Raw genomic sequence first — 121,721 nt, forward strand, 5'->3', positions numbered from 1 at the left:
CTTTGCATTCAGCTTTATTAAACTCCTGTATTTTTTTCAATACTGCTCCCTTGCATCCTTTAACTGTTTATCAGTTGAAACTTAAAGCTGGCTTTATGAATGCAACTTTAAAACAGACTGAGCTGAACTTCACAGTTAATCAGTATTGCCTATAGGCAACCCCAGAAAGAAAAAAAAAATAGTCCCTGTTGCGGTCTTGAGCTGTATGATATATACCAATATAATAATAAAGACCTGGTCCGCTTTCTAGCAGCCCCTGCGCCGTCTGTTCTTAGTGAATTGGGGAGGGAAGGGGCACCCTTCCCCGCCGCGCGGGGCCCGCGCCTGCCCGCCCTCAGCGCGGCGGCAGCTGCGCGCGTGCGCGGCACCGCCCGCTCCCCCAACGGCCGCGCGGTGGCGGTTGGCGGGCAGGCGGGCGGGGAGGCGCCATGTCGGGCGCGGGGCTGCGGCGACCCGGGGAGCGCGCGCGGGCCCCGCCGGCGGCGGTGAGCGGCGGCCGGGGTGCGCGGAGCCGGCGGGGAGGCCGTGGAGCCCCTCTGGGTGAAGAGCCGGGCAGCGCCGGCGGGGCGGGAACCCCGAGTCGGGCGCTAGCAGATAGTGGGCGCTTCGCGCGCAGACCCCTGCTACGTTGTTCCCGGGGAATTTCCCCCTTGAAATCACAGAATTGTCTTTAAAAAAATAAGAAAAAAAAATCAGAATGATCCCCAATGCTGTTCTAAGACTCCAAATTCTCCTGCGTGGAAGAAAGGAAAATCTAGAATTGCTTTGTTTATTTTGTAGATTTATTGCGAAGCTATTTATAAATACACAGAAATAAAATACATTTAGCATGCAGCAGAGATACGGTGGAGATCACAAGAGCGGTTTTGTTCTACTTTTTTTCAGTGTACACTTAATTGATTTTGCACATAGCCTAGTATGTCTCATTCAGTTTTTTGGTATTTAATAGGAAAATGTTAATAGGAAAAAGTGTGACAGTAAATTTTGACACATTATAATATAGTTAGGAATTTCAGGGACAGTGTTTTGTGCTTTCTTTCAGGATTGTCTTTCAAGTGTACTGCATAGCAAATATAAAAGTCGAAGCTCCATCGTATACAAAGGTAACATGAAAAAAAAGTGTTTGAGTGTTTTTCTTAGGGAAAATCTTTAGTTAAACTTTATATTCCTGAGTTTATTTAAGTAGTTCTGTATTTTCTCATGGAATACTTTAAATAGATAGTTATTCTTGAGCTGGAGTTTGTGAAATCTGAGAGCCAGTCTGGGAATGTTAACATTGGTTCTGAACCTGTTTGTGTTTAATTTCTTGCTTGAAATCTAAGCAGTCCACGTCATCACGCTGTATATATTTGCCTTTAATGTAAAGATGAGTATTTAATATCTAGAATGCCTTTGGGCTTCTTGAGAAATGCACCTGGCTAGTGCACTGGAGGAGCAAGAAAAAACTGTGTTATCAGACTTTGCTTACAAATAAATTAGCATATGAATACAGGCTTTAAAACTTCAGAAAGACAAATCTGAACTGAAAACTAATGATGTTTCCAAATGTACTTGTTTTGATTTTCTGAAGAAGTTGTGCTTATGCAAGTAATTGAGTTGGTCTGTCATGTGAGAAGAAAGAAGAAATTTGAGTTAGTGTGGTCCATAGAAATTGTGTGAAAATTGATGTTTGAATTGATATATAGAAAACCAAATATTGTTATTCCCATTGTTAATAGTATTTTTGTAATACAGCTAAATTCATAAGAAAAACTAGCCAGTGCGCAATGTTGAATATAAGAATCAGCTTATTTAAAAGAAAAAAAAGTTAAGAATAGTTATCAGCTGTAAAAAAATATATTCCTAAAGAAGCATGTCATTTGTTAACTTTTTCAGTACTTTTTTGTCTTCTTAAATCTGCAGACTTACATGGCATTACAATGGCTTATAAATCATTGTAGGATTTTTAAAGTCAGCTTCTGAAGTGTGCTAAAAATATTCCCGTTTTATATATTTCACAGGTGACATGGACAGCTCACCTGAAGATACAGCTATTTCATTATCTAATTGTTCTTTACAGTCAGAGTTTACACAAAGTGGAAGAAGGGACAGCCTCAGATCGTTTAATGATTTTCTACAACGTTTAAAAAACCTGGATTGGTAAGAACTGTTTTGTCTTCACTCCTGCATTATTTATTGTCTTTCCAAAATCCAAATAAACCATTTTAATACATCGGGATTTTAAGACTGATCCCCATGCAAGGCATAAATTCATAAGTTCTTTTAAGATTTCTGCTCTTCTTGTTAAGTAAAAAGCTATTCGTGACCTATATATGAAGTATTAAAAGCTGATTTTGAGGATAAATATTCTCATACTCTTTTCAATACAGAGATTATAATTTTGTGATAGAAACTAATCCTGGAGGAAAGCAAGCAGTTTAGCCTGATGAGTGGCTTTAAGTTTATTTTTAGAGAGAATTTGATTCCAAAAGTCAAAAATTCCCTTTCTAAGACTGCTTTACAGCAAATACTAAAATAATAATGAAAAAAAAAGTTGTTATGTTTTTGAGCCATTCTGTGTTTTTGGTGTATGATGAAGAGAGGAGGTTGTTTTAATTGTATGTACATGTGTTTACAGCATGGAAATTCTATTTATTGTTAACTACTGTCAAGTTGCCAACATCACAAGGTGTGGTCAAAATCTTGAGAATAACAATGCCTTTCATCCAAGTCATTTAATTCTGCTGTTTGTTTGCAGTCAGATGTTAAAATCCTAGATTGAGCAATGCTTATATTTTTGTACAATTTTTTTTTCAATGCATACGTATATAGTATGTTAGAAAGAGTAACTCCAAAATTTTATTCTTTTATTTTTTAGCTCTGATGATGAACAAGATTCTTTTCATGATTTAAGTGAGCTTGAAGGAGAGGAAAATATTAATGGCTCTGGAACTGATGCAGTTCAGAGTACAGCTATGTATATGGAAGCAGGTAATAAATGTTAATTAAAAGTTTTAAATTTTCTTCTGTAACTGTGCAATATATAACATCAGAGTTAAAGTTTGTGCTAAATGTATTTCTGTTCAGCTCATAAATGGAGTAATTAAATAAGATTTATTTTAATTTTGAGATTGAGCTTTTCATGTAAGAGTGAGTTGCTTTTCTGGAATTAGTTGAGGAGGTCCAGAGGTTTTGTGCAATACTGAGACAATTTTTAATAAGAAAATTCAACTGTTGAAGTCACATGGCCATCAGTTCTGAATAATGGGATTTAAGAAGTAAATTATTTTCTTTTTAAAAAAAGTAACTAGCTGCATAAACAAATAATACGACTCAATAAAATTGGCTTTTTAACAATCATAACCTGTCACTAGGTAGTGAGAACAGTTTATCTGTTGTCATTGGGTTAGCTCAAGAAGTTCTTTCTGAATTGCTGTGGTAGTGACCAGCTGAAATTAATTCCCTGTAAACATTAGAAATTTTTGCTGCAGTTGGAGGAGTTTGTGACTTTGTGAATCAGTGCAGATCTGTTTCATGTGGAGAGTTTTAGGTTTAGAAGAATATTGCTGAATTATTTTGAAGGAAGATTTGTAAATGTAGAAAGAGCTAGCAAAACAACCCCTAATAGGCTAATTTCTCACATCCTGCTCAGTTAGCTTAACGTCAGACTGAGATCTAGTCACCAGGTAGTCACTTGTCTGGAGTTAAAACAAAAACATTAAGAAATTTTGGTTACATTATGTTTCAGTCTTACGTTTTATACTGGTGTCTGTGGGATTTGTATTTTGCAATGGAGGCTGCCATTTTATTTAAAAAACTTCACTGATTGATTTGACAAATCATAGAAGGCAGCTCTGAGCAATTCTCTATTATTCCTCTGGAGATAATTACATTAATTCTTCATTTTGTTACCTCTCGCTCTATACTGGTCACTCTAAATGAGAAAAATATGTTTTCTCTGTTTTGGAAAAACAATCATATAACTATTTATATAAGTCTGTATTTTTAATGTAAAATGTGTTTTCCTTCCCTAGATGACACCTTATCATCCCATTTGGCTGCTAATACACAAACGTGTAGTGACCAGAATAATACCAATGGTTTGATAAGGAAGACAATAAATGGGATTGAGACTCAAACACGCAATAGTCAAGGCTTAATACCACCTCACATCAGTCAGATATATGATGAATTATTTGTCATACATCAGAAGCTCCAGGTGGGAAGTAGAACAACCTTAACATTTTCATTGAGTAATGCTACAAAGATTCTCACTTTTAGACGAGAATTCAGAAATTGCTAATATGCTAAATCACTGTCATTTGCTTCTTTCCCTAATCTTTATCCCTTTTTACTATTAATATTGTTGAATGTGTTGCAGTTTTTACTAGTGATGGAGTTTTTACAGACACTCATATATACCGTGATGCTATAATGATGTAGTTAATGGCTTATATTCTCCTGTGTTTAGAGAAGAACTGTGGGATTTGGAAATGATCTATTCACGGAATTTGGACTTCAGTAACAAGTCTGAAAATGTGTCAGACTCCTCACTGCAAGCATTGCTTGAGTTCTGAAAGGGTCTGCTCTGCTGTGTTTTGAATCACAGCAGTCTTTGCGTCTGTGTGGTCAAAGTTCTTCATGGTACGTTCATGCTCCGCAGCGTGGAGAACATGAGCACCATTGGCACCACCCTGGAGTTCCTTTTTAACTCAGGGTGTAACTCCTATCCTTCAGGATAGGAGATGTGAACTCTACCAAAACCTCTAGAGCAGAGTAGTTGACGTTCTCCTGCATATCACTTGGAGGATATTAATTCAATTGACTTGCAAGGTGGTTAGAGCAGGAGCTAACGTACGTCCTCAGCTTGAGGACGTTTGAACACAGCACTGTTGCATCTGAGAGAATGTCTTGTGAGACAGTGGGGGCATGCAGGACGTCGTCTGCGGGTGCGGCTTCTCCAGAGTGTGCGTGAAACTTTTCTGCTGATTCTGGGAGATCAAGAGTGTTTGTCCTACTCACCTCTGGCACAGCCCCCTTCTGCCCGATCTTTCCTTCTCTACTAAGTGGAGAGTCTCAGTGGTTTATCTCCTGGCAGGCCTAGGCCACTAAGCAAAGAACCCCCAGTGTGCTCCATTTGCTTTATTCTGGAAGGATCACTCAAGTTTCCGCTAAATTGCCTGCCAAGGTAACTTGCACCATATAGGATAAAACTTACTCTATGCCCTTCTCTTCCCCACCCCTTTTCAAGCGATGCTTCCCATGAATTGATGGTACAGCAGTGTTCAGGGCAGCCAGACTCTTCGGACTCTGCTCTGTCTTAGGGTTATCATTATCCAAAATTTTCAGAAGAGGCTAAGTTTAATTGCCTGAAGTGATGCTTGAACAACCACATGGAGTGTTTTGGGAAGCCAGATAACTCCAGTATCTCATTTGGTTTAATGTGTGGGGAAGTTGAAAGTAGATGGCCATTAGAATACTTTTAGTTAGTGAACCATTTAGTAACATTCTGTATTATTTTACCAAAATGTTAATGCATCTGCGGGAAACTTTCAAAATCAGCACAAACTGTGATAATTTCATGTTCTTTAAAGGCATTTCAATATTATCTTCTTGATACAGAAAGAAAGTTCAGCGCAGCAGGAATATGCTCTGCAACTCCAGAAACGAGAACGTTTTCTAGCTGAGCGAGAAGCTCTACTTTTTAGACACGAAGCAGCTTTGGCTAAGATAAGAGATGTTGAAGAAGAAGTGCATACAAAATTTCGAATAATAAAAGAGGTACAGGAATATATTTTATACTATATTTTATTGCTATATTTTATACTATATTTTATTGCTATACCTATCATTATCTTATATATAGTGATCTTAAGTCATATGTGTTGAAAGGATAAAATGCTCATTTATTTCAAGTGAGAAATCCTAAAATGACTATGTAAAAGTTCAAAATAATAGCTATAGTTTTGATACCATTTCTGTTTCAGAAGGGCGCTTTTAGGTCAGATATAGGCATATTTTACTATTATAATTTTGAAAATAAGATAACCATTTTTTTATATACAACTTCATTACATATATTGGAGAAAAGTTACGATTGTGAATCTACAAGTGCAGCTTACGTGAATATCTTTGCATCAGCTGTTATTGAAATAGATTGACTTGGCAAAGTTTCAAGATGATGAGATTTTAGGACATAATAGCTATTGCAAAGAGTATTTGCAAAAAAAAGCTCACAAAAACTTTAAAGAAAGAAAAGATCAACTTAACGTTGGCAGTGTGGGAAGAAATTAAATGGTATGATTTTGCTGTGAGATGAGATAGTATTTAAAAGCACTGTTATTACAGGGATTTTCTACTGAAATCAAGTCTTGTGAAAACCTTTGGTTATTATCCAGACTGCCAAGAGAATTCCATAAAGTGCATGTAGTTTGTGTCAAAACCATAAACGGTGAAGTTAAATTTCTTTGAAGTCTGCAGATAAACCTTCCTATAAGCTGTAAAGGGAGGATGGAATATGCTTTAAAAAGCAAAAGTGTATTGATGTCAGTGAAACAGGACCTCAGCTTTGGGGAGGGAGAGGGAGGAGAGGAGGAGGAGAGGAAGCAGAGGAAAGGAAGCGATGTGGTAAATAAATTATATGTATTAAATCATAAACAAGTTGTTGAATTGATCTGATTTCCGCTATAGCAAGGTAAAATCTATTACTGATAGAGGTAGTAGTTATGCATATTTCCTGATTTCATTAAAGCTTTTTAAACAGTTGCAGTTGACATTTTCACAAGCATGTTAGGAAAATATAATATAGATGAAATATTATAGTTTTTGGAAAACTGACTGGAAGACAATTCTGAGATAATAATTCCCAATACTTCACAGTAAAGCTCAAAGAATGTGCACAGTGATTCTGGAAGAATCTCTTGGGTCCAGAACCATTTAGTATTTGCAGTAGTAAATGGTGATAAAGATCACACCAAATTTGTAGAAAATAGAAAGTCAGGGGAATATCACCTATGCTTGCAGAGATGGTTAGGATTAAAAGTGGGCCTGGCAAATCAAAGGTATGACCTGAAAACAAATAGACCACTAATCCAAGCGTGAGTAAATTGTAGGAAACCTGAATAGAAATCCCATGTGCACAGATATAGGATGATGAACAACTGCACAGGTATTAACATATACGATGATTCAAGGAGGAAGATACTAGTCTTCAGCTATGTAAAAGCTACCACAAAGAGTAAGAAACTTTTTTTTTTTTTTTTTGTCCATGTCTGTGATAGATAGGAAAAGAACTAATACCTTTAAGTCGACACTGAGGAAGATTCACGTTAAATGTTAGGAAAAAAAATGGATCAAAATCAAGCATTGGAAAAAGTAGTTTGGTAGAAATGGTGTTTTCAGTAACAGTGCTTTAAGAACAGATTAGACAAACATCTGATGGGGTGAAATGTCTTAGTCAATCATGGGGTAGAATTTTATTATGCAGTGAATGGTGATATCCTTACATCACCTATTGTCTATGGCCTAATGATTGAATCAGCTCTACTTACCTTTTAGGACTAGTTATTCTGTTTTGGTTCTTTCTAAAGTAGCTATTGAACCTCAAGTAAAGCTGTTAAATTTGTAAAAAAAAAAAAACTGAAGTATTTCATTAGGTATAAAGATATTTCACTAGATATAGAGAATTATATGTTAGTATAGGCTGCTGCATGTGTATTGGTGTGGAAGGGGTATCTGTCATTTTGGGTCTTCCGAGACAAAAGTGGGTTGGTGCTTTAGGCAGGCCTTTCCTGCCCACAACCATACTGATCTTAAGTAAAAAAGAGAGGAGACACTTGAGGGTAAAGTAGGAAATTTAGTTAATTTTCTTGTATTTTTAACATAGAAGTGATTGTGCTTCAAAGCAGAAATACACAAAAGGGTTTTCAAGACTCCTTCAAACTTCTACTGTTCTTCATTTTCATTTGTCATTTGCACGTATGAGAAGAGAGGCTGTGATTAAAGATGGAAAAGTAGAGAATTGAGTGGGTGAATAAATGAAGAATAGTGAATTCATGGCAGGGAAGAAATTAAAGATAATAAACATATATAGTTGTAATATAAAATTTGGGTTTTTTTAATCAAACCTGAGATACTTCAAGCGATGCATTGATACTTAATAAACATAAAATTAGATTCAGGAGGGTGAGGAGAATGACAGTGGATATGCAGGCCAGTCATACCATTAGTTTCTTGCTCTGTGTGATTCAGAGTGAGTCTGCCTAGAAAAGGTAGTGAGTCTGCCTAGAAAAACTGCAAAAGATGCTGCAAAACAGCTACCATTTTCTGTAATTTTGTGAAAGAGTAAGAATTTGATTCAAAAGCCATTTAAGGTGATGTCTTTTTTTTCTAGCAGGTTTCAGATCATTCTTCTCAGTGAGGAAAGGACTGAATTAATAAAAATGCTAAATGCAGTGAGGAAAACTGTGTGGATGGTGTGTGGTGTTGTATGCTGAAACAAGGGAGCCAAAGATTCAGAAGTTCAGGCATTTGGAACATATATTAATGGATCATGAAATATCATAGATTATTTTTCTGTTTTCTCATAAGAGCTTTGGAATAAAAGTACGATTTTATTTATTATATAATGACTAATTTTTATTACACCTATATACAGTACCTGGGGGAGGTAGCATAAAAATGAGGTATGGCAGAGGAATGAGAGAAAGTCGTAAGGCCCATATGTATTGGTTTTAAAAATATGTGTACTTTTTCAGCCTTGAAATTTCCTGGAATTCTTGAAATATTTTCCTGCTATCTAAGTAACTAGTTATTTTTCGATGGCAATTTTGGACCTCTTTTTTGAAATGACTTTCAGAAGCTGTAAAATTTAGATTTTTTAAAGCCTTTTTGACAACCTCTTCTGAACAACTGTGAACTCAAATAGGATGTATTTTCGTCTGTGTAATAACTGCCTTCTGAATTCTGATCCCTTGAGATGCTCAGCAGGCTTGCTATTAAACTATTAAAAACTCTTAAGTAATCTTGGTCTAATTTCTGTGGCTCAGACACTATGAAACACTGTGTAATTATTATCCAAGCCCTAAATCCTCAAGCCTTATAAAGCAGTATGTAATGTAATTTGGAAAAAAATGAATATTTTAATTCACTACTTTTTCCCCCTCTAAGAACCTTTCATTCTTAAAATTCTGCCGTTCTTGAGTACTTCTAATGTTTTTGGTCCATCTTCTCTCGAGATTAAGTGATCAACTGTGATTATTTTGACTGTCCTCAACTTTGACCCTTAAAGGGGAAGTATTTGAGCATTCATTTGAATGAATCATAGAATCATTAAGGTTGGAAGGGACCTTTAGAGATCATCTAGTCCTATCTCCCTGCACACACAGGGAGTGTGTGCAGAATCCCTTCATCCAGGTCATTGATGAATTCATTGAAAGGACTGAGCCAAGGACTGACCCCTGGGGGACACCGCTAGCTACAGGCCTCCAACTAGACTCTGCACCACTGATCACGACTCTCTGAGCTCTGCCATCCAACCAGTTCTTAATCCACCTCACTGTCCACTCATCTAACCCACACTCCCAGAGCTTGCAGAAGAAGATGCTGTGAGGGGTGGTGTCAAAAGCCTTGCTGAAGTTGAGATAAATGATGTCCCCCACTTTCCCCTCATCTACTTAGCCAGTCCTTCTATAACAAGGCTATCAGGTTGGTTAAGCATGATTTCCCTTTGGTGAATCCATGCTGACTACTCCTGGCCACCTTTTTGTCCCCTACATGCTTAGAGACAACAGCCAGGATGAGCAGTTCCATCACTTTTTCAGGGATAGAGGTGAGGCTCACTGGCGTGTAGTTGCCTGGGTCCTCCCTCTAGCTATTTTTGAAGACTGGATTGACATTGGCTTTCTTCCAGTCCTCAGGCACCTCCCGCATTCTCCAGGACCCTTTGAAGAGAGTGGCTTAGCAATAACATCTGCCAGCTCACGCAGCACTCTTCATAGAATCCTTAAGTTTGGAATGGACCTTTAGAGATCTTCTAGTCCAACTCCCCCTTTACAGCATTTATTTTCTTTATTGAGATCAATTCCTATATTAACCTTTCAAATCTGTTCAAAGCTATTTTTTTTTGTTGTCGTTCAGCATGGTATTATAACTGCCAGAAAGCGAGGCTCTAGAAAGAGTATTTGGCAGTTGTATTGTTAAAATGGATACAGGAAAAAAAAATCACTCCTATAAACTAAAGCTTTGCCATTAGATGGAACTGAGAAAGGATAAGACCAATGGACCATGCACTGATGTTTTCTTGTTTTTTTTTTTTCTCTCCTTTGGTCATGTGCAGACTTGATCTTTGAAAGTTCAACATTAGAGTGGTACTTATATTAGAATCGTTTCTAAAATACTGTGTTGTTAATTCACATGTTCATAAAATCTCATATTTCTGTAGCAACATGAGGCCGAAGTTAAACAACTGACAGAAGCCTTGAGAGAAATAACTAAAGAAAACAGACGGCTGAAATCATCATTTGATACCTTGAAGGAAAGGAATGACTCCTTAAAAAAACAGGCAAGACCAGTTACTTCCTGTGATCAGTAATTTGAAATGTTATGGTCAGCTGTCTGGCATGTTTGAAACAGTTTGAATTTGTGAAATTGATGATTGTGTTTCTGTAAGACAAGAGTCACATCACTGGTGAGAGAAGTTTTTGCTCCTTTTTGTAGTACTTACAATTTAGTTTATCAGATCTTTCATAGTATTGAAAAAATAGAGTTGTTCCTCTGAGCAGCTAGCAACAACTGACTCTTAGGAAGAACAAGCCTTCATACTGTGAACAAATTGAGATTGGGTAGAGAGCAAGTATTCTAGAATGCAATAGAACTTACTTTATGCTGAATTGTTTTGCTGGCTCCACTGAATCAAAAATATACTGCATATTTCTAATGCTTGTGATTGCTCAGTATTTTTATTTTCTTTCTGCTTACTGAAGCAATATTTTGATTGTTAAAGATAAGCTGAGACAGTAATTTACAGTGACACAGAGTTTTCATTTTCCCCTCATTTGAATATTAAATCTGACCCAAAAAGCTGACACACAAAGTGTTATCTAAACTATTTGACAGCTGATCTTTCAGTGAATCAATTACAGCTGTAATTTTCTGAGTGTAACAAACTTCTGTATTGCTTCCTGATCTCTCTAAGAGTTATGTGTTTCTCTTACGGCATTTTGTGCAACACTGGTATGTTCTTTGTGTTATAAAGACCTGCAACATAGATAGGTACTGACATACATGCATAGCTACTGACAACATAAATGAACTAATTAGCTTCTATTATATTCATACCATTTGCCTTTGTGTATTTAGACCATGTTTCTTACGTTTAAATGGAGATAGTAGGTTCCCACGTATTCTTCTCTCACAGGGCGAGCACTTTTTGTGATGTGGTCAGTCTAATTGTTTTATCCTCCAGAGAAGGAACCCCTTTCCAAGGCTGAATATAGACTATTCTGGATTTTTTTGTTCCATCTTTATGTCACTTCTTTAAGAAAAAGTAATTATATGTCGATAAATGTGTATTGCCTTTATATTTCAAGAGGCATTTATAGTCCCTATTCTTCCCATGAAAGCTGGTAGGATAGACTGTAGGCCACCAAGGAGCTTACTTTCTGAGGAAATAGGTAGTAATTTTCTTCTTATAACTGCCCCATACGTGGAAGAAGAAACTTGAGCTTTAATTAAGTCAGTTGCACAGCAACAGCATTAAATGATTTTAGGATGGTAATTGAGTAAAGTAGTAAGTTTTGAATCTACAAATATTTGACATGTTTTTCTCATTCTTTCAGTTAAGTGACATCAGCGAGTTGAACAAGAAGCTGGAAGGTCAAGCAAGAAAAGTACAAGCTCGTTTAGAGAATCTACAAGTAAGGTCTGTTCTTACAGATGTCCGCTTCCTTTAGAGTAAACGAAGTATAATTCATCATTTTGTTGTAGAGAAAGCATGAATTTTTGACAGTACAGAAATCTAAGGATGTATATGCAAGTGGTGCAACAAAGTAAACCTGTCAAGCAAAGAAAAAGGAACAGTGGTGTCCAAAATTGCTAAGGTAAGAATTGGACAAAGTGGAAGATGCTTTCCGAAGATGCTAAGCCATGGAAAATATAAGTAGTTAGAGGTGTCAGGTAAAGGTGATGATTTTGTAAGCCAGAGCTGATTACACTGCTGTTGCTTTTTTTTTTTTTTTTTTTTGAGAAATGGCCTTTAATGTCGGAAAGAGAATAAACACAGTGTTCCTACATAGTTCCTTTTAGAGTCATCACATTATGTCACTTAATGCTGTTCCATTTAATAGCAAGTTCTCTGGTAGTGCTCTGCCAACACTTCCATACTGATAATGACTTTTTCCAGCCAGCAACTAAACGGTGTAATGAGAAAGAGTGGTATTCATGCCATCTTAATTAATCTATATCAGCTGCCTTAAGAGGATGGCATCTCTACATAGCCAGCAATGCAGATATCATGTAAACAGCGTGTGTATATACATCTTAATGTGCTTTGATTACAAGTGAAGTAAAAACAGTATCATGAGTTATAGTTCTGAGTGCAAAGGAGAACTATAAAGTTAGGCAGAAGAAACTTTAAAAGCACTGTTCATGCAGCCTGGCTTAGGGATCTTTTTATATCTTTCACAGTGAATTTCAGTGCAATCATATTAAAGGGACAGCATGACAATTTCATGAGGTCTTACCCTTTTTTTTTTTTTCAGATCTTAGTTGCCCAGTTAAATTGTAATAATGGTGTGTTTGTATGCAGTTAAGCAGTGGAGGTATTGTGCCTGGAAATAAAAAGTATGCACACATTTCTTTTGCACCCAGAAGCAATTGCAAATAACAACTGCCAGATTTTATTGGACATCTAATCATGCTCCCTCAAATTGTGAAAAATGTTTCCGTACTAGTTTCAGCCTGTTACCATGGAAAATAGTTGGGTTTAGAAAAGCAAAACTTGGAAGCTGAAATATGTAATGATGTGAGTTTATTACAGGTACCATTGAATTTACAAGTTTATGAGCTTTTAACTGCTCTTATGGATTGGATCTCGGACCAGGATCTTAGCAAAGTAAAAACACAAGAAGAAAGAGAGGGCAGTCATAAACTTCTGCTTACCCAGAACTCCAAAAAAACGTACACCCAGGAGAAGTGTATGAAGGTGAGTATGGATCCAAGAGATTTGGATTGTTTGCCTGGGTTTCTGTGGTTTTGTTTGTTTGTTTGCTTTTTAAAAAAATGAACTTTGATTATAGTATGTCTGCCTGTTTTATACATGCTTTGGATAATAAGTTAAAATAAAAGGCATAGTTAATAAATCAGGGCTAATTCCAGCAGTGAGATACAGTAGATTATTCTTCATTCATATTAAAAATACATGTGTGTGTGTATGTATATATATATGGATCATTTCTAGGAAAAGTAAACCTAGAGCTCAGTCTCAGATTGTCTTTTACTTCAAGTCTCTTTTATCAGATGATAGTATCTTGTATTTTCTTGTATTTCATAATTTTTATATATTACATTTTGTTTCCCTCAGGACATGTGCATATCTAATTTAAATTTCTTTATACTTGTATTGAAAGATTCAATAAGTGACTTATAAAAATAATATTAATGCTATATTGAACCGTTATCTTCTTTCTTGAGATAGCAACATTTGAAAATTAGTGATGTGTTCAGAAAATCTGCTTTTACACTTAATTTTTTTTATTATATTAAAAACATTCATTGGTGTTGTACACACTGAGGCTGAACTCATAGAATTAGGCATATAAATAGGCTTTATTATATAATTTAGCATATTATATAAATTATATAGTTTTGCATGCAAAAATGGAGATATTTTCTGTTACCTGGATGAGTTCTGCCCAGCAAGTGTTTTCGTTTGCAATATACTATTCTCCAAGAAAAACAGCATTATTTTTTTTATTTTTTAACTCATAGTTAATTTAGTTAGTTTGCACAGTAATTTTATACACCATCTGTAATTTTACTTTTATATATTTTTCAGCTTTTGCCTGTAGTTGCTGAGCAACTCCAGTGGATGCCATTTGTGAATTCTAAACTACATATGCCTGTGATTAAATTTATTTACTGGTCTATAAGACAGCTAGACACCGGTATGCAGGTAAAACAAGTAGTCCTTTTAAAATACCTTTTTTTAATATACATTTCCAGAAGATATTCCTGTATTTTTTATATTAAGTATATTTGAAAATGGGTTTTTTAGATTGTACATATCTTTCTGTCTTTGCAAAGTATAAATTCATATTATTTACCACAGATACGTGATTGGTTTTTACATATATAGGTGATCTCTATTTAAGCATTTCAGAAATTGTATTTTTACATATATCTTTACAGAACTTGTGAACTAGTATTTTTAGGTCCATTTTATGAAAGAAACTTGCTGAAATAGACATGGCAAAGGAAAAATTAATTTCAGACTTCTTTGTTCGCTGCTTAGTGGCTTAACCACAAAACATCCTTTTTTGCCCTTAGACTAGACTGCTACAATATAAGGAAATATTTCATAGTATAATACAGAAAAAAGAGAGTAACCACAGTATAAGGACACAGTCAATATTGCATAGCACTATCAATAGTTCCAGCAAGAGTTGGGAAAACTTGTAAGTATCCTGAGTTAAAATGCAGTAGAAGAGCTTATAAGCTGTTTCACTGCTTATAAAAAACTATATTTTAAATATGCATGGTAATAAGTTTTGTCTCAAAGTAATGTTTCTGTATAGCTTACATTGAAAAATCTGATAGGATCCCGTACAGTGTTGCTTGGGCTTGTATGTAAGCCTTGATTCTGTAAATGCTTTTAGAGACCATAAGTTTTAGCATGCCCACAAAATGGAGCATCGTGTAGTAGGCAGGGTTGACTGAAACTCAGCTTGTTCTACAACCAGAGGGAAAGGGTGCCCATAAGGTGTCCTTGCTAACAGGTCTTGCTGTGCAGTGCTGATAAAGCCCTGTACTGATGCCGTTGGGTTGCTTGGGAAGGCAAAATAGCATCTTCTACACAGAATTATATTGTGACAGTGTCAAAGCATTTAGCTTAATACATAGTAGAGCATATCCTGTACATAGAACACCAAGTTTTCATGTGTTTAAATGTTTACTCTAAATGCACTGCTTTTAACAGCATGCAGCAATGGCATCAACAATGAGGAGACTTGGTGAAGAAGTTTTTAAAGGCGTGGCGAGTAAAGGAAGGCTGCACAGTTCTCCTGAACAGCCTAATGAAAGTAAATCAAAATCAGCAGCTTTCTTTAAGAGCTCCTTCATGCCTCTGAGGTTTCTGTCAACTTTAATTGTTCTCAAGACAGTGACACAAGGTAAGTTCTGATTTTACCCCACTCCAGTTTCAGTCCTGTGTCTGGACAAAAAGTAAATGTGCAGGGCTTGTCAGTTCAGTTGCACTGTAGTGTCTGATTGCTTTTTTTTATAAAGAGTGTTTTATTCAGATTTTAACACCACATGAAGCAAAATACGCTGGAACAAATACAAGCCTTGCTGTCACTAATTTTCCTGTTGTATTGCGTACGATCACTTTGATATGAATTCTTGGTGTCAGAGGGATCCACATTTCAGAAGAAAGAGAAAAAAAAAGATGGTAATCATGTCAAATTATCACTATAAGAGTGTTTGTATCTCCAAGATCTTTACTGCAGAGAGGGGTGCAACTTGCTGTCTTATTTATAAGTAGCAAATTTCACACAGTGCTAGGGCTCTTCTCTTCTCTTTAGTCCATCCATGTGAATGGCTCCCCATCCAGCATTATCAACACTGAAAAATGCAACATTCCAAATTTGCCATTCCTTTGATTTTCACTTTGTTGGCTCAGTAGCAAAAGCAACACAGTTCTTGCTAACGTAAAGATACTTCGGAGTTCAAAACCAACTGTGTAGCAAGAAAAGTGGTATTTTCTTCCAAAATTTTAAAAAATTCTTAGGCAGATATAGTATAGCAATATATGGTGGTATTAACAAAGACAAATAAGACTATATCTACTCTTATAAAGAGATAATACAGCTCTGAAAATAGCGAGTTCTTCTTAAGATCATGACAGTTGCTCCACTGTACAGAGTTTTCAGAATGCTGTGGCAGATCATCTCAGCAGGGTATTTTTTGAAAACAGGAATTCTCCAAAAGGACTAAAAGCACGTTCTTCAAAAGCATGACAAAAAGGGTTATTTCTATTGAACCATGAACGTTGAGTATTCTGAGAAGGCACACAAACTCAGATCCTTTTCTGTCTGATCCCAGGGAAGCAAAGCTTCAATTGATTTGATTTATGAATATTTTTTAAATTAAGTTACAGATTAATGTTGATCATTTAAACAGGTTCTATTTCTAATTGAAATATGCGTTCTTTGAATGCTGCAGCACTAATACTTATTCCAAATTGTATTTGGAATCCAGATTCGATGAGTGGTCCAAGAGAGTGTCTTATTTGAACTTCTCCCATTAGGTTTCTCATTTGACAGAACTGTTTTAATTCAATAATGGACTGATTGATCGCTGGAAAGTAATCTTGTTTGCCAGTGCAACAAGAATCCATCAGCATGAAAGCAGCAGAGTTGATAGGTCCCCTATGAACCCTAAATATCTTGGTCCATTACCTTTTATGTTATTTAGGAAGTAGAGCTTCCAGTACAGTTTTCACAAAGGCAGGAAAGCCTATAAGTACTGCTGTAATTTTGTGTTTTAGATCATCTTTAAATCATTGTGTTCATATATAGGTTTTATATCTAAGCTTTCTACTACCTCAAGTGAACTAGAGTCACACATATGACAAGCTTATAGAAGGCCTTTTTTGTTGAGGAGCCTGCTTTAATAATTGCTTTGCTTGTGGGGATGGAATGCTCTATCATGCTCTGTGATTATTCAGTTGAGCTTTTGAATGTATTAAGACTTTTTTTTTTAATAAAGTCAAATAGCCTCTTTAATACTATAGTGCAGACTAGGGTCCAGACAGCCTCTCCTGCCTGTTAGTGGGTTGTTGTATCTGAAACAAGTACATTTTCAGTTCTCACTTCTGCCATTCATTAGGCAAACAGAATATTTGTTATGTTTTCTGGGGAGAGAGGGTGGTAGAGATATCAAACAAACTGCAGGATGAGGGCCTCTCTTCAGTATGCTTTTTTTTTCCCTTTTCCTCTAATATTGCCTCCAGAATCTTCCCATCCTTCTCATTAGAAGAGATATATAATTGTTGTGTAAAATAGAATACTACATATTTTGCAAAGAAGTGGGTGAGACTGGGTCTTCGCTGTGACTTGGGTTTGAGAGAGAAGGCGAAAGTTAAAAATACACACTACCAGTTAATAAGAATCAGGTTGTGTCTGGACAGGGTTCAAGAAAGCTGTGGAAAGCACAAAGTATAGAATAACTTTTTTCAACTGATTTGTTTGCTGCTAAGTTCAGGGAGGGCCTTTTGTCCCTTTGGGAAAAACAATGAGGAAAAAAGTGTTTTTATCCTTTATATGGAAGGCAGGAGGAAAACACCAGGTAGATGCAGTTCAGAAGAGGGGTAAGAGGTGCTGCCTGCAGCCACTCTTGGTATGTACCATGTGGTACCTTGCTGTGTAACAGGGATTTTATTTAAGAATGAGGCGTACAAAGCTATCTTAAAAGAGAATACTTCTATAACCCCTTTCCGGATCTTTGTGTTACAAGCCCCTTATTCTTCCTTTCTTGAAGATACTTCAAAAATAATTTTGGTATCATCAGAACACAATTATTTTTCCCTGTGCAGTAATCATGATCAAACTGATAAAGCTGGCCCTTCGTTGGGCAGGCGGTTGGACCAGACGATCTCCAGCTCGAGTTATCTGGTAGCTGTATGTTTGTTCTGTCTACTTTAAATTGCCTTTGAAAATAGGAGAGCCTGCATCCTCTAGGCAGGTAACATGAAGAGGTGGAGAGGAGTTATAGAGATGTTCCCATTGCAAAGTCATGCCAGAATGACAGTTCCTACTTGGGCATCTCTGTTTTTATTAATCAATCTTAAATCAGTCATTTTTTTTTTCCTTTCAGTCTTTTTAAATATTTTGGGCCAGTTCTTAGGAAGCAAAGATTTGTATAACAGAGCTGCTGTCATCTCTGGCAGGCTGATTGATGTTAACCAGGGATGCGAAGATTTAAATTCCCTTGATATTGAACACCATTCCCATTCCTGGAAATGATCCGTCTCGATTAAGTGGATAAGCATGGTGGTGTATCTTTATGCTTAATTGACCTATGTTCTATATATATTGTGAATACTTATGGTAAATAGAGGATTTAAATATTCTCAAAGAACACCCTGAAACCCTTAGTGGAAAAAAAATAGAGCATTTTAGCTACTGGAGGGAACAGTTTCATTCAATATATTTTGTGGAAGCATGATAATTTTAAATTGAGATTTACATTTCTGGAAGTACTCGCTAAAACTGATGCAAAAGCAATTGTAATAGAAAAGATAGTCATTTCAGAGGCCTATCCTAAGTGACGAAAGCTGGTGATTAGAGTGAATCAGGTTAGCTTCTCGTGGTTGCTAGCTTGTATAAAAGGAAAAATATTATTTATGTTAACCATATGTAAAAAAATAAATACTGTGTATGAATTTTGTTTGGCAAAAATGACAAAATGGCACAAATGACCTACTCAAAGTAGCACGTTTAGCTTAAACATGTATCTTCTGTTTTTTTTCAACATTACAATACCCAGCAGGTGGCACTGCATTTTTGCTTTTGCTACTGGAAAAATTGTTTCCTCTTATTTATCTTTTTGCACTTCAACTGATCAGTGTTATTTGTAGTTGCTAAGAAAGATTTGAAATCGGGAAATTAGAAAATTGGATAGATCCATTTAACCTAAATTATCTGTATAACTTAGTACATGAAAATGGATGAATATATATAATGTATGCACTGGAACTTAAACATCTAACAATTTCTTTGAAAAAAGAATGTGAGTACTCCATTCAGATGATCCAGCTCCTTTGTTAGAGGATTTCTAGATGGCAAAATCAACACAGTCTCAAAAGATGTCAATTTGTATATATATTTTTTCTCTCATATGTAAAACACTGTACAGGCTCCATTTCTTTTTAAGTTTAAGTATATGGGCTATAGTCAGATTTTTTGTCCACTCTTTTGAGTTAAAGCACAACAAATGTATTAAGGAACAAATGCAGGCAGAGGATTTTTTTGGTTTGTTTGTTTGTTGTTTTTAATACAATATCTGCAGCACCACTCTCAGAATAACCATTCCAGTATTGTTTAGTAGAACTGTGGTTATATTTTTTTTTCTGCTTGTCTTTGGTATCTTTCAGCAGACTACCTGGCTCAGGCATTTGATTCCCTTTGCGTAGACTTGAAGACAGATGAAGGAAAGTCTTTATTTTTGGAGTACCAGTGTGTGCCTGTCTTACTAAATCACTTAAAAATATCCAGCAAAGGTCTGCTTTCCAGTGCTCTTGATGGATTACTTCAGATGACCATGGAGTCTGGTAAATTTGCTTTTTTTAAAAAAAAAATACAGTTTTAATAAAATGATGAAAATGGATGAGGTAAGCGTAAGTACCAAATGAACATTAACATGATTCCTCTGTACAGATAATCAGGTCTAGTGTTAGCATGCATTTCTGTCATGCAAATACCCCAAAAACGTAAACTGTATTTCTGAATTTATGTTAGTTCCTTGTCTTTTCTTTCCCCTCTCAGCATACATGCTTTATATTTTACCCTGCTTGATTTCTGATTTTCTGGTGTGAGTTTTGTTGTTGTTGTTGTTTGTGTTGGCTAACATTCATTCCCCTGTTCTACCTTGCTGTCTTTTTGCCGATGGATACTTTTCTTTGAAGTTTTCTGCTTTGCTAGAGCAGTCATTTCATGTACAGCCTGACAGCAGATGAAGATAAAAAAAAAATACGTTTTTTACTGGAAATCTTTTTCTGATTTGAGGAGCAGCTCATCCCTAGTTATTTCCTACTAATAGGAGACAGCTTGTCTACAGGAGATAGTTATTTTTCACTGGAATCTGCTCTGCCCTTTTGAAAGGTCAAGGTGATTTCTCAAGTGATTAAAGACTAAGTATATGATAGTATATGATAACCTCTTAGTAGGTACATTCCAGTGCCATGTTGAATAAACCTTATTATTTCTTCAGTAAAAATCACTCGCTGTCTTAGATCAGAGGAGTGGATAGTAACAATTTTTTATTTTACTTTCTAGCTTCTTTTCCTGACTGTGAGGTTAGTATACTCTTACACTAAATTATTTAAGTTCAGTGGTTTAGAGGATTTCAGCTTCCTAGTAGCTGTAAAGATATTTTTATTAAAGATATGTAAAGATAATTTTATACAGCTCTGTCTTTTCTGTACTTGAAAGTTGGATTTACAGAAGTGCAGGAAAGCTTATTTTGGAAATCATGGAACAAAATTTCATTTTAGTGCGTTTACTTCCTGTGATAATATTTAATCAGATATTTATAGCATCTAGTTCTGCAAATAGTCTGTTTCCGTATGTACTCGCACTTCCTTGCCTGATTTCCTTGGCAGTAAATTAAAAAACAGTAATGTTAGGTCAGCGTGCTGTATTCAAAACATTGTTCAAATTATGTTACTCCAAAGACTCCTAGTTAGAGGGGGATAGATGCTTTTTTTTTTTTTCTGTTAGATCTTTTATTTTGCAAGAATGAAAAGAATCAAGAGCAGAGATGGAGGAATAATTAATTCTTCAGTATATTCCCTGACAGAGCAGCTGATCTAGCTAGATCAGCTAGAAGATGGTCCACACCATGGCTTTAGGGCACTTCAGAAACTGAACAGAAATGCATGCAGCTGATTCGTTTCCTTATTTCCTCCTGGAAAGCCAAATAATACGTTAAATGTTTTTCACTGCTCTGTGCTTGGTAGGCTTGGCATAGCATTTAACAAGGAATTGTATGGTAAAAGATCTGTAGCATCGTTTTTTGGTACTTTAGAGATGCCATATTTCTTTCCAGACTTTCTTTGCACCCAAAACTAGCTTGGCTTCTCATGGGCAATATTTGGGAAAGAGTAAAACAGAAATGATCGGTTAAAAAAAGTCTAATAAAGAGCAGTAAATCAGGAATTGTTTGGCAGAGATCTTCGTCTTTTGCTAAGTGTGTGTTGATACTAACCATGTTCTTCTGTCAGGGTAAGGCTAACTTTATTAAAGCAAGTAGTCCATTTATGAAAAGCCTCCCACAGAGTGGGAAGAAGTAAAACCTGTGTGGGGAGAGGCAGATGACAGCCAAAGTCTCTGTGTATCATGCCTCCTTGCGTGCAATGTGCCCATGCATGCTTTTGGATGTATGGGCACCTCCGTGCCCTCAAGACTGTTGCTGATGAAGATAGCTATCAGAATGGGAGTTAAAAACATGAAATACTACTGCCATTTTAAGATTATGTTCAAAGAGTAAGGAAACTCTCTGCTTATTAAGAATTTGAAGGTCCTCTATGACTTCAGTTCCAGTGTGAAGGAGGAAGCAGATGATACATTTTTTGCACTGCTTAACTTGGCTGTGCGAGCTACAAAGCAAAAAGCATAGGCTGGCACACAAATGGCCCTCCCCAGCTCTTAGTAACAGACTTTCTTTCAGGAAACTTGACTTGGAATCACCAGATCTAGTGAGTGCAAGAGAGTTTGGGTAATGTTACATGTAGTTTCAGTGAGTTCCTACTCTTGAGTTACCTTTCCCATGCACATCTTTGTGACAAGATACTGTTGAAGGCGCATGTTCATTTAGATGATAGAAGAGCAGTAAATTATCCACAGTATTCAGGGCTTAAACATTTTATTCTTATTGCAGAAATACCAACTTGTTTTGACCCTCTGTGTGTCAGCAAGTCCATTTACATTCTTACTGATAACACCATTTGACATCATTTTTGGATCCACAAGATACGCTCTCAGCCTTCAAGACGCTTTTTTTGTTCATCCCTCTATATTACATTTTATTTCAGATTGGAACGTTTTCAGTCACTACCAGGATCAAGTTTTGCACTTTCATCTTTGATTCCACATTAGTGAGTGCTTACCACATTCCACAAGAATGATGCCAGACTAGTAGATCTCATAAACCAACTCTAAGCTCATTTAAAACTATAGATAAAAATATGCCCGAGGTCCACAGCTTCGTGCACTGAATACAAGTTAACTCAACACAAACCGTTCAAGAGTAGATAAAAACAGTGCATCTAGTCAGCTAGGCCTTAGAGACACAGTGATTATTACATTTGTGGGGAAAAAAAAAAGTGCAGGTGAATGAAATCTTATCCGATTGCTTCCTCTGTTAGCAGATACCTAGAAACTTCATAGCTGAAATTCAGCTGTAAGTAATTGTTAGGGTTATGTTTTTGTTTCATATTGTTTGTGTGGTGAACTCATTGGCAACCTCTGGATGAGCTGTTTGAGTGGTCTAAATTGAATGATGAATGTGGTCATCTGTCTTCAATGGAAGCAATAGGTTGCTTCTAAATTTCAAGGTGGGGAGAATTAACATTTTATGAACATGACAGTAGAAAGTCAACTCAGTTGGAATATTTTATCCTTTTTCTCTTAAAACATTGTTCTTATATTTTTGTCTAAAAATGTTAATAACAGTGAATAGACTGGTGTTCATTTTGAATAACTGGTATATATAAACATAATAACTAAGGGCTATTTTAGCTGTTTTTACTGTAGCTTTCTCATCAGTGCTGTCTTTGTTTCATGGTCACACAGGATGAATACTAGCGCAAATTTGTCATTTTCAGGCTCTTATTTGACTCCCAGACCATCTTTATTTTCTGAAAGGTACCCATATTTCCATGCTGCAAAGTAGAATCAAGGGAGCAAGTCCTTCATGCTCTTAGAATGATGTTGCTTTGCAAGAGTCCATCTAATGAATGCAGTACTATTCAACTTAATGCTTCTTTGATCTCATCATGATCACATGTTCTTCGTTTATGGTTGGTCTGACATCTTTTTGGTATTCCAAGGAATAAAGAGGGACCAGATAAATTCCTCTTCATTTGACAAGCAAGAAAGTTTTTTGGAAGTACCTAAGGTTTTTAAAGATTTTCTTGCCTCCTGTAGGCACTGGCCTAGCAGACTGCCAAGCTAAGCTGTTTGGGTTTTAGCTCCATCTATTAGCTGTGAAGCAGTCTAAAGCTGGAAGGAACCTAGCAAAATGTCTGATTGCAGACGGACAGTTTATTACTGGCAGATTTGAAAACTTTTTGTGTCATAAAAATGTTTGCACAAGGCATCATCAGAAAGCCCACAGTTTTCTACTAGCTTTGCGGAATGTATGAAGGTTTTGCAGGTATAAGGACATAGACATTTTTGAATAAACTGAAATAAAGCTTTCTCTGAAAATATTGTCCAAAAAAGTACATTTCATGTCTTAATAAACTTCAGCTGAATGTGTTCAGAGAGATTTCCAAATTCAGTGCTCTGACATCCTTTGAAATGTTGAAAGTAAAATGTGTTAAAACTGCTAAATATTGATTTGTTTTGATTTGGTTGAATGGCTAACAATATATTTATTCTTTGGCATAGTTCTTAACATTTCACATTTAAACTGCTATGAAAATTAAAGTTTAATAAAATGATAGTTTCTTTTAATCATTCAGATTATTATAGGTTTATACCAGTGGCATCCAAAGCTACTTCATACCCTGAAGTCCTTTCTATATGAGTACAAATATCTTTCCTCAGCAGATATTGTTTCTAGGCCTGTAGTTGTAGATCAAGAAGAAAAAATCCTGTGTGCTACATATGCAACATATTTGACCTCAGCAGGAAAATGTCTTCTGGGAGTGAAGAAGAGCATGACATCCAATAGTATGAAATCAGCCTGTAGCTGAATACTTATCATATGCTATCTTGTTAAATACTCTGGTTCCTGTCTGTCTCATGCAGCTTATTGTATTTTTTTAAGCTATGAGTTAGTTAAAAGGGTGTAGTAACCTTTTAGTCATTTACCAAAAATATCAGTTGTTTAACCATAGTCTGATTCTGATTCACATACTGCTTTTAGCAGAGAACTGCCTATCAGCTTCACTCTTTCAGTTCTACCCAAGGCAGCATGTATTCTAAATTTCTTGTGCAAAATTGCTCATTTCTGGCATATAGGATTGGTGTGTTGCTTGTCTTATGTTCATTCACAGAAATCAAAGTTTATTCATGCATTAAACATTCCCAGGGCATTGGCCTTGGCTTATTACTGCGTCTTCGACACAGTACAGAAGTTACAATTACTTCCCTATTTTTCATTTACCAGGAAACTCGTTTACATTAGTGTATGCCTATTCAAAAATTGCATATTGAAAAAACAATCTATAAATGAGTCTGTGCTTATCGTAAGCTAAGGCATGTTGTGATAAAGCTTAAATCCAGTTTCTTAACCATGTTAATGCAACAAATTTTTTAGGACTTTAAGCATATATTCACTAAACATGACTCTTTTTTTCTTTTGAGAGAGAAAATATTCTGGTCATGCATATAAGCAATTCTGTATCCAGATTTACCTGTTTCATGGGAGAGCTAATTCATTTCATTAGGGATGCTAGTTAAGTCAATGGAGATACAAAGATTGTGTCTATAATAAGCTATTATTATTATTATTTACTTGTAAACATTTTTTTTTTATGTGGACTGCCAACATGCACACTCCCAGTGTATCTTCTGCTCTTCCTTTGAGTTGGTATGCATCCTTAAAAATGCTAGAACCGGTATCTCTAAAAAGCGAATGTGTAGAATCTGTCAAAGAAATGCTGGTGAATGTTTTTGTGTGTATGTAAATAATTGCTTTTTTGTTTGTTTTTTGTTTTTGCCTGAGCATTTTGAGATTTTTAAGGACTACAGCCATTTAAGATAAGAAATGAAAATGCCTGTCATCTTAGGTTAAATTTTAACCGCATTTGTGAGCCTATTGTTTTTACTGATGGCTTTATAGGATTGAAGGTTTTCAAGTGAGGTTATTCTGCAGCATTGAAAGGGTAAAAATCAGGTCTGTAAGGGAAGGTTCCCCCCTCTACAGCCTATATGAAAGGCAGGTGTGATATTATCCTGAGGAACAGTGTTTGAAGCTAAAGCAGGAAGAATGATTTATAGCTTATGTGGAATAAACGTTGAAATACAAACTACTTGAAAGGAAATCCTTCCTCCGCCTTACCTTCCTAAATTTTTATTCTTTCTTCTGAAAACAGCAAATCTGTTGGATTAATCTTTTAAACACAGGTAAGTATGTTTAGCTAAATACAACCGATGGTAATGTTAGGCCTGTGTATTACAGGCAGTTTTCAAAAGTTGAGAAGAAAAGGATGCACCAAGAGTTTTCTGATACTTTTGCCAATTCATTGCAGGCTTAGTTTGGATGTTTTGATGAAATAAATAGTTACAGTCTTTAAATATGAATACATAAATGGTGTGAGCTCATTAACTTCTACTGAAGTCATAGTAGCCTTCTCTCTAATAAGAAAAAAACAAGTCTGTAATTCTTTTCTTCTTGTTCTAGTAACGAATTTATAATGCCTTAACCATTTTGAGTTTTAGATATTCCCATTTCATCCACTCCAAAATCAGAAATAAAGCAGACTCTTAAAAAATATTTAGAGTAGTAATACTGGACTTTATGAGCACCATAACCATTTGAAGGCAGATGTGAATGTTAACCTTTTTTTTTTTTTTCTATTCCTACACATTTTTATGAATACTTTAGAACAATAGAGCTTACTAAAACAGGATTTTCTTTACTATTATTTGCTAAACTTATATTTTTGTATGTTATTTTCAAATACTTTTCCATAAAATGGCATAATTTCAAACAATTAGGTATAATTAAGTTAAAAAATTAATACACACTGCAGAGCAGCTCTTCTTAGTAGCAAACTTTTCTCAAGCTTTCAAGAATTGCGAATACTGTAGTTGGACTAACTTGTTTCTTTTTGTTTGTTTCTTTCTGATCAGTCCTTTTTCTGTTCCCCCTAGATCTTTTGTGGCATTAATAGTCCTGCAAGGTTTTTCGTCTTTTAAATAGAGTTCTTTTCGTGCTTTAAATGCAGCTTCAAAATGACTTTTCCAGATATTTTGTGAAAGCATAACCTTTTTTTCCCTGCCTTATAAATGTTTTGGCTTTAATGTGTACAGAATCCCAGAATGGTTGAGGTTGGAAGGGACCTCTAGAGATCATCTAGGCCAACCCCCTGCTCCAGCAGGGACACCCAGAGCACGTGGCACAGGGTGGCATCCAGGCGGGTTTGGAAGATCTCCAGAGAAGGAGACTCCACAGCCTCTCTGGGCAGCCTGTCACGTGCTCTGTCACCCTCACAGGAAAGAAGTTCTTCCTCACATGGACGTGGAACTTCCTGTGTTTCATTTTTTATCCATTATCCCTTGTGTGGGGGCCTGTCGCTGGCCATCACCGAGAAGAGTTTGGCCCCATCCTATTTACATTCTCCCTCAGATATTTATACATGTTGATAAAATCCCCTCTCCCTCTTCTCCCCTCTCCATTTTGTTTTACATGGAAAAATCTGTCTTTCATCCTCGTATATTTTTGTCAGGTAATATTATGTATGGACCCATATAAAGATACTGGAATCAAACAATTAAGGAATAATTAATAAGGGTGAATTTACTGTGTCTTGTTAAATACTTAGCTATCCAGATATCCTTTTATTATCCCAGTGGCAGTTTTTGGCTTGGTCAACTTCCTCCATCACTTCTCTGTCTTTTGATCTTTTAATAATTTGCTCTTAGATTACTTCCGTAATGTTTGAGTAACAATAATATTACTCAAACTATGATTATATGTGAATATTTTCTGATGAATGAGTATGCAGTTAAACAGCACTGCTGGTAGGAATCAGCTTCGTGCTTGGTCAGCTAAATTTAGATGTCTGCAGGTAACTGTCCTGCATTATAGTCTTGTTTTGAACTACCCATTTTAATGAGTGGAGTTTAGTGAGTTTAAAGCTCAATGGAAGTGCCCAGAAGTGGGTGTCTGGCATTGTTTGTCGTTCGCTAGGTTCAATTGTCATGTGAGAATGATGGTGGTCACCCTGTATTCTGTTTGCATGACCATCCTGCACGTCCTAGGAAAGTGTCTGAAGGACAATTCGGATCACCCTGAGGGCAGCGCATATGAGTGATGAGCTGAATTGCTCCTTGGTTTCTCTTGACTCCGGGTCAGCCATGTGGACACCTGCGCTTCAGGTGCCTTCAAGTTAAGTGGGATCGCAGCCTGCCTCCAGCAGGCTTTACTGTCTCTCAGCAGCTGGGTTTGTGGTGAAACAGAAGAAAAAACATCAAGTTGCTCAACTCTTACAGGTGCCTGTGTTGTAGACTGTTGTTTATCAGTAACCTGTAAGTTATAGTACTATTTATTTTTAAGCGCTTTTGTGATCGGAAGCATTAATGAACTTCTCCACACTGGTAGACAGTGCTATTGTGTGTTTTCTATTCTCTGGCAGATTCTGATAAAAGTTTGGCAAAACTTAAATCCTCAATTTAGGCTTGTCATTCCAGACAGTCTTCATTTTCTCAGATGAAGAGGTTCTAGATATAAAACAGAACTTTCTGGATAGCTAAAGCTGGTGAGATTGTATGCTGCTAGACAGAGATTACTTCGACAGTAAATTTCAAATAAATTTTGTCCGTGATTTTAAATCACACTTGTTCAATGACAGTCTACCAGTCAAGCTGTTAATGCAACTACAATGTGTTGCAGTTTTTAAAGAATGTTAGTGGGAGAATTTGAAGATTATTTTAAATAGTGCTGAAGTCCTGACAAGATAGATGATTTAGTTTTTCTAGAATATGTAATAGAAAATTGTGCAAGTATAAAAGACCAAAATAAATATTTTAAAAATGTGAAGCTATTGCTTTCTTTTAGTTGGGCAGATTGAAGATTCATTTAAGTAATGTTGTTTTTGGAGGTTTTTTTGATTCATTTGTTTTGTATCACACCTTCTGGTGCACGACCTGCAAAAGCTTATCCTAAGTGAATTTGTAGACAGTGTACCAGAAAAAAGTCCATTTAGGGGTGCATCTTTATCAGTTTGTTTTCATATAATTGACTTTGTGAAATGTAGCAAGTTATTTCCACTTACTCTGTTATGTAGTAAAAATTCCTCTGTTTTAAAAAGTAATGTATATCCTATATGTTGTTTTGCAAACCTAACAGTGAAAGAATTTTTATACTGTACGTATATCTTTTAAAATAACATGTTTTTAAGGGACCACTGTGAATAACTCAGGAAAAAAAAATGTCCTAGTCAGCTGAATGCAGTATTCATTTCCCTTTGTAGAAAGGATTTGAAGATTTCTTATGACTATTTAAGGGATATTTATGGGAACAAATTGTAGGACCTAGGTTTTGACCACAGGAGAATGCTGTGGGGAGCATTCTCCTCTCTCTCTCATTAGTCCGTATTCAGCTGAGTCAGAAGCTGGGTTAAATCAAGGAAATTTCTAAGGCCATTTCTTGTTTTAACAGACAGTAGGAAAAAACTTTTCTCTTATTTTGCTTCTTGAATGTCAGTATTCTTATACAGAATCATAGGATCATTATGGTTGAAAAAGACCTTCAAGAGCATTGAGTCCAACCAAAAACCCTTTACCACCCTGCCTGCTGAACCATATCACTAAGTGTCTCATCTCCACATTTCTTGAACTCTGCCAGAGACAGTGACTCCACCACTTGCTGGGCAGCCTGTTCCAAGGCTTCACTACTCCCTCCATGTAGAAATTCTTCCTAATGTCTGACGTGAACCTCTCTGGCACAACTTGAGGCCATTTCCTCTTGTCCTATCGGTAGTTATTCTGGAGAAGAGATCGACCCCTGCCTCGCTACAACCTCCTTTCAGGTAGTTGTAGAGAGTGATAAGGTCTCCCTGAGTCTCCTCCAGACTAAATAACTACAGCTCCCTCAGCCGTTCCTCAGAAGGCCTGTGCGGCAGCCCTTTCACCAGCTCTGTTGCCCTTCTCTGGACACCCTCCAGCATTTATTCTTTTTTGGCTCTTACCTTTCTTATAATATATTATGATAATATTTTGGTAGATGAGATACCGTTTGGATTCGTGTTGCTAAAATAGATTTTATTACTTCATCAGTGGAGCAGTATATTTTCCCCAGACCGTTTCATTTTCTTGGCAGCATACAATCATTTGCAGGGACTCACACAAACTGTGGAAGAATTCCACAGAGCTCTAGCTGCTGAATGATAACACAATTTGTAGTACTTGAACAGAAGGTTATCGCTTGCTGCTATCTCTGAAAGTTTTGACTTCAAATAGTCTCAAGTAATAGAAATGTAGTGATATGAATTGCTCTAAGAAGGCCCTTTTTTTTTTTTTTTTCCTGCAGGTGTTCATTAAACCTATTTGTTTATTTCTAGGAAATCTGCGAACTACATCCATTCATAGTTTTGTGGCCTCTTTTCATGGGTATTTTCAAGTTAGACTTGCTGTGAGGTGGCGTCACCATAAAGAGAACTGAATTATAGGTTAATGATTTTTTTCAGCTTTTTCACTTCTGTTTTTTTTTTTTTTAAGAACTTTGAAGTAATGTTATGTAGAACATCAAATAAAGAGCACTGGATCTTCAGTATATATTAATCCATTGGGCCATTTATTGGTGTAGCCCAATGACATGTTGTTGTTTTGCAAAAAGCGTATTTTGAAAGATCATCTTCCTAACAGTAAGTTCTAGGAGTTACTGTGTCAATGTTGAATATTAAATACAAATCCCTTGCCTGAAAAAATTGTTTAAGCTCTCAGGCTGACCTTGTAATTGCCAAGTTGATATTTTTAAGCCCTGTTCCAAACAGCATTCTGTAATGTAAGCTGTTCTTCATGATTTTATATCAGTAAGCTTCCGGAAATAAATTAAAACCTTGAATTCACTCCAAGGCTACTTGTTACAGCTAATAAGTTTTATGTCCTTGGAGAAGGAAAAGGGGAAAATTTTAACCAAAAAAACACCTAGTATTTTCTGAACTGATAAAAGCATCTTGACATCCTATTTATAAATTACAGTGCTCAGTGTATGTGCAAAGAGTTTTTGTTATGTTCGTGTTTATAGCTTTAGTCATTCTAGTTTCTTATTACTTGTGATATTTAAAGCATGTTTAACATTAGGCAAACATTAAAATATTTTCCTCACATCTGTTTTCTTCTAATATGAATGCTCTATGTGAAATGAAAAACATAACTGCATTTATTAAAGGTATCAGATGTTACGTATTTTCTCTATGGTTTTGCCATAAATCAATCTATATTAATAAGAATAAACAAAAAGGTAATGAAAGGGAACAGGTATTTGTACTGCATTGTAATGTGAGTAAATTGCAGGGAACTGGATAAAGTGCAAGATTACACAGCATGGCAATATTAAAATAGTGGATGGTGTTTTAGGGGAGTTTTGTTGATATCCCTGTTCTTACGCAGCTGCGACATTTTTACCTATCAATTATTGTTTTGCTTGCTTCTTAAGAGCATTTAGAAGTTCATCTGTCCTGCTCATCTGCACAGGCTGTCCCTATCCATGCTGTTGTGCCACAGCTTAAAATACTTGTTTTGCCCAGCTCGATGTTCCTTTCACAGGATAAGAGGAAAGAACTGTGAAAAGTGTAATGAAAAAACATGTTCAAGATGAGAATAATAATTCAAGTCTTAATTGCTGTTTCCAGTTTTCTTTTGTTCTCAAGGGAGTAGTGTTTGGTTAATATAATTACCAACAAGGGTCAGATCTCTTAGGAACTTAAGTTTATTTTAACTTCCAGTTTAGCATCATGTGCCCAGTACAAACCCTCTTATTATATGGTTCAAATAGTTGCACAATATAGGGCATTAGAAATGCTCTAAAGCTATGAAAAGCTGTGTTACCTTTCCCTGTACCAAGTTCTGTGATAAAACTGATTCTTTTCCTTTACAGATTCCCTGCAGCCTTTCCTGGAAGCCTGCAGTAACGAATCCTTTTTCCGTACATGTTCTGTATTACTTCGAACACCTAAGCTAGATCTTCAGATTTTGGAAAAGCTCTGTGTGATACTGCAAAAGCTCTCCAGAATAAAGTAATTTTTATTTTCATCATTATTCAGATAATTGCAGAATTCTCTTGATTATTGTTACATCAGGAAACTTGGAGATCTTTCTCCTTTTTCAAAAACTCGTCTCTGTTTTGCTGTTAATTGGTTACACAGTGGACAGTGCTGGACTTTCTCTGATAATGTTTAACTTAAAAAAGGCTTGTCGCAGATGTGCTGGACAGGTCTCTCAGTTTGCTCGTAAGTAGCTCTGTTCTAGCTTCCAGAAAACATACTGAAAAATACTAATCTGTAGAACAAATGTTCCTTATGTATGAAGATTACCAAAATGCTTAGAAGGGAAACCTTTCCTTTCTCTCTCACCTTTGATTATACTCAGGTACTCTGTAGAAAGCCACCTTAAATAGTTGGTCTCTTATGTGACTTCGGCCTAAGTCTGTCTCATCAGTTTTTATTTCTTTCAAAAACAAAATGTAGAATCTTTAGCTATTTTGCAGTCTTCTGGAAATGCTAGTCTGTATTAGATATGTTCCTGTTACTGTAGTTAGTTCACTAATTTGTTGTAGTAAAGATCTTTCTCATATCAATGTATTGTGCTGTTGAGCACCACTGGTGCATTACCACTGGTGCATTACTTTATAGGATTGTTTCATTTATAAAATTGGGTATTTAAACCGAGCTGTGTTTTTGTGTTAGAGTTGAAGATGAATGCAAAGCTGAGGTTTTCCTTTGACTTTCTTAAAAGTAAAATGTGAACTCTGGAAAAACTTGTTTTCAAGTAAAATGATCTAATCTAATTTCAACTGGAAAAAAAATAAAAGTGAAACATGTTCAGAATATCCAATTATTTAAAGCTTAGCATTTATTAAAGAAAACCTCACAATACTGACATTTGCTGAATCTTCATTGTGAATCTTCTTTGAAATATTCTGATATGTAAGTTATATCTATTCTAGATTTTTTGTTGTGTTTTAAGTTTACCTTAATTTCATGTATCTGTCCTACATCCCTGCATTTCCTGTATCTGTTTAGTTTTATATTTTAGAACCTTTAGTGTTGAAACATCTCTGTTATCAAATGACAATTATTTTATGTATAATCTTTTGCAGAAGTAATAAGAAGATGTTTGAATTGTTTACTCTTCACCTAATGATCCAAGAACTGCAGAGAACAACACACCCGGATCATGCCTTTCTCTGTATAAACCTTAATTCAATTCTGTTTAATTTGGGACTGGCAAGGAGTAACTCTCTTGCCTCCAGTCCAAGCACAAGTCACTAGAATTATCTTTCAATCTAATTGTTTTTCTGTATAGTTTGTACCAACTCTGTGTTACATTTAAGTATTTGTCTGAAACCTTTTTTTACTGTTTTCTATAAATAAATGCATTAAAACCTCAGTTTTGTATGAATTCGTGTGCATTATGTGCCATCTTACTGATATCAATGGATTCAGAAAAGGGAAAAATAAGTAAAAATGCAGAGACTTTTTAAATGTTTTTTTAAAAGAGTCTATTGTTGCTGTTTTTCTGAGCAACTCAGTTAAGTCATGAAATATGATCCCTTCAACTAAAGTTGTATATCTTGAGTAAGAATAACACAATCCCAAAAGGGTTAAAGTTGGAAGGGATCCCTGGAGATCATCTAGTGCAGCCCTCCTCGCTCAGGCAAGGTCACCTGGAGCTTCATTGCCCAGGAGTTTGTTCATCCGGCCTTTGAACAGCTCCAGGGAAGGAGACTCCCCAGCCTCCCTGGACATCCTCTCTCAGTGTCTATTACCCTTGCAGTAAAGAATGCCAAGATCTCCCTCAGCCTCTCCCCGTAGGAGAGGTGACCCCCCCCTTCCATCATACCGCTGGGCTCGCTGCAGTGGCCCCACAGCCCTCATACCGGGACACCGCTCCAGACGTGGCCTCACCGGGGCTGAGGGGAAGGGAGCGGGCCGGTAATGCCAGCCTTCTCTCATGCTTATGGGCACTAGTTACCTTTTACTCTTCAGAAGTTTTAAGAGTTCATTCATTTCTTTCTATGATTGGTAAGTAGCAGGCAGATATTTTCTAATTCTTCAAGACTGTTTTTAGTGACAAGTTTTGCTTTAACTAAGCCTGACATTGATTTGATATGTTAAATATATACTTTTTTTTTCCATTTTGATGCCAATTTCCTAGAGCTTTCTTTGTGTTTGTCCCATTAAGTGTTTCAGCTTGCTTTATTTGAATGAAAGTTTCTTATAACTTTTTATTGTAATGTCTCTGGAAATGTTAACGAAAACATTTTGTCAAAAGTCTGGCTGCAAAAACCCCTAACATAAAATCATTATTACTGCTATAATTTATATATAATAATATATATATATATATAATTTTCTAGACAATTTTCATTCAGTCTGTTAATATGCTTTCTGAGCATCAGGTGAATATTCTGTCTTGTGTGCCAGTAGTTCACTGTTTGGAAGTTCTCAACCATAGAAAATAGGAAACTTCTACAAAATTGAATTTAATCTTCCATTTCCAGTTTCTGATTCATCATTCGTACTGTAACTTCTGAAAGTCTTTAATGGTAACTTTGAAACTGTGGTTAAAATGTAAAGATCTGCCATATGTTAGTCTTTGGTTAACACTGGCAATCAGTAAAAAACTTCAGTTAGATGTTTTTTTCCCTTGTGTTCTTTCATGTTTTGCCTTTGTATTTTTTTTCCAAAAGTCTTTGCATGGAGTCTTTGAAATTAAATTCTAACAGAGAACATTTTGCAGCAATCTGACTTCCATTTCTCACAAGCTTTTCTAAAAATGAGCTCTGCAGCAAATGTGGCGCCACGTATGTTCTGAAGACGGAGCAAGCAGTGTGTACCAGTTTTGGGTGTGGAAAAAAATTGGGCAACTTATAAGTAATGCTGATCATAGATAAAAGCTTTTGCTCGCAGTGGATTCCGTTTGGAATAAATATGTTCATCGGTAGTTTCACTTTCCTGTTGGATTTGCCAGCAACGCCAGAGCTTGTGTAAAACTTTTGGCTAGAGACAAAACCCTCTTTATTTGGTATTTCTAGTCTTCCTGTACTGCGCTTTCTTTGCTTACTCATTAAAAATACTAGAAAATCGGCAACCTGAAAAAGCCGTATCAAGTTGTTCGGCTTCCTGCATCTACAAGAACGGTAATTTTGTTCTTGGTTTTCCACGTGTTACCACTGTGTGTGTTAAAATACTACTCTTCTCATGGTAGCAATTTACAACACTTAAATACATCTAATAATGGTGAAGAAATATAATGTGGTAAAGAAGTGCATAAAATGGGCAGGCGTTCACTATTGGTCTCATGTGCTTTGTTTAAAAAAGTTAAGTGTCTGCAGTCAGAAAAGATGAATGGCGGTTTCATAGAATCATAGAACCATAGAATGCTTAGGGTTGGAAGGGACCTCTAGAGATCATCTAGTCCAACCCCCCTGCATACGCAGGGTCACCTACAGCACGTGGCACAGGGTGGCATCCAAGCGGGTTTTGAAGATCTGCAGAGAAGGAGACTCCACAACCTCTCTGGGCAGCCTGTTCCAGTGCTCTGTCACCCTCACTGTTAAGAAATTTTTCCTTAAGTTCCTATGGAATTTTTGGTGTTTCAGTTTCCAGCCATTTCCTCTAGTCCTATCAGTGGCCACCACTGAAAAGAGACCATCACCGTCCTCTGCACTCCCTCCCTTGAGGTACTTACAGACACTGATTAGATCCCCTCTCAGCCTTCTCTTCTCCAGGCTGAACAGGCCCAGCTCTCTCAGCCTCTCCTCGTAGGGCAGGTGTTCCAGGTCCCTGATCATCCTTGTAGCCCTGCGCTGGACTCTCCAGAAGCTCCACATCCCTCTTGTACTGTGGAGCCCAGAACTGGACACAATACTCCAGATGCAGCCTCACTAGGGCTGAGTAGAGGGGCAGGATCACCTCCCTCGACCTGCTGGAGACGCTCTTCTTAATGCACCCCAGGATCCCATTGGCCTTCTTGGCCACGAGGGCACACTGCTGCCTCATGGTCAGCTTGTTGTCCACCATGACACCCAGGTCTTTCTCTGCAGAGCTGCTCTCCAGAAGGTCAGTCCCCAGCCTGTACTGGTGTCTAGGGTTATTCCTCCCCAGGTGCAGAACCTTGCACTTGGCCTTGTTGAATTGCATGAGGTTTTTCACCGCCCAGTTGTCCAGTCTGTCCAGGTCCCTCTGGATGGCAGCGCAGCCCTCTGGGGTATCGGCTACTCCTCCCAGTTTGGTATCATCAGCAAACTTGCTGAGGGAGCACTCTGTGCCTTCATCCAGGTCATTGATGAATAAATTGAACAGGACTGGACCAAGGACTGACCCCTGGAGGACACCGCTAGCTACAGGCCTCCAAGTAGACTCTGCACCGCTGATCACCACTCTCTGGGCCCTGCCATCCAGCCAGTTCCTAATCCATCTCACTGTGCACTCATCTATCCCACACTTCTGGAGCTTACCCAGGAGGATGTTGTGAGGGACGGTGTCAAAAGCCTTGGTGAAGTCGAGATAGACGACATCCACCGCTCTCCCCTCGTCTATCCAGCCGGTCATTTCATCATAGAAGGCTATCAGGTTAGTCAGGCAAGATTTCCCCTTGGTGAATCCATGCTGACTACTCTTGAGCACCTTCTTGTCCTCCATGTGCCTGGAGACAACAGCCAGTATGAGCCGTTCCATCACTTTTCCGGGGACGGAGGTGAGGCTCACTGGCCTGTAGTTGCCTGGGTCCTCCTTCTTGCCTTTTTTGAAGACTGGCGTGACATTGGCCTTCTTCCAGTCTTCTGGCACCTCCCCCGTTCTCCAGAATCTTTCAAAGATGATGGAGAGGGGCTTAGCTATGGCATCTGCCAGCTCCCGCAGCACTCTGGGGTGCATCCCATCAGGGCCCATGGATTTGTGGGTATCGAGGTTCCTTAGGTGCTCTCTGACCCAATCTTCCTCTACCCAGGGCAAGTCTTCCTCTCCACCAGCTTCTTCTCTTGTCCCTAGGGCCTGGGGCTCTAATGGGCTGCCAGGTTTTCACGTTTTATGATCCTGAATGCTTATGTTAAAAAGTGAAAAAAAAAATTCTTAAATCTGTTGAATATTCATGAAACTGATGCATTAAGGATGAAACTGGTGGTTTTGATTTTAAATGGAATTTAACTAAGCTGTGGAGAAAAATACCAGTTCTTGATTTCACATTCATATTATGGTAAACATAGGCATATCAAGAAATATATGATTTGCATAGATGAATATGAAATGTCTTATGAAAAAGACACTTCTATAAATTTGAAAGCTTTAGTAAAGTTACGAAATGTGCATGTGGCTTGTGACTGAGAGTAATAATTTTTGAGTGCACAGATTTTTTTAACATGAAAAATGAGTCGTGAGCATTTGCTAGTAGAGTTATAGGGAGGCTAGATTTGCAATGACAGATGTAGATGTTTTTTAAAGACAGTTGTTGACAGACAATTTACACTAGCTCCTGAGTATGTTATCGAAAGCTTTTTAGTGGCCAGCCCAGCTATATATATATTTCTGTATGTTATGTATGTGTGTATATATATATATATAAAATACAATTCATTTGTTGCCCTGCCTATTAAGCACAAATATTTATTTTGGTCCGAAGCAATATTTCCGTGACTGTGTCACATCGCAAATTACTGCTTCTTAATGGTTAAATAGCAGCTCTAGTACTTGTACACAAGCCAGGTCCATAAAATTGGTGGCTGTAGTACTACTAATGATAGCCGTGAATAACACAATATTCCTATTACTACATTACCCCCATAAGGTTATCCTCAGCTTAATGAAATGGCATCCTCAGTGCTCTGAGTTGTAGATAAAGAAATTTTAAAAAAATCCTCCTTAATTGAAAGAAAATATTATGTGGTGCTAGACTTTCAACAAAGAGCATAATAATCCAGCCATCAGCTTTCTGGACAATAAAATGCCTCGAGGGGGATCAGAGAATAATTAACTTGTTGCCAAATTCTTTTGATGTTGTCCTTCCAAACAAACTGTATTTTAGTATGTGAATTCAAGAGCTATTTATATAAGAAATGTGAATAAAGCCATTTTCTGTTCCATGGTCTTTCGCAAAATGTAACACTTTGCTTGGATTCTGTCCAAGAGTGACTCCATCCTTTTTTCACAACAGCCTTGCATACCAAGGCCACATTGCAGAAACAGAAGCCCAACTCTTGTTGGTAATGCCTTCTATTCCAGTTGTCTTTCTGCTGGGCTGTCGTTAGTGTTACCTATTCCAGATTTCTTAATCATTTTCAAGTGGTGGATTGGATTGGAAAATTACTGTGTGTGATACTAACTTGGGTCCTATGTATTTTTACAGGTATTTAGAGGCTTGTATTTAGAGCAGCCTCTCCCACCATCTCTAAGAAAAAGGATTTTGCTTTGAAGGTCGTGGACAAATGAAATCCTACCTGCGTATGACCTGGGAAGCAGCTAATCACTGGCATCGTCTGCAGCAGACCCGGCAAGGGCTCCTTCCACGGGAGAAGCAGTTGGCAGGTCTGGTTTCACACAACAGTGACAAAAAAGAATTAACATTTTTTCTGTGCTTGAAGAGTGGTTGAAAATGTAATATTTTATACTAACATAGATTAATACCTGAAGCGAAAGGTACTATGCATTATAAATCATATGACAATAAATAATCAGGATAACTTGTTTGCATGTGGAAGAAAAAATATATGCAATACAATGTATCTAAAATGAGATATAGACTGTGACAGTGTATTCTTATCCTGTTTATATTATTGATTTCTGAGAATATCTCTAGGAAATCTCTCCAACACATGGTAAGGATGTGAGCTCTGCATTATCACAGGAGTATGCGGATTGTTTGGTTTCTGCATGGAGCCGTTGTACCTCTAGGGCACGATTTCCACTTGCATTAGGGTTTTCCCCCCAACTCTTTAAATACACTTCCCTGATAATAAAGAAGAGAAATTAGCCCGCAGACTTCTTCCTTAACCTTTGTACCTTAACAGTTTATCTTCCGACTCACACAGCTGGGCCTTTACATCTGTCCTTATCTCATGGATGCAGCATTAATGGCTCCCAACTATACAGCAGAGAGGAGGGCTTCTGTGGCTGCTTACGCTCCAAAGCTGAGAGTTGTCCTCCTTTGCAGTGCACTTCACCTCTGCTGCTCCTTTTGGCTCTCATTTTCACCATACCAGGACTACCAGCTATTAGACTCTATGTAGAACCAAGTTCCTGACTGCAATTGAAGATTAGAGAGGGCATACTGACCAGTGTGAGAAGCTGAATGGGAGGCAGAGGTCTTTGAAGGAAATAATTATTCCTGTGTTACAATAAGAAATGCTCCAGAGTCATCCAAAAGACTAATAATGGGGTTAGAAAGAAATGTATCTATAGAGACACAACTGAGTGCGCTCTCTAGTAATCCCTGGTGATTTACACTGGCTCTAGAAGGACTTTTGGGGAGGTCTTGACTTGACCAGAGTTGACTGGCCCTTAAGTCTTTTTTTGCATAAGCATTTTTTAGGATGGAAAGGTCTTTTAAGCTGGGTTTTATAAATTATTCTTATAAATAAGAGGAACAAATTTCAAGAAAAAAAATATAGAAAAGGCAAGATACATCAAAAAGAAAATAAGAGGCCTTGTCAGTAATATTCTGCCTGACCCATTGGATCCTTGGCAGAGGAGTTTTCAATTTTATTCTGCTCCATAAAGTTTCTGCTTGCAGCAAATTCTGCCACCTCTAGTTCCCAGAAAAGTCAGGGAATTCATCACGATTCCTTGAGGCCTCGCTGTGTGTCTGGCTCTGCCCCTCTCAGCGATGCCCTGTTCCTGCTGCCCTGTGGTGTCCTCACTCAGGCTCTCCCACCTCACCTCCCTGAGACCTCTCTTTATGCTGGCATGTTCAAAGGTGCTTTTCTTTTTTTCTCTATCCAGAGGAAAAGCCTGAGGCAATAAATGGCAATCAGGACAACATAAGGCAGTAGCCTCTCCTTGTGAGCTGTTGCCTTTTAAAGGAACACAAAGTACCGCAACCGTCAAAGACAATTCTCTGTTATCGTAAAGTTGACTTAGACTGTTAGTCAAGTCCTTCTTCATAAAGTATTTCTTATGAAGTGACATTATGCTCAGGTTTCCTGTTCATCAGAATTTTAACATGAAACAGTTTACATCTCTATTTTTCTTCCTGATCATCATGCAGGAAAGCCCATGATGGTATAAGATATTTTACTGTCCTTATTTTGATAGGGTACACTTAGACTGTTAGGCACTTGTTGTGATGATAAGACAACATATTGCCAGAGGTGATTAAAATAGATCTACAGCTGTGCAAAGACATTCTATGGGGCAGCTGAGTCGCACTGGCACAGAGTGCTTCTTGTAATGCGACGCAATCGTTTCTTCCCTGTTCAGTCTGGTCTTTCAGTCTTAAGTCAGAAAGCTGAAACCGAAGTTGAAAAAAAAGTATTTTTTTCTGAAACAAAAATACAAATTGGTTTCTTCACACCCATGAAGAAGGCAATCTGTGGTTGATCGACTACTTGCTGGAGTGGTAAAGAGTCACTTCAGAGCACAAATGGTGATGTTTTCTGCAGAATTTGGATTGTTGATGTAAGTTTGATTTAAGATTATATGGTGCATAGTGAACTTCTATTTGAGGTAACGTCTACAATAATAGATTAAATATCTGCACTATTCTTATGTTAAAAAAGGCAAAAAAGGTTTTGGATTCTTATTGCAACAGTATTATCATATTTAGGATAGAAGAGTCAATCATAGCTTTACTATGACCTTGTGTGTGCCAAATTTAGAGTAAAACTCAAGAACATTGTCACACAATGACAGAGAAATCAACTCTAATTACCCTTTAAGCACTCATCTGATCCAATAACTCACAAAGACTAGAAAACTAGTTGATCAAATTTATCATAGGACCAGATTCACTTTCATTCTACACTTGCTGGTCCAGGGTATTTCAGAGCTGTGTTTGAACTCGAATGCAGTGACACACCTGAAATACAGTGGTTAATTGCTAAGAGTCAACTCGTGTAACCTTTTACATGTGTAGAGTAGATCTCTGCATCAAGGCTTGTCACTCTAGTGACAAATCTTTGTAGCCAAGAAAGAATAACAGACATGTTTAGACACAGTTTATATTGACTGAGATGTCTGCTTTAGGTGGTACCTTTCTTAGGGGTGAATCTCACTGCAGGCAACTACTTTTGAGGAGGTACCTCCCAGTGTGCTGGCAGGACTATACAAGAATTAAAAATTCTTGGGAGAAGTGAAATAACTGGAAAAAAGTGAAATAAATCGAAATAAAGACACATCTCATAGATACTACCATGAGGTATGGCTTTTACGTTTGCTTGTTTTGTTTCATTATTTTATATGGTGGAAGGACATTTGAATCAGATTGAAACAAGTTTATGTTTTACCTTGTTAAGCCTGCAAGGCCAAAGTTTCCCGCTTGAGGGATTGACCATGAGCGCCTTCAGGCAGAGGCTGATGAAGCTGCTCAGCTCCAGCTACCTGCTTAGACAAGGCAGTACCTGTTGGAGTGCACGTTCCTGCTGCGGGAACTCCTGCAAAAATCCTGCAGAAGGAAGAAAACGGTAAGGCAAAACTCTGAACATTGTTTCCTTTCAAGTGCCTGGCAGACTCAAGATATTGTTGGAGCCTCTTGAACCAACAGAGAAAGAAAATATTCATAGTGATGGAACCAACACATGAATCTGGGCAAACAAAACTCCAACCCTATTAAAAAAAAAAAAAAAAAACCCAAGGAAGTGTTCCGTCCGTTTAGAAAAATGCCTGGTCTATGTGAAATGCACAGGAAGTCTCAGCTCGGCAGTGTCCGGGGAAGCTCAGCTTCCAGCGCTGTGTTGTGGACGCTGGCTGGCAGGCTGTTTATTAGCCAGATTGAATGAATGTAATTATTCTGTCACAAAATGAAAGCTTCCAAATCAGGTCTGATAATGTGGTGGAGTAGTGCTAGTTTAGGAATGTAAAATGTCAATATGTTTGAGAGTATTGCTGTGGTTCCATTACTCACTGGTCTCATGGCTGAGACCAGCTCTCAATACATACATGATTGGCAAACAGTTGCTGTTAGGAATTTAATATTTCCTAGTACTTAAAAGCTGAAATATAGAACCAGAACTATGCTGAGAAAGGAAAGATTTCTGCTTCACACTTTCTGGAGTGTGATGCAGGCAAACATTATCCTACTGGAATATAAAGGTTCCTTCATGTGTGTTACCCAGACACTCCCATACCAGGAATGTGCCTGCTGGGGCCCTGGGTAGCTTATTTAATTACAGGTTTAAAAGACAATATATAATTTAATTGAAGAAATGACTGCTACGACTCTGACCTCTTTCTTTTATTAGGATATTTTATGTTCATATTTTACAATATAATAAGTTATATATACAGCATTAGACAACATTATTTGGCAAGATCTACAGAATTTTTTTTCACTCCTGTACATCTTTTGTGTAATAATAAAAATACTGTATACTAAATAAAATAACGTTAAATAGTCTATGTTCACATTGGCACCATTGATTTCAAGACCTTAATTTTTCAAGGCCCCATAAACGTAATAAAAGAGGATTCCTGTGTTTTCTTTTAAAGAAATAAATGGTATGTACTATTATCTGTAACACAAAATATAGCAGTAACACTGTAGTTACACACTAACACATGGCGAATAGAATGTACATGCTAAAACTTTCTTCTTTTGCCCCTTTTTTATGTTTTCTTAGCAATGGACTAAAACTGCTGCTGTACGGTCTTGGAAATCTTGTTGAAGACTGCTAAATTATCAGCAAACCTAGAAATCTTACTGAAGCCAGCTGAAATCCACCTGAGTTTGGCATTGACTGCAAGATAGCAAGAATGTCATTTCTATTTTAAATATCAATCAGCTAGTTAAATCTTCAAATAAAGGCAACTTGCTGCTTCCTCTAAAGAAAAGGTAAAAATATAATCAAATTTGTCATATGCACATGGATAAAGAATGTATTACAATACCGAAGAAATGGTGGAAAAAGAAAAATGAGAAGGATAAGTTTTATAATGCAGAATGCGATTCCTCTCTAGTACACTACAAGTGCTGAAAAGATCAGTAAACAGAGGCAGTAGATGGTGACATTAAACACTCAGCACATAACTATGATACCAGTGTAGGTAAGGTTTAGTTTCCAAGTTGACCTTAGAGTAGATGCAGTTTCCAATACAGGATTCAGGATCAGAATTGGTATTTTTATAACGTTTTGTTCAGTCATGCATTTTGGAGCTTGCAGTATCACTTCACAGTTCAGTTTAATATAATGGTTGCATTTGTGGAAATCTGTCATTGCTTATTTTAATTATAACTTAACTGCATAGGTTTGGTAACTTGTGGCCTGTAAAACTTTTTAAGAGCTTTCACCCTAGAAAATTAGAGATTGGTTAATAGGAAAAAATAAGGTATTTTGTCATGCACAAACTCGAAATAAGCTTTAGAGAAATTATTTTTCATCTCACTGTGGAGTGTACGCTCATGTTCTACATTTACAAGAGAAGAGGATTTCAAAACCCCTTTTTCCTGTATATTTCAAGTGCTGCCGAAGAAACCTACTTTCTTTTTGTTCTCAGTGTAGAATGCATACTGCCATTGTCTGAAATTCCTCTGCTTGAAAAATAATTCAATACATTGATGTCATTACTGAAAAAAAATGTTCACTGTGATGGACAAGTTCTTTCGTTGCTTCTTTTTTGTAGTGGCTAAGAAGGGAAAAACTGTTGAGCTGCTGTCAGCTCCCAAGTATTCACTGTCAGCTTTCTGCGCACTTCCTAACCAGCATGTCGTCAGTAAATTAGCAGTTTGAACTTATAATTTCTGAAATGTCTGTATGGACCAAGAGTGCATGTACATGCATTATATACAGGGATTTGAAGCACTTCCATCTGGAAATTAGGTTGAAGCTTTTTTCATACAGTATAATGAGTTAATCTGAGGACTGCCTATATACACCTGTGCACATACTTCTAGATCAGCAAATCCATAGTAAATACAGATAACTAAACTGGTTATATATTAAGTGTGTTAAACCAATAGAAATGTACGTGCCTAATGTATATTTAATGGTACGGTAGCTGTACTGTTTTGTCTGTAACTATTATACTATTGAGTAAAGCTTTCTCCAACGCCAGGCAGGAAGGATATCAGCAGGGTGAGCTGCACATATACTCACACACAGACTTCAAAGTGGATGTTTGTGCCCACTGACTACCAGTAACTGTTTAACAAAACCATTTTGTTTAACCACATGCTCATATCAAGCTTTCCAGGAGTTTTCTGCTGGTGTTTTGGTACAGGCAGAACTTCACTCTTGGCCAAGTGGGAGGGAAACTTTGTCCAAAGTCTTCGCCGTGGTGCTCTTTGGAATCACTGCTCCTGCAGCCGGGGCGGCAAGGACGGTCCCAGGCGGGGATGTCAGGACGTCACTGCCGGTTCGGGAGCCGGCATCGCCTGCGCCCACTCCAGAATATCGGCGCACAGGGACTCGACGGCGTCGAGCCGCTCGATCTGCACCAGTTTGGTTAGCAGCTCGGGGATGCTGTAGCCCGCCGTGCTGATGCGGTCGAAGAGCTGCATGCCGTCCGTCATGCCGCCGATCTCATCGCGCTTCAGGCCGAAGCTCTCGGCGAGGTGGCGCCACGTCTTCACGATGGCTTTTTCGGTGTTGTAGGTCGAGCTGAGCATTCGGCTCGTTTTCTCCAGGCAGTCGAATGGCAGCTCCGTGGGACTCAGACCTGCAAAGGGAGGATTACGCAGTCAGATGGCTCCGCACACGAGTCTGGGCTGTTCAGAACATTTCTTATTAAAATACTCCAGCATACACTATTAGCAAGTACATCCAATATCTTTAAGTGCTAGTCTGTGATAGATATGTCTAGCTACAATGACACTGCTGCATGTTACTACTGGAGTTAATTCTTCCTTGTGACAGTAGGGGACAATATTAGTGGAATAATTAGGATATTAAGTTGGCTGGGAAAGAAGTTATTACAGGGGTTGTATATATTCCTGTGACACTAACTGCTCCGTAGTTGAAAACTGTCCTTGTAGGAGCACGAGGAGCGAGGTGAAGCAATGATGTTGACCGCTTCCAAGCAAAAAAGTCCCTGCAAGTGCTTGTCATTGCTATCACTGAATGGCTAGAGAGGATTTAGCGCTCATCTTGGGGGAGGGAACAGGGAGGGAACACTACGTTTTTCTGGACAATTTCTTGTACGATCACAGACCATAGGAGAGAATCAGCAACAGCATCTTGTCAAAAACAATCTTTTGGATTATAGTTTTCCTGCTTTGTACATAGTGGCAGCAGTTTGGTGGGAGATAGACCTTCCTGAACAACAGAAAACCCACAAATGTGCACGCAAACACACACACACAGTTTACATATGTCAGGGGAAAGAAAATGTGGTTGTATATCCAGGGTTAACACTTAGACACTTAAATTTACTTGGAAGCTAAACTTTTGGTCATGGGGAGCGGGACAGCATTGAGAGAAACCTTGGAGGTCAAGATATAGGTCAAGAATCTAAAATATGATTCTGACCCTTTGCAAATCACACTTTCACATTTGGAACAGATTCATATCTGTTATTCAAGTAACCCTAAATACATAAATGAGACAGGCTTCCACTGGATGAGGAATAGATAGTGTTTCCCTACAAGCTGGCCGCCGTGCATGCCCAAACACAACCCAGTGCTGCCCCTGCTGCCTCCCGTCAGAGGGAAACCCAGGCATCCAGCTGGAGCAGAGCGCAGATCCAGTCAGGACAGTTCTGTCAACGGGGCCCCATGTTGCTTCCTAAGGGCAGGTGAATACAGATCTGCTTGCAGAGTATCTTCTCCCACATTTGGGCTTTCCTTATAGCTCACTTTTCCACAGGCAGACGGGGATTTCTATTCTGTATTCTATTCTTTCTGTGATCTAATTTTGTGCTGTTAGCATTGCCGCAAGTTTTACACACTCACCTTCTGCAACGTCGCATACGTTGGCGTACACATCAAGTATCTTTTTCCTTCGACTCTGAATCTGCATGAAAAGAGTTTTATTTCTTTATTTCTTTCTTTATTTTTTTCCAGTCATGAAAATGACTGTAAATAATTAGCAGCCATCAGTATAAAACCTCTGGGAGATCCTCAACCAGGGCTCTGAATACAAGCGTTTATTATATAAAGTCCTCACAGGCCCCCTTTTGAAAATGTATAGAGGCACATGTAGAAATTCAATGAAGAATAAACATTTTTCACTGTTAGAGATATTTCTTTTCACGTTCTAATCTCCTTTTAGATCAGTCACTTTTCTGCTTTAAGTGTTTTTGCATTTAATTTCTCTTTGAGACTGAAGCAAAGTGCTGACAAAGAGGATAAATACAGTACCACATAGTACAGGCAATTAATGCAGGGATATCCAGGTAAATGAGGATGGGATTAACCACAGGGGATTAATTTCAGACTGGAATTCCTTTCTCCCAGTAATGGAGAAGGACTGTAGAGGAGGGGATCTTGCTTTCTGACATTTGACACAGAACTGCTTAGGCAATTACTAATTTTACATACATGCCTGGTTGAATCTGAAACACTTTACAGATAGATAAAAAAAATCAGTGAAGCTTTAGAGAGGGAAAATCTGAGGTCCAAGGTGCTGTAGTCATTTTTGACAAGGAAGAGATGCAGACTGAACACCTGACATTTTCCAGGCAAAAACAGACATTTTGATGTAATTTCATTTAGCAGAAGTGCTCCCAAGGTTTAGCCTTGGATTCAATGTGTAGTGAAAAAAAAATGTCAAAGTGTCAGGTGTTCTGAGGGACTGGAACTGTCAACACTCTGCCAGGTCTCATTAGGACTGAGCTATTTGAAAAGCTGATTTCTTGATGGGACTCTAGTATTATCTTCACAAATTCACCACTTTTCACAGAAAAGCAGCTTGGAAAAAGCTCCATTTGGACTGTTTTGTTTGTGAAAAACATAGAAAACAACTCCTTGTTTTCAATGGGCTCCATGGGCCAAGGCACATCAGTTACATGGATTAATAAACATTTATTCAGAGCCCACAAAATGGCAGCTCTACCCGGAGGCGCAGAGGCTGTCCAAATATGTTGCATCTCAGGGAATGAAGATGCAGGTAATAGAAGTTGTTCACATATTCTCCACAAAATTCATGTGTGTTTGGTCATTTAGGTAGCTATTGCACATTCGGATTTGCTGTTTCAGAGTCCTGGAAGCATAAAAATTTCATTTAATGGTATTCTTAAAAATTCCACTTAAGCAAACTGTTAGATGCCCATTTTTACTCTGCCCTCCTTTTTCGGGCAGAGAAGGAGACTTAATAATTCCTAAAAAAGAAAAATAATGAAAAAATATGCAAGATGCTGTTTTTACCAGAGCCTGAAGAATTTGTAATGCTTATGCTGAAAGCAAACAGGTAAATCTGAATCTGGTTTGAGATCCTCTCTGTGGTGGCTCATTGCCACCAATGTATTGTGTCCAGTTCTGGGTTCCACAGTACAAGAGGGATGTGGAGCTGCTGGAGAGAGTCCAGCGCAGGGCTACAAGGATGATCAGGGGCCTGGAACATCTGCCGTATGAGGAGAGGCTGAGGGAGCTGGGCCTGTTCAGCCTGGAGAAGAGAAGGCTGAGAGGGGATCTAATCAGTGTCTATAAGTACCTCAAGGGAGGCAGTGAGGAGGATGGGGCTGGCCTCTTTTCACTGGTGGCGACCGACAGAACTAGAGGTAATGGGCACAAACCGAAGCACCAAAAGTTCCACAGGAACTTAAGGAAAAAATTTCTTAACAGAGAGTGTGACAGAGCACTGGAACAGGCTGCCCAGAGAGGTTGTGGAGTCTCCTTCTCTGGAGATCTTCAAAACCCGCTTGGACGCAGTCCTGTGCCACATGCTCCAGGTGACCCTGCATGTGCAGGGGGGTTGGACTAGATGACCTCTAGAGGTCCCTTCCAAACTTAAGCATTCTGTGATTCCATGATTCTATGATTGCAAAATAGTTTGTGTTTTAATTAGGAAGCAGCAGCCTTGGTTAAGAGTAGGCCTTTAACTTTCTTTAACTTTGCCCAACAGCTGCTTAATAATTTTATTCCCTGTACTAAATACATTAATTCATCTCTAGCCTCAAACAAATTGCTGCTCTTCTAACTTTCTGGCAACTGGCTTAACTGCAAAATCTCAGATAGCTGGGAGAGCCCCTTGATGCACTCTGCACCTTTACTGAAAGGCTTGTCTTTAACCCCATCAGCAGGCCTCAGGCCATGAGGAGCATATTACAACAGAAAGTCTTGAAGAAATAGTTCATGTGCTTATATAAAGTACTCAACAGAAAGTATCTAGCGCATATGGTCTTTGGAAGTCACGTCCTATGAAATGTTCTGATTTTGTGCATACCCAGCTTGTGTTATTTAATTTTAAGCAAGTGCATAGAAAAGTATGATAAAGATCGAAAGCTCATAAGGCTAAATTTTAAAATGTGAACACTGGAGTAGTAAGTTATTTTCACTGGTTGAAATTGTCTGTGAAAAAAAAAAATATTTCTCGGGTTTGAAACTTTTTGCATCTGGTCTCTGCTGAGAAAGGAGCTATTTTACAAAGTTTGAGCTAAACCATCTCAACAATTTAAAACATGCAAATATGAAAAGGTATATTTTCAAACCTTTTTATCTTAAAAAGCCCCAAATGGCTGACATTAACTGATTGCTTTTATCAGTTATTTCTGCTTTTTTTTTTTTTCCCCTCTCCTGAAGTTCTAAAAGCTTAAAAAACATCTGAGCAGATGATTTCTTTTTAAGGATGGTTTCATGTTGACATCGAATAAAAAAGGCAACTGGGTGAGGGAGTGCCCTAAATATGCCTTGAAATACCCTTACTGTGATAAAAGTGCCCTGGGCAGTGTACAGCCAGCAGGAAGGAAAAAAAGACCTTCCGCAGTAAAACAGTAGATTGACGTTGTTCTTTGTAAGACAGGAGTGGCCTTCAAATCTGCGTTTTTGAAAATTACTCACAAAACCTAAGTACAAAACCACATATTATTGAAAATCGTATGACATAGAAACACTCGTGCCACACATTAGAGCATTAGCTGCTCTAAAACATCTAAGAAACCCAAATGCTATGCCACAATATGAATCCAGGCAAGCTGTAAACTTATTTTTCTATCCTCTTTTTTCCTTGGTAAATGTAAGTGTTGCTATGTTAGGATTTTGCTGTTCATTTTTTCTTTCTTTAAACTATAAAACACAATGCTCAAAAGAACAAAGTTATTACTCTGGCCAGAAATTTACTTTTCAACTCTGAACAGCACATATATATGCATATATATATACACAGATCACCTCTGAAATTCTGGAGGAATACTATATGCCACTATGAGATTTTCTAATAAATTTGTCTGGAGAAATTCTCTTGCAAATTAGTTCAATCTCTATAATGCATTTGGGGTTGATAGATGGTGTCTGTAAAAAAAAAATGTACCCTCCATTTTTAGATCTCAAAATAGCCTTACCCCAGTTGCTTTGTTGTTCGTAGAAGATTTATCTCTGGCCAAATGCACTAGAGATAGCAAGCATCTCTCTGGGGTCCCTTGCTTGTCGACCGCGGCTTCTTCATCACTATCCATACTACGACTTAAAAGTCGTTCATTCTCAGAAGATGCATCATTTTCACTGTAAAATGAAGGATAAGGTTATCTTAGTGATGTCCCTCTTGGTGGAATTCCAAAGAATGGAACAAAAAAGATTTTCATTTTTTCGAAAAACATGCCCAGGTGGTACCCCAAAAAAGGAGTTTCCTTAAGGCCTGGAGCAGAAGCTGTGTTTGCTTCTCCCAGCTGACAGTCAAGAGGTAACCCTACATACCTGACCAAAGGCATGCATGTGGGGGCTACTCTCCAGCCCTAAAATGGACCTTTCTAACAAGGAGACAGAGCACCAAGGGCTGATGGTTGCAGAAGGAGAGGACCTCTCCTTGGTCCTCGCCTGTCTCTCTTAGAAACCGAAGGGGAAGAAAACATGACTAAGTCATCTGGTCTTCACCCTGCTGAAGCAAAACCACGAGCCTATTCACGCAATGCCCTACACAACGTTGGACACAGGGGGCTCCCCAGTCTGTGGCAGTTCAGGGGCCTGTCTGGGCTGTGAGATGGAGCACATGGTGTCCCAGGCAAGGCTGGCACGTTAGGTGGTGGTGGTCACCTCAGCTTGCCCAGAAAAGCTGATTCCTACAACCACTGACACGTTATATCATGCTCTGCCAGAATTTACAGCATTGAAAATTTGGGGGCCAATTAACTCCATTTTGCTTTTTGTGTATTACTACAAACCACGCCAAAAAAAAAAAAAAAAAAATATCAGCAGTGGAAGTTTGGATGTGGTGAGCATGTTCCTTTCCTGCTTCAGTCAGACTAGAAGGATAGTTATTTTTTACATACCTTTTAGCAGTTTTAGCTGGAGTTGCTGTAAGCTTTTCAAACTCTTCTTTCTCAGAGAATATCACAACATTATCTGCAGATCAAGAAGTAAAGAAGTTTGAATTGCCAGTGAATTTCTGAATGAGCGTTCTGTCTTAAGAAAGAGCTGTGTCAGCTGGCAATCTTATTGCAAGTATAAATCTTTTTGCTCCCTTTTAAATTACTAACAGAGGATTAAGTGACATCCTGGAAGTGCAAAAACTATTATATACCATTTTCAGTAAACTGACACAGAATGTATACGATTAAAAGGGGAGATGGCAAGTATGATTGATTAAGAATATCTAATTCAGTGTCATTTTGGATAGAAAAAGCAAACTCTAAAGCAATTTATACCTTGCACTTCTTTCTTCTCTTCTTGTGTGTTGGCCTGAGCTTCAACATTTTTTACAGAGTGGCTCTTGCAACAGGCTAGGATATAAAAATAAAACTTAATGATTATTCTCAGTAGCTACCTAAAAATAGCATTTACAGCTAAAATTTCATATGCTGAACAATTACCTTGAGCGGAAGGTTTTGTTTTCACAATGTAGAACATGATGATGAGGACAATAGCAATAGCCATTATGAATATGGTAGACATTGCAATTATGAGAGCTGTAGCCAGATGTCCTTGACCTGAAAGATCTGCTGCAAACACAAAGAAATACTTTGTAAAGAACCTGCTCTCAAAATCAATGAACAGTTAACAGTTTGCAGCCTGCTCTAAACGTAGTTTGCATCTTTCTTTATTGGATCTGACCCTTGCCTGTCCTGTTGAGCCCTGAAAAAACTTAGTATTTCATCTCAAAGGCAAATTAATTGACAGGGTTTTACAAAATTACAACATTTATGCTAGTTGTCATAAGAAATACTTGATCATGCTTCATTAGATATGTAGAGGTAATATAGGGAACTGCTGATAATATAGGAAACTATACGTGAGCAGGAATAGCAGAATTCCTAACACCGACTTCTGGGAAACAGCATCAAAAAGAAAATGTATGGACAAACAGGTCAAAAGCACATGCACAAAACTGATGCTTTTCTAAGAAGAGACTTAAAATACAAGGTGGCTGGGAGATGGATTTAAAATAACATACGTATGAAGGGATTTAAAGCCGAACTTAAATGTAATAAACTAGAATCCAGAAGTCACAAAAGGATGCAGAAAATGAGAAATAAGATAAAAAGCATGAAGACTTGAGCTTTTCTGAAAGCATGATCCTCAAGGTCCTGTCTACGGACAAAATGGGGAAGATCAGCAGCACCAGCCTCTCATTAGCAGCATTTTTTCCTACTATGTCTTCTCATGTTCAGGTATTTTGAACAGCTAATAACCATAATGGAGAACTGTCTATGTTGGTTCAACAAGAGTTATGGAGGCTGTAGCCGTGCATTAAATTACTTTCACAAATCTAAGCTAAGCTTTGCTGAGTCATAATGCCACTTCTCTGTAGCCACAAACAATTAACAAATCATTAACCAAGAAATAAAAATCCATTCTGAATCGGTTTTAGTAGCAGGTTCAGCGATCTGGAAGTCACAGCAATAAATTACACACCGGTAGTCTTCAGTGCAGTTGCATTGGACGGGTGCTAATCTCAGGAGCAACATCTGCTAAACCAGATGGTGTGTGTAGTCGTACCTTTGTGAGCGTGCTGGTAAGGCGAGAAGGTGCTTGTGCCAGAGGTGCTGGGGAAAACGGCTGAAATGCCGGAGGTGGCGCCTGCACCTGCAACATTCACAGAAATGCCATAAGCTCCTACGTAGAGGATTAAGTGAGATGATTGTCCAATGGGTCTAAATTCTACAGTTAATTTTAAAAGTTGTTATTTTCATTAATCCTTCAGATGATGTCATGCTTCATGTTTTCAAAGCAATTAAACAAGTCACAAATTAATGTCTTTTGACAATACCAGACAATACTGAAATGATGGGGAATTAGGCTGTTGATGGGAATGCTTTCATGCAGAGGAACAGAATTCCAAAAAAGGAATAAACATATTTATGGAAGAAAACATTTCCTTTGTTTCTCAAACAACCTTTAACCTAACTGGTACACAGGTTATACAAACAGATACTGTCAACAGACACTGGAAACCATTTTCTAGCACTGGAACCCCTGCTGCTTTATATTATCTGTATATTGAAGTCCAGGAGTAATTGAATCCAGCTGATCTGAAGCCAAAACACTGTCCCAGTCATCTGGTAAGGTGTATACAGCACCCATCTTAAAAACACAGCTTGGCAACTACAGCAGCTGAGAACTAATCATGCTATTTACTGACTTAGTAAAAGCTACAAGAAATTAAACCCACCAGGTAAACTTGACAGGAAATTAAGTGGCCTGCAATGATCTGAGAAATGTTCCATGGTTAAGAACAAAGAAGCAGACATGCTCTTCAAATTAAGATAAATGTTTTATAAAAAGAAAAAAAAAAGTGTTGCCTAACACAAAATGTGACTCTACGCAGTGAATGAGAAATGAAGATCCCTAAGATGGCCACAAAGTATGAGCTGCAGATGGCTTCAAAAGACATGTGCTTTTACAATGCTAAAACTCCTTTCAAACCTCATTTGTTGGAAGAAATGGATTCATTCATTATTATTGCTTTTTTTCAAACTGAAGTAGTGTTTTCATAAAGTTTTCAATATACAAATTTGTTAACTCAGATGCCTTTAGTATTATGTAAATGACCCATTAATCTCGCCTCTGGTCCCTTCTCCACAACAGGCTCAGTTCTCAGAATTGTTTATAAGCTCCAGGAACTACAATGTACCAGTAGAGCTTCTAAATAACACACAGCGACAATGTCATCTGCATGGAATGGAGTGTGAAGATGGGCAAGTTGTTAAAATCTCAGCAATTCTTCACAAAAAATGAAATGAATCATCCTCGTTCTTGACTGATGAACCAACCACCACTCGTGGTTGGACAAGGGAGGGAATTCAGTAACCAGCCAGTGTTGCAGCCCGCTCCTTCCTTCCACGTCCGCTGCTCCCGGCCTTCCGCCCGCTCTTGCCGTTCCCCGGCAAACCCAGTTACTGCGAATCTCTGCCGCTCCTGCAAGCTGCAACAAGCCAAGGAGAGCTGCTCTCCCACTGCCTTTCAGCCAACACACACGAGCTCTTTGCCTTGCTCTGCCTGCGGGTTATCCAGCAAGCTGGAGCTCGTCTCCCTCCCAAGCAAGGTTTATTGCGCTCTCTTCTTTATGCCCCCATTCTAAACATGCAGTTACTGAGAGAGTTTGTAACTTGCTTATTCCATCTTTCAGCCATTGCATAGGATTAACGTAATGTTTTTCATTTGGCAGAAGGTCATCCCTGCTCCTTTCAGCATTCCCGCCATGCCCACGACACTGCAACCACACGCTGCATGACGGCACGTGCATAACAGGGGCTGCACCCCACTGCTTTTTGTGTCACCCCTGCCACATGTGCACACACCGGGTCCTCCCCAGTGCAGCTCCCTCTCAGAGCCGACGTGCAGCCTCCTCCTGCAGTTACATGAGAGTGGGACTGCCTGGTTTGCTCAGGAGCATCTATCATGGCAAAAGCTAGGCCGGTGCTAGAACATGATGGCTTTTCTATATACGCCTCTGTGGGAGTTAGTCATTATGCATATTTTAAGCCTATTATCAAATTTAATAATTTGGCATATGCATTATGAGCCAAGACTTTTCTTTAGATGTGGCTTAGAAGAAAGGGCCAATTCAAGCACCTGCAGTAAAAAGGGGAACCAAAAATGCCAGCTTCTGCAGAATTGCTGTTCGGGCCATTTTTGCAACAGCAAAAAGAAACAAAACTCATAGCTGTTCTTTTTCCTACATACAGCATGACTACAAAGAAGTCAGTCATTCCAGTTTGCATCCAGATCACATTATTAATTCTGGTTCCAATATAGATGACTCTTACATAATCAATAAAAACTTAGATATAGTGCAGGCAGAGTCATCCTGAGGTGCTGCAGCACAACATATGGAAATAACTCTATTTTAGGCACAAAAAAAAGACCGATGGCTATAATATAGCTGTGCAAAAGAGTGCTTTATATTCCTGGACACCTCCAAGTAATACTGTAGGAATGTGGTAAAGACATTAGGAAAGAAGGTTATCACTGAGAGTATGTCAGCTTTTACATTATACATGCTTTTATTAAAAAAATGTAATTTAGTCATAACTTTCTCAGAGTCTAAATATAGTTACATTTAAAAAAAGATTATTTTATTGTTTAAAAGAACAATTGACTTGCATTCACAATTGAGAATTTGTTTTTTTTCTTAACTCTTAACTTTTTTTTCTTAACTTTTATTTAAGTTACCATGCTGCCAGCCTTTTGTCCCTATAGTCAACAAATACAAGGCAAATTTTTGTTGCAAAGAACTTTGCTACTGTATGTAAAACAGGGCTATTAGAGTGGTTCATGTATCACAAGACAGATTTACAATAAAAAGCAAGTGATCAACAAAACGACCAGATTTGTGAGAAGGGGGCACAGGGAGGGAGGGAGGTTTTACCAACATGTTCTCCTGCAAGTGCTAGTGACTGAAGAAAACCTGGTGCAATAAGAGAGCATATGTGTTTCTGACACGGCAAGTGTCAGCATATTGGTCTGTGCATAGGACTGCTGCTCATAGCTATCAACAGCTTTTTTTAATGCTTTTAATAAAAATATACAAAACGCGTATACACAGACTATCATCAGAGTGATTCACTCTGGATCTCTCCTCTCTTCCAAACAAGAAGCATTTAAAAAAAGTCTCTGGACATGCTTGTATCTATTTCTTGCTATTTAACCCTAATGCACCCTCCTTTTCGGTGCCCAGGTCTGTTTGGGAAGGGCCCCCCGGGCGCGGCGCCCGCGACCGCCTTCACGCAGCGACGCGCCATGAAGCGCGCCGAAAAAATGAACCAGCGGCCTGAAATACGAGGTGGAAAATGAAATATACCGAGCTGAAATTCAAGGAAGGTAGAAAGTTTACGGCTGACAAAGTAATCTAAAGCTAGATTATATCTAAGCCTAGTCTAAATAAAGAGCTCGATGCTGAGAAAACATAGGTCAGAAGTCTCAGATTAAGGTAAACCTGTATTCAGTTTCTGTAATGTAAATCTCTGTTCACTTACTCACACAAAAGGTTTGGTTTTGAACTTAAGGAAACACCACCTCACAGGGAAACCCTATACACTTGGAAAGTAATGAATGCTGAAGCAGCTGTCAAAATTGAGCCGCTTTCTAAGGTACCTGCTTATGAATCTAGCAATCAAACCTTACCCAAGCCTGAAAGTAGGGTAAATCCCTAAGTAAAATGAGAATATCCCAGACTACAGAGGATTGGGTTTTGTTTTAGGGTCTTCTGCTGCCATGGGACATACAGATCGTGTCACCTTCTCCATGCAGAGAGCAGGGAGGACCGGAGCGTGGCAGGAGCTCAAGCCCCACTGCTGCTCCCACCCCTCGAAGCTTTCCTGAGGCTTCGTCCTCATATTAGGCTCCTTCCCTAACACAGGCGAACCCCAAGGGAAGGAGAATTTGGTGCCACCACCAGTGAACAGAAAAGCGCTGCCTGCAACGTTTCTCCCGCTCCGCATGTCACGGGGAACAGGGTGTCTGGAAATCAAAGAACTCAAAAGGAGGGGAAAAAAAAACAAAGCTTGTTAGCTCCAGCTAACAAGCGAATTCATTTGTAAGCATAATTTGAAACAGAAGTAAAAAAAAAAATGAAAAAATCCCAATGTTGATCATATTACAGAACAAAACTGGCTAAGAAAGTAAATTGGTGATATAATAAAGAATGGGGGGTTAAAAGTAAAAACACTTTGAAAAAGATATTTTTTCACTAATACCCAAGATTTTTCCATGCTAGTCTTGTTTCTGATCAGCATTTCAATTGAGTCTTTAGCACAGGGATATGGCAGTGCCCCCTCTGCCTCCCCCAACAAATACTTGCCAAGCCATCACTGTATTTTTTAGGCTTAAAAACCTACACAGGTTTTTAACACAGGATTGCAACTATTTGCATGTATATGAAAATATCAAGAAAAAAAGACAAGCAGAAATAACAATATTTTCTGCCCATATGAATATATGAAGATTGAAAAGAAACCCCCCCAATTGCTGAAGTCCTCTAAAGCAATGTGAATGGAAAGCATATTAGATGTAAGAAATAATTATAACTTCAAAGCACAGAGCTCTTCAAGTTCTTGTAGCAGGATTTGGTTTTGATTTTGCCATCAGTTTTGAACTGAAATGGCAAATACCGAAGGTTCAATAGAAGAGCAGAGTTTATTTTTATTTACTGATAGAGAACTGCAGCTGCTAAAAGATAAAATCTCTTCCAACAGTAACTGTACCTCTGTGCCAAATAAACTCCATGTAGGTTAACATATTCTGTCTTTGGCACATATTTTCACTCTGTGTAAAAGAAAAAAAAATATACCACATTGTCAGAGGCCTCAAGTGACTCTGGTCCCAGGGCTGTCGACAGAAAATTCAGCACCATTAACGACGGTAAGCCACGTCTCAAAGTGGTTTGGTGACCACTGTGCCCTGCTTTGCCCAGGAGGCCGGGCCCGGTGCCTGCCCCTCACCACAGGGCTGCTGTGGGTCACGGAGGTGCCGTATCCCGACCTGGCCTTCCCAGGCTCTCCCACACCTCCCGCACGGATGCACGTGGTGCCGGTCTCACACCATGCGCTTAGCGCTGCAGGGCTGGGAGCCCACAGCTCTAATAAAGAAACATAACTGGGCACAAAAACCACGAAAAAGTCTCCCTCTCCCCCTCTGCCTTTTCTATTTGTGCTATTTATGTCTCAATTTCCTTGAGAGAGAAAATAAATAAATGAAGGTGGCACAGGCTCATCAGGGAATTTCTTGCTTGCCCTTTACACTAATATTTCCAGGTGCTGGAGATGGGGTGTTCATCTTGTTTCCTTCGCCACCTCAAGGTTTGCTGACTGTGTAGGAGATGAAAGTTGCACAGCTGGCTCTTGGAGTTGAAAGCTATTTGTTTACCCTTTGATCAAAACCAAACACTTTTCTGCCAGATAAAATGTGCGATCAGGAAGACTCTTGAAGCAGGTTTCCACCCCGCAGCTCACGCGTCCCTCTTCGCTGCTGTTGTGGCACTGCGCACCACGGGGCCACGCAGCTCCCCACGTAGGTATTTCTCCTGCTAAGGAGATTGCTGTGCTCTGGTCCTGTCCCAGAGCTAACACAGGTGAAAGGTGGGATTTATCGTTTTCCCTTATTTTAGTGTCTATAAGTAAAGCACTTAAGCCAAAGCTTCTCAGTCTCAGCTTCCTATTTTGGAGTATCTTGCTGTCTTTGCTTCCGTACAACCCTTTGGGTCATCCATTCTCAGTGCTTTTCCCTCACAAAATTATCATGAAAGGGAACACGAAGGAGCTTAAGACAAAAATCAGTTCTAGGAGAGTGTCACCTTGGCAAATCTTAAGTTCCTGAATTCTATTCAGAGTTATTTCAAACTCTCAAGAAAGAAACTGAAGATGACTGGGACCATTTGGAAGTTTTCTAATGCCCTTTGAACCCTCCCTCATAGCAGCCAGAGTGCTCAACAAGCAGCTCCAATAAACAGAATTTGTTTCAAGTATAGGAATCATTTGTAATAAAGATCTCATATTACCCTTCCTACGACAGAGACTGCATGCTCACATTAACTGAGAGTGCAACAATTAGTTTAGACATTGGCAAAATTATGCAAAAAAATGCAATTGTGTTTCATTGCTCCAACTGGTATAATTTGATGCTAGTGATGTCTGTGATGAAGAGGTTTTATTTCTGGTCGCTCTCTTATATCACAATTTATGCTGTTTGCCACAAGGACGGGGAGCCTTTCAGACATTCTGGTTCCAAGGCTGATTTTCCATTTGGAGTCCAAAGCATTATTTGAGTTGAGAAGCCACCACTCCATACAGTATCAAGAGTTCTAGTCAGAATAAGTCAATTTGAGCTCAGTGATTTGAAGGACCATCACAAAGTGAATTTGGATTTTTAGACACTTTGCCACCTTTTAAACACTTGCAGTTGAATGGTTGGTATTACAGACTTGGTTAATACAGTAGTATTTTTCTTGCTAGGACTAATGTTCTCTCCAGCATTAGCACCCCATTGCTGCATAGGCTTATGCACTTGCCTAAACCCCTCCCAAAGAAAATATATATTTCACATATTTATTCTTGAGTTTTTCAAGTTAAATATGCATGTGGTTAGTCAGTTGCACAATTTGTGCTTTCCTCACAGCACTAAGCACGTTTATATTGTATCTGCCAAATATCCTACAAAGATTTGTTTTGTGACTTGAGCAATAGCTACAAGATCTTTTGCTACTTCCTTGTCCAATCCATAAGCTACAACATGTCCACTGTTACTAAAGAAATAGCTCAGTATGTGTTTGAGACTATCAATCAGAGCTGAGGAGGAAGTTTATTTCAGATGTTGTTTTTCATTTTGGAAGTAAGGCTTATTTATGGGCAGAAAGTATGGTCTCTATAGGAACTGGTGAGATAAAGACCCCGTGCCTTGAAGCAAGCATCTCAAAGTGTGTTGAACAGGGAGTCTGTGTGCTACGTATCCCTGATCAGCTGTTAATAAAGTTCCCAAACTCAACTGGCTCCATGAGAGGTCCTGCCGTTGCAGCTGTTAAATATAACAGCTTTAGGTCTGGCTGAGCTACCTCCATGGGGTGGCCAGCCTTGCAAGTACAAGCAGGAGAAAGGGTGTTTTTCTCCTCTCTTCTTCCCACGTACCCTCATCTCTTACCTAGACTCCTAACCTTGTCTTTTCCTCACTTTCCCACATCGCAGACTGGAGACTTCCCTAGCACCATGGCCTCACCACCAAACCCGTCCAATATCTCACCAAAATTATGCACACCCAGCCCTCGTCCCCTCCTCCTGCTCTCCTGGTAGGGGGTTTATAGCTGATCCGCTACTTCATGGACACCTGGCTCGGGGGAGCTCCTCCACGGGGGCTGTTAAACTCACCAAGAGCTCTGTGCCGGGGTGTTTATCCTCCGGCTCATCTTGTTCTTTAGGAAAGGTAGGAGCTGCTAATGCCCTGTCCACCTTTGAAGTGGGCTGCAGAGCACTGATGATACACACTTTGGCAGCATCTAAACTAGGCAATTACTTTCTTTTTTTTGCGTTAGTATGTGCTCTGGGAGCTTCGTGGAACCACTGCTTCGAAATCAAGTCGGCAAAACACTGTAGTTCTTTTTCATGGTGAGGACTTTTAAAAGAACAGACAGTATGGAGTGCATTTTGCTTGTACATGCATCACCTTTCCCTACCTGGGGTACTGCCTGCTTTCGTCTATTTTCTTTGCTTTTTCTCCTAATCTGCTCTGGATTCTCCTAGAGAGTGTCCAAATCAGGACATTTGTTCATTCAGAGAGAACTTTCTTCCTAAGGAAGAAATAAATCTTCTGGAGGTTGCCTCTGCATTAGAGTGCTCTTAGGAGGCTGTTTTCCTTATCCATGGCATAAGGATGAATCAGCCTTAGCACTAATGCAGCATAAAGATGAACAAGGACCACTGAAGCATCTCTCAGATACATACTTTTTTTTTCCCAGTTGGAAAACTACAGCTTCTTTTGTAAGTGAAGTCTGCACTTTTTTCAGCTTTTTTTTTTTTTTTTTGTCAGGGCTGGCTGTCATACTCCAGTGTCACCCTTGCATCACTTTTTGAAACCTAAGGATATAAGAAGGTGGATGTACTTTTACTAAAGCCTAGAAAGTTTCCTGAAAGTGCTTTCTTCACAGCTCAACTGAAATTGAACGAACAAAATATATACAGGTTTGTGACTTCTCATATATACTTTGTTGAACAATCATTAATAAGTTCTGTCTCGAGTGCTTTAATGTATGAAAACTGCAACATGACTGAGAAATAGCAGGTCCTAAAGTTAAAGCTTGTGATCTCCCCTCACATGTTCAGTATTTGCTTCCTCTGTTGGCAAGTCTATTTGGAAGCAGAAATTGTTTTACTGGAGACTGACTCAATGTTTGAACATAATAATAATCGCTGAAAGCCTTCATATTGAGCTTGCAGATGATTCCAAGTCAAAACCAGATGAAAGGCACAGAAATCACAGCACACTTACATTCCTTGGTGTTAGGAGGCGCCAACGAGCACGAGTAGCAAACCATGCCGTAGATGTTTCGAGGTCTGTTCTCCAGCATGTAGTAACTAAATGAAGGGCAAGATGAGGCAAAAAGAGTGTAAAATAATACGTAATAACTGAGCATGGTTGAGCAGCAACCAATTACACTGAGATAAAAATCACTTTTAAGAAACTTTTATAAGCAATTTGATGCAATGATTATTCTTTTTTTTTTTTAACTGCCTGAATAGAGACAGTGTTTCTCTTCTTCCACCCCGCCTTAAAGGTAATTAATCAACAATCAAGCCTACATGACAAGAAGAAGTATCATTGCCTAAAACAACATTATTCTCCTTGCTGAGTTCAAGCTGCAGTTAGAGCATGCCCTGGGAAAAAATTTAAAAAGACTTTTCAAATAGGCAGAGCATTATTTTTGAAGTCGTAATCATTCAGGCAAGACCACCAGTTGGATATTGTTGAATAATTTTCTTCACAAGCACAGTAAGGATAATCTTCTCAGCAAAGGAGAGAAAAGCCAAATCTGAGCCAATTTTGAGTATCAAATAGAGGAAAACACCCCCTCACAGAGAAAGACAGAAACTTTCATTTCTGTATAGCTCACAAATTAGCCCTTGATATCAGATTTCTAGCACAAAGAAAGGTTTTTCATTTTGACCTTCTGGGTTGCTAATAAAGCTAGTGCTGAAATAAGGCAATCGGGGATACGAGAATATGATCCACAAGCAACCTAATGATTAAATCACATCAAAATCATAGACAGTTGATGCTGACAGATAAGCTTTTACAAATCACTTGTTCAATCTTAGTGGAAAAAAAAATTGTAATCTAGTACAGCAAGCACTCATTATGCAGCTGAATACCCAACATGATAAACACTTGATGCAGTAATGAATCTGTTTTCTGCTCTTACATAGCTATCTACGTATGTGTAATACTTTTTTTTTTAAAACAAATTGCATATTAGAAAATTACTGCTGAAGCTGTCTATTAAAATCAATTGCTCACTCATTACTAAGGAATATAGGTACAGGAAACTGAGTTTTCCTGAGGTGCAGGGAAAGGCTGCAAAAGTACATCGAATGAATGCAGCTGCTGCTTTTTTCTTATTATTTTTAAAAGATTCACCCTCACTCTTCTCTTTTTGAATGGTTTCTATGCCCCATGTTGCTGCTCTGCTTATCTCAACAGCAAAAACTCATTTTTTCTTTATTATGGGGCCTGCATAATGTTAGATTGTGGAGCAGTTAGTTAATAAATAAGCAGGAAATGACTGCCAAATCATACACACATACACAAAGGGAAAAAAAGAAAGAGTGGCAGGTCAAAGATACACATAGCTTTATACAGAAAAAACAAGACAGTTAAGATTCACAGTCTAAAGGCCACAGTGGCTTAAAGAAGATAAACAACCATTCTGACAGTTAATAAAAATCAAGCCGGTGGCATACGTCTTAGTTTTGGTCACAGTGCAGAATGGTGGAGGATGGGCAGAGAAAATTGCAGGAGACATTCATGGGCAAGCAACTGTTAACTTGCGTGTGTAGGAAATTCTGCAATCGCAAGCATTAATGATTGGCCCCTGCAAAATGCCAGCAACAGATCTGTATTTCTGCCTATTTTGCAATGCACGAAATATTAAAGGCAATGTTGGAAATAATTGATCGTGTTGTATCACTAACTATGGAGAAGAAGTGGCTCAAGAATGAATAAAAGAATGATCTTCAGTTTTCATGGTGTTTCTCTTCCATTGAATTATATTTTTCCTGGGCACCCATTGGTCTCAGATTTTGAAGTATTACAGGAAAAATTCAAGAGTAAACATTAGACTAAAGAATACACTTCTGTGTTTTCATGCTTAACAACATGATAGTTTATCTTGGATTTATGTTAGTGGTGTCAAGTCAGGAATTTGCTGGTCCCAGAAGCAAAGACCCAGCTTCAGGTTTGCTCCTCTGCAGTGACCAAGGCACCTGCAAGTGAGGGACTAACTCTCAGCACAGATCAGTCCATCCACAGAGAGAAGGGAAGTGCTGAGTTGGAAGCATCTGCTGCCATACTCAGAACTGCCAGGAAGGGCTGCATTTTGCTTGAAACTCACATGTTAAACCTCTTCATTCAAAAAGCAAATGGAGCAAAGAGCTCGTTTGTGCTTTTAAAACACCTCAGAGAAAAAAATGAATTTGCTATAACCATTGACAAACATGTAACAAGGGAAAGTATCATCAGCAGAGGCATCTCTGCCTCCACTTTAAAGGGAAGCAGCTTTGTAGTCCCTCTTGTCAGTTGCTCGCAGGGAAAAGCAGTAAGATGCTGGGGCAGTATTAGGGTGATGTGTCTTCAACGTTTGCTCTGTCCTTGCTCTTAATGGAAGTCCACTATGGCCACTGCTGAGAACAGAGGAGTGGGTTAGAGGGACCCTTGCTCTGAACCACTGTAGCCACTCTCAGGTGGTTACGATCTCAGGTGTGCTCTGACTAGGCAATGCTAAGGGAAAAACTCATTGAGGGAAACGGCCTGAATTGCACTCAATTCCTGCACTCTTGACTTATCCTGACTTATTAGCATGATTGCAGAGCCGCTGGTCAGGAGCAGGCCTTTGAGGGGGGTGGACCAGGATAAACCCTGCCATATCCCAGGAGGGTAGTTGCCTCCCTAGATCCATGGCAGCTGAGCTTTCATTTTGAGGATCACAGTTCGGTGCTAAGCACTTAATTTCTGCCCTGGTCTCAGTCTGACAACATTTTGTGAGCTTGACAAAGAGCGTTATTCCTGTTTCATGTGGAAGGGAACATGCACATAAAAAAACAATGGATGATCCCTGCTCTCATCCCAGAGCTCTCTCTGTTCCCCAAGGATGGGCATCAGAAATATTGTAAGAATAGAAGGAAAATTATATAATTATCCACTGTCTTTTTAAAGGCAAATGATAGAGACACCTGCACCAGTTGGGAAAGGGCTGGTAATTTGGTGGTGTTTTGTCTAAAAACCTTTGGCCATAATATGTCACCCACTGAACTTTTCTAAGGATGTTTTACTAAGCAGGTGAGTCTATAGAAATAGTTATGGGAGAAGATGCCCTTAAGTATGGATTACAGCACTTGGGAAGTTACTTTGGAAATATCTTCAGGGTGTTACTCAAGCAAAGTCCTCTGAAAATGGAGACGTTGTTTTTTTGGTCACATTAATTTGGGTACCCTTTGAGCGTTATCACCTAGGGAAGGGAGCGCTCTGTTGGCTGCCACTTGCCAGGCATCTGTCTGTCCCCAGAGGGTGGCAATGAGACAGCATGGCTGGCTGGCGTGGCCCATCAGCACACCCGGTCTGGCACAGGAGCTCAGAGCTTTCCCACTGTTGCACAGGAGCAACACCAGGGCTTCTCTGTGCCGCTCAGGGAGTCAGGAAGGGCTCAGGGTGTGCCTCACACAATATTGAATTTATCTTGATAATTTCAACTCCTCAAGTCCATTGTAAGCAGGTTTTTCACCTAAATTGCTGGCCTGGACAAGCTAACCCCAAACCTGAAATTCCCAACCAGAGACCTACAGCCAGACTCAGGCAGGGCAATGTCTGCTAGGGGTTACACCTGTGCAAACATGGTGCTCTCAGATTACTCCTTAAGTACCAGCTGTGCAATCTCACTGCTTTCAGCTGGCACCCCACTCTCTCTAGGGCGACCTCATTAGTCCTCATGAAATTGCAAAATGGCAACTGTGGCCACTATTTAACTTTTGTACTCCTAATGATGTGTGAAGGGAAGTCAAGAGGGAGTTCTTTTCAAATCACATCACTGACTGGCAGCTGGACAAGTCATTCTTTTTATTTGTAAACTGAAAAATTCTCATGAACTCACTCACTGATTCAATAAACTTGAAACCTTACAGTGCTTTTTTAACAGTTTCCTGTGCTATAAGTAGTGTGGGTTATACTGTGTCCACAAACTCTGCACAAAAGCCAAACGCCTGTTGGGAGTTACCCATCTAAGCCAAAGAGGCACACGTGTAGAAATGAGAAAGGTAAATAAAGTGAGATTTTGTTTTAGAGTATTTACTTACCCAACAAGAAGAATCTTGAGAAAGCAAATGCATGTTTGAGTTTGGAGACATTAGAAGGTCATATAGCCAAGAATATATTGCTAAGATATTCAGTGTGGCAATTGCTTTCTCACTATTACTATTGGATCATACAGAGCACAGCAGATCATTAAAAAGGTAGACTGAATAAATAGCACCTACTATAGCCCCTTCGATGAGTAGCAGAACTTATTTTTATAATAGCAGCATGTGTCACATTAGTAGCTACTTAGACCCCTCTCTCTGTTGTCTAAAAAGGGCCTTGAGAGATGAAGGTTGCCTTGGTGAATCTCCCCAAACAGCTATGCTAGTTAATGCTGCCAACTACTGACAAATTTGCTAGCTTGTCACCTTTAAAGAAGACTCATTTAATGTTCCTAAACATAAACATCCAGAGCCAGCGTAGATATTATAGAATATCCAAGACATCTTCATGGAACTGGCCTACATGTTACAGGACTTAAGAAAAGTCCTTTCGTAGTAGCAGCTAGAGGCAAAGATGGATTCCATAGGGCATCTAAAACGGCACTGGTTACCTATGCTTAGGTACGTGAAATAATCTGTTTCTGGTAGGAGAATTTGTTTTTTTCCAGTTTATTCCCAACACCTATTTCTTCAGTCAGTGAGATTTCAGTAAGATTAATGGCCTGTTCTGATTTAGTAAACTCACCAACACTTTCCAAATATCGGAAATTATTGTTTTAGGAGAAACTGAACTGAAAAACGTAATTCACCAATACTGCAACTAAAATCAGTTAGGACATGAAGACAGGGTATCAGACATTTTAGATTTTAAAAAAGACTTGCAGTATCATGAGGAGTAAAATGTACTGCAGTGTAAAGGTCTATGGCTAAGTCCTTACCCGGGTAGACAAGGCCCACACTCTGCATCATTCTCCTGATCGCCGGGTGTCATGACGGTGGCTCGGAAAAATCCCTCGCAGTCTTTGTGACGCCTGCATATCTGGTAACCCCCTTTGGAAAACTTTTCAGAAGGGCAAGGAATGCATCCATAGTCCTCATCCTTGGTGCCATAGCCACATGTCTGCAACAACATGAAGTCATTTTAAAAAAGGCTTGCATTGTAATCTTCTAGGAACAGAGAATATTCCTAGACAGGCCCAATGGCTTTGTGGACCACGTAACACCAAAAGAACCAAGTTCCTTGCTTGGTCCCCTGGTGCCTACACTGAAAAGGCTATGGACCCACAAGGATGCAGCATGCATGTGGGGTGTGGACCCACAAGGATGCATGCTGCATCCTAGAGAGGAAACATGTCCCTTGAAAGGGACCCCTTGTGACTATTTAAATCATATTCCAGCAAGTCTTGGAAGTGAATTTCAGCTACTGTGTTGATAGAAAGTAGACTGAAAACTAGAGGAAAAGAAAATAATGGAGTAAAACGTGTTCCAGTAGGGATGTCTGTGATGTTGTTTTGAAGATGGAAGAGGCCACAAGCAACCTCACAAAACCCAGTGTTTACATGGGCCTTGGTAGCCCCTGAAATCACATTTCCCCAATGAACATTAGGTTTAGACTGAATACAACCGACACCAATTGGTTATTATTCAAATATACATGCTCAGGACTACCAACTGTGTGAAATTCTTGCAATGGGATGTTTATCCTATTAAAACCAAACAGGATTTCAGTAATTTATTCTTTAATATGCAACAATTATCTGCTATAAATCAAATGGTTACTTGGGAAACGTAATTTAAAACGTTGCAGAAGCTTCCAAATTTCTCTAGTGCCAAAATATCTTAGCGGGAGAGCAAAATTAAGCTCTCCGTGTGGCGGCCCAGTGAGCACGCCAAACTAACCTATTTATCGCACAATGCTGAACTGGCAGGGTCAGATTTTAAATAACTTTTGAGTTGAAAACATACTGGCAGAGACTGTGTGTGAAACTTTTACATGAGGACTTTAAAAACACTGCTTTTAAGGGACTGTGCCTAGGGTAATGTTTTGGGATACCGCAGTATGTGGCACCCTGCTCTAGCAACACCCTGGGAGACGGGAGTGTTGCTGCGTCAGGGAGGCCACACACACTGGAGGAGCATCGGTTTCATTCTCCGCTTTCTCTCATATTAATGTTAACACTACATTAAATACTACACCATGTAACCTATCTTTTTCTTTGTTTTTTCTTTCTTTTCTCTTTAAAGGGCTAATTGTGTGTTTTCCTCCTAAAATCACTTGCTGGGTGGCTGAACTTTGGAGCTGTTTTGTGTGACGGACGCAGCTGTGCTCTGCGGTGGCCCAGGTCACCAGGCTGCATGCTGTCATCTCCCAGATCACCTTGTTGGCACTTTAGTCCTCTGCTGAGCAGAAGGCTCCGCAATTACCATGTAAGGCTCCTCGCCTGGCTCGCACTTGGGGCAGTCATGGCACATGCCGGTGGTCTGGTTGTAGTACTCGTTCTCACCGCAGTTGGAGTACTCCGCGCTCGCCGAGTACACGAGGGAAACCTGTTGGCAGAGAGCGTCACAGAGCCCTGTTACTTGCATCGCCTCTGCTCCCATGCCCAGCCTCTCCCTTCTGCAGGCAGTGGCACCACAGGAGACACAAGGCTGTCGCATCCGCGCAGAGCATCCCTAAAGATCAGAAATGCAACCCACACGAGGACAGCATGATGCTGGGCAGGATGTGAGCCCCAGCATCAGGGCCACCAGTGAGCGGCTCCTCACCAGGTGCCCAGAGGCCGCGGCAGGACAGAGGGTGCCATTACACATTCCAATTCCAATACAGTTTTGGAAATGCTGATTTAGACATATGCTCAAGTACACGCTAAAGTACATGCTTCAGTCTCATGCTGAATGAATGTGGATCCCTGCATTGCTCTTCAGGTCTGAATCAGCTGTAGACATGCTATGATATTTCATAAACATTAAAACAGAGTCCGCTTATCTTTGCATGCTAGATATCTCTCCTTAATGTAAATACCTACCACCAAAAAAGGAAACATGTGAGTCCATTTACTTTCACCCAGGTGAGCCATATTCTCTTGGTATTTTACCTGAAAAGAGAGAAGCAGTAATTGTTTACGAACATCAGTAAATATTTGCATGTGTTGCCAAAATAAGAACACAAGGGCCTGTAGCGAGAACAAAGGTTGCGTGGGCAGGATGCCTGGAGTTATGAGGGCTAAACCAAGCAGGGAAGAGACGTGCTCGTGCACACACACACACACACACAGGTGTGTGCACACATGCACACACACACACGTACACACACACGCAGAGGCTATGCACCTTGCTGCACATCTCCTTCCTCTCTTTGGGAGAAAACGGTTGCAGAGCAGAGCCTGATCTCGCAACCCTGGTCAAACTAGATTGGAGATAAAGAGGGAGATCTGAACTCTGGCATTTCTTCAGGCTGGCCTTGTTGACTGCTGAATATGAGAGGGCCAGGGATCGGAAGCACAGCCCGGCCTGAGTCCGTGGTGCTCGAGCTCCCTATATCAGATTTATCTAGTAAAAGTTTATTTGGAGCAGCCAGAAGCAGCGCCAGGGACACCTGCCAAGTGGCTTCGCATACCCAGAGCTGCCTTCAGCAGGACGTGTTGGCTGCTTTTCGTTTTTGCTAAACAAATTGTACACAGAAGAGTTTAAACTGAAACTAGAAGCCAAGCTATTTTTAAGGGCTGTTACACTGACTGCGGAAAATAAAGGGCGCGATCTCTATGTTATAAACATACCCGCTAATTTATTTCATTTCTTTAAATACAATTCTATGAATAATTTTGAATAACAGCTAATGTTACATATTCTTGCGCTGAATTTCTTTCTAAAGGAAAGAAAAACAACAGGAAAAGGAGGCACAAATTGCTCCTCTAGCATGATACAACATATTTAATGATATTGTTACAACACATAAAATGCCCTAGGGATCTTAACAACTTCAAAACCCAAATGTTTGAGATACAATTACAAGACTTTGGTCCTAGCAGACGTAAACTATGTTTTAAAGTTTGCAAGCTTCAGACACTTTGCAAGGGTTTCAGTCTCCAAACAGGGTATAATTACTCCTTTGTGTGACATTCAAGCAGACAAGCTATGTTAGAGATGGGCTCTAGTGTCTGAGATGATAGGCACTAAAATTTACATTTTTAAACACTAAACAGTTTAAGCCAAGATTATATCACTCCAGCATCAAGCTATGAACTTGCTTTATATGTTCCTTCTAGCAATTGGGCTAGCTGAGGCAGGTAGCTGGGTGGGTAGGTGGACAAACTGAATTATGAGTATATTCATTTCTTCAGAAAACTGCACTTTGAAAGCCAGAAACAAAAGAAAATCGGAGATGAACTGTCCCAAATCTGGAGGTGAGAGGCGGAAAACTGTCATGCAGTTTTATAAACTGTCAGACATTTAAGTTGGACAAAGGCTCTAGCTGCTACAGTGTAGTTACTTGGAAAATCTCCAAGGATATAATCTTAACACATACGCCTGTTAAAATAAATCCTAATTATAAAAGAGCTTGTTAGAGTTTAAATATGAATATTTTAAGGCTTTGTCCACACTGCAAAACTGTATTTATTATAAGTTGTCTCTTGGGCTGTTGTGAGCCAAGAATTCTTACATGTCTTAAACAAAAACATGCTTCACTTGCTTTCAAGCCATCCAGATGTTTACTGTTTGAGGTACTTATATGCAATCACAGCCAGATTTGAAAAATAGAAATGAAGCAGTATAGCCTATTAATGTATTATACAATATTCTCCATCCATTTGGTACTTATTTACATAAAATGTTGGAAGTGTCAAGTTATACATAACATACATAATATATTTTTCTCTCTCTCAGTATAAATATACATGTAGGGGTATGTTTTGCATGTAAACACACATTTTTTTCCCTGTGTTCCATCATTATGCATAGCAATATGTCGAACATATGGGAAATATTTTTAAGTGAAAAAGTCAGTTTAAAAAGTGCTGCATGGGGCCAGATTAGACTGGCAGAGAAGACTTTTCCCCTGCTCAAGTAGACTGTCATAAACTGTTATTTTCTGTTTATTTATTTCTTTTTATTTCATTTATTACTTTATTTAGAGTTGACAAACAGAATGTCCACTTTATTTGTACAAGGCAGGAGAGGGGAAGGGAAGGTGGGAGAAGTTTCTGGCAGAGGTGGGATAAGTAGTTCCTCAGCTTGGGTGCTATTGTCAGGCTCGCTGTCAATTTTCAAGCACCTTAATTTACACCTACACCATATTACCACACTATCAAATGGAAAGCCCATTCCACACAACCATGGATTTTCCATCACTGAAATAATTTTGGTCTCTAGCTGACATATGTAGAGATATGCTAAATTCGGACAATCATCAGCTCACGCCTGCCAAAACACAGGGGAAAAAGTTGCCGGTATCGTGGCTCTTGAGGTCTCCTAATCACCCAGAGCAATTAATTCTGAGGAATGCTTGACTGAATTTACATAAAATGCATCTTTGCTTGTATTCCCAGTCACATATATTAATCTGTATGTTACTGGGTTCTCAGAGGGCATCTTGGTTGGGAACCTGATGACAGAGATGCTGCTGCTCCGTTAGCAGAGATGCTGAATGGCTTCTGACAGCATCAACCTCGTAGCTGCTTACAGCCACTCGGGAGGCTTGACATCATGCAAACAAATAAAAAGCTGCTTTTGTTGATGTCAGAGACCTTCTGGGGCTGAGGAGGGCTGGGGAGAAATTTAGAAATTAGGCGATGTTTGCTTTCGGATGTCCCTGTGAAGAGGGAGGTGGGGAGAACATGAGACATAAAGTGGGGAGTCTGGGCCCTCTTGAGTTGAGTGCAGTGGATGGAGAGAAGGAAGGGAGGAAGGGGAAGTTTGCACAAATTTGGCTTCTGTGGCTGATTTTCAAATGAACACACATAAACAAATCAAGAGATGTTCCTGTTCGAGACAGGTCTGCTATATCACATGAGTTACCATGATGCTGGCTTGGATCATTATCCTAGGCTGGAAATCAAGTTCCAGATTTTATGAATCTGGAGGCTGATCCATGTGCTAAGGCCCTTCCTCATGCAGGAGCTGAGAAGCAGATGAAGCCGTTCATGTTCCAGTGAAACCCTTTATCTGTGAGTGTTTGGCAACCAAAGCCAAAGTCTTGCTCTACTGTTGCTCTTGTTGACTACCAATGCTAAAACATGTGTTGGAAGTTCAGATTAAAATGTACACTGATGTTCAGGAAAGCTTTGGAAATCCTTTCCACTCTTCCAATCCGTACCTCAAATTTTGGGAAAGAGATCCTTGATTTTTTTGCTGTTTTTCTCTTACAAGTTGAGTCCTTTATTATTTGCAAGTATTAGCCAAAGCAAAGTATCAGCTGATGAGCACTGATCTACAGGCCCTGGAAAGTTAATCAGTGCGAAGCATTGTCAGTCTGGTGGCTTCTGACTAAAACCGATGGCTCTGTCCTGCAGGATGGCCAGCATCCGTGAGCGGGAAGGAGATAGAAGCGGATTCTCTGTGGAATCGTTCAATGGCTCCGACAGCAGTCAGGGCTCTCCTGCTGCTGAGCTGCTGAGTCTGCCACAGCTCATGGCTCATGTTTTCGCTTGGGACGTGTGGATGTCCCTGGAGAGGAGGTGTGAACCGCGGACTTGTGCCTTTATGGATCAGGTGTATAACACACAGCAAGTCTGGGCATGACTAGAGGGGTTTGCTAATTACAGCTATATTTGCCATTCGGGGCATATTTGTTAACAACAGTTAAGGATACACACACAAGCTGACAAGAAAAGGAAGACTATTTTCCCGGTGGCAACCACAGCAAAAAATGCCAGAGACTTGCTGCCTCACAAATTTGGCCTGGGGAAATAAGAAAAGTGATGCCTGGGACCCTGTTACTCATACGTCTCTCTTCCTGGGGAAAGGCCCTTCTCTATACTATTTGTGGCATCTTACCAGGAATTGAAAGCAACTTACCAAGAACTGGAAGAAATAATGAACTAAATACCCCTCCCCAGCAGAAAATGCTTAGTTTGTCATGTCCGACGGAGAAAAAAAAAAAAAAGAGCAGCCCTCACTGGGTCAGCCTTTGAATTTGTTAATTTACTTGGATGATTAGGTATATACACAGTACCCACTAGTTAACGGAATCAATAGAGGGAATATACAAACAATGAGGTTACCACTGCTAGTGAGGTAGAACAGCTTTCAATAGGTGGCCTTAAACTGTTATATTAATTCTGTGACTTCAGTAATAACACAGTGCAAAAGCTAATTTCCTATTCCAGATAATGTTACTATAAAAATGTTGAGAAAAGGAAAAAAAAATAGAGACACATGGATCGAGTTATTGAAATATGTGTTTCTAGATTTGCAGAAAAGTTTGTTTTGATACTTCTGTGCATTTCTTTAATTTCATCACTGATGTGCACATATTTAAAAGACGCAAGTTTTGCCTTCAAGACTGAAGAGGCACCACATCTCTCATTCAAGAGAATCACATTCTCATTCAAAAGAACTTCATGGTCTTGCTGCTTCTTTGTGCACTTCCCTTTTCAAGTTTTCGAAGCAGCAAATTGGCTACCGGGTCAATGAAATGAATTCCTGAAAAGCTACTAAATTGATCCTGATCAATGAGTATCAAGTCCACATCCAAAATCTCAGCTGCTAAGAACAATAACAGAGATGGACAGGAGCTTGGGAAAGAAAAGGTTTCATGGAAATACATAGGTCATAGGCACTTTTGCAGTGTCACCAGCAAACGCAGTGTTTGCCCCGGACTGCTGAAGTCTTTGAGAGGAACCCTGGGAACTGCCTCTTCCCAGAGATTACCACTTTTTTTTTGGCATTGGCTTGGTAGATAATCTTTATATGTTCCTGATATTGCAAAATCCTTCTTAACTGAGATAAGCTTGCTATCTTCCCTGCAGAGTCTCACAAGTTTCAGAGTTCAGCTACAGATTTCAGTTTGGTTCCAGCCTTGTTTAAAAAGCTGTGGTTTGATTTTTCCTTCCAGGAGGAAAAAGGAGTCTCCCAGCCCACTACTGAATGACAATGGTGGCAGCACAATCTTGGAGAAGGATACACTTAGAAAACTGTAAGTAAATAAAAACATAGCAATTATCATGGAAACTATTTTGTGGCCTTGGTTACAGGGTGCATTGTTTGGAGCACCAGATGAAAATACTGCAGAGAACAATACTACACTTGCAGAACAAGGCTCTGTTTCCCATATGTATTTGACCTTGTAAAACATACCTTAAGAATTATCTCAGAAAGAGATGTAAGAAGTGTTTAAATGACACAACTGTGTTTTTTGTTTTACCTGAAACATCAAAAGGAAGCTAGAACAGCAAAAATTTCACATAAAATCAAGTTTCCTCTGTGACCCGGAAAGTCCATCAGAAAAATAAGTCATTCCTGGGGCATAGGAACCTTTTATTTATTTTTTTTTCCAGTAGGTTGTTGTGTTGATTAGAGGGAGTATTACAGATTCTTTAATTTGTTAATGGAGGCACTGTATGTCAAAGACACGGCGGTAACAAAGACTAGCTCTCCTGCCTCTTTGCAGACGTGCTTATCTGGAAACTACCTCTGGAAGTCTGTACTCAAACCTGTTTTCTCATCTTACATAAAGACACATGTTGGTTCTAGTGTAGACAGGTCATCAGCTTTCTGAAAATATTTTCAGGGAAAAAAAAAAAAGAAAAGGGATATGATGGAGGAAAAAAGCAAAAGAAGGAAGAAGAAAAGACTCTTTCAACATGCACTGTACAGCTGGCATGCGTTCATTCACAGGGGGACAGGGGCATTAATGAGACACGGTTTAAGGCTGGAATCCCCTGTCTTTGCATGCACGTACATCCCAGGCACTGGCCCAAAATGACTGCATTCCCTATGGCATCACTGGCATGTCCATGGGTTTCAGCAATGCTTCCTTTCGAAGGGCTCATATTTTGGTGAGGAAGCAGTGCTAGAGGGAAAATAAGCACTTGTAAGCTCCTACCATGGAGTCTGCTCTTGTAGCTCCCCTGTTGGTGCTACCTATTTTGTATGAATAAGAAAATACTAATTAGGGCAAAAACGTATGCAGGGACTTGTACCTTCCCTAGTCAAAAGAGAGCCTTGACCCTCAGGCTAAGACACATGCTCTTTTTTATTTTCCATAATAAAAAAAAAATGGGATTTGTTCTTTTCACACAACTTAAAAAAAAAAAACAGAAGCCTCATATTTGTCATGGGGAAAAAAAAATCTTCACTTTTTTGGCCATGAAGATGCTCCTCAGTAGGAGAGGCTTGCCTCAAGAGTTGCTGAAAATAAAAGTATTTGGAAGTGATTTACATGAAGCTTTCTCTTTTATTTTCATCTCCTCCTTACATCTGTTGGGAAGTGTCAGAACTGATGTGTCTGTTTTATTAGGGCTTGTCTTTGAAGGAACATTGGCCCTGGTGATGGTGGAAGAAGCCTGTCATGACTGTAACACAGGCGAGCTCATCCAGCCTCCTCCTTACATCTCCAAGAAAAAGTTTGAAGGAATATGATTAAAAAAGAAAAAAGCCCTATCTATCTCAATTACCTAATCTAATAATTCTAACAGAAGAACTAACAAGCTGTTAATGAATAAGCACAGCAATTCAACGTGCACCAGGTCATCCCAGTTTTCCTTTTTACTGGCCTTAACACTGCCTAGGAGACAGATAACATAATGGGAAGAACAGCTTGGCATGCATTATTAAGATTGATCAAGATTTGAGTTTAAGCTCATGCTTTGCTTCCTTTTCTCAGGGTCCAATTCTGAAAGCTGCCGAGCATCTTCAGAATTCACAGAATTCAGGAAGGAGGGGATTTCTAGCATTCTGCAAAGACTGACATCTTTTTTTAATAACATAAAGCTCAGTAGACACAACAGAGTTGGAGGAATTTAGAGATACTTTACAGGAAGAAATTCAGATGAAAACCTCCATCAACAGCATTTATATAAATAGGAGACTGAATAGGAATGGTACAGTTCCTGTCAATAAATATATCTGCACTAAGCACTGCAACACATTTGCATTTAGGTAAAAGCCAGAAGATTTGTTAGAGCAGGCCAGTTGCCTATAACTGAAAATTATTGCAAGATTTTAGATGGCTTCCAAATACATTTTGTTAGTTCCATAATTAGCTTTCAGCTCTGCTTTGCCCATGGTTGACATAAAAAAACATGTGAACTACTTTATCTTATGCAGACATGGTGATAACAGACCGTGGGCTGCTGTTGCTGCCTGGTGGTACCCTTGAGGGTTGAACTTGAGGGCATGGGTCGCTCTCTGAAGGAGAGTGTTCCTGGGACTGTCCCACACTTTAACTTTCTTTCCTGCACAAGCTCATTAAGAGATGATGAAGCGTTTTCACCGTATTCAGCAAATGTAATGAACTCAGTGTTATCTTGTGGCCACATACAGTTTCATACTTGATTTCTCAGTCCCAGAAAAGTTTGTCAGGAGGCCTCTCTCTCTTGCCAGCAAGGGCATGCCTATGCTGCCCGCAAAGATAATTCTTGTGTTACTCTATGTTTTATGGGACTTATTTTGAAGGGGATGGATTATTTTTGCAAACTGAAGGCAGGCTGCATTTAAATTCCCAATTTAAATTGGGAGCTACATCTCAAGCTGCCTGGGCTGTCGTCACTGGCCACATCCAACAGACAGCCTGAAGCTGCTATCCATGCCAACCACCCCATAGCTAGGCTCCAGAAGGAACAACCATCTCGTCGTATAACGGCCACTGAAGTCTTATTATATATGTGGGCCTATGTAAACTGTGTGCTTATAAGTATGCGTGGTGCACACACATCTATTTATAGCCGCATGCCCCAAGATATGCTGGCTTTCCCTCAGGTCAGCCTGGATCTTTCAAAGCCCAGATACTGTCCTGCTGCAAGGAATCTCGCTGATTGATGTGCCCAGGCTTACAGTGAGGTGATCCTAAGGAAGGATGAAGAAACGGCTTTCTCTGTTGGAACACTTTCTCTTTTGACGCTATAATCGTGAAATCTCTTCATAGTTTCTCTGAGGCCCTTTTTTTTTTTTTTAATGAAGGTGTTTACATTCCTAATTAAGGAGCACATTAAGCCTAGCGGTACCTTATCTGATAAACCTGTTACTAGGCTATGTCAAGCTGAGCCTTTCAAGGGAGCAAGCTAGTTTTAAAAACTGGTTATCCTCTGGGCTGGAAATGTGCAAGCCAAGAGCTTGGAATTAAATTGGGTTAATTACAAAATACCAGAAATGTAATAATGTATTTAAAAATATAACACAGGTGTTAATGACGTTTTTTTTTTTTTCCTCTCCTCTCACCCTTTTTATTTCCCCGCCTCTGCAAGAGCTGGGCAAGAGCCTGTCACTTCACTCCCAGGTCACATGCCTCTCCTCCACAGGTGTTAACCACCTTTTTCTCTCATGTGGTGGAATTGATTAACATAATAGGATTGATCTAAAAGTAGTCATTCCTAGCTTGTATTTAGCATGGATTGTGCTCCTGCTTTGCAGACCCACTAAACGAACCAGGCCCGAGATTCCCATTTCCTTTTTTTTTTTAGGTGTATCAGATGCTCTAATAAATGATGTCTCTGCTGTTATATGCCTCTTTTCCTGCACCACCTTCGGAGAACTTAGTGACAGCAACAGCAGCAGTGCTGCACAAATGTAAGGCTGTGTGCGTAAATACTCAACTACTGTCTCCTAAAGTAGCAATCTTGCAATTGTACCCTTGCTGTTCCAGGAGCAATATTGCTTCCAGCTCGGCACGCTCAGTAAATTTTGCTTGCAGTGTATAACTTGTTATATGCAGGACCCTCACGAACATATTAAATAAGACAAGTATTCAGAGAGCAGCCAGGAGCCTTCAGTTCAGTAATTCTTCCAGCATAACCCATCCATAGCAACTTGGTTGCTCATTTTTTATCTGTTGAACCTATCCTATTTTCTTACATTCACAGAATAGTTCCTCATGTGTGTCAGGTGCTTTATTGAAGGCCAAACAGTCCATGGTACCTGCCTTCATTTAGAAAATAAAGCATTCCCACAAGGACAACTTAGGGGTCAGCACTACCTACTAGACTGATATTGTACAGCATCTAAACAAAGTTTCTACTTCTTCTAGGATTCTACAGAAGACACAGCTGCATTTCTTGCATAAAAACAATAATAAATAGACTGCAACCCCAAGTGTAGCTGAGAGAGTGGGGAATATCTTCAGGATTAGGCTATCACCAGCCAAAACCTTTATAAAAGAAACTCCCACTCCAGGGGATGGGACTGCTACTAACTTTTTTATTTGTAAGCCTAGTGTACATATTCTCTTTGTCTTGTAATAATACTGCATTGCACATTGATTTTATATTTCTTCTTTTCCCCCTCCCCTGATAACTGCTCATTATCAGCAGATGAGCTAATTATTAGATGAGCACAGGTGCCTTTTACTGTGGTGCAACATGACTATGCTGCAAGCCGAAAATAAGAAAATAAATCTTACCATATATACTTTCATTTCTTTAATCCATGGGAAAAAAAAAAAAAAGCTTGTGGAGATGTATAGCCAATGGCAACTACCTAGTACTGAAGCAGAAGTGAGGTTTTAGAAACACTGGAAAAATGAAGAAGACAACTGCTGAGCAGAAGCAAAGGAACAGTGAAGATTATGGCCTTATGGTTTTAATTTCTGCAAGCCTGCAAGCTATACCTTTAGTTGAATACAACTTTAAAATTTATATTCATGTAAAGTTGCTGCTTGATAAAATAGTCTTTGGACATGCTAACAGTGTGACTGCAACTGTGACTTGAATTGCAGTTTTTATAACTGTTTTGCTGTAGGACAAATGAAACGAAGGTCGGAAAGGACTTCTGGAAAGCCATGGATTTCCTGCTGGGGAGGGATGTTATAGTGATTGGATTCTTTTCAGGTGCTTAGAGACTTATGTGTAACAACTGTTGAGTCTTGAAATATTTTTTATTTGACTATGTTTTTAATGAGAACGTCTTACAATTTTCCTTAGAACACGATCCTCTGAAATGTCAAGTGTCATCCACAAGCAGTTGAAGGCCTTTTGCTCCTTTTGACTGCAGCTCTTCTTGAGAAAGGAGGTATTCTGGGACAGCATTATTCTGTACCACTAAGTTAAAATCAGGTACCAATCATCACCTATGTAAAACGTATTTCAATAGATTAAAACTGTCCTACCAATTCATAATCTAATGTTTTAATTTCATATTTGTCAGATGAGCGTTTTCTTTTATGCATGCTGTAAGTCAAGATCTTCAGAGCAGTATCCCCCAAAACAGATTCTGATTCCACTGGGGGGCAGCACATTAGCACATATATTAATAATGTGGTAATGTGGTCACCATTTGCTGCAAGATAGTGTTTTTTTTTTTTTTCCCTAGAGAAATATTTAGTTATCATGTGAGGATCTGCTTAATGTACCAAAAATGCACAGGCAGATATGCATAGTGAACATCTCTCCTCTAAGCACTGCTAGGCTACTGAATTGTCAGCTAAATAACCAGCACTAATCAGCCAATGGAACCGAGTCTGTAAGTACAGAGGTAGTTTAAAGATAAACTATTTATTGGCACCAGGATCAACAGATTCTAAATTAGCTACAAAGCTGCAGGGAATAATGACATGTGAAGTCATTTTTTTTTCTTTTTTTTTTCTTTTAATTCTTAGCCCCTCAGGAGATTTGGGATGGTTTGATGTTCATCTGGAGACTTGTCAAAATTCTACAGAAACTTAATAGCCTGCCAACATGGGTGGTTGCTGCTTGGAGGCATTTTGACATGGCAAAGGTCCTGCGTGCGCGCAGCAGACCTGTATCAGTCAAACACTGCTTGGAATGACATTAAAAAAAAAGGCACGGTGCAGTGTCAGGACACCCTTCGTTAGTTTGGAGGGATAATTCATGCCTATCCTGGCTCTCTCCATGGCAGCCAAGCTGTGGGAGGGATCCATTTGGCCCCTAAGTATTTTGAGCACCGCCTAAGCGCTAAACCCCCCACGCTGCCGCCACACCTATGTACCAGGCCTTGGGTGGGACAGAACTCCTACCTCCTGGATAGAGCAGAAATGAAGACTGGAGGGCAGCCCGCGTGGCACGAAGAAACCAGGCGGAAGGAGGAACCATGGAAAAAGTCTGGGCAGGAAGGTAGAAGACAGAAGTCTTATGCCAGAGAAAAGGCTGGAGGGGAGCACGGAGACTGAAGAGCAGAGTGGGGAGGGTAGCTGGGAGGCATGGGAGCACAGAACAGGCTGTGGCAGTAGAGGACTCTGGGCAGCGTGGTGGGGTCCTGTGTGCTGGTCTCCGTGCTGCTTGCTGCGGCGATGGCTACAGGTGTCTGCTGGTGAGGCAGTGAACGGCACGGCAAGCTAAGGCGCGAGTTCTGCTGCTGGCACTGCACTGAAACTGAGAAGTCCATGTTTTATACAGTGTACAGACGACTTCCCCTCAGGCACACAACCCCCTTGGGAACTGGGGGGGCCTCCAGGGCTGGAGGCAATCTCCACAAGAAGATTTAATGGAAACTTTACAGGCCATGAAGGCTTTGGAAAGCAGAAGTGGAGTGATCTTGCGCAGAGTAGAGGGGTGGGGAAGAGGATGAGTGTTAAACCGTTCTTCTAATGGTGTTCAAGTTCTTACTTGAACACACAAGAGAAGAATAGAAAATGGTAGCAACTGCTCTGTGGCAGGAGAGTGAGGAGAGCTCCTCACACTTCCTCTAGTCAAACTCTCCAGCACCAAGCCAAGCTCCTTGGGATGGTGACAAGAATTAGGGTGGGTGGAGAATTAGTTGTTAGAATAAGACTTTGGTTGTACACCCTCCTCAAAGAGGAATACAGATACTTTGGTCTGAGTCCAGGATCTGGATAGCTGAGGGATATATTTACACTCTGCAGTACAGTAGCTGGAAGACAAGGAGTTGCACCATAGAAGAGGAGGGATTCAGGCAGGTTTTAAGGAGATGCCCTGCCTTTCTGAGTGAAGCCCTCACCCTGAGCTGTACACTCAGAGGAACTGCTTGGTTTAGACAAGCATTTCTTCGTTTGCCTGTTCTGGCAGAAAGATTTGGGCTCCCCATAATGTGAGCTGCAGGAAAAGCATTATCTACAATGTATTTTTCACACTAGAATATATTTCTTATTGGGGCTTTAATTATCTCTGGAGTGGTCCTTTTGCAGTCCAGTAACTATATTGTTTGAGAGAAGATAGGTTCATCTGTGTTTCTTGTTTCAGGATGTAAAGAAATGTAAAGTACATACTAGATATCTGTACCAGAAATGCGCTTAGGTACAATGACTCTGGATATAGTCCAGCTCACCCTTCTGTCCTTGTTGAGGTTGGGGTACCTGCAAACATTTGGGTTTTGGAGAAGTGCTGAATAGAAATGTTACAGCTATTTAGGATCCCTGTAGGCTAGGAAGAGGCAGAACTTGATGGAAGTTCATATTGACTCATCAGTCACCGGATTTTGGAGCTTGTGGATGAGAAGGTTCTCACTGGTCTTTGTGGGTTTTTGTTTTGTTTTGTTTTCAGGGCTGGACATGCAGTGGATGGATTTCTATGAGAGAGACTTTCAGCCAAGAACACAGAGTTACCTGGCCACAGGTTGACTCTTTACCTCTGGCCTTTATGAGGAAGAGAATTCCAAAGTAATAGGAGGAGGATGAAGAGCACTTGAGCAAGTGGTCTTCTAGGTCTCATGCCTAGATAAACTCTAGTGTGACCATGGGATGATGAGGGATAAAGTCAGACGTGGATACAGAAGGGCTGCAGAGAAGCAGTGCCATAGGTCCCAGACAGAGGAGAAACATTATGTGGCTTTTTGGAGGTACAACACTTCGCTCAGTTTGTGGAGAGATGAGAAATGCAAGTCATAGAGTAGAGTTAGCCAGAAGTAATTAAGGTCATTCTAATATGATTTAAAAGATTTTAAATATATATATATATATAATTAGTAGATATTTTATGTTTATCAGGATTAAAAGAAAGCAGAATGTTATAGTTTATAGTTCTAAATTCCTTTTTTTTTTAAAAAAAAATAAAGTTTTTGGAATTGAAGAACTTACAGTGGTGCAACAGTGAAAGGTCGAATGCTTTGCTTGCATTGAAGTTGCCCAGAATTCAGACAACACTGCAAATACTTCTTCAGCTAGCATGGTCCATATCGTTACTGGAAAATTTTGGCTAGAGACTTGATGCTAGTATCAAAACCATCACACAAAAAACCACTAGATTTTAAAAAGAAGACCTCTTCAAATTCAATCTGTCAATACAATAAAATACATTCTGTCGGAAAAACTATCAGTTCCCAAGTCTGTCCTTTTATATGCCTAGTTGTAATCAAATAATTCAGTAATCAAAAAAGAGTATTGGATGGGACCTTAAGAAGTTATCTATCTAATCTATCCGTTTCACCCTAAGACCAAGTCATTCTCTATCCCATCTAACAAACATTTATCTAACTGGTTCTTACAAACCTCTGATGATAGAGATTTTCATAGTTTTCCATCAGCAATTTATTCCAGTGCTTTGCCATTCTTAGTATTAGAACGCTTCTCTTAATGTCTAATCTGCATCTCCCCCTATTCACCTGAAGCTGTTGCAATTTGTTTTACCCACCATGGTTGTGAAGAGAAGATTATTTATTTCCTTTGCAATAAACCTCCTAAGTATTCGAGTTTGACATACGCTCTTTTTGCAAAACAATCCAAATTCATTCTATTTTGCATTACAAGACAAAGTTTCTAGAGCATTGCTCTTTGTTGTTTCTTCCAGCTGGATTTTACCTAACTCATTCCCATATTTCTGAGGTGGGTGTCTAAAACTGAACACAGTATTTTTATGAAGGCCTTTTCCAACCTGGATAGAGCATTTCACAAGGAGATTTATGAAGTCTCTGTGACACATCCCAAGATGAAGCTGTGAAGAGAATAAATGGCCTATGACTGACTTGCAGTCAGTTAGGGATCTACTAGAAACCATAAATCTTCATCTGTTAAACTACTACATATTTGAAGTTGGTGGATTTTTTTATTTGCTTTTCTCTCTCCTTTCTTGAAATCTATGTTGGCATTTCTATCAAGATGTGAAAAAATACCTTGCATTTTTAAGACACATCAATTTTACAGTGTTGCTATCTATGCAGCAGCAAATACGTCCATTTTGTACCTAAAAACTGCTCTGTGTTTTTCAATCTGCTGGAGTAAACTCTACCAAATTTGTTGTTTTGCCAGTGATGCCATAGTAACACAGTCCCATTTCCTGGCCTCCTTGCTTTGCCAAGCTGGTGAAGGGGATGTTGGGACTGTCATGGTAAGAGTGTTTTCATCTGGAGAACAAAAGCAATCTGCACCCTCAGAAAGCTGTCATCGTATCTCCTGCAGGCTGCTAAGCCATGCCAGCTCAGAGCTCTTCCCTGTGATGCTGGGTGAAAGTAACGACTCCAGCACCATGATCTTCTATTTTGAGTTGGATGCTAAAGTTGCTAAAAAAGATTTTTCTGGCAGAACATCTTTGCAATATTTCCACTACAAAAATTGGCTTTCATCCTCAAACCCTAATGTCTCATTTTAAGGCTTGAATGTTTTATGGGCAGATACACTTGCATGGTCAGGAGAGAATCCAGTTCTGAGGTTTGGCAAGAACAGTCTTGCTTTAAACAAAGCAAAGGAATTGTTCCCCTTTATCCATCAACAGCTCTAAGTATCTTGTGTGTTACCTAATCGCACACCTTGTTCTCAATGACTGGAGAATGCCCTAACTGGTAACCCCTGTTTTAAAAAAATTACCTACTTCAGCAAGTGTACATGCAGATATTCAGCTGTGCTTTGGCCAAACATAGCAGAGTTAGGTTGACTCTTAAGTGGCTTGCAGAAAGATAGGAGCAATGGAAGTCACTATTTGCATAGTTAATGGCCATCCTGAAGCCGAAAAGCAAAATGGTCACATCAATATATGATGTGTACGCTTCAAAGATGGTGCAGTGAAGCTTGTGCCTTGTTTCTTTGGAATACACCTACAATGACTTGGTGTTGTTTGTGCTTTTCTCCTACTCAGAAGACTGAAGGACAGCTTATGCATGGAGAGAGTGAACTCCTGAAAAGCTTTGTGTTTTATAAAGCAGTGACTGCTGCTGCAGATACTGCTCGCCTGTCCTTTGAAGACCAACAATTTAGAAGAAATGTGGGAATCTTTAATTTGGCACAAACCTTATAATGTTCCTACTGTCAACACTGTGTGATCCCCTGCAACCTGGCAAGACAGTGCATTTAGAAAACTAAATTTCAAATTTCAGAGTTGTTGCAGATGAAGAGTTTATAAAGGATCCAATTTTATGGTGTCAGGGATACCAAACCCTGAGGAGAAAAGAGGCTATGATAATAAAAAAAAAATCTGTTTTTAGCTTTTTTTTTTTTAAAAAAAAAAACTTCTCAGAAGACAGTACATTAAAAATGTATTAGAGTGCCTTTCAGATGTATTTTTGCTTGCTTGTTTGATTTTGCTTCCAGAGAAAGCAAATGTTGGAGCCACGTATTTGCTTTGAAAGGAGTCTAATATAAACAGGTTAAAGCTCTACACACAGTATCACACGAGCATGCTAGTGTTAACTGAATTAATTCAGAGAGGTATAAGGATAAAAAAGACTGTGTGCACCTCTTCTATAGGGTATTCACAGTCCTAGTTGTTGAGGTGGGACCCCAGTGTTTTCAGTTCATGTCACATAGAAAGCTACTGTGTATGGTAAAGCCAGCACTGGAGTGCCCGATTCAGCAGAACTGGAAAGCCTGCACCTCAGCTAGGTCAGCTCATGCAAGGCTAGTCTGTACTAGAGATGCTTCCTTCAACACTTTCTGGTGCTCAACAGCCCGAGCAGGACTGGACAGTTACGTATCTCCCCTGGTGCCACCGCTTTGCCGACCCAGGAGGAGCTGGCGCTGCCTCCATGAGCAGCCCTGGTTCTGGGCGCACTGGGAGGGAGACCGGAGGTAAGACTGTGGGAAATGCAGTAAACCACCAGGCTAAGTGGTGGGAAAGGTAAAGTGAATGGCTGTTTTTTTTCCAGGGGAAGAAAAAAAATAAAAAATAAAAAAAAAATGAAAAACCCACGTTGTTTACTGCTGTTGGAAGGCTAAAAAAATCTACCACTTGGAGCGAAAGCAGAGGAGAGTTTGCAAAATAACCATTTTTTCCTTTTTTTTTTTTTTTTTCTTTCCTTCTAACAGCCTTCTAACAGCAGGGCAGCCAGACACAGACCCTCTGCAGCCGCTCCTCTTCCCTGCTGCCAAGCTGGCCAGGGTGTTAGTGGTGATCTCAGCCTGAGCCTTCTGAACTTGACCCAGCATGTCTGCAGGGTGCAGGACTCGGCTCCTGTTTTGTAAGCAGTCTCTTGACCACTCTGAAATCACAGCTGCTGGCTTATCTTGTCGTCTCACTTCCTTCTGCTTTAACCACACCAGAGACTGTGTATCACATATTTCGACCAACTCTCTGTACCTGGATGTGTGTTTGCAGCATTATAGATGCCTAATACTGAAGGCTGCAGATACCTTGCAAACTAGTGCATGTTTATCTGGAGACCAAAGGCATATACCATTAAATATTCTATGGTTATACTCAATCTATGTTGCTAAAATTTCTTTTAAGTATTTGTTTTAAACTAAAAACTTTAGGGGGTTGGGTAGTCCTTGTTAGTCATAAACAAAGTTTAAATCAGTCTGTTCATCCTCTGGATTAAAATGTTGGTCGGTATCAGTATATCACTAAGGAAATAACCCAGACACAGATGGTATTGGATCACACAGATGATTGCAGTGTTTAGTGAAAATAAATAACAAGGGACTCTTTCCTCTTGGAAAAACTGTTTTGGTAAATTCAAGTCTAAGCATGAAGCAAGCGAAACATAAATTTTAGGTCTTTCCTGTCAAACATGATGTCTCGTTCCACTGGTTTGAAAAAGATCTTAGCTCTTGTTTTTCTTAGAACAATATGAGAGCCTTGGGGAAAATTAAATTGGGGAAAGATTCAGTGTGCAAAACATACAACATAAAAAAATGGAGAAATCTCAGTTTGGGCTTAAAGACTCATTCCTGTCATGTACTGGCAGACTTTTTAACACCCATTGCCACCAAACTGAATTTGGGAAATTGGTAGGTGAGTCTGCAATTCCTGGTGGAGCCCTTTATAATCTGCTGAATTCTCCAGAGAACAGCAGATACCCAAACTCCAGGTGTGAATGTGTTGAGAAAATCTAATGCACAAGGATGTGTGACTCCATGAAGGAAGATGTTGCCAATTAGTCTGTTTCTGGAGAATATCATTCGAAGAATTTGGGGGAGAGGAAATGCCAAGTTTCTCGTTAAACTTGTTGAGTATCTCTGGCAAATTTGAATAAAAAACTTTCTCTAGAGAGACTATAAAAATAACTATTCGAGCCAAGTAAACAATGTATTCAATGTGACAATTTTGTCATCATGTCAACTCTGATTTTCACAGATTATGATGAATGTAAGAGTGAGAAGCTAAAATAACACTGAAGGCTTGTAAACATCGGGGTAATCTGAGCAAGGATTTGAAGTGGGGGAATAAGCTACAACCAGGACAGTAAAGCATATTAAACCTCTCAGGCTTCTTCCAAATTTGCCTGTCAGAGCATTCTGAGTCTGCTAACTTAATATCCAGTGTGCGACCTCCACCCCTGCTCCGAGGTGGCCTAGGAATTACATCACTGAAGCCTTCTGAAGGGAGAAAATATAACTTGCTCTCTCATGCTTTACATACTTGCTGCTGATATCCTGCACTCACATCTTATTTTTTGGCAGTGCTTTTGTATTTGTAACAGCATCTTAGATGCGTGAATATGTGATTCACTGGCTCCGTTTGCTACAGCTGGAAAATAGGAGACTCCTCTCATTGGGAAAGACATTAGTGTGTGTGACATCGCTTTACACTGTCAGAATCCACTAATGCTACTTTCCTAAGCTATGCAAGGCGTACGCGGGCGGCAGACACTGCTCTCACAGAGCTCAAATGCAGCACGCCAGCCTCTCGGTGCCACACGGTTTCTGGTGCTGTTCTCAGCCTCACTTTAGTGGAGAATATCCATTAAACCGCCTTGCACAGAAGGTAAATGTTATCCACAGCAAAGGAACTGAGCCTGGGATTTGGGCTGAACAGATAAATACTCTGACAGAATTCGTTTTTCATGTTGCGTAGGAGAAACCTGCTTTCAAGTGCGGGGCTGAAGAGCGCAAGAGTTGTTCCCATGCTAGACCCGATGGCTGCAGCGTGGTTTAGAGATAGCAAATATGGGAAACATTTGCTCTCTTACGTAAACACGCTTATTTTTGTAAAGCCTTGGACCTGTCTCAGAAGGGTGAGCTCATGAGCAGCTGAGCGGACTTCAGTTATCTTGCTATGGATCAGATTGACAAGTTGCTGTAGATGATTCAAGCAACTTAGAAAACCTGTAACCATTCCTACACCCAGCCTGTGCACCTCAGCAGTCCACTGGAGCCCCTCATAGCTGGATACAAGGTAAGGCAGCCCTTGGGCTGCTTTAACATACATTGGGCCTAAGCCAGGAGAGGCAGAGCTCAAGGCACATTGAGTCTGTGTGCCCAGGCCAGCATTGCCACATGATTATATTTCTGCAGCAATGATAACTCCACAGTGTGCCTGTAGCAGGATTTAGTTACACCTTGCACATATTGACCTGTCCGAAAAGCAGCAGTCTCTCTCAGCTCAGTCTTGTTTGCTGCGTAGACCTTTTCCCCTATCCTTCAGAGATCTGTTGTTGCATGAGGGTTATGAAACCTCTGCGTTGCCCGCGAAGGCGCAATGTCTGGTGGCATTGAGGGGCATGGCCATGTCTCTACATGTCACCCCACGCTGTGACAGCACTCCTCTTTGGTCTGGAGCACACGGGGCTTGGATGAGATCCCTGCATCTGGATGGCTGTGCCGCTTCCCTAAACAGAATGAGCGGTGGGGTGGAGACCACAATCCCTAAGCCAGGAGATGTTGGATGCAGGGGCTGAAACTCGACGTTCATCTGTACAGCCCTGGTGCAAGGGCAGAGCAGGCGATGCAGCGAGGAGCTTGGTCCCTCCCCGAGGTAGGGAGCCAGCACGGCCGCGTGGGTGAAATCCCACGGGAGATAGTGCTGGCTTCCTCACTGATTCCGGCGGGGTCTGGATTGGAGCCACAACACACAAAGCGCACACTCAGTGCGCTGCTTGACAGAGTTAATAAAAGAGGATCATGTAACTCAAACGGTGTGTGTTCTCTGTGCTCAAGGGCAGCAGTCATTAAATTGGCCTACCAAAAGAGCACCCCTGCAAGCACCACCAACCTGCCCCAGCACAAACCCTTGCTTACCAGCCTCACTGGAAACGTGAAAATCCTCTTGCAAACAGCCGGGTCCTAGCCCAGAGCCTGAAATGCAACACCCCAGTGCAATTACTGCCAGGACTTGCATAGTCACTAGCTCATTAGCAATTAAGTAATGGCTCACAATTAGGGAAAATATGAAAATGGCCATGGCAAGCCCTGCTGTACCAAAGCGCTTATTTGCAGCCTGTTACTTGCATCAAAATGACAGTTAGAGAAAGCTGAGGGGAGCCTGTCACAGCCCATTTTAAAAGTCACCATTTGTAGGCAAGGCTGCCTGCTCTCATCCCGCTTTGCATTATCAGCTGAACCGCTGGCACCAGGTATTCAAGGGATTACAGCGAGGAGGAAGAGAGCACAATATTTCCTTGTCATAGTGATGGATCTGACAGACCATTTGGGTGCTATGTCTCAAATTGTCACACAAATTGAAATCTTCAGAAAGCCAACGGGCTTTCAGAACAGTATGCACCTTCTCCAGGCTTGCGCTATTAGGTTATTACTAGAGCCCTCTTTTGCTCATGAGTCATTCGCTTTCATCTTTTAAATTTGCTTAGAGAACAGGGGGTTGGGATAACTCTGCGCTATTCTACCTGACTCGGTAATTAAAGTGCCCACATTCTCCCTTATTTTTCCCGAGTGCTTGCATCCCAGGGAACAGGTTTTCTCTGCTGAAGATGGAGCTACTCCCCATGCTGCTGAATATCTTAGAGACAAATAATTCCCTTTGCCAAGGCAGCGGGATGCGTGGCCTGTGGTCAGCGCGGCCAGTGCTAGGAGAGCTGAGCAGAGCGGGAAGGCTGGGCCTCGCTGCCTCAACGCGGGACGTCGCGAGCGCGCAGCTGCCGTGCCAGGCAGCGGGAACCCTCCCTCGAGGGGCTGGCACCCGACCAGCCCCTCTGCGAGACCTTTGAAGTATCAAGCTGCTGATGGTGCTATTTAAGATCGCTAAACAGGCATCCTATTGAGCTGTGGTTGGGGAAGGATGGTTGGTGTTTAGGAAGGGGGAGCAGGTAGGGGAGCACAGGACCTCAGAGTGACGCCACCGTCACTTCAGCGTGGCCGCTCAGTCCAAGTTTCCCTGATCTTTCTGGATTAAATACCTCTGGGATTCACAGCTAAGGAGCATTTGTGTAACTACATTTCAGCAATTAGTATCTTCCCATAACATCAAAAACATTGCCCCTTAGTTCATGTGCTCCAAGCTGCTGGAAAGCATTGTTGAAGGTTGTGCTGTATTTTCTACCCTGCATCACAAAGTCAATGGCACCTGGTATGAGCAAACCTATTCTCATCTGGAGTCGATATATCCTTTTACAAAAAATCTTGATATTTTGGTTTACTATGTACCTAAGACTGAAAACATGTCTATTGCCTTCCCTCTTTTTCTATGGTCTCTAACCAGCTGACTGCATGCTGTTTTTCAAAAGTCCTGCATGATGTGCTGGACACATGGAAATTTTGGCTTTCTGCACTGGAATGACATCCTGAATGAACTCAAGGGACCTGCTAACCAGTATCCTAGATTCGAAAATATCCCAGGCAGATGCTTCAGTAAACAAGTAACAGCAGAATCCTCAATTCTGATGGGTTAATTCTTTGTGCCTCCCACTGCATATTCCCAAGGCAGAGACTGCAAATGCTAAGATATTTATTCCATTTTTATTTTCAAGTAAAAAAGTATACAGTTCCCAGTGAGGACTATTTCCATGCCAACTCTGAACTTTCAAACTTCATCTATCTTTCTGTTGCTTTGCTCAAATATGTGATACTTTAGAGAGGGCAAAACGACTTCTCACTTACTTGAAAATATGAGAACTGATTTTCCCAAACTTTTTTTTTCTCGCATGGTTTACGTTTTGGTAAGAGATAGATGGAAAGCCATAGAAAACTTTTCATTGACCATTATTAGGATGTATACAAAGAGCTATATGATCATACTTGGAGTGGCTGGGGGTGGAGCCTTGAGTCATGTCAAAGCCTCACCTCTCTCCTCACCTCTCCTACACACAGTGGGAATGGCACTATTTTCCTTCTAGTGCTTTGAAGGATGCGAGCACTGGCTAGAACTTGTTTGTCTGTCTGTTTGGGGTACAGGATCGAGTTCTCCATTGATTTCAAAGCAGTTGCCCAAGTTCGTGCCGTGAAGGCAGACAGGCCCTGCTGCCTCCTGCTCCGGGCCTTTACTGAGTGCCAGGCAAAGATTCGAGCCAGAGACTCTTCCAGTTATCGATGGCTTTAGGAGGAGGAAACAGAAGATTAAGCACGGTATCTAAGTGAGTTCCTGATAAGTAGATTAATTTAAAACAGCACACTTTGCTCATTTAACTTTTTGTGAGCAAACATAAAAGCAGCGCAGTAATTGTACTCTGGCCTGTGGGAATAATATCCCAGAAATAACACCTCTACTTAAATTCTAGGAGCTTAAGATCTCTGTAGGGCGGCCGCTTTTGCTACAAGACATGTAATTAATCAAGCATTATGGCACCAAGCAATAGCCTGGAGGAACCTCAGCTTCTCCCTGGAGCACAGTGTCCCAAACGTGCCAGCCAGCATCTAAAGCAGGTTTGGAGGTTCCCCTCCCTCCTGCTAGACCCCAACAGCACAGGAGGTCTAACCCGCCTCTGCGATATCTGAGAGCTCTATTACAGAGATACCCACTCTAATGTCTTTTCAAGTGTCTAACTGCAGGATTTCTAGAGTCCTAATAGCTGCTGCGGGGTGATTTGAGGTGCTCTGTCAGAGGGACTTGTGCTGCTGATGCTGCAGCAGCCGCCCTCACCTGCTGGGCATGGTGCTCAGCTGCCTGGGGAGGTCAGGGGCCCCTTTGCCATTTGGCTGAGAAACATGTTACTCCTCACTCTTCAGTCAGGGACCTGCGAGGCCCAAAGGCTCACAACACCTCTATGTTTTCCAGGAAGAAAAGACAGTAGCTTTCTGTTTAGACATAAGGGTATACTTCTGGGCAGCACTGCTGGTAAGCCTGAAAACTGAGTCCAGACGGGGTAAAATAGGATATGTGGAAGAGACCTGACAAAAGGTCTTTCTCCATGATTTTGGGGATGATTTTGACTTCCCTTAAAATAAATTAGCTTTTTTCTTTTTTTTGGTAAAACAATATAAATATAAGACCGTTTCACTTAGAAAACCCTACATTTGAATCAGTTCACATTTTACAAAGTATCTTCCCAGTCTTATTGTCTAGAACCACTTTCCAAATTAGAATAGAGTTTATTAATTGTTTTTGGTTGCTTGGGAACAAGGTTTGCAGGGTTTGTGCATGTAAACAAATTACTGGCTGAAAAGATTTCCCTTTTCCATGTATAATCATTATTAACACAAACCCTGCCACGAAAGCAGCCCAAGGATTCTCTGCACTGTCGGATACTGGACTAAGCTGTCCTAATTTCCACACACACAGGGCACTGAGATCAATATGGAGATGGTCCTCCAGCATGCCAGACTTCAGCCCTTGCACAGCTTCCTCTAGCTACCAGCCACCCTAAACTTTCACTTAGAAAACATATACAACCCTTAACATGACAGCTTAGCTCTAACTTCTGATGGCAGTTATTGAGAACAGAGGCTATCCAAAGTTCAGGGGCATCAGGAATATTTTTTGAAGACAGCCCTTGCATTATACCTTCTAGCTTAAATGCAAGGTACTATAAATATACATTTTTTTTTTACAAATATCTACTATTCCAGACCAATGATATCACAGACTCACAGACTCACAGAATGGTTGAGGTTGGAAGGGACCTCTAGAGATCATCTAGTCCAACCCCCTGCTCCAGCAGGGACACCCAGAGCACGTGGCACAGGCATACACAAATTTGCTATTCTCAGACTTCATGTAATGAAAACAGAGATGGTTGCTAAAAAGAATGGGAAACTTGGGGTCAAGGGCATGAAGGCATGCTGGAGGTGTAATTTTCTGCTGCACTTAAATGTGATTATTCCTCACAAACAACACTGCATGATGATGCTAAGCAGCCTATATTACCGTGGTGAAAGACAAATCTTTAACCTGCCTCAGATGCCTCAGATAGATACTTCAATTTCTCTTTCCCATTTATTTTATGAGGAAATGGATACAGAAAAAAGCATGTATTGACTGAGGGAAGAATTCTCTTTTTCCTCTCCCTGCTCAAACTGAATTGTAGGTTTGGACAAAATTTTATATTAAACTCCTAATCACTAAAATAAGTTAGGCCTGAAAGGAATAACATGACCAATGAAGTGCAGTTTCCTTATCTAGTAGTAGTAGCACGTCAAAGTAAATCTCACATTACATGTTCAGTAATGTCACAGGTCTGATGTTGTTGCAGGTTTCTTTGGAAAGGTGAAGGTAAGTTGCAAAAGACACAGGAAATGTATAAAAATATTTTTTTAAAAATGGAGTGAATTCACCTTTTTGGATGTTTAATGTCTTTGGAGCTAGAACTCAAAAAAATCTTCCTTGATCTTGTGCCTCAGTAATTTATTGATGTTTTGTTCTCGCCATGATTTTCTTAAGAGTTCCTGAGACTTAAAAATCTGTTTGTATTGGAGGTATTACAGTACCTGCATAAATTGTAAATACTACTCAGATGGATGCTGTAAAGTGCTCATACTTAACATCCAAGTTAGGAATCCACTATATGGAGCAGCAAGCATAAAAGTTGGGGTCATCTGGAGAGTTGGGAACCATCCCAGGAAGCAAGAAGGAATATAGACAGAAGTGTGTGGTGGTTTAGGGGAAAAAGAAGGCATGTGCTGTCTTGGGATGCTGATTAGGAACTTTCTGGAGCTATTAGCTCACAGCTGAGCAATCCCAATCATTGCTGAGCATTGAGGGCTCCATGGCCAGAGCCATCTGAGATGCCTGCTTGACCTCAGGATGCTGCTCCAAAAGGCTGCCGGCCTCCTGTGTCAGACCTGCCAGCTCCACACAGCCATCTCGCCCGGCACAACTCTAATGGCACACAACTCTAACCACATGTTTGTGAGCAAATTAATATAGCTCTTCAGAAGGCTCTTTTACTTATGCAAAATTACTTGCAAAAGGGAGGCTGGCAAATCGATTGAAAAAAGCAACACTGAAAAACCTCATTCTTAAGATCCTGCAATAGCAGAGTGATTTTCTGATTTGAAGTTTAGATGGGTGTCTGTGAAAGAAAATAGATATAACCTTCTAGTGGCTGGTACTCCTATAAATATTTATTCCTATGGGAACTGACAGCAAAAATACTATTTTTCTGACTTATCCACTTTATACTCTTACAGGGCACAAGGAAAAATAATAAAGAGATACTGAGTCAAACTAGCTATGTTTTTACCTATAAACTGAACATATACATAGGGCTTATCCGATATAACAAAAAACATCTCACAAAGGCAAATATCTGCCACTTTCAAGCAGGCTTGCATTTTAAGAGCAAGTTAAAAAATCTGCAGCCTCAGACAGGAGTTCTGTAGCATAAAGGTGGATCAGGCTGTAAGTGAAATGCAAACATGAAAAAGTCTTACTTTTGGAATGGCCTTCACTCCCCGGGCAAAGGGGTCTATCACATGTGAGCTTGGTGACCATAGCCCCTCAGATCTCTTCAAGTCTTTCTGAAAACTGCCATATGAAACTCTTTTTTTTTTTTTCGTTATGTGGAGATGGCTGCAATTAACATGCATGTTTCATATGGCAGAAAGGTGGCAAAGAGCAAAAACAAAACTGCATGAGTAACTTAAGCTATGCACTAAGCAATGCTATACTTGGGGTTGTTTAACTGCAAACTTAGACTGTTGCATTTTTATCATTTATCATTCTGAAGTAAAACTACAGTACGTCTGTACATTTCCCCCCTCCTTCCATAATTGCTAAACCACACTGTTTGGCAACTGCTTACAGTGTAAGTAATCCTTGCAGCTTAGCGTTAGTTGTACAGTACACAAATAAAGACTGTCTCTTCCTCAAAGATCTTACAGTCTGAAAGATAAGGACATGAAAGAGTGTTTGGGAAGATGCCTAACTTGGGGGACTGAGGGAGGGGTTTGTCAAAGTTAAAAACACAAAAACAATTCTTACAAGCTCTCATCTCTGGAAGTCACTTAAGGAACATATAGATCTCATTGCTGAAGTGCATATTCTTTGTGTAGAATGGTCTTACAATTAAGAAGACATGAGGAAGCTGTTGACATTTGCTTATGTCTGTTTTCATTAGGACTTGGATAATGTGTTGCTATTAATTCTCCCCAAACCTCCAAGCTCTCTGTTGATGTCATCCTATTACAGCCTGTCACCACGCGAAAAACGCTCTTGCTCAAACTGCTGGTCCTTGTTTGACGGAAACATGCACTTATTAGAATTCTAAGATCTTATTTCTTTCCAATAATGACCAAACAACCTATAGTTTTTTTGACCTTGAGAAGGATTAGAGTGGAGATTTAGAAACCAGATGTTTTTTGCGTATAAAAGAAGGCATTAATTTAAATACACCAAATTGTTAGAATGTTTTTTTTAGATACTTAGGAAAGTTATGAGTCATGAAGTAAACAGAAATAATTGTGATGTAATCAACACGTGCAGATTTCTATGACTCAATTTTGCAAACATTTCTCCTAGCCCAACATATGTGTCTTCAGACATCAAGCACAAGTTCAGAGCAGGAAACCCACGCTACAAAGGCACCTGACTGCTCTGTCCTCAGGAAGGAAGGGAGGAGGCTGCAGCAGCAGGTTTCTCACAGGGAACCCTACTCTTCCGACCCCCCTGTTCATTTTTGTCTCCAAATTTCTAGAAGCGGAGTTTAGTGTTAGCAAAGACACAGGGACACTGCACCAAATAGCACAGACTTTTCTAGGGACTCTCTATGGATGCAGATATGGTGCAGATATGGATGTCCTTAGGCTGTAACTTCTTTGTACATCACCTCCCAGGTGATAATTTGGATCCCACAAAAAAAAAAAAAAGAAAAGGTGTCAAAAGATTAATTCTTCTTTCATTCTTAACACGGGCAAATAGATATCAGATGGTGAGCTTGTTGTTTTTCTTGGACCATACCAGGAAGTTTGTTCCTCAAACATTGCCTGAGATCATATTTACCCTAAATCACAAGAATCACAAAGATGATTTTGCCTTGGCAGTGCCAGAACAGTTCTGATACTAAGAGGAATACTATAGAGGCAGTGTCTTTTTGCAAAATGTTTGCAAAACATTATCAAGATAACACATCCCCAGCATAACAAAGTAATGCTCCGATTGCTTGTGCGAAAGTGAAAAGTGTGCAAGATATTTTTGTGAATCTGAGAGACACTCTGTGAGCCAATCGCGTTTTGATTTTAAGCCGCTGAAAACCAGACTTTCCTTTTGCTGGAGCAGATGCAAAGTTGGTGGAGCAGGAGGCAAGCAATGCCAAGGCAAAACTATGCACTTTTCTTGTCATACATCTTCAAATAATACATCCTGGGGTTGTTCTTTATATAAACACATTGAGATAAATAAGCTATTAGCTACTCCAATGTAATTACTTTATTAGGCAGCGCAGTTAAAAGTTAACCTATGCTGCAGAATTTCCAGTGCCAAAGACACACAGGATTTTTTTAAATGCAAAATCATGAAACTGATGCTTTTGAAGTTTCAATATACTCATGCATTTGCCCAAAAACTGCACGAGAATATACACTCTTGTTTGGGTTCAGTCCCTCAATACAGGCAGTCTGCAGTAAAATTCACGGGCTCGGTCCTCCACAAAGGACGCTGTAAAACAAGCCTTTCTCTACCAGTGCAACAGAACATCTATATTTTTAGGACTGATTACACTGTCTACTAGAAATTATTATCACAGACAGAACAGTAAAGGGCACTGCTGTGCAGGAAAGAGGCTTACTTTGAAGGTGGGGTGGGGGAAGGCACCAATTCCTTTTTGTCTTACTTCTTTAATAGCCGCAGATGTTACAAAAACATAATATTAGCTTTTCATAGGTGTGACTATGCAACATTTTTGATCTTCATTAATTATAGCTTACAAAAAGCAGCCTGTGTCTTAAATACAAATAAGATTAATTGCACGGTCGTTCAGAAAATGAACCACCAGTAGTTAAACAAAAAAAAAGAAAAAAGAAAAAAAAAGTTTTTCTTTAAACAGCCCTTGGATGATTAAAAAAAAAAAAAGAAAGAAAGAAAAACTGTTACAGGAAGTGCAGAGGCTGCCAAATTACCATGCCCGTGAGCATCTCTCTCATTATCAGCCTAAACGAACACGCACACCCTGACACTTTCATCCTCTTCCAGCGCCCAGAGAAAGAAAGAAAGAAAGAGGAGGCACAAAAAAAAAAAAAAAAAAAAAAAAGAGCCATTAAAAAACGCCCAACAAGGCTTCCACACAAAGCAGCGTCTCTGAAGTCAGGAATGCGCCCTGCTTGTTTGAAGGCGAGATTCATACCTGCGCGCGGCGTCGAGCGCGCTGTCGGGACTCGCCTGCTTTCAGATGAGCCGCGGCCCGGCCGCTGCCGGGCCCTCGCCCTGCCGCGACCGCAGAGGCGGGGGTAAACGCGCCGGCGGTCGCTATCGCTTTGAGGAGGCGGAAAAAGATAAAAAATGATAATACGGAGGCAGTGGAGCAGCCACCACCAAGGCGGTTTGTGCTTGGTGAGGTGACGCTTGTGCTATTGCATGGCAGGCAAGAAGAGACCAGGTCTCCATATCAGGATGGGCAGTCCCCCCAAATTTCTTCCTGCTCTGAGGAAGCCCCCTGGCAGCCAGGGGATCGTTTTCACTGAGGCCTCCCCATGGGAAGCCAAGTGCGAGGTTTGCATGTGAAGCCTATGAGGGAGGGAAAGGTGAGATGGCGGCTCAGCATGGTGACGGGATGTACGGAAACACTGCCAAATGTCCTGGAGCACCAGCTATCAAAACAGCATTAGCGCCTGCTGCATACTGAAATCTTTGAAGTGTCGGCAGCAGAAAATGACTATCCTAATGAGAGGAGAATGCCCGGCAGTTTGCAGATATATTTATCATAGAATCAGTATGGTTGGAAAAGATCTTCAAGATCATCAGGTCCAGTCATAAGCCCTTCAACACCTTGCCTGATAAACCATGTCCCTAAGTAAGTGCCTCGTCTACACATTTCTTGAGTACTGCCAGGGATGGTGACTCTACCACTTCCCTGGGCAGCCTGTTCCAAAGCTTCATCACTCTTTCCATGTAGAAATTCTTCCTAATATCTAACCTGAACTTCCCCATGGTCCATTTTGTGGTGCTGCTTGAAGACCTGGTGAAAGTTGGGGGCGTTTGCGGTATGCAGCCATTTATGCTGCAGTTTCCAGCTTGGAGAGTGACCATATTGTTTGGGTTAATGCTGCATAAATTCTTGGCCCTCAAAAATGTCTGCAAGCGGGGAGGTATGCTAAAATAATACTGACAGAACAAAAAAAAAATGGCAGCAGAAAAATGACAGCATAAGAGATTCTGTGGTTAACACAAAACTGAAAAAAATAAGAAAATTGTGTCCTTTCCCAAACGTTTTACTGTGCTTATCTTTGATCCTGCCACCTGAAAGCAATATGGGATTAGCAAAACTGAAGACCTGAAAAGCTGTTTTAGCATCACAGATGTGGAGGGCTTACCCACATGTTCTGGACTGGACCCAGCAGAAAGCTCTAGATTTGGTTTTCTCATTCACCTTGCTGAAGTGTTTTAGACTAAGGCCTTTAAGGGGCTTCTTCCTGTATTTCCAGGATAACAGAAATAGATGGGATATTGAGATCTGGGGGGAAGTGGTTGTTTTAATCCATTTCAGTTGTAAAATGTGTTCTAAATTTAGAATGTTATATTAAGTTTTATTAGGAATGCAAATGATGAATATTTCTAGCACTGCAGGTACTGGCATGTCCCAGGTAGCACACAAGTACCATGCTATTACAGATCTGAATAAAGCAGGTTAAGTTCAGAGCAGATTTAAAATAGGGAAAAAGGGAGGACAGACTGCACAACATGCTAAACACAAATGCCACTAGGATGGTAGCAGAAGCATCCAGTCTGCATCAACTGAACTGACAGACTGCCTGTGAAGCTACAGCATCAATCTCAGCTTGGCCCCAGGTATCCCGTTCTACTTTCACACTTGAAAGATTTACCATTTAGGCATTTTTTTTTTCTTCTGATTTTTTTTTCCCTTGAGGGGAAATGTCTTCTATCTGGAGCCAGCAGGAGGTTCTCAGAGAAATCAGTTTCATCAACCCATGACCAATGTATTGAAAAATGGAGCATGGCTCCAGTGCCACAGTCACAGGAATCCGCAGCGGACACTTAGCCTGGAGCTTCCATAATTTCCGACACTGAGCATCTGAGGAAATAGCTTTCAGTATTTCATTCTGACATTTCAGTTCGTGACAGCGAGTTACGGAATGCTGCTTGAACCCAAAGTCAAATGCAATAAAAGGAACACAGCTTTACAAAGGAAGAAGTGTAAGTAAAGCAAGCTCAGCTTGCCTTATCTCACAGAGAGCCGCAAGAGAGGAAAGCAGAAATACATGGCTCTAGGCAGTCACTCTTTTGCTGAGTGTCTGTTAAAAATAGCTCATTTGCATTTTTCAAGAAACAGTTACAGGCAAAATCAGGGCCTCTTAGCCTAATTAGTGCATCAAATATAAATTAAACAGCAAAAGTCCTGGAATTCCCTGGCACTTCCTTCTTTGGCCCTCCAGAGAAAAGCCACCTTCCAATGGTTCCACCAAACATGCTATTTTTGTCCCTGTTCAGTCCCTTGTCTTTGTATTAATCCAGCTTCTCTTTCAACACATGAACTTTGCAACTTCTTATCTTTAATTCTGCATTATCTCTTTTGCCACCTTTTCTCACCCTGCTCCAGCTGCCCGACCTATTCTGCTCTGAAAAGCAGATGCACACTGATGGAAAGGGGATGCACCCCTTTCCCTTGCCTGCACTGGGTGCTTCTGCAACCAGTATGGATGCTCGGTCGTAAATCCTAGGAACTTGAGTGGGATTTTAAAGACTTCTCCTTCACTCACGCGAGCTGCAAATCTTCATTCTCTGCTTTATTTGCTCCACTTATGTAGTCGTTCTAAGTAGTCTTCTAACCCTCGTAAATTGAAGACGGAAAATATGCACAGAGTTAATGCTGCTTCTCTATCAAAATAATCCCACCTGGAGGGAAATCCCAGACAGCCCATCTACACCTGCCCCCTGTGTAATGTGCCACTATGCATCACCAGCTTCTGCCCACAAAGGTCATCTTGAAACAAGAAATGTAAAAATTCGTGCTTATGACTTGTGAGGGTCAGAGAATAGCCCCTTCTTTCCTTCTGGCTCATCGTTTTCCCTCCAAGAGTGAAGCACAAGCCTGTTTGGCCATCTGAAATCTTTGAGCGTAGCCCTTAGAAGACAGCTTAGCCTGATTAAATGCACTGCCCTATGTAAGTGGCAAAAGAATCACGCCTTAACTGCAGTATTGTATTCTACAGCAAAACCATATGATAGAAAATGATTTAGTCCTGTGACTATGCACTTGAAGTAAATAAAGGGTTATAGAAATAACATTTCTGGAAGATGCAACTATTAAGTGCACAACATCAAGTCAAGAACTACATTTCTTTTATAGCTTGTCTAAAATGTCACACTGTGCAGGGACCTGGGGGCATATTTTAGTGATAAGCTTTAAAAGGTGAAAAGTAAAAGCTAATTCTCCTCAAAACAAGGATGCAAGTAGGAAACTTGCTTAAAGGGTAAAGCTTTTGATAGATTGGAAGTGTCTGTATTCACATGTGGCCTTGTTTGCTTTCAGATCTCGGCTGTCTTGTCTATGCATTCTAAGACATCTACGTTAAACTCATGACGCTCCTAAGAGCCAAAAGTGTACACCACATCTCAGCTTCCACAGCAAGTGACAGTTAATTAAATCCATACATTACAGAAAGCTTAACTTTTCATGATGGATGATGGTATTGACGAGAAGTTATTTTTATGATATGCTTAATTACATCAAAGCTGGACCCACCAGTGTGCAAAGGAAAGAGTAGCATTTTTGCTCATTGCTAATATGCTGTTTGCTGCTTTTTTCCTTTATTATTGACAAGTTATGGAAAGTGACCAAAACGAAATAGATTACATATCAGTCAAAATAATTTCATTTTTGTCATCATGTAATTACATATTTGGTATAGAAATAAATAAATATGCTGTATTATCACCCTATCTCTTGGCATCGTATGGTGAGGTAAGTCTAAGCCCTTAAAGAAACAATGACTGAGTTTGCCTGTGGTCAGTTCTGTATGTTTTCCTTGCTCAGACTGCTTCATACATAAAGCTGCTCACCTGAATCCCTGAGGACCAGTTTGTCTTCTGCACATTTATCTTTCTCATAGGAAGGAGCAAAAGCTGGATACAGAGCTACAAAAATGGCTTGTCCTAATTTATGTATGTGCCTTATAAAACAAGCTTCTCCAATAGGGAATGACATTAGTCTTCAAAACATTAGGAATAGATTTGGCTGCCCCTAGTCACAGAGCAAATAGGTCTATTAAGAGGAAAATAAAGTATTAGCACAGTTAGTAAAGTCTCCTAAATAAAAGCCAGATAGTCTACAATGGAAGTGTAATTTTAAAGTTTACCTTCAGAGCTCAGAAAATAACTCCTATGGATTGTTTCTACTTGAAAGCCACATATGCCTGGAAATGAAAACCTAAGACAACTGCTTTCATGCCACCTATTAGTCCTTTACTGAAGTTTGCCCCTGCACTCCTAAGTCTTAGCTGTGCTCTCTACTTGCACTTTGAATAACTGTTCTTGAATAGCTGAAGAAGAATTGCAACTCTCCTTAATAAGGACTAAGGACTTGCCTACGGCCTATGGCTAGCACATTTCACAGGAATATATGATTTCCACGTATCGATTTATTAATGGAGTAGCAGATGGACAGTAGATTGACTAGTAAAATGGACAACATCAAATAATCTCTCAGTTTAATTTGGAGCAGGGAGTTGAAGTTGGAACTCCTATCTCTTAAGAGACTGTCAAAACCATTCGGGTTATTGGGTATTTGTGGTCGTTTTTTTTTTTTTAACTGGGTGTATTTTTCTCCATCTTTAACTGATTTCCAAAGCAAATAAGGTTTGTGTGGTCATAGCATCACCTTTCTCACTTCTGCCTCCCTGTGCACCCCCTTCCAGCCTCCCCCAGGAGTCCTGCATCCAATAGCTGACTTCACCCTGACAGCTCAAGGAGGAACCTGGTCCCAGCAGGTTTCGTGACAGTCAGCCTGGTCTGGGCACTTGGGGGGCTCCCACACGCTGCTCTGTGAGCTTCCCTGTGAGACACTGACAAACGTGCACAGCAGGAAGGTCTTTGCAAATGTCCTAGCTGTGGGAAGAGCTTCAGGTAGAGTTGGTCATAAAACACGGGAAAGCAACTGTGTTTTTGGAGCTACTTGTCTTTAACCCTTCGAAAATTAAAGTAGCCTGGACTAATCTCTGGCACATTTTTTCTTTAAGATATCTCCCCGCTTTGGTGGGAAATGGAACTTGGGACCTTGATTCCAACAAAGAACAGAACCATAGTGGGCTTGGACTGTGGAAGTCACACAAGGAGGCTGCAACCTTGGTTCAGGAGGAGGCCAGGAAGTGCAAATTGCCTCCATATGGAGGCCCTCCAAAGCCAGTACATGTACCATGACCCCAGCGACGCCATAGATCACATGTCAGAAACGTCTGGGGACAAAGCTTTGCAGCCCAGTTGTCTGGGGGATCCCCCCAGGATCCAGCCTATGGATTCCTTCCTTCACACCAGATCTCTCTCACAAGGCACAGTGCTAATCCTGCTCAGTATCTTTTCACTTAAAAATCCTGTAATCCATGGGTCTGCGAAGCGAAATCCCTCCCTCTGCCTATGTGCAGAAAGCATCCATCTTTCTTTGCTCTCTCAGCTTCCTTTTTTAAAATCTTTGCCAACAGCTGCTGCGGCAAAGCTGTGTGGGTTTCACGGAGAGCTGCTTGGCTTCGGTCAGCCTGGGCCACGGAGCTATGGGGCACTCCCCAAAAGGGGTATCTGGCTCCTTCTTCTCAAAGCTGCTCTGCTTTGCATGCAAAGTCTTTTTTTTTTTTTTTTTTTTTTTTTGGTGCTTGCTCAGGCAGATGACTCCTGGGACAGGTCTTGGAAACTTGGCTCCAGTCCTTCCTCTAACGAACATTTAAATATATCATATTGAGCGTTCCCCAGTGCCCATATCTCCAGAGACCGTGCCAAGCTCCCTAGCCAGCCGGCAATGGCAATATTTTTCTTTTGCTCTTCAAATAGTCACTTATGCTGAGGAAAATGTAACAATTGAAAAATAAAGAAGGATATAAAGACACTTACTCAAGAACACACAAAATTTGGGCCGGGGGCACTACTGTGGAAGAAATAGTTAAAGTTCCTTCAAGGAGAGGGACAAACTGAGTCCAGATCTCCCCTAATCCAACCCGAGTTCCCTAGTTACTGACTAAAAGCGCGGCTAGTAGCAGTAGCAAGACTTGTGTGTGTGGTGCAGGTCTATTCATTCAGCACAGCACAGACCCGGTAAAGCATGTCCGGAAGCACACGTTTAGGCACGCAAGGAACTCGGTGATGGAAACGTGGGTGTTAAGGAATGTAGGCACCTCTGGGGTGAAGGGGCAGGTGAGCAAGGCTTGCAAGGATCTACATTTTAGACTTCAGCTTGCAGAGTGGCAGGTCTCTGTGGCCCTCTGAGGAGTTAACACAGGATGACCTAAAAGCAAGCGCCTGCTTCTAACCTCAGAGAGCTCCTGAATCAAAGCTTCAGAGAGTGCCTGTTATTCTACACCCTTTACACACACCCATCTCTAATTGCTCTTCTGTGATTAAAGAGAAGCGTTTCATCTGTATTATGGAAAACAATGAAAATACTGTTAACTGTTAACCAACTTTCGTACGTTCTGCAAAAATGAGCACATCCATGCAGCTAAAATGTCTGAATGCAGCATTTGTGAAATTATCTAACTGATGTTGGTAACAATAGGGAAAATACCACAGATAGCAGCTTTGCTATCTGTGAAATTCGACTGTTAGTCCAAATTGGACTGCCTTTACACTTGACTTTGCAAACACCTTTCTTTTTCATTCTTGTTGACTAAACTAATATGGGTTTTATAGCCTATGCAGTAATTGTTCCTTTTTTTTTTTTTTTCTTATCCGGAGAAAGCCTTGGCAGTTTTGCCATAACAATGGCAAACAAAAGCAGAGTTTCAGTAGTTTGTTAAAAGAAATGGAGAAAGTGTCTGTGACATCAGGACCCAGGGAGCATCTCAAATATTTCTATATAAGTCTTTCAAACAAACTCATTTTAAAAGAGATGAACAGAAATTTCTAAAAGAACAAAGCAAATCCAAACACTTAACTAGCATTTTCTTCACTTCTGTGTTTTAAAATTCCAGAAGAAATAGCCAGGCTTATCTACAAAAAGATACCTATTTTATGTTGCACACATATATGTCACTCCAGTTCTTTTCTTCTTGCCTTTTGTCACATACACAGTTTTTCAAGCAATTACTTTGCCACTTCCTATGTACATCTCTGAAATTCTTCAGGGATGATTGTGTAATTAGGAAGGACCTACTGAATTAATAATCCAGAGTACTTTGGAAAGGTTATTAAAATAATCTAAACCAGAAGCACACCTGGGCTACACTGCAAGAAAGAAACACATGAAATTGAGCTAGACTTTGAACATTTTGGTGAAAGCAAAGGTTAACTTCTAAAGATGACAGTAGGTTTACCAGGTATAAGCTCAGCATTTCCAGTCACAGACTCAAATGGTGATGTTTTACAAAGACTTTTTCACCATTACAAACCACAAGTTCAAAACCTGACTCATGTCTAGAACTGTGATTTGCTCACAGTTTCCCGCTTAGTCTCTGCCAGTAGCGCTACATGAAATAACTAATCCTGTGGCACCCTCAGCACAACTCCCTCCTATGGGAAAGCCCTGGTTAGCCAGTCTCGCAGAAAGGTAGAGTATGGTGAGATTTCTCTTACCATTGTGCTGCTTTGTTCTTCTTGCATTCCCATCTTAAGGACTGCATGAGCTGTTTAGCCTTCCACACTTTCTTTGTGTCTATGTAAATTCAAGGCTTGATACTGGAGAGGTGGAGCTGATTTCTAAGTCAAGGGGCAGGTGTGAGTGAAAGGAGCAACCCAACAGCCAAACTATGTGAAAAAGAAACCTTTAATGTCTCATCAGTTCAGCGCTTGAAAAAGAGCCTTCATAACTTGCCTTGAAAACTGGAAAAACAGGGTGTCTGGCTATAATTTAAGACATTAATAACGAGAAGATATCACTGACATATTTTGACTTTTGCACAGCAAAATACTAACCTAAACCCAGATCTGATTATTAACAGGTGGAACACTGCCAGTGACAGTGAAATTACAAAAAGGTTGATTTGTTTCTCATCCAGTAGGCAAAATTTCAGCATTTTTGAGAAAAAGACTCAGGCTAAATTTTTAGACTGCATCTGAAAAATAAAATTCTTTCACTTTGTTGAACAGACATTTGCTGATGAGTGTTTTGCCGTGAAAAGAAGTTTGTGAACGCTTTAAATATGACAACTTTACAGGACTGACCATGGTCTTCAAAGGTATTGGCTGTCATTAGCACCTCTAGAAAAATTGTATCTTCAGATCTGAATACAATAAACTTAACAAACTAAGTTTCAGCAAAAAGAATGCAACAGTATTTGCCACCCACAAACAGCAAAAATGCATTCTGTCAGTCTGGGAGTCTCCTTTCAGCATATAAAATGCAGCAAATAAAGAACAAATACACAAGTCTCCTCTGTGCATGCATGTCTACGTTCATCATGGAAATCTCAGCAAGAAATCAGAAGTCAGAATATATTTCAGATTTTCTACTGGACTTGTTCTTTCTGCTGAAATAAACAACTTCTGGAGACTATTGCTTCTTCTAGAACATTTTTATGATGCTAGTAGCTAGATGGGCAAATGCAAGCATCCTGCTCCTTACGCCTTCAAAGCAATCACGTACAGATAACAGTGTTTTCTTTTAATCTTTTTTTCATTACTGAATAGTATGCTTACAACAATCCTGCTTTGCTACAGATGGTTTCCTGTTGTTTCTGCCAAACGTGAAATAGCTATAAAACTTAAAAAGGTTTGATGCTGTCACTGCATGAAAAATTGCATCTACAAGGGAAAATTAAATATGAGCCTTAGCCTTTAATTGCTTTAATCTTACTTCATAAGTGAACTTTTTTTACCCCCACCCCCAACTCAAAGCTTCTGATAACATAACCTGAAGGGAAAAATACAGTCATGTATTTTAGGCAGGTATGAAGCCTTCATTAACAGAAACAAAAAAAGAGGAAGGGGAAGTAGATAATTCCCATGTCCAGATCAACTAAACAGCCACCAACTCCAGCTAACAAGAGCAGTGCCTTTGGCTCAGCTTCATAAAATATGTAAAGTCATTTCTGTTGGAAGACAGTAAGGTTCCTGTTTTCAGTGCTATAATAAGGAAATCTGTCAACTTAGCAGACAAATTACTAGAAAAAGATTTAGATACTCCCAAGGGGACAGGGCCTTTGCTCCTTGCGTGGGCAAATCTCATTGAACTCGGTGACAAATTTACTTGAGTGTAGAAGGCAAATTATGAAGCAATTCAAAGAAAAAAATTATATATTTCTCAAATTATGAGGAAAAACAATGCTCTCTGTAGGTGTAGGCTTGATGTTGTGTGGGAGACAGAGTGAAGTATTTTGCCGGTTATGGCACTGGACAGGCACATTGCTGTTGAGTGGTGCATCAAGAAGTGAGCAAGCTGTGCGAGCTCACTCAAATTTCTGCTAGACTTTTATTGGCATCCCATCAAAAAACTCATTCTATAGAAAAGACAGCGAGAACTTAACCACATCGTTCTACCAGCAAGGCAAGGCCTCGTCCACTGCCAGGGATGTGTTTGTACAGGCACTGAAGGAAGAGGCGAAAGAGTAAATATTAGAAATTACTCTGTCATTCTGAGTTCATTTGTCTTTCTGTTGCCATATATGTATATAAGCCCAATATCGTAGGGCTCCGTAGCACAAGTGGCAAATTCCCTTCCTCATATGGGACGTTTGGCAAGCAACCATTTCTGCAGGAGAAAAATACGCAACTGTAGTCTCACCAGCCTGAGATATCACACCTAGACTTTTCAGTTGCTCAGATTCCCACCTAGTTATTCTGCTTCCTGGAGGTGAATCCAATATCCATTTCACAGAATCACACAATCACAGAATGGTAGAGGTTGGAAGGGACCTCTAGAGATCATCTAGTCCAATGCCCCTACTCCAGCAGGGACACCTAGAGCACATGGCACAGGGTGGCATCCAGGCGGGTTTGGAAGATCTCCAGAGAAGGAGACTCCACAACCTCTCTGGGCAACCTGTTCCAGGGCTCTGTCACAATCCCAGTAAAGAAGTTCTTCCACATATTGAGATTAAACTTCCTGTGTTTCAACTTACACCCGTTATCCCTTGTCCTGTCACCGGCCACCACGGAGAAGAGCCTGGCCTTGTCAGGGGCCCCTTAGGTACTTGAACATGTCAATCAAATCGCCTCTCAGCCTTCTCTTCTCCAGACTGAACAGGCCCGGCTTACTTAGTCTTTCCTCATAAGACAGATGGTCCAGTCCCTTAACTATCTTCGTGGCTCTCCACTGGACCCTTTCTAGAAGCTCAGTGTCCTTCTTGTTCTGGGGAGCCGAGAGCTGCACACAGTACCCCAGGTGCGACTGCACCAGAGCTGAGCAGAGGAGGAGGATCACCTTCCTTGACCTGCTGGCAACACTAGGACAATTACGACAAGGAGACACGCACCCTTGAGGAAAAGAGAAACCGGTGGAATTTTGGTTTATTTTATTCTGTGTTGTTTTTAACCACTCTGAAGTGTGAAATTTAAAAGCTGTCTTGGTAGAAGCAACACAGGGGGCAAGGGTGAGTGGAAAATCTATACAGTCATCAATTTGCAACCAAATGTCTCATTGACATGTGGATGTGCCTTAACCCACATGCTGTATCCCCAGGGGCAGCTTTGGTACCTCTTCAAAGTACACTTCAGGCGTTCCCCAATACAGAGGTGTTTGCACGAGAGAGATCTCTGTTGGTTTAGTTCGACTTCCACTTAAGGTAAATTAAAAGCAATTTTATACAGGGTCCAAGTGCCCTATGTTGCACAAAAAAACCCTGTAGTTCAACCGCACAGTGGCTCCTAGTTCAATGCAAGGATCACTAGGTGGCAGCCCCCAGGCTCACCTTGGCCATGGATGAAGAGTAGGAGGGAGGACAGAGGGATCCACCAGCACCCACCTTGCTCCACTGTGCCACAAGGAAACCACTTCTAGGGATAGAGTTCCCCTTCGGCTCCTGCCTGTTCCCAAGGCCAGTGGGGCAATGTCCAACTGGAGTACGGCACAACCAGCAGGCTCTCTGGAGCTGCAAGCTTGGCTGTGTCGGGTTTCTGTGAAAAGCTCTGCCTTTTTGGGCCAGGAAAGCATTTGTGGACAAGCCTCTTTTCTTTCTTCTCTGTCGACATAGCATGTGTACCTCTGGACCTTGGATGGAAATCAGATATGGGCATATGCATCCCATTCAAATAGCCACTGAGGTTATTATAAAGTCTCCTAATGGCTTCACTGGGAAGTGGAGAAAGCCTCTGCATATTTATTAATTTATTTATTACCAATGTTGTCATTTGGTCACCAGCTGAACTGTTTGCACCTTTCGCATTCAATTAAATACCGCAAACCGCTAGTGCAGGGCTTTTCTCACAACCAGTTAGAAACCATGATAGAAAACACAACCCTGCCACATCAGAGAAACTCTTCATATACCATAGTGGATTTGCATCTAGGTTTCCTTGTTGCTAGCCAATGCCATCTGTTATCTGTTTTGGTCTGCTTATGAGAACTGGTAATTTTTGAAAACGAAGAGCAAGGAAAGAACAATGGATTTTTCCTTTGTATCGTATGGCCCAAAGAAATAAACTGGATCTACATATGCACAAAAAAATATATCCCTCCAACTGGCAATTTGCTAGCACATGCTATATTTCTGTGTGGAAAATTTAAAGAGATGAGGCCAATCATGAGGAAATATTTGAGTATAATGAAATAAATGTGCACCCCACAAAGCTCGGATACATGGTTCTGCTTTTGTCTCTTGTGGAGGGTGCTGACACTCACATTTGGTGGTGGATCAGATGGTGACAGCTGAAATAGTGCCCTCAGCTGTGTGCCCTGCCCCTCTCTTGGAAATTACTGCCCTCCCGCAGCTGGCACAACTGAACGCTTCACGAATCCTCTCTCGAACTGCCAAAGTTCACGCAAGCCTCGGTTCACGCGAATTCGCTAGCCCATGAAGTCCTGCAGCTCGGAGGCGAGTTCACAAGCCGTTCAGCCATGGCTGCTGCGCAGGTGGAAGACACTCAGAAAGAAACCGGCCGCCAGCTGAGAGCGGCGCTGCCTCACTTGCCACCACGGAAGGGGTCAGCGAAGGCAGGGCAGCCCCGGATCACCCTCTCCTATTTTTGGAAATACAAAAATGTGTCTAGCTCATTGACTTCAGCTACCCACCAAGAAAAGAAATGGCAAAATCGCAGGTGACAAGAAGAGAATAGAATACATCCCCAGACTTCTCTTTTTTCCCTTTTTTATTTTTTTTTTGGTTGATCGGTTTGATTTTTCTTCTTTTTCTTTCTTTCTCTCTCTCTCTTTTTTTTTAAAGTACTCAGCACTGAATAAATCTCTTCCTCTGGGGTACATAGCAAGTCTTTAAAGTTTTTTGTTGACTCCAAAATGAATAAATGTTTTACTTTGAGGTGGTAATTAATATAAACAGCAAAATTAGGTTCCATGTTTGAAGATACAGTCTGTTTCATAGTTCCTACCCAGGCCCTATACAGGTAGTTTAACAGATTCTGACACTTTTATCCTTCGATCTGTTCTGTTCTGTTTTGTTCATCATATTTTTGTATGTATTTCTCCACCAAGATGTGTGATCTAGAAGCTTTTTCATCTCCTTCTTTACAGTGACAGGAGCCAATTTCTGTAAAACTCCAATTTATCAACTATTAATAATCACATCTCTTCCACCTCCTCATGCTTTTCCAAGTGGCGGATTACATATACAGTTGAGAGAGAGAAATGGGGTACGTCACAGTAATAAATTCTTCCAGTCTGGGCTGCTCTGAATATCTAATCCTGAATTATTAATACTTCTTACTTACCACTAGAAGAACACCCCTGATATTTAATCAGGTTATGATTTTGTTGGGCTTAACTGACATTCAGTAGCTTTTCTTTGTGATCTATCAGAAGGAAGAGGTGGATACACTGGCAGAATTTAAAGCTCATTCAATACTTGGCTGTATGTTTTTGCTTTGGTTCCTGGCCAAATATACTGGCCAGGTCCTGTTGAACACAGAATAAAGGCTGGTCTAACAGCCTTCATACACAGGGCAGGTAGGAAAAAAAAAAAAGTGAATCTTTCCAGATTTCCTTCTTACCAAAGAGCTGGCCAGAACTTCGATTCAGTTAAGTTTTGAAGTATCATGTCCTAGTCATAAAGTCCTAATCAATCAAAGGCTCACCATCATAATCTTTGGGGATGTGGATCCATCAGGTTTTGCTCACCAGAGAGATGCCAGAGCTCATATATCTTTACATGACATGTTCCCTCAATGAATTACATTTCTCACTGAAGATTGGTTTGGAAGGTTGGATCCTGCCAGCTTGCACTGAGGTTGATTTTGGCCTTTAAGATCAAAGGGATCTCAGGTCTATCAACGTTTCATGATGTCATAGCCTAGTAAAGTCAAACACTATAAACGTTTATTGATCCTCCCCATATCCTCAGTGGCCATGGACCATTCCGAGCTGACATCCCCAAAATATGGTTCACTCCACATACATCTAGAATCAGACTAGTTGGCCAGGCACCTGGAGAGGAGGTTCATCAAGATCCTCCTAACCACGTGTGTGTAGCAGGGCCACCTCAGATACCACCAGAGGTGTCTTGTGAAGCAGGGAGTGGGATAACATCAACCCCTTGAAGAGAAGCCTTTCTCCTTTAAAATTGACACAGCTCTGGGAGTCCCTTTGCCACATACAACCTTACCAACCTCTCTCTCTGCAAAAAGGAAATGAGCAGAATCTAAAGCATCAATTCAAAAAAATCTCTGCTCTGCAGAAGTGAGTTTGAAAAAGAATAAATGCTAGAAACACTATGAAATCCACTGGGGATTTTGCTATTGATTTTACAGTGCAGATGGTCAGCCATTATGGTAATGTGGTAGTATAAAACCTGTTGCTACATTCTTGGTGGATGACTCAGAGTTTAAACATTATGGATTATCTTCTTAGAATACCACTCTTGACAGTTCAAACCCAGCAATCACTAGCATCAGTTCAGCAAGAAAATCCATCGACAAAGCTTTAACTTTTTTGCAAGATAACAGCAGGTAATGCTTTAAATCAGTCTTTGCTGTCATCTCTACTTTTGCTTCTAATGGACCCCTTTAAATTTGAAAATAATGTCCCATCTACTTTTGTTCTGATTTCCCTGGTGGGAAGAAACTGAAAAGTCTAAGTCACATCAAGTCAAAAGAAATGTGTGCTATCCAAGTTAACATGGTTTGGGAAGCAGTGTTTGACCAACAGTTATTGCCATAGAACCAGCAAGAGTGGGGCACACCATTCTTGTGGGAGCTTTGCCATTGACTAAAGAGGCCCAATCTGAGTTTGTTTTTTTATAGAATTGGATACATCTTTGCATGAGAAATTAGACAAAAGAATAAGTTGAATGCACCCCAAATAATAGTATTTGGATGTCCTATTTCTCTACAGGATTAAGACAGGTTCATCACTCTCCGTGAAGAGTGTGGCCAATGACTTTTCCTGTCCTGTGGCTGTCAGCCTACGTTAGCAACATTTGCAAAAATTGGACAGTCATAAATGTCACAGTTCCATCCTTTTTCAGTAATATCTAAGCCTTTACAGAGACTTATCTCCTTGAAATATAAATGGCAAGAAAGCTTTTCTGTTTCTGCTCCAACTATTCACTTCTACCTGTTAGGAAGGAAGTGCTTTGATTGCCAAGAGCTCCTGCCCCAGGAACTGTTGGATCAAAAAGGGCACCTCTTTATCTTTTGGAGACCTCAGGAGAACACTGGGCTCAGGAATACTTGGTTTTGAGGGTCAGGAGGGCACCAGAAAGAAGCAAAGCTGAGTTTGGAGAAAGACCCAGAAGGAGAGGTGGGATGTCTATGACGCTAATGGATCAAGGGGCTGATCTTCATCAACTCCTCGTGCTTGACTCATGCAGGGCACGGTCATGATGAGACTTACTGGTTTATGCAGCTATAGGCAGTAGCTCATGTTGCAATTTATCTATCTTTTTTAGCAGAGAGAAGCAATAGCATAGATATGATCTGAAGCTCAGTTCCATCATAGCATGGTTAAAGGAAACAATTTTATTGAGGATATTAGAGGGGAATTCCTCCACTGATGACAGCATGAGAAAAACATTATCTTAATATTAATCTTAGCTTCAAAAGCTTATGCTGCTGTTTTTTGAAAACTGAGACTTGGACCATTAGACTAACAAGGCTGTATAGGTTCAAATAGAGACAGTACACTGTGCCTAAATATGCCAGGCCTTCAAGAAATGTCACCCTTACATGCAAAGCTGCCATGTTTCACATGAAGCCATTTTCAGAGGAATGGTACAATCATACGATCAGTGCCACATTTTCAGTGGGGTGATTTCCACTGCATACAATTCAGCACAGTCTCTTGAAAACAAGCACCTCATGATCACACAGGAAAAAATAAAGCATCACGTGTTTTTGTCTCTGTGTAATAGATGAAAATTTCCCATTTATGGAAACAGTTTTCTGTAAAAGCTATCTATTTACTCCCCAAAAACATGCTGGCTTTTTCTGGGCACATTCTCATCTGAATTCTTTGTTGATCTCAGGCTATGTTATTATGAACAGTAGCACAATGTTTTTGTACCCTGCAAATAAAAATAACTGGGCTAAGTTTTGATGACAGCTTAACCCTTATCAGACAGCTCCAGGGAAGCTAGAGTTATGGTATCTTACCTGAGGACAAAATTGTTCCTACTGAGCAGTGTATAGCCAAATTGACTGATGATGAAAATAGCATATCTCCTTCATGTCCTCATTTTCATTTAATTTAATTTAAAAATTAATTTCTTATTGGTTTTTGCTCTTCAGTAGAGAATGCATAAACTTTGGTTTCTTTTGATTTTCTATGTCTTAGACATTTGCGACAGAAAAGACAAAGAACCGAATAATCCTGCTTATAGTCATGGGGTCTTATGCTACTTTGAGAAAAGGGAAATTTGAAAAAAATCCTTTTAAAATTTGTTATCTCCCATGATTTTTCTCCTAGAGATGGGAAACCTTTCTATCATTTGTCCAAAACATTTCCTTCAAAACTGCAGTGTACAATATTAGCTCCCTCCTCTTTTGTAGGGAAGCAGCAATATAGCCATAGGCCTATCCATTCCAGTGAACAGCAGCTGGAGGTCCCTTCTTTGTAGCTTTAGGCATATAAAGAGGTTTTGGGTGGTGCCCCAAGCCGGCGTCAATCACTAGCACCCTTGGTGCTGTAACACTAGATGAGGATCTCATCCCTATCCCATGGGACACAGAGCAGAAGTGGTACCCGGTGCCCCTGCCTGTAAGATCTAAAGAGTCAGGGGCTGCAAAAATGAAAACACATTTATCCTCTAGATGCCTTTTTTTTTCTAGTGTATCAACACCGTAGTCATGGCAGCAGCAACTGAAAATAACTAGCTCAGTACCACTCACAGTCTGTAGCCATGCAAGGCTCACACAGACCACTTCACTGTTGGAATGAGTTTGGCAGACCTGTCTGAGCTCTCTGTTTCCACACAGGGAGCAGGGATGGGCATTTCCAAATGCCAGACGCATGTGCCAGGGCATGCCACACTGCGTGGAGCGGGTGCATGGCGTTACTGCGAGCGCGACAGCCCGGGGTGCAACCTGCAGCTGGCTTTCCTCTCTGGATCTCAGTCCTACCATGCTCTTTCACAGCTGGATTGCGGCAGCGTGGAAGATAAAAAGCAGCATGCCGCAAACATGTATTCACACGCACACAAGTGAGCCTCAGCACTACGGATGCTGCGACAGTATCCGTCTTTATTTCCTATCTATAGTAACAGTATAAAACGCACAGGCAAGCTATTTGCAATGCTAAAACAAAACTAGACCAGCAAACCCTCCATGAAATACGTACTTCCACCACATGAAAGCGTCTGCTGGGCCAAACATTTCTACTAGAGCTTGTGAACTGATCAGAACATCAGTGTTTTTCATATGTCTAAAACACGTTCAGTGTAAGGAAACATTAGCTTTTAATCAAAGACACCACCAGGAATTCTGTACTTTCTAGCCTTTACAGGAAAAACAACAAGAACAAACAGTTCTTTAGCTTTAATGCCAGGAGCAAAGGAACTCACTGAACAGTAGCTCTTGTTCAAACAAAGCTTAAAAAATACAAGATTGCCAGTAACATCCTTCAGGGACTGCCCGGTGACGGAGCTGCTCCCGTGTCAGACCCAATACCGCTTTTGGAAAGGAGAGCAAGTGCCCTCCCCATGCACCTACCTTGTGCAGAAGGACTTGCCACTACCGAAATCCAGAGCAGAGGTCCGCCTGTAGGGACGGGACTTGGGGCAAGTGCTTTGCCAGGTTCCACAGGTGCCAAGGACCAGGCAGAGCCAGCGGTGGTGCCCTCTTCTTGCAGCCCTTGTCATGAATGTCCCCAGCTCTATCCCAGTGCGCTCCAACACAGGAAAAACCCCAGCTGCCAGCCCCGCGCTCCCTTAGCAGTCTCCGAGGAACTTCCCAAGAACTTTGCTTTTCCTGCTTGCTCTCGACCGTGAAAGTTTAGGAACTCCAGTGAATGCAGGAGAGGGGCTTCCTCTCTGTGGAAACTCGCCTACCCCACCTAGAGGCGGACCGTAGGATCGGGAAAAGCCAAGCAATCTTAGGCAGGGCTATCATCCTCTAAGCGATTTTATTTCTCGATTTCCAATGAGTTTAGATTTTATTCATTATTAGGAAATATATATATATATATATATAATTTATCAGCTTTATCATAGAGAAGGGGAACCAAGCCCTGGGACATGGAACAGAAGGATATTTCTGGAACAGTCTCAGGAACAGAGCAAATGAGCTGGATATTTTCTGATTGAATTAGCTTATTATCAAAGCCAAACCATTCTGATTGAATACCTTTATCTGCAGGGAATTTCCCCCCCCAATAACAGTGACTCCATATAGGTTTCACTCTGGACACTACCTCACTCACTGTGGCAGATATCACTTTGTTTGACTTCTAAACAATTCTAAAGGAAAGACTGCAATAGTGTGGCAGTTGTAAATTGAAAACATGTCATAACTATCTTTCTGAAATATTGACTTTTTTTTTTCCAAAGAAGAACAGAAATGGAACATTGATGTTTTCTAAGGACTGCAAATTCTGACTATCAGCTAACTCTCCTTGAGGGTATGCCTGCATTTCTTCAAATATGGCATTCCCTAAAATCATGAAATGTGAAATAACCACCTTAGAGAGCATTATTTAGCATTGAAGTGGAAATTAATGATAATAAAACCACAAATGGCTTGCATGCTACTGATACAGTCTGCTCAGAGATCATAAAGAGGAAATGCTTCGGCATTATAACTACTTCTGTGAGCATCCAATATCTAGTATAAGGAGTTGGCAGTACTTGGTGGATCATTGAAAATTATTTCTCAAATGATAACTTGAAGCAGTGTTGATATACAAGAATCATAAAGTCTGAATTCTGGTATATCCAGTTCTTTCATGGTCTCAGCTGACCATGCTGTTGGCAAAAGCATGTATTGAAAATGAGAGAGTATGTATTCTTATCTAACACATATCAAATCCCATGTTGTGAATCAGCATTAAATTATAAGTGGATGTATTTTTATTTTATTAAGAAGGATATTCAATTCTGGTTTTCAAAGAATGGCCACAGAGATACTTTACAAGTAGCTTCCTTCTGATCTGTAGAGAAGAAAAACTTATGGCTGGCACCATGGCAATATAGACAAAACATGGCTAAGACTGGCTGCCCTTCCCTTAGTAACAAGTGAATCATTTGTGAATTTAGTTCCTTGCTGAGTTAAGGTAAGAGACAAGGATGAAGGTGGGAATAGCAGGGCAGGGCAAGGCAGGGCAGGTTAACCGAAAATGATGGAGTAAACTATGAATGAGTTTGCTTCCATACAAACCAAGGGACATATCTGTTCCTGAGAAGAAAAAAAGATGGGAGCACCATGAAAGACAGAACAGTGTATGAAGCAGAAGGAGAACAAGAATGTTTTAGGCCATGTTTTAGAACAATAATGTTTTAGGTGGAGATAAGGCTCCTGTGATCAGTGTATAAGTACTGGAGGCTATGTTGTCTCATAATAACTTTTTAATCTCCTGGCCAGCAAAGATAGGTCTTCAGAAATCTCTAACAATAAGCAGCTGGATAGAGAGATGTCTCCAGTTAGCTGTCCTTATTTGGGGATGGAACAGTGTGAATACACCTTATGAGAAATCTGAAAATCCACGTGGAGATAGACCTCACACATTCGCCAACCACCCAAAAAGCATGCGTCTTCTTAGACCACACAAGTTAGTTTGCCCATGGGACAAAAATCTGTAGGAAATCTGGATTCATTAGTTCAAATATTGTGAAGCAAGATGTTTCTGTGAGGATGATTTGTCATCATCATGGGGTGAGAGGCACCAGAGGATTTTGTATCCTCAACCTAAATTGGATTATTTTTCAATCTTCCCTTTAACCCAGCCTTCTAAGAAAAGAGCGATCAACTCTCTTCCACCAAGACCACCAAAATCTGTTTAGCAGCTCCTGCAGATCTCAGGATGAAATCTCAGTGCCCCAGACCCGGGCTTGGAGAAACGTCCCCGCCAAGGCTCACAGTAGGCCTGGCAGGACTGCTGAGGATGTGCTTCCTCCAGTGAGGAAGAACTGAAAAAAAAAAAAATCTAATCTAAAAAGAGCTAATCTTTTAGCTGATCCAGTCACCAAATGGGAAAAGACAAAGTAAGCATGAAAGAAAAAGAAGAGCTGTATTGTTGAAGGGCCTCCCAAGAGAGGAGACTTTTTCAAAGTCATCCAGCTGACATCTGGCATCAGGCATCGGGCTGAAAGGACTAAGTCCTCCTTTCAGCCCCCATCACATACATGTGTGCCAAGCTTCCCTCCCTAGCAAATCTGAGAGTCTCACCATGAGCACCCAACTGGAATGAGGGGATTTTCAAGCATCAGTGCCAGATAAGTATCCTTGACTACAGGGAAGGAAAGGAGGCTTGCTCTGTGGTAACTTGTGGACTCAGCCATCTGGATGTGAGAGGCTTCTTGCTGTTTACCTGTTCTTTCAGGATGAAAGTCTCTATGGCACTCAAACATCTCCTGTCAAACAAGCACACTTGTCATCCTTCCACCTGCATCAGTCAGCATCAGTCATATCAGAGGCAGCACAGGGGCAGAGTATTTCGCTGTGGTTCCTTTGGTGCAACAGAAGGGCTTAAGTCTCCCCTGCAGTCAGTAGTATGGTATGGGGTCACACAAAGTGTCTCCAACATATGCTTAAAACAGGCAATGTGCTTGCCTTCATTATGCACTTTCCGTTGCTACCATCAACAAATAAGGCCCTCTTCCAAGGAGTGAGGACTTTCCTTTTGTCTATTTTGCTCCCTCTGCCTTTTCTGCACTGGTTGAAATTTTCCTGCCTTGCTGTGCTGTAGGATACTGGGAAGAGTTGACATGAAACCAGGGATGGTGATGTAAAGAGCAGGACAAAAGAGGACTATGAGGAACTTTTCTCCTTATGTGTTAAAAAAGTCATCTACTATATTCATAAAACTGAGCAGTCTAAAGACCTGTTCTGTCTGCCAGAAGTTATGATACTCACATTGATGCAAAATTAAAGACTCAGGGAGAAAAATACTGTAAGAAGGAAAAGCAATATAATTGAAGAAGACATCCTAGGAATGAAGAGACAGCACTTCTGGCTGTGCTCTTGATAAAAGATATCCATGGACCTCTTTCGCAGAGCCTACCTATCCCAAATGCAAAATTGATAGTGTGCATCTTCAGAGGCATCCATCTTCCATAAATGTCTCACCTGTTTCAAAAGCTATTTTCACTGACGTTGACTAAATGTGAGTACGCACATCCACAGCTGCTTTCCTTCATAATTAGCCTTGTAGTCCCCTCAGTCAGGTTTGCTGTGACAACTACTGCCACCCTCAGCCATTCTCCCTGACATTTCCTACCTCTGTGGACCTGACCTTCACTGATTCTCCTTTTTGTCCATGAACCACAAAATCCCCTTTCAGCTACTTCATTTTTTTTTATTAGGTTTGATGAAATACATGCTGGTGCTGGTTTGCACAGAAAATATTCTGGAAAACGTTTACTACAGCCAGAAAGGGCTTGATTTATTCCGGCTAGGACTTATGAAAATTATTTAGATTTTCCAGGCTCACTACTGAGCTAATTACAAACACCCATCTTTGCAGATATCTGGGAAGTGAAGCTGATAATTAATCACAGACTCCTGTGTGACATTTAGAGACCTTCCTCCAAATCATCAGCCAGCCATTCAATTCAAATATTTTCTGATTTTCAGAATCATTTCTTTCTACAAGGAAGGCAGCAAACATCTGAAAATTATGAAATGATCCCCAACAGTAACTATGCTCTAGTGTTTGTAATATGTGTGAAATAATTAACAACATATTTCTGAGCTTTCTAGAATACATGTAATTAACAAACATATTAATCGTGATTCCTGCCCTAGAATGAAGAACTTATGCCAACTACTGTAGAATTAGTTTAAACAGAAAGCAAAAAAAAACATCCTCTCCTTTGCTTCGGAAAGAGAACATTTTATATGCTACACAAGATGTTCTTCACATTCTTTTATAAGCTTAGACTTGGGAGGACAGAAGAGGATGGATCTAAGGTCAAAATTTTCTCAAATATGAGAAGATCCCAAGGAAGAGAAGGAAACTAGAGAAGAGCAATTTTAATAGACAGCTATAAACGGAGCGTGGGACAATGAAGCTAAGCTCTGTCGCAGTTTGTATTAGTTGAAAGTAATCTTAAGAGACCTTTTCCTGCATTACTAATGTCTTTTGGAGTTTTGCCGTTGATTACTTTAAAAATGGACACCAGGACAGTCATTATTTAGAATTCCTTTGAGCTTGCTGTTTACTAAACCAGAAACCAGTTGATATTTCCAGTATTTTATTATAATTCAGGCTGAATTCAGGCAAATATTCTTTCTGGAGTGAGTGTGCTCCAAGGTGATGGAAACTGCACAGGCTTTTTTTCCTGCAATTATTTCTTTTAACCATATATGAAAAGAAAAAGACTCTCCCTTTTATGCTTTTAGTGGCCCATCTCTGGTGCATAGGAAGCATAGGAGCACTCAGAAGAAACTTGCATGCAAGTGGAAGGAGAAGAGGAAGGAAGAGGAGGAAGGGAAAATGACACTGGGTAACAGTGGATGGAACTGGATAGGTTGGATGGAACAAGAACAGAAGGGACAGACCAGGACAGGCTAAAGGATAGGAGCATCAGGACAAAAGAAGGAGAAGGTGATGGGAGTAAGGAAGAGGAACAAGGCGGGGAAATGCTTGCAGAGAACAAGAGAGGAGACTGGGAGTGACTGAGAGTCAGCGTCGTTACAGAGGATGAGAGTATATTTTTTTCTCTGTTGAAATCTGGAATTAAAAATGTCATGCTTCTTGGTCCATATGCATATCCATGGACACACAGGTACTCAGATGTATGCCTGTGAGGAGAAGAGGGGAAATGCTAAGAGAAAATGATTAAAGATGTAAAGTCAGAATTTAGGAGAGGGCCACAATCAAGGTTATCTGTGCAACTTTCCCCAGTTTCCCCAGGCAGCGGATATCTGCCCACCTCAGTCAATGTATATTGAATGGGTAACATGCTTAGCAGTCTACGCAATGTGTAAGCACAAACATAATTAATGACACAACAGCTAGCTGCACAGCACATATATTAATTTTCTTATGGATGTTGCCAAGATATTATGGATGTCTCTTGTAAAACACTCAGTGTTCTGGAGCTTTCCAAGCAGTATTGATCTCCACTTTCTTTGTGAAATGGGTGGTGTTAGCCTGATTTAATAGATAAGGGAGGGAGACAAAGAAGGAATGATGGTGAAATAAACCCAGTAACTTCAAGGTTTGATTCCAAACGTCTCAGGCCTGTTTTTTCAGCCTCTGTCTCAGTATGTGTCATTTGATATATTCCAGAATATCTCTCAATGATTTCAGATGGCAGCCCACAGAAGTTTGGCACTCTGTCAGTCCTGTATTGCATTTCTTACTGGAATGCAGGATAACAAAGCAGTGAGCCTCCAAGTCGAGGTTGTGTCAGAGGCAGAGTTTCCAGGACAGAATTCAGCTTAGTGAAGTATGAAAATGCCCCTTCTTTTTCTGCAGCCCTTTGCCTGCAAGCACTGGAATCATTTATGCACCTATCAACTAACTCCTGTGACTAGCAGTTTCACTGACATATCTCCTCCACCCTCAACACACCATTTGGACACGAAGCAAAGGTCTAGTAAAAAACAGTGTATTATTATTTAACTGAGGACAATACTTGAGTTTGTGCTTCAATCCCAGATACCTAATTCTTCCTTATCTTGTCCCATGCTAAATCCCTGCCAGTCAAGTCAAATTAGTCCCTAGCGCTGTCATACCCATCAAATAATTTCCTATACTCAGTTTGCAGAAATCCATAGAGCGTAAGACTCTATTTACTCAAAAAAAAACAAACGAACAAACAAAAAAAAAACCCTTTATTTCTGACTATTTCAGCAAGATCCACCTTTACCGGATCTGAAGACAAAGACAAGAGGTAGGATGCATTGGAAATGCCTAAATGATGAGCCATCCTATCCGGCAGACTCCACTTCTGATGGATTCAGCTGTGTCCTTCACAACGTCTCTGAAACTTGACGTAACCAAACCAAGTGATGCAGTACTCACCAGCAGATTAAAGTGTTTCTTTCAAGCTTAAGGGAAGCTATGTAACAACAATTCTTTAGTTAACACTTATCCTCTTCAAATGGCAAGAGGAAACTAAGGTCCTTAGTCACTAATCACTCAGTCACTCTAGAAGTGAACTGACATGTAAGCATTTTTATAGATATTTTAAACATGCTCTGAGACTGTGAATGTCTTGAGTTTGGCATAAACCAGGGAGATTTCAGCTTAGAGCTTATTTTTCTCTGTTGTTTGTAAGCACTGCATAAAATACTGGAGTAATCTGAAGAATTGCTCAGAGAGCACAAGTAAAGAAGCACTTCCAGCATTTATTGTCATTTGGATGTCCATAGAGTTTTTTGATATACAACAAATGATCATCACTTGACTTTGATTTAATGTAACAATTGTAAACAAAGCATGATTTGCTTTGACTTTATGAATCTTTTAAACGGAGGCTTCTAAATTGGTGGTGAGCTATGGGTTCAAACCTAAAGTCTAATTTAAATTTGGATCATAAACTTATGGGTAAAACTGACCACAATGATGTGGCAGTTTGTCACTTACTTAAGGAGTGGAAAAAATCAGAGAGACATAGGTCATAAATCTGTCCAAAACAAATTCCTAGAGTGAGTAAAATATTATATTCCACTTCCTACCCAACTGGTATCTATGCTGTTTTTTTAGAGTGACAGGAGAGTTTAAATTCACATTTTTTAAATTCAATTACAACTTTATTACTCTTAATATACTTAATAAATCTTTAATCTAGGCATCTTACATTAAGTTAAAATAAAGCATTCAGGATACTTTTCCAAATATCAGTATACTTTGGCTCATAGAACATTTATCAAAGACATTGCTATGAATTTCCATTCTGTTTATATCTTCTTTCTTGGCAGATTATTTGTCTCCATGAATGTAAATGGTTTTCAGACTTGATTAATATTTTAATATGGTATCATATCACCTGCAATGTATGACCACAGTATATTAGTAACCTTCAAAATGCATAATAAATTTGAAGTGTCAACTGGTTAAAAAGAACAAATCCAGCCTTGTAATAATACTTTCTACTGAGTACATATGATTAGCAGGAAGTCAGGAGGCCTGGATGACTCCATCTGCATATGAACAATAGTAGTCTCTGACGATTTGTTCTCCAATGCTTCCATTTTAAAGGTAAATTTTAAGGTCATGTACTTGCTCAGGGTTAAGATCCTCATTCCGCTTGTCCTCAGACAGTTCATAATCTCTGTCAGGCCACAGCCTGCTTTTCCTTCCTTGCCTTTAGTTATTACAGCATATCATGTTAACTGGCTTGGATAGGATTCTCTTTCAAAATTAATCCATTTTTTCCCTTTTTTTTAATGTTAGTTCATGAAAAAAATATATCCTCAGGATAGAAGTATGTCTGTATGTATGTGTGTGAGTGTATATGTGTGAGGACGGCTAATGACAAAGCATTCAAGATACTTGTTTGGCATGTAAGACCTGAATTAAATTAGTGGGTTATCCTGTGGGCTCTTCCAAGCACTTTCACTGCCTGCTGGATAAGGGCTTTTATCTTCCTTTAAAAAAAAAAAAGGAGAAGACAAAGAAAACTTGATTGAGGTGTTGGCAGTAGCAAATGACTGTGTTTTAAACTGGTTAATTTTTCTATGTTTTCTCTGGCCCAGGGTTTTGACTGTTCTGGGCAAGACTGCTCATTAATGTTAGTAAATGTATAATGAGTCTCTGAATCTCCATGAAGTCAATCTACCGCTATTGAAGCAACTGCTGTTCAACAGCAGCTAAAAACATCTCTGTGCAGGCAGCCTACAAAAGGCCGATGATTTCTTAAAATCTTATACTTAAAGAGGATTTGTGAGCTAATCTGGTCGTTTGTATCTTGATTTTGACTTTGCAAACACATTTTCCAATTGTGAACCTTAGAAAGAGAGATGGTCATAAAGTCATACCTGGTGTACAGATAACACAGGCTAAACTCATAGGTCTCACTTGTGCCAGTCTCTTTAGTGTCCATGCTGGCTCACTTCTCATACTTACTTCTCATCATTTAAATTCTGGCGAAACATTTCCATATGGTCTCCTCTGGACTTTTTCTTCCTACTGTTTGTGCAGGTTCTGAAATTCCTCCCTTGTGTTAATACCTTTTGAAGGTGGAGAGGAGTTCTCTCCTGTTAATATTGATCTTGATGCAATATCCCCCAGCTGCAATACTCCTCTTTCTCTCTTTCCCCCACTCCATTTGTGATATTCCTGTGTCCTTGCCGCTCTTGCCACAATGCCACTCAGATGGTTTATTTAGTTAACCACAAACACCAAAGGACCAATTGTTATCTGGCCAAGGGTACCATAGAGCTAACCTAGAAGTTTACAGACTATCTGGACTTCATTATGATAGGTGTTGGACAGCCAAAGCCTGAACTGCTCTATTAGTTAGCATACTGCCATACTTACTCAAGGCTCAGCTTCGTAGACAAGCTCCAACCCTCTTTTATCTTAATAGTTGATATGCTGGCCCATGTTATGGCTCACAGCTAGAGCAAGCCAGACTCCACAGACTGAGCAAGCCAGGCGCTCAGCTAGACAGGGAGGTAGAGGATTGCCTCAAATGTTGACAAATAGTGTGGACATGACAAGGTAAATCTACAGCAAAAGTGAGTGAACACTTTGGCACAGCTTATCAAAGCCTTACAGACAGTCTGAGAGGTTAGACAAAAAAAAGCAAATAACAGGGAGAGAACCAGAACAGAGGCGATGACTAGGACATACTCAAGAGACACCTCATGCTACACGCCCAAAGAAACAGTACAATCTTGTCTATAAGAAGACAAACATGTCTTTAAAATTATGAATAACTGAAGACTTTGTTTTCCCCGCTAGTAGCATCTTTGCTTTTATAATATACTCAGGTGATCTTAATTTGTAATTTAGCAAAGACTTAATTACTGTAATTGTTAAGGAAAGTTAATTTAAATGCTTAGCAAAGTCAGTGACCCAACATGCTCTATGAACTGCTAAGGTTGGGCACAGAAGAATGTGTTCTTAATGTTCTGGATTTCTTTGCTTCAGGCAAACACAGGGCCAAATGTTCAAAGCTGCTTCTTAAATTGCATCTACAACATCTGAGAAGACTTCTGTTACGTGTAAGAAATCTGATTTGCATGCAAAAATACATCATTTAATTTAAACATACCTACACTTTTTTTTTTATGCTAGAAAGCATGAAAAATTGGACCCAGGTGAACAGTGCAAGCAATTTTATATGCTTTATTATATTAAGAAGAATATTTAATATTGGCCATAGTACTTCTGAGCTGGTCCTTCAGAG

At 40.0% G+C, this 121,721-nt stretch overlaps 3 protein-coding genes across 3 annotated transcripts; 2 read left to right on the forward strand and 1 right to left on the reverse strand.

Annotated features, from left to right (window-relative positions):
* The first annotated feature begins 1,989 nt into the window (after positions 1–1,989).
* On the forward strand, positions 1,990–11,930 carry LOC148596125 (coiled-coil domain-containing protein 138-like). Its single transcript, XM_088529998.1, has 6 exons — positions 1,990–2,139; positions 2,858–2,970; positions 4,014–4,198; positions 5,602–5,760; positions 10,421–10,540; positions 11,817–11,930. The coding sequence occupies exons 1-6, from the start codon at positions 2,006–2,008 to the stop codon at positions 11,928–11,930; spliced, it is 825 nt and encodes a 274-aa protein (XP_088386124.1). The 5' UTR covers positions 1,990–2,005.
* LOC104565364 (coiled-coil domain-containing protein 138) lies at positions 11,814–32,477 on the forward strand. Its single transcript, XM_088530428.1, has 7 exons — positions 11,814–11,899; positions 13,016–13,180; positions 14,033–14,149; positions 15,173–15,365; positions 19,349–19,525; positions 30,967–31,105; positions 32,188–32,477. The coding sequence occupies exons 2-7, from the start codon at positions 13,058–13,060 to the stop codon at positions 32,357–32,359; spliced, it is 921 nt and encodes a 306-aa protein (XP_088386554.1). The 5' UTR covers positions 11,814–11,899; positions 13,016–13,057; the 3' UTR covers positions 32,360–32,477.
* Positions 32,478–43,574: 11,097 nt separating this feature from the next.
* Positions 43,575–111,925, reverse strand: EDAR (ectodysplasin A receptor). Its single transcript, XM_088529987.1, has 12 exons — positions 111,913–111,925; positions 66,778–66,846; positions 66,176–66,298; positions 64,690–64,871; positions 59,736–59,821; positions 51,261–51,347; positions 50,135–50,263; positions 49,970–50,044; positions 49,595–49,667; positions 48,671–48,830; positions 45,126–45,186; positions 43,575–43,894 (listed from the first exon to the last, which is right to left on the reverse strand). Exons 2-12 carry the CDS (start codon positions 66,826–66,828, stop codon positions 43,575–43,577), a joined length of 1,347 nt encoding a protein of 448 aa, XP_088386113.1. The 5' UTR covers positions 66,829–66,846; positions 111,913–111,925.
* Between the last annotated feature and the right edge of the window lie 9,796 nt (positions 111,926–121,721).

The sequence above is a fragment of the Tinamus guttatus genome, unplaced genomic scaffold (assembly GCF_059628265.1).
Source record: "Tinamus guttatus ecotype Peru unplaced genomic scaffold, ASM5962826v1 Tinamus_guttatus_pri_ptg000030l, whole genome shotgun sequence".
Lineage (NCBI taxonomy): Eukaryota > Metazoa > Chordata > Aves > Tinamiformes > Tinamidae > Tinamus > Tinamus guttatus.

Coding starts and splice junctions, on each gene's coding strand:
- LOC148596125 (XM_088529998.1), top strand. CDS start 2,006: ATGGACAGCTCACCTGAAGATACAGCTATTTCATTATCTAATTGTTCT. Junction 2,140..2,857: donor CGTTTAAAAAACCTGGATTG/GTAAGAACTGTT, acceptor TTTATTTTTTAG/CTCTGATGATGAACAAGATT. Junction 10,541..11,816: donor ATGACTCCTTAAAAAAACAG/GCAAGACCAGTT, acceptor TCATTCTTTCAG/TTAAGTGACATCAGCGAGTT.
- LOC104565364 (XM_088530428.1), top strand. CDS start 13,058: ATGGATTGGATCTCGGACCAGGATCTTAGCAAAGTAAAAACACAAGAA. Junction 13,181..14,032: donor CCCAGGAGAAGTGTATGAAG/GTGAGTATGGAT, acceptor TATATTTTTCAG/CTTTTGCCTGTAGTTGCTGA. Junction 19,526..30,966: donor TCAGATGACCATGGAGTCTG/GTAAATTTGCTT, acceptor TTTCCTTTACAG/ATTCCCTGCAGCCTTTCCTG.
- EDAR (XM_088529987.1), bottom strand. CDS start 66,828: ATGGCTCACCTGGGTGAAAGTAAATGGACTCACATGTTTCCTTTTTTG. Junction 48,831..49,594: donor CCAGCTAAAACTGCTAAAAG/GTATGTAAAAAA, acceptor TTCATTTTACAG/TGAAAATGATGCATCTTCTG. Junction 45,187..48,670: donor CGAACAACAAAGCAACTGGG/GTAAGGCTATTT, acceptor CTTTTCATGCAG/ATTCAGAGTCGAAGGAAAAA.